Here is a 144,179-nt window from a genome sequence, read left to right as displayed (position 1 = left end):
TTAATAGCAATTTATACTTGGCGATACCGCTAGTCAAAGTCGTAACAAATGACCGCAATGATAAAATTCTGTCAAATTGCGAGAAAAACTGATTTATAATATCTTTACTGAGTTCAAGTACACAGTAAACTAAAACAGGTTACGTGGTTTTGATCCGAGTCGCCTTATCTTATCTATTGGCTAATGGGTTTGTAATTATACGTTGAATAAAAGGTTGAATACACAAAAATGTTTGGGATAAGAGGCAAGTTATTTACTGTTCATTTAGTTAGCCTCGTGTCAATTATAATCCATCGGCAAGTAGTTTCAAAGCCAACTGTCAATCAATTTGACGGCGACCAATGAAATGCGAGTAACGGTGTAGGGGCGTGTAAGTGTGAGATTAAACCAATCACACGCCTAGCTTAACCTCTCAGATCCGCATGGTTTGAAACTCAATCAATCCGTTTCACTATAGCCTGTAGGTTTATTAGTGCATGGCTTGAATGAATGTACGGTGAAAGCTTTCAGAACAAAAAGTCAAGAGAAAAGAAAGCTAGATTTTATTGTGTATATTTCCCACTTTCTTGTTGAATGACAATAAGTTCCATATGGTCGGAGACTCATACTAGCTAGGAATATCATTGTTTATTGTGGACTTTATTGTGTAATATACTAAGGATTACTGAATTGTGTTGAATACTACTATAACGTACGGGTTAATATTGAAACACCGTTCTAGTGTATATCGTGTGCTATGCTATGGGTTATAAAGTTATAAAGTAACAGGGCCTATATTTGTGTGGATTATAACATTTAATACTGATATAAATATTGCCAACTAAGCATAGCCAATTTGGTTAAATGTTCACTTTTGGACGAATGTCATTGTATTTTTGAAAGGATGTTACGGACGATTAACATGGAGTTCAGAAATTCCATACCAGCGCTATTCCTGATATTCGGTTCTTTTATAACAGTTCTCAAAGGTAAGACCCATAAAGATTATTTAGGAAGCTCATTACTTCGAAAATAAATCAGTAACTCAAAATACAAACATAACATTCGTCAACAAATCTTTACTAATTATAACATTACATTTTCATCACACCATACTTTTTACAATTGTCAAAACATTGGAATAATAAGTAATCAACAATAGTGCCAAATAATTCATTAATAATATAAACAGGAATATTAACAAAGAATATAGAATATTCTTTCACCACGTTCTGTTAATTATAACTTAATTGCCAAGATTTGGTGCCAAATAGGTGTAAGAAGTGGGCATTATGAATAGTGATATATAATTATATTTTATCCCATTCGATTATCATGCGGGGATCATTGTGTATCATGTTCGATACTATGCGGGTATTGGCTTATTATTATTTTATAAATGCAAAACAATGCAGAAATCCAAGGAATTTTTTACTTTTGTTATTTCAATTGTTCCCGTCATCTTACATTATGCTGTGATATCAAGCGCAATTTTCAGGCTGAAGTAAATGTAAAAACAAATGTATGCGTGTACAAAGGTATTAATACATAACATGATAGGTACGCTATTAACGGCAATGTCACCTCATGTAAGGTCCGTAAATGCAGCTAAAGTTTCTTGAATTTCGATCGATGCAGTTACCGTTACGTTTTAAGTTGGATAAACGGCTGGAATCGCAAGATTCCTCACCTAAACATCTATCAATTTTGACTGTTGGTTTAAAAGTAACTCTACTACTGTTTAGATTTTGGTATTTACCATGAGTTTGGTATATTAGTAAGTTGAAACCCAGGGTTTGTTTACCTACTAAGAAAACTATATAGTAAAAATGTCGTTTTTGTTGAGGAACACCTGGTTGTTAATGCTAGTAGTATGATATTATTAACTATGGGTGGGCGGTGACAATCCTCTTAAAGCTTCTTCTTAAAAAGCAGGCGACATTTTTCATCAAAAAACCGAAACCACGTTGTCCATTATAGAATATTATATTCAGCTCATATATAAGGATATTATTCCAACAGATGAAACGCGGAGCTGTTGAATTCAAATCGATTTCTCAAATGATAACAATATTCAAGTTTCCTGAAGTGTATTGTTATGACTCTATACAAATAAGGCTGACGTCTGCTCACCGATTTTCCCCGCGTTAGTAATACCAGAAATTATGCCACGATACGATGACACTAGATTCTTTTATTTCTGACCGTTTTGTTGATCTTAGCCAACAAATTAGATTATGTGGTAAACGTGAGAGAACTATTTCTATGTAAACACCGTATTAATATGACCAGAAGTACCAATATTCACGATTTTTTATTTCTGGAAATCATATGGTTCCTGGAATTGTCAGGATATTTAGACAGCTAATTGCGTTAGCGGTTTGAGGTCTTGACCATTCTAAATTCGATTTAAGGCTACATGCCTACACCAGAATTAGCTTAAGTCTAGTTAGATCAATGGCAATGGTAAATATTCATCCGAATAAAAAAAAGAAAAGAGAAACATAAATTCCTTGGCATGGGATTAATTTCCAAGGTTTTGATCTCTTGTTTGCAAATTAAATTCTTTTACCAAATGTGTTCTGTTGATATTGACTTGAACAGAATTATCGAAGCTTTAGTTCAAGATGAATTTTTCCTGCTAGATTTATTTATTGATCAAAGTCAAGTCTGACAATACGCTAGCACTTCTCTACATCAAATTACGACAATTGAGAAGAGGCGAGCTGGAGAAATTCTCTCAAGAATTCTACTCGTAGTGAAAAACTAGATGACTATAATGAATAACGGTTCAAATAGATCGCCTGCTCTAATGTCTATTGACTTTTTTCTATATGGCACTCTGGCGGAAATGGTATGGAATCATTTTCAAAGACTACGGATCTTTTAGACTTAAGTCCCCCAAATTTATCTTAATTTACTGAGGTTTACTGTCATTAGACGCCATTTATTCATCTATAGAGTTCAATACGACTCTTCCATCGGCAAACAAGTGTCCTGCTGCTTAAGCCAAAATGGTTCAATTTCACTGTTTGCGTCATGGAAAACTTAAAATAGCTTTAGAATCAATAGGTCTCAAAATACATTGGTCAGGTTTTATTGTTGAACAACATGATATCTATGATATGTCATTATGTAACCTAAATCCCACAACCCACATGATATATGTGGAAGAGCAACCATCACAAAATGTACGCTTCACAACAGTAGAAAGGGTACAAGGAAATACAAGTCTACAAAAATAAAGCATGCCTTTATGCAATTTCTTTGCCTGCATCATAAGTCCAGGAATAGCTTTACTTGTTTCAACTTACAGTCTACTGCAGCCAAAGAGAGCCGCTTCTGGCTTTATTAACATTCTTGTTTTCAAAATTTACTCCTTATTTTTTTTCCTTTGCTGCAATGAACTAAGCCCTCTTACAGACTTGAAAGAAAATTTTTTATGACAAAATGATCACCACCGCTTGACCCATACTCATGACTGAAGTGCTTCAGTTTGAATGAAGTGCTCATGTCTTGAAAACAAATGCTTGACCATTTTTCATGATTAAAGTGGTCATGTCTTGAAAACAAATACATGGTCTTTTTTGGAGAATAATTATTGATATTATCTGACAGATGTGAACCAATAATTTTGATATCTAACCAACAAGATTGACATGAGAACACAACATTAAGACGTTAAGATACTATAATTAACTAGGCCAATATTTACCCAACCAAACTGAAGAATAGAGAAAATAGAGCAGGAATTCTGCCGTTATAGTTGTTAAAGACCTTCTCAAACAAGAACCAACTGATTTCCCGTTTGTTTAAGATGGTCAGATAATGTTAGATCTGATGTCTGTGGGTTTCAGATTGGAATTACAAAACGATTCTCAGACTCTCGTTCCCATTCTACTGGGAGTTTTTTTGTAGAGAAAATGATAGCAACACATAAAAAAATCTGTCTGCTATTTCAATCAACTTGTGCTGTGTTCAACAAAACGTCTAATTCTCCCTTGGGTCATAGAAGAGTTTTGTATTCAGACTGAAGTCTCCATTTGCTACATTTTAATAAAAAATCATGATTTGGAAAAAATATTGTATCAATTATTAAGAAGTAGTTTAAATACACATTTTTTTTGTAAATTTGGATGAAAATTTCGACCTACTTTAATCCAGCTTAATTTTTAATATTTTTAGATTTTCGCACTAAATACATGAAGATACTTGCTGCACAAGATGCAGGGATTGTAAGGAAGTTTTCTAATTTTTTTTATATATTTTTTTGAATGCATCAATTTGCCTCATTTCAATGTTCACTCTCATGTCTGTTGTTCCTGCAATTCCACTAAAACTAAATATTTGATGAAGTCACTAATCGCGAAATATATCAAACCTTTGTGTTTAGTGACGTCATTAAATGCTTAGTTTTATTGGAATTGCAGGAACCACAGACGTCTGACTGAAAATGGAATGATGCAAATTAATGCTATCAGTGTCCTTGATACAGATAAAAAAATTTAGCAAACCTCTTTACAATCCTTTCAATTTGCATAATTTTCAATAGATATAATATATTTTGCCGTATTGTTTTGCAAAATCAATAACAAAATAGTAAAATATTAATATGTCCATTTTGTGTCTGTTTCCGCTACATTAACCATTTTATTTTCTAGGCATATGAAGATAATTTATTTCTATTTTATTCATATTCTAATAAAATGGTCCATAGAAGTTTATATTGATGGAAAGATTGTGTAGGTCTGATGACATTAATGCTATTTTCAATCATAAAATATGACTTGGTTTACTTGAAAAATAACCTTATTGTGGTATACTAGCACGTTTGTATTAAGCATTGGAAATATTACCAAACATTAGAAACATTATCAAGCATGACCATAACCAAACACTAAATTAGTAACATAAACCAAAACTATTCATGAAAACCATAACAAAGCATCGGAACTATAACTAAGCATCAAAATCAATAACTAAGCATCAAGACCAATAACTAAGCATCAGGTCCATAACTTAGCATCAGAACCAGTAATTAAGCTTTTAAACCATAACTAAGCAATACAGATAATGAGTATATTTGGTTCCATTATTATGTTTTTAATATAAGCTATAAAATCTGGAAATTTTAACAATAATATATATATAATATATCAATGGTAAGAGTTGATATATCTAAAGTGACTGGGGTTTCAAGTATGTGTCCTCTCAAACCATTGATTATAATATTATATAAAAGGATAATGGTAGGGGGCCTCTCATCTCTAATCTTATAATTATCTCTGAGTGTCCTTTAAACTTCTTATTTCATTTAATATTCAACAAAGCCAGTTTCTTTGTGAACAAAAGAAACCCTAGGACTTGAAAAGACAGAGCAGTCATTAGCTATTTTATGAGTTGACAGTTTTTGAAGTTTTCTCCACAAAATTTTGGCACTAATACTCTCTTTTTAAAATCATTTATTTTTAATTTTCTTCTTTGTTTTAGCTTAAAATTCAAAGCTAGAGACGTCATTTAGCTGGTTAGCCATTATGGTTACAGCTTCCATTTATAAGCCACTAATTTCCCCCTTAAAGCTTGTAATTAGGAAGACTGTTGCTGCTTTAATTATGTATAATATTTTTTGTCTCTCTGTTCCGAGCTGATTTCGTGTAGCTGGAGTGAAACCTGACCCCCCTCCAAGGAATTAAATCATATTATCTCTCCTCTAAACCTAGTCATTTACTCTAACCTTCTTTTCCACTGGTTCACGGGACAAAGTGATAATCAAATAATTACTGATATCTTTTTGGCATTTAATTAAACTAAATTCATTTAAAAAGGAAACATGAAGTTGCAAGACAGAAGTTCCACAGACTCCCTTGTCATTTGATACTTTCAGCAATTAGATTGGGGGTGCCAAGAAAATCTGTTCTGTAAATGGACAGAGCTTTTGTCTTTGTACAAGATTATCAGAAATTGCTTTCAGGTCCCTTTTGGATTTGTTAATTATGTTTTGTTCATTTCAAATGTAATTGTGCATGTAAAAGTGAAAATTGCATGACTTTTAATAAGAAAATTGATACATTGGACTGTTAATTATGATTCCAAGTTCATCTGCTTCAAAGAGACTCTTTCAACTTGTCTAATTTCTGTTCACATGAAGGCTGTGTTGATGCCATATGCATTGCAGAAATTCCATAAATTTGGGAGTAGGTAAGATCGATGCAGCTATCCATATCTAAGGTGATCAAATGCCAAGTGATGAAGACCACAAGACGACAAAAGGTTCTAGTACTTGGTCAGTGTTAGCTCTCTGTACCCAGCAGGAATTGTGTTCCGCAGAGACCAATCTTTGAGGATGATTGAACTCATTCTGTTGGGTACTCTATTGGCTTTATTATCCAAGAGACCAGACAGATATTGGCTAGCTATGTGAGAAAGAGATATCTCGTGGAAAGAATAAAAGAAACGAAAGAAATAAATGGTGACAAAGACAAATGATATGTGACAAAATTGAATAAATCAATAATTATACCCTTTTCTATGTCTGACTCACTTAACATACATTTTTTTATGGGATTTGCTGAAACCTTATCCTTCAACTTAGCTAGAGCTTACTTTTTAATTGTAGAATGATGTAGGGTTGGAAATCAAACTTTATTTTGTAGTTGTTGACATGGAAATGAACACAAAAAATATTTTTGAAATCTTTAAGTTGCTGCAATATATTCATGACGCATTGAATAATAGTAAAAAAAAAAATAGGTTATGACTAGACTTTGGTCACCAGCTAAGAAACGGTTTTACGAGAACCGCTTTAAGACATGTCTAGTAAACCATTTAGGTTATAGTGTTATTTTAATTCCATCTTTTATCTCCAAATTAAATTTACTTTCTTCATCTTTACGACATTCTGCCTTGAGCCAGTGAATTTTATCGATACAAATCGTTTTATAACAAAGATGGCTTTATAGTTTTAGGCTTAAAATTTTGTCAATTTTCTTGTTTTAAGACAATCTTACCGCTGCCAGGTTTTTTCTAAGCTTAGTATTCCAGGTTGCTAGGAGATTTCTATTTTTGTATATGGTTCTCACATGAAAAAAACAAACCACTTTAAATGTGAATTTTTTTTTAAAAGTAATAACCTTTGGCTAAGAAACTTACTGTGGCTTAGTGTGTTTTTGTTCACTGAAGGGAACATAGGGTTTTTTTCTTGCGTAGAATTAGTTGGAAGGGACCTGTGTAACTTATTCTGGGATGGCTTGAAAGTCAATCAAAGGGAGATCTCCATCTTTATTCTCAACTGAGCCGTTACATTATCCTTCAAAAATTTCTCATGTGACCAAAAATTTAAGTGAACTTTATAAATGAGCCCCTTTTATTGTTTTAGTGAATTGAAGAGTTGTAATTGACTAAATGGGTGGACAGCAAGGATTGGCTTGTGACTTGTTTAGATAGTTCAGTTACAATGTTACTAGTCCTTTAGGTAACAATAGATGAAGCGTAGATAGCAACCAGGTGACTTTATTTTATTCTCCTTGTTGAAGTTAGGATTAACAGATACACTCGAATATCTTGTGTCAATAGAGTGCTGTATTCGAATCGTGTTGATCTTGTGTATTCATCATATTGTCATTCATGTCTATCCGTCAACTTAAACTCTCTTTACATCCAGCAAATTAACAATGCCTAACATTCTCGATGCTCTCTTACCTTTCTAATGGCTATATAAATCACGTTGTATTGTGAGGTTTTTATGATTGAGATGAAATGTTTGTCCAACCTAGCCGACCCCACCCAATTAATTCAATTTACTTTCTAAATGCCCCCTATAAAAACTTTATAAAGAAGTCTATACATTTGCATCTGTTTCAAACCGATTATAGGTTTATATACTTATATTGAAATCATTAAGGTACACTTCCAGATGGAGCTTCAATTGAAAAAGAGTATAAAGTATGAAAAAAAAGCAAGTGGTGCATTTTTATGTCAATTTTTTATGCTTATCAACTGATTTGGCATGATTTCAATGAGCAACTTTATATCTCACCACAAAAAGAGTTTACCATCACTATTTAATAGCAGAAACTATAAAAACTTTATCTGTGGCCTTTCAGGGTAATTTGTATTAATGATATGAAATTAATTATGGACCTCCTTTCTGTTGGTCGAAAAATGCAGCCATAAACTGCACTGATAAATTTATACTTACTTTCATTTAGTTTTAGTGTATCTTAAAATCTTTTGATACGTTTGAATCAAAAACTAATGAAATTTCATGTCTCATCAAATTTGATGTTTGCTCTTTCAGTCATTTTGAGTGATTTACCTTTTGTTTTTGAATTTTTCTCATTCTTTGCCCTTCTGAAGGTGAAGTTTGAAAAAAAATCTGTTACCATTTAGGAATTTTTTAATTAGATCATTGAAAGTTTTTAGGTTAATCACAGTTCAGTTTTGTCTTAAATGATCAGAAATGTTTTTGTCTTTTGGCTTCAATTTTGAAAATGAGGAATTTGTAGTTGCTGGTTAGTAATTGAGTTGTTTTGTAACTTTTAATAGACTCTCAAACTTGTATCTACTAAAATTCTTTCAATTAACTGACTTGAGTAGGTTTGGTTAACATTGCTAATTAGTTAATGATTGCGATGGAATTTGTTCTAATACTTTGAGAGGTTTGGAATGGGGTTTAATTACGAAACAAAATGTCTGACAATTAATGTGGAATCATTTCGGTGCAGGAATATGATGAACATTTGCTGGATGCTTTGTGTTTTCCTTTTGCATTTAAATACCTCTGCCATCTAGAGTTAACTACCAAAATATTTTAATTGGAACAAGGCAAAAAATTCTTTTAAAAGTATCTGCTACTTGAGAATTATGAAAGAATTAAATCATATTTTCAGTCGAGGAAAAAGTGTTGGAGGCAGAAAGTCAACATAGGGTGGAAGCTCATAGCCCTGGACATGGTCTCAAAATTGAATCTATGGCATCAAATCGTTAGCAGGATGCATTCTTTCTTGCTTCTACTTAGGCTAAGCTATGCCAATGCTCTATCACAAGACATTTTCATGAATTGCAGTTAAAAGTTTTTCACTTGGTACTCAAACAATCATCATAAAAATTGTAAATTTCCTACAGATCGACTTCTAATTCTACTATAAGTGAACATGGCTAATTGTTTAATGATGATGCTAAGAGCTTGTCTACAATTTACTTGAGTCTTATATAATAATCTCATAATTAACATATTATGGCAGCCATTTATCAACAATTTGCTAGTACGTCTGCTATGGGAATTAGGCGTCCTCTCCAATATAAAGCACTTAATCTGACACAAATGCCAAACATTTGAAGTTCTCTCTATCATATAGGTAGTAAAAGCCGACTGTTTTCATGCTATATGTCTGCCAGGAATTATTCCGAGAGTCATCATAACTTCATAACCAGAGTATTTATTATATATTTTAAGAGAAATGATGAGATATTATGTCAGTTTAACTTGCAGGTCTAGTTCTGATTTCTATGTTTAGAAAATGAGCAAATACACATATTTTCAATCATTTGCATATTTTATTACTGAAAACTGTAAGTTTTCTTCTCTTTATTTGAATCAATTCTTAATGAAAAAGCAACAAAGAATTGCAATAATTGTAACATCTTTTACATGTCTTTGTAATGAAACATATAATGCACCAATGGCTTCTTCAAAGTCTATCAAAAAATTGCATAGTAGTATGCATCAAAAACAAATGAAACCAAAAACTTGACAAATTATTCCAACAAATTATGTCAAATCTATAAAGCATTAAACAATCCAACAAATTCTATAAGTACTAAAGCCACTCTATTTTGTGAGTAATTTGTTACATTAATAAAATTAGAAATGATTATTTATCTAAAAAAAATACATATATCATAGAGTGATAAAAAAAACTGTGACATATTAAACCCAAAGGCTAAGCCAATACAAATTAATTAAATCTAATAAACGGGTGAATAAATCAGCTTGTGGAAGTAGACTGTCACATATATTTTGATATATCTTACATTATCAGAGCTAAGATCCAGCCTACCTATTGTAGCAGTTGAAAAATTAAAGGTCATAAATCTAAATTAAGCCCCGTTTTTATTGCGGTGATTATGGACATTACCCATTAAGTATGTAAGACCACAACACCCCTCTCGTAACCCTGTTCAGATAACAGCCAATTAACTCATCATTACTTGTGGTCAGAAAAACACTCCAGAAAACTTGGAACATTAGTAATTTTGACTGAGGAAATGGTTAGTTGAGATTATCATAGCATTCGCTCTTTTGTTTCTCTGATGGATTCCAGGCATCAAATGGAAAACAAACACTTGTCAAATAACATATCCAGAGCCTGGATGCTATGCTTGAACCAGCTTCACTGCATGTGAATCTTATTCTTTGGTGTTGGGTATGATGGATAATGCTCTCTTATAGAAGCACTGGCCAAGGCCACAAGAAGAGAACATACTTCCTTTACATCAATTATCAATTTGAGTTATGAAATAACATTGAAAGTGTACTAAAGTGTACTTCTCTGATGCAAAGAGAAATTTCAACAATGTATTTTTGATGTGATGCTAAAAGAAGCAAAAGCCAAAAAAATGCAAATTCTGTAGTCGATCTTGATGTACATGATGATAATCAGCAATTGCAAATAAGCTTAGCTTTCTTTTTGTGACGGTTCATGTCAACTTTACTGATCCTGAAGTATTTGAATTGAAGCATGAGCATAGAATCCTCCGCCAATTTGCTTTCTTCATAATCTGATCTTGGAAGTTCAAATGGACATAGAAATGATAGAAGTTGTTGAGTCAGACAGATTGCCTGAAGACATTGTATGTATAATAAAATAATAATGATGTATAATATAGATGTAATTGATTTATATTTAGTCTAGTCTTTATGTAACTTATTATCTAACATTATTTCTATTTATTTTATTTTATTAATACACAGAGACATCTTAATTCAATGATCTGAGGAGTATAACAATGTCTAGTGATGGCTATCCACTTTGATGGCTCTGAAAATATGAATTCAGTTAAGTGCTTCATACTAGTATCTCCAAGCATTTTTAAAATCATGATACTCTGCAACTAGTGCTGGTTATTGCCAATCATGCCATGATACAAAACGTAATGGGATAAAAATTAACATTTTATATTCAGTTTCAATATATTGATTTATAACTTTATACCTGTGATGTTTGATAATATAGTTGATAGGAGTGTTATAAGTAGTAATCAACAATGAAGAAAAAAATTGTGATTCCTTTCACCAACTTTTAGAAATTCCCACATTTAATGGAATGAGTGGTATTGTCAAGTATCGATATATGAAACCTTTCAATACGATACGCATCCTGGCATGTTGACATTGATTCACCGATACATCATGCTAGTACCATCTGCAACTGGGTATGTCAACTTCAATTGAGATAGCTATAAGAAAGTTTATCTTGTATAATTGTTTAGATATTTTCTAAGCATGTCTTTCTGTGTAGTATTGAAAATACATTCATTCTCTATGAAATGCTAATTTAATTTGAAAACAAGCAGAACTTGATGTTCAGTCAAATTAGATTGATAACATAATATTCATATTTTTTCTGACATTTTATATTTTCATTTATTGTGATGAAATATAGCTTGAAGGTATATAAAAGATTGCTTGGTTGATATATTATTATCTTCACTAGGAAATCAAATTAACTTTCTAGACACTTTATTTATCAGCAAACTTTCATGTTTTAATCAAATGAACAATAAAACAAGTTGATGTCGGGTACATAAGTAATTGATTTCAGACTAGTCCTATTCTAAAGTCTACTTATTGCAAGATTGATTTCATAAATCAAGTGGGGATGACTTTATAAGCCAATAAGATTTGTCTTAGATGATTTTTCTATTGCGACTGACACGAATGTATAGCTAATTCTAACTACCAAATGGATTTTCTTCTACAAAAATTTGTGTTGAATCTGAACAAAAGGCATTCAAAATTTGGCTCTTAGTCCCTAAAAGATGTAGAATATCCTCTTAGCCACACTAGTGATGCATAGTTTCTTTGATGCAGTCTTGTCTGCCATGCTACTATTGCCAAACAATTCAAACTGCAGCACAAAATCATATATTTTCCAATTTTTTTCAGTCCAGAGCTTTATACATTAGAGTTCAGGAGAACTTTTAAGATAGGAATGGCTTTAACATGGAAAACCTGGTACGAAAAGGAAATGAAATACAAGACTAACTTTGTCAGAGTATTCTTTACTATAATAAAAATGTGTTTTACATGTTAAAAATCATATCCATTGTGGCAAAACAATTAAGAAAAATTAAGTTTTCAACGAATTGTTACTAATTCGTAACAATATGAGATATCATTTAACTTGTTTGACATCATGCCTGTTATTACTTATCATAATTATTCCAATGTCGACAAAAAATGACGCCATCTTGACAAATAGTAAGTAGGGGATACATCTAGATAGAAGGCAATCTGATTTTAAGATTAGGTTCGGCAATGATATGTTCTTTTGATTAGACAAATAATGAATTGCCCAGAATTAGCCAACAATAGAGAGCCACATTATAGGGGAAAAGATTGTGCATTTAATGTTGCATCAATTTGCACGGAATAAACCCGCTCCTGGCAATTATTAGCATGGAAAGGAAAATTAAATATTAGACGAACACAGACTAATTACGTCATTTGTTACCTTTGAATGGCTGAAACAATTAATAAGGGGAAATAATGTAATGATTACTGGCAAATGAAAGAGTAAAGCTGCAGTGTGTTCACAATATGTATTGTGAACGACCATTGAACGGCACTATGTGATGTATTGATTAACAATATTAAGTCTAAATGTGTAGTTATCAAGGGATAAAACATGTGTCGAGTAAAGCCAGGTAACTAGACAATACCTTCCAGCACGACCCATTGTGACTCACGTAATCAAATCTATTTTCATGTGTTCTCTCCCGTATTGACTCGAATTTTTAAACACATGATCACATTACTAGCAGTATAAAATAACTAAGCTGCCTGGGTAAATATCTTCTCTATATCAGGGTCGATATTGTCAATATGGAGGGCAAAATACTCCTAATTTCATTGAATCATGTTATAATGTTTTCTTATCCCAGGTGTCCAGTTTTCTTTTTTTGCGTGTTTGCTCTCTGATTGATTCTAGCGAATTTAGAGTGAAATTAATATCCTTTTCATTATATTGAATAATGTTAGTATTCTCCTATGTTATACTGGTAGCTGTGTTATATAGTTTTGAATGAAATGCATTTGATGATTTATTATTTTCATGGCCATTGAGGAACATTTTTTCACATGATTATGCGATCATCACTATTTTCAGTTTTATTCACAAACAGTTTCAATTAGTGAAAAAATAATTCTGATAGATAGCTCTTTTTAAAAACTCTTATTCTCAGATACCAGAATTGGCTTTCACAAAAATCTAAAAAGGATCCCAATACGAAAGTGTTTTTTTTAAGAATTTTGATTTTGCAAAGGCAAGACTTGAATGTACATTATAGTCCTACAAATATATAGAATTTAAAGTTCATTTTGGCCCTTAATAAGGCGTATAATTTGTATGTTAAGATATTCGAATGTTGCCAAACAAGATTCATTCAACATGTTTATATCAAGTTTGAAAACCTGTCTTGTTATCATCCACTCCATCATTTCAAGATGTCCTTTTTCTTTCCACTTTACCGTTGTATACATATTTCAAAATGTACAATTTTACATACATACACTTTTTCTATTGTTTCACTAGTTTTGAGTTGCAAAGAAAACGTGAAAATGTTTGAAATAGGTATGTATAAGAGTTTATTAGGATGAAAAAGGTTGTAAAACAGACAGTTGTAAATAAGTAGTTGAGGTAGACATGAGCTTCAAACCAAGTACAACCAATGTTTGTGAAGACATGTAGGAACAACTCTATTTGTCTTACTCAAACCTTCTTATTGTAACCTCTGTTGACATTTCACATATTTCTGTCTTTTTTCATAGTAATTGTGGATAGCCAAATGAAACAAAAGATTTTGAGACATTCTTGTAAGCTGTTCAATTGTAGCCTCTTTTAAAATCAATATTTGGAAGATATTTCAAACAGACTAGTCGATTTGTCATAACCATCTTTGTAAATATGGCTGTCTTTGTTTGCTAATGGCTGCCAATACACTCGGGGCCTGTGTTTCTAATGCCCACCTGCAAGGCAGACCATATTTCTACTAAGAAGCAAGTACACCTTCATTCCTTTCATCTTTGTTTTGCTTCTAAACTCTCAAATACCACAGGAATTGATCAATGAATCCCATGTGTTTAAAAGCATGATAGCCATGCCTAACATGCTTCATGTGATCGTTTGTGTCACTCTCAACTCAAAAGTAAAAGAACTACTTTGACTACTGGGATGCTATTTCACTATAATAATCGGCCTGTGCTTTCGTAACTTCAATTTTATGTTGTTGTTACAACCACTCTGAACTATAATAATATGTATCAATATATTATCCTATTCAGAAATAAAATATTATTCAGATAAAGTTTGATGTAATTAATATTATCAAGCAAGCTATTATCACTTATTGTATTTCAACAGATTGGACCAATGTGATAGACAATACACTGACCTTAGGGCGTTCTCCTGATTACCTAGGGACACATTCTAAACACTTCTTATTGTCTTAATAACTCCAGATACTGACCCTTGTCTATCTGATATCTTCCGTAATGGGGCTCAAGGCAACATTAATATTGTGATTGTTGGCTGGCTAAAAGAGTAATTCCCCTTAGAAACACGCTGTTTGGCAACATGAGCCTGGAACTGATTTTAGAGACCAGATGCTGATGCCTGCAGACAAATTAGAGTAAAGTTATTCCCAGCCTTGTAAACTTGTCCAAAATATTTCCTAAACAGCTGACATCATCCAACCTCCTTACATTATGTAAGATAATAAGAAATAATGCTCAAAGGCATCTGCTGTTTTTGCCGCCAGTTTTTTGTTGAGAAATGGAATTTCCAGATGTATTTTAGATTCTATACATCATCTAAAGTATTGAATAGCCTAATGTTTCACTAATGAATAATTTGAAATACTATCGTACAACATATGGAAGGCAACATGCTTCCAATTTTCAAAGATGGTCTGAGATAATTGCTAAAGGCAACAACAAACTATTCTTGTGTCTGCTTGCATCTTGGCTTTGAAGATTTCACACCAGAAAATCCACAAAGGTAGATGAGATTTATCATTTACCAACATAACCATTTAAATAGAAGGAGAGTTTTCTTTCTTAGTTTTCATGATGTTGATATACCATTAATAACTTTTATTTGAAGAGTTAATAACTTTGAATTACTTAAAGGAGCTATTCCACTTAAAATATTCAATTTTGAGAGCTGCATATGAAAGATGCATATGATTCAACAAAGATTTAGAAATCTTTTGATAGGAAAATACATAGCTTTTAATCAATTCAATAGTCATGAATTGGCCCTCCATATTCAATCATTTACAAACTCACTGACAATGAATTTAAAAATATCGTGGCTAATCTCGCCCAAGTATAAACCAGAACACTTCACTCATATATAGAATAGGGATCATCGTTTTAACCCTTGCATTCCACACCTTAGTAGAGATGAATGAAGCTTTTAGTTCAAATATTTTGACAAGGTGATTTTGAATATTGAAATAAAAGTAAATCTATTAATGGGTCTAGATGGTATGATCTAACAGATAAGAAGATTTCAATTTCATTACTGTCATTTTTTATTGCCTTTAAGCTTGATTTATAACCATACATGGTTTATGATATGGATGCGTGACATTTAAGCTTAGTATAAGATTAGAGGTGGGGAGCTGAAATTGGGTCAATCCACAAAAGCATTGGCCATGGCATAAGAAATCCACAAATTACTATTGGGACTGTTTGACACAAAAGTTTTTAAATCCTTGCCGATGTGGTTGAGACTTCACCTAACATTAAATTGAAAAAAAATTGCACAATTCCAATACTCTGGTTTTGAAACAATAAGATTCCCAAATGTTATCACCTGCTCTGAGCCATATTATGTTAGTTAATTAGACTTCAGCCTAGCCTTATCATAATACTCAAACACTTGAATTTAAAAGCCTTTCTTTTCTCGTCTCCTAATGCCTTTAGGCCCTACTTGATTTCTCTGATATTGCACTCTTCAAACAAGAAATCTAATATGATATTTTGAATAAAAATCAACGTCTATGGTTTATTTTGATGAATGTTAACCTTGCGGCAACTTCTTTTGTGTACAAAGAAATGTATGCAATTAAATATTTATTTATGCTTTTAAGGCTGTATGTTCATTTTCTTTATTTCATTCTATTCTCACCTAATCGGAAATGGCACAGCCTGAATGGAATTTAGAACGATGTCATAGAAATGTTATTGGCGCCATTGTTATTTTGAAGTTTTACTCAATGTCAGAACATCCTGGTCTTTTCTTTAAGTAGGCATTTTCTATTTGATGTAAAGCTTCTTAAAACCTGAAAATAGCTCAATAGCTTTTTATAAACATTTTTAAAAATGTTCAAGGTTTCATCAAAGTGATTCTGATCAATTAAAAAGGGATTATTTGTATCAAATGACATCTAGTTGGTTGAGAATTTACTTCTGGACACTGGATGAGTCGGATTATTACTCAAAAGTTTTTTTTTTCTTAGTTATTTGTTTACATTTCCTTAATGATAAAGAGTGAATTTTTTGTAACACCCAATTTAAATGGGCTTGAAAATATTTGGAGCAATTTGCCCAAGGGGAACTGAAAACCTGTTGGCAGATTTTGTATTTAGATATTAAAAGTTTAATTTCTAACATATGGTTAAGTATAAAAAGTACCTATATGACCTATGTTAATCATTATAATCTTGATGTTATCAGTCATATATAAAGTTATAATTTATGTTATGATATTTGTTATATAAAATAAGGGGCATACGGATATAAGCAATTGAGTGGATAGACACTCAAAGCTAAGCATGAACTGAAAAGAAGCACTAAGCACAGATGCATAAGATACTCCTTAAAAGTGAATATGCCCAACATAACATACAAATTGTATATAATATTAAACACTATAATATTTTAAAATTACCTTTCTGTATGGTTCAAATACATGGGTTTTTTTCGATCTTCAAATATCAAAGTTGAATGTAACCTGCAAAAAGTAAAAAAAGTAGAACAGTTCATTTGAATGACAGGCTTGTTGAAAAGAATATTCAAAACTTAAGTTTTTGGTGTTTGATTGAGATTATTTACATATTTACAATATTAAACTTAAAATTAAAAAAGGTTACAAAAATAAAACAAAAAATAAATTCAATAAACTTTGAGATATATTTAGCATTTTAATGATTAATAAGCTAGAAATTTCACTATTTCACTCCAACCAGACGTTAATGTGTGGGAGAACGCATGATAAAAATATGAATAGTTCTATAGAAATGCTACACAATTTCTATTTCAACTGAAGGGGAGAAGAAAACAAACTTGGTAACAAGAACTCTGTTTTCATTTCACACCTGTAGAGGAGGGTAGGTCTGTTTCAGGTGGGATAATTTTGCCAACTGGCAAACAATGCAATCCAATAAAATCTTAGTTTGGAGACTCAATAGCTTTAAACCAGTACATTGAATGCAAGAGGCTATCTGTTGAATATGACTCTATTAGATAATGTTTCTACTAAATATGACAATTTGAATATTAGATATAGTTTTAGAATTGACTTGTGCAAAGCGAATTAGTCCTTTTGAGTCTGGCATTAAAATATGCATATATTTATAAAAGTATACTTCCTTCTTTGACAGAAGATTTTTTGTAATTAAAAGAAATGCAATAGTTTGAGTGTCCAGTCTTCTAATTTGTTGGTTTGTAATATTAACCCACCTTCTACTGAACCTCTGTATACCTTTCACACCTGCCTATTATGAACTATCTACCTCTGTGAAACAGACACATTTTTCCTATTGATTTCAAGCGTGAATGTCCTAATAGAAAAATAGTAGATCAGAAATCGATTATGAATTCAGACTGAGAGTGACTCAATCAAAAGTCTTTTTGTTCCTTTTATGTCTATTATATAACAATGAATTATTTGTGTTGGCTGATCATATCTCTTTCATAACGTTCTTTTCATTTCTTGTTATACACCTTTCAAGTTAATGAGATTTTATCATGATTTTTTTGAGGTTGAATCATATTTAAAACTTAACATACATCCTATGAAAAGGAGCATTGTTGTGGGTTATTTTAGAGCAATTATCCTTTTCAAAAATGTAATAGACATATACAATCATGTATGTAGACAGCAGTCAAGGAAAGACATTCAAATGGTTTTCAAAATATTTTAAGAGCAAATTCTCAGAAAGTATACCAAAAGAACACCATTTTTTGATGACTTATGTTTCTCTAAAGGGGTGATTATTTTGATCGACATACTAACCTCAAAAATTGGTATTTTGAGGTCAAAATCAATCTTATATTATTAGTAGACTACCAAATATGCAATTCTGACACTTTCACGTCTGCTACTAAGCCTCTATCTGACATACAGATTAATATTATTCTTATTTAATCACATAATAGCCCATGTTCAGTCGGGTAATGATCATGACTGCTCTCAGGTCAGTGAAGGAGTGATATCTGGTGACATGTATTGTTGTATATGAAATGGTGTAATAGGTACCTGACCACTAGATAATTGACATGCTCAAAGCTCCTGTCTATCAGGCTTAAACAGATCAGAGATAGCTAACAAGAATCATGACCTCATTATCAACATATAAATCTCTTTACCCTTTACATTTGACTTCATTCAACTATACTCATTGAGGGTTCATGAAATTTACTTTTGAGACCACTCAAACTTCAATCTAAATGGGCTATACTTTAGAAAAAATTTTGTAGTAGCTATTTACATGAAAATATCACACTGGTTGCCCAAGATGATATTTTTGGCTCATGAATTGAAATATCGACAAAATGATTTTGAGGTCTTAAAATTATTTCTGAATATTTTTGCCTTTGTAATGTTAAAATAGTTCTGAAATGCAGATGTTCTTGGGATACAAGTTTCGAAACAATTTTCAGAAATTGTTTCCCCCAGAAACAGTCCAGCCTCAATACTACTACATTAGTTCCAGTAGTTATTAATATCAGTAATTAGACCAGGCTTAACGAGGCTTGAAGTCGACAAGGTATTAATGGTGGTCATCACCTGACTTTATTACCTGGCTACGAAAATGGCCATGACGATGCTATTACCTGGAAAAAAAAATGGCCGTTTGTCATTATATTATTGATTGAAAACTAGAGAAGTAATCTTCATGATTGACTTCCACCTAGTAACGACAATTAAATCCAGATGATTTTCTGTTTTCCCATTTTTTCTGCCGCAGGCACGGTAATCTGCCTAATGTACTTTGTTCTTACTAACTATCAATTATTACTCTTGTTTGACAAGGTATTATTCAATGTTTTTATGGTATTAATTTGATGAAATATTTGTCTAGATGTTCACCATTTTGTTTTATGGTTGTTGATCTGTCAGATATGATGTTTGAAGTTGTTTTAATGATCATGTTTACAGAAGTTATTAAATTTTACAAAGCTTCAACTTGTTTGCCTTTGTAGTATTTTTTAAGAGAAATCAAAATAGAGAATAATTTTGAGCTTTTTGAAGTCAAATCGGCTGATGATTTAGAGGTTCTATTTCTACACATTCGACCTCAAGTCAATACCAACATTGACCTTTACAACGAAAAACAAATGTTGAATTCTTCCATGAAAAGCTGGGCTAAGTTGAGAGGTTAAAAACAACTCCACCAAAATACCCCCGAAATCTCATTAAACATACTGCCAGTCCTAGTATAACACACCTGTGCTATCACCTTTTGTAAACAGTAGAGTGGACATTCAACATATTGACCACAAACTGGACATGTGAACTTGACCATCAGGCTAACAGACTAGTTTTGGCACTTCTCATTTTTAGGTTCTTCTCATTTAACAATTGAGAAAATCAAAAGACCATCATAACAAAATTGCAAAACATAATAACTTTGCTGTGGTACTATGTGAAAGTCAGCCTCCTGTAGAAAAATTCCTTTTTTGCTAAATAATGTGCCACTTTAAGGAAAGGTTCCTTACATGTTAATGCAGATATCATGAATTCCAAAGCCAATTATCTAACATTTTACCATTGGCAGAAAAATGTAACATTTGGATCAGATTACTGAACTCAAATGCCAATTTATTGAGAAGAACAGAAAATTAGCCAAGTTTCCAGAGAAACAATAACATTTTTCTAACTTTGTTGATTGTTTTAAACTCTCATTGTAAGATTAGTGTTACTTAATTTCACAATCTAAACATCCTGAATAATTACATTGTGTTGAACTTGGCTTGCAATTATACTTGCATACTCTTTTGAGCTCACATTAGATTGATCTAGAAATAAAGATTTGGCAGACATTTTTTGGTGATTTGGTTGAACTGAGTACAATATAATCTGGATTTCGAATTCTAGATTTGTAATTTTGTGCGATATTTTTGTTTTAAGTGCAACAACATGTTGGAATAGTCTGAAGAAAAGCCTAAATGATTGTCACAGTGTCCATTATGATAAAAAGAATGACCTTATGTAACTCCGTAAGGGAGTTCATAAAAAGTTGTCTGGCATTCATAAAACATTTATAAATGTTTTTAAGAACTTCTGTTTTAATCCTTTTGACTTTTATTATTCTTCATTCGAATAAATCGTGGGAAACAAACCTTTTGTCTTTTGACACAAGAAGAAAGAAGCAGAAATATGGCAACAATCTGAAGTAAAACTCTAGTAACATTCTCAATTCTTAAGCTATTCACACTGTTTTCATCAGAATTTATTGAAATGTGTTTAAGATTGTCCATATTTTAGCCTTTTTGTTAAAAGAGTTTGGACAACTATAAAGGTATTGTGACTGAAACCAGATGAAGTTTTTAGAAGTGAAATGTTTTATGTAAGATTATTCAAACCAAATTATTACAGACTTTATCGATGTTATTTCCCTCGACTGTATAAACTTTTCACTGTAAAATTCAAATAATGTTTATTAAAACCACCTTTGATAAAAAAGCAAATGGGAAAAAAAATGAGTTTGATTGGCGTCAGATTTTTAGATTCAGAGAGCTTACCACACCCATTTTATGATGTGACAATTGTGCTCCTGCATAATGATTTAAGATAAGCTTTTAAGATGAACATGCCTTTAATGCAAGTAAACCTACAAATGCTGACAGTTGCATTTTATGGTTTCTGCATTTGCATCCTGTCAAAGCTGATGTGCATTTTATTGGCATGGGAAAGTGAGCAGATAGGATATCCGAAATTAGATCAAGCCTTACTGAAACTTTAAAAAAACAGAAGTTTTTTCAATGAAAGCTACACAAACAGTGGGCCATAAGGAAAATCTAACGCAAGGAAGAACTTGTTTACAATAAATTGTTGCCTCATCCAGTCTTACTTGTTTTTAACTATTCAATTTATCATGTAAACCATATTTATTTATCATTGAACTCAACTTTTGTGACACTTAGCATGTCTTATCTTTTTTGATGTGTGTATGTTTGTTAAGTGAAATTATGTCTACTAGAGTATATTTACTTGTTCCACCAAGCCCCATGGTCCTATTCACTCAGTTGTTTACATAGTTTGAAAATATGTTAATGTGCTCATTTCACTTGACTGTTGTCAATGTTTGGTAAAGCGCTTTTCAGTCGTGGTCTATGTCAATAAGAAACACTATTATATATATGATCAAGTTTCAGAATGACCCGGCTCAAACCTGCATTATTTTCTAATCAAGCGATTAAAACAGGATTGAAAGTATATCATATATTTTTCAAACAAAATTAATGTGATAAAAGTTAAACATTGTACCTCCCTGTTAAATCTGATCTGAAGCTGAGGGCGTATTAAAAGTAAAGTAGAATTTTTCATCCAACATGTACATGCTTACAAATAAAAAGGATGATGCCTGCCTATTCAAGGTTTTTCACTACATAAGAAAATCGAACAAGATATGCACAGACATTTGGATAGAAAAAGTTTCTTTGACTGCTTAAACTCTGAACTTGATTGACAGTACAGTACCAACAGACTTTCAGTCAAAAAACCACTGAAAATTGATGCATTTAGAAAGGAATATCATCTAAGCTGGCGCCATGATATAATGATTTCTGATGAGTTTGTTTAAAATGTCAATGTAATGCAGTCCACATGTACAAGAAAAATCCATTTTCTAGAAACATTCTTAAAATATGCATGGGTTTAGTAAATGTTATTGAACTAAATATATCTGGCAAGCTTCAGACTGAGTTAGAATCTTTTTGACATTATTCAGAAACAAATATTTCCTTTCACATGTGAATGCAAGGGTTATTTCTGCCAACATTTCACAACATTGCAGCCAAGTAAATAATAGAACTATAAACACATTAGAAAAGATTTTTTTTAGATAGTTATAATCTACTGCATATTTGCAAATATCAAATGTCTATAATTCATCATGAATTAGAATCCTTATATGTTAGGGTGTATTGAGATGAGTCTCAATGAAAGCACTGGCCTAGGTCATAGAGCAATAGATAAGCTTATGATTTATGTGAGAATTAGTTAGTCATTAGTATGATTTTAGTTGAAAAGACAGACACACAAACGCAAAGGCACTCTGACATATAATATACTGTATATAGCAATGGTTGGTGTGAGGCAGGTTGTACTTACTCCTTACAATGTCTGACTGTGCATATCTTTATATATGGAACGACACAAGATGGCTTGCTAACATATACTAGATTGGACTGCTTTTGTTTCCTTTCTTAAATACATATATTACATATTCCCTAAGCTATTCAAGACGACTGAATAGGTCAACAGATATCATTTCCGCAAGATCAAAACCTTTAGAATTTTCCGTATTAATATATTGCCCAACTTAATACTGTGTCAAATTCATTTCATTTCATATGTAGCCTTTAGTAGCCACCCAAAGGGTGTTTGAAATTAATAAAGATTTGATAGACAAGCTCCTTTGTTCAAGTGGCCAGGTGTAAGCCTATCTAATCATATAAATTACAATTAATTTAATTTTCTTAAAGTATTGAATATAAAATGTAAGATATGATATCAGTTGAAAGATAATTTACATGTAATAATAATATCTATGAAACGATTGTAGCCTTCTCACATTACACGATTGAGGGACACGATCGTTTTAAATGGGATCAAGAGATTTGAATGGGCTAATAAAGCTTCGTTGACAGGTAAAATGTACACATGATATATAGAAGAGTTCATTAATTGTAAAGTAGGGTTATCGCTTAGATCTTTTCAATCAAATGTTGATCTATTCAATCAATTGTTAGTTGATTTCGCTTGATTTCAGCTGACGTTTAGCACTGTTATTTTGTATTGGTTGGCCGACAAATCATCTACCGTTGACCTCTGCCTGGTGTTTTTTCTCTTTAACAATGTTTGTTGAAGGAATAGAAACACTTGTTTCACCCAACCAGGTGTACTTTGATGAGGTCCACATCAAAGCAAGTCCAACTGAATCTAGCTGATGGTTACATGGCTTGTTAAGATATCTCAATGAAGCAACTTGAGAAGGAGGCAAAATCCAACTACAGTTTGAAATGTAATTTTAAATCAGTCATGTGATTTTTATAGCTAATTATGTCTAAAAAGGAGTAACAACATTTGGTTGAGATTTGACAAGTAAACAAACAAACAAGTTTAAATAGTTTTGGTGGTTAGTGCTAAATTCTACACACTTGAAACAATCCATTTGTCCGAAAAGATAAAACACTACGTCACTGGCATAAAAATAATGTATTTCTCTTTCAATATTACGGCAATTTGACCTTCGCGGTGTTAATAAAGAAAATGTTTTGTGTGGATATCCATTCCACCATGTTTATAAGGTAATACCACCATACAGTAAACATGTTACTCTTTAACTCAAGAAAAAGAAGCCATTTCCTTTCAATTTTTATGGTGAATGTCTTCAAAGCATTTATCATTTGTGAAAAAAACAAATCTGTTGGTAGTGTTCCCATCTGATAAGTATTTCTGGTCCAGAGTTGGAATGAAATGAAAAGATTGTGTGAGGCGTAGATGTCGAAATTGTAAAAACTTGTTAGTTTCCTTTTTTTCTTCCCGTTGTTATAGGTCAACCAATTTGCAGCATGTCTTTATTCAAGTGAATTCAATTACTGCACATGTTTCAACTTCTCAAAATTTTCTTCTTTTCCAAAATAGTTTTTGGCTGACATTTCAGATAATAGACACGGCAAGAGTGAGATTCAAAATACATGTACATATTATATAGATCATCACTCAAGATACAAATCTTACTTTTACACGTCATGGAGAAAAAGACAAATGGTAGCAAGTGTGTCTGATTGAAAGAAGTATTTACATAGAGAAATAATATATTTGATTGTTAAGATTAGAATTTTTATCAGTTTTTTGGCAGTGTTGTTTGTTATTTTTCTCCTGCAATTGTCTAAATTTCCAAACTTTTTAACTTTCACAAATGTAAAAATTTCCCCCTAAATTAAAGAGCCTTTTAAAGCAGGTTTCAAATCCTTCTTTTGAATGTGTCAATCTAGCAAACAACAAACTCTAGTGGTCTGTGTCCATCTGATCTAATCAGATTTTGAAATCTCCAGAACTCAATGAGGTGTTGGTCATTGCTTGTTTGTTAGAAGAAAAAAAAAGAGGCTATCAATAAAGTAAAAGTAGAGGAGATTTCTAAAGGTAAATTACTTTATTTACACTTGGTTTTCTATAACTAAATGAGATTAAGTAGATTAGTCCCACTCCATTAAGTTTTCTACAAGACTTGTTGATAGGTGATTATATCCACATTATTTTCTACCCATTCATCATTTACGAGACCTGTGTTGGTAGAAATAATGCCACGGAAGAGTGAAAACAATATCCAATACACTTACTACCTGATTTTAGCACATGTAAAAATTTTATGATTTTCCATGTATTGTTTCCATGGTGATGGTATATCCTGTATGAAATATTAATTAAAAAATTTGTAATTTACTTCAGTGATCTTTTGTTCACATTTTATTACTAATCATGCTTATGTATTTGACACTTAAAGCCTTTAATATTGAAATTTAATAGTCTGGATTGCCTTACTTCAGCAGTCTATGAAGAAATTCTAAACCATTTGGCTGGAATTATTGTTGCAGACAACAAACAGGAAGTAGGAATGGTGCAATTAAAAATGCTGTGAGAATCGTCTGATATGCAAAAAGAAAAGTCTAGAAAACCGCTCTTGCATCCCTTTCAATTTAAAATGATAATGCAAATTGTAAGATTACAAAAAGAACGCCGGCTTTTATAATCCAATTAACATACAAACCGTACACCATCAGCTTGGTCCACATGGAGATTGCAGTGTAGCTTTGAGGAACACTTGGCATGTGAAAAAGCGATTAGCTGCCATGTCCATCTTGATTAAAGGAAATATAATGGAAGCAATAATGCCTGGATAACCATAAAGTGACTGGATAATTGAATAAATATGCTAGGGACTGGAATTAAAGGCAATGAAGGAAATTACCTTATACACTCTAGTGTACGAGCAATATGGCTTATGATTAACTGAAAATTTTGTCATCTCAAAGTCTTTTATAGAGTTTTATGTACTTGCAATAAAAAAAATTCAAAAGAATGGCTTTGCTTTGGTGGATACTCATCAAATCATCAGCAAAATTTGAGCATTCCCTTTTGAGTGTACCTATTGCAAATAGCATTTAATCAAAAAAGATCAAAGTAATATACAGTAAAAGGCAAATCAAACCATTTTTAAAAGGTATTCATTATACCCATCTGTTTCACAGTGCTATCAGTATATTAACATGACTCACTTTTATTCACAGTTCAAAAGAAACAAAGGGAATATATTTTCATTATACATTACAGCTTTGAAAGAAATTGAAGAACTGAGCTGTTAATGATTCAATAAAAACAGTGCCAAATTTTTACAATTGCAATTCTCATGACAACTTCTCCCAAAGGAACTTCATGCAATACCATATTCTATTGGGTGGCAATATACAGGGTGCACCATTGCAATTTTTTGTGTACATTTTGAAAACAAATTTTCAATGAAACTTTTTGCCTCATTCAGTTGACATTTGAAAGGCATCAAAGTTCTGGATTTAGTATAGTTGCTTTATCTAAGAGGAACTTCAAAAAACATTTCTAATGGATCATATTATCACTTGGTAACAAAATGATAAACATAACCCTGTAAATGTAAATGATGAACCCACCGAGTTTAAACTCATGAAATAGTCATTTTAAAATTTTGTAATTCGTATTTGATTAGGCAGCTTGTAAGCTAATCTCAGTGTTGACTTTTTCTATAAAAGAGTAAGAGACACTTAATGACATCAAAACACACTATACATTATCAAGTACCCTTGACACTATTTGCTCGCCTTAAAAAATTACCTTGTATAACATTTGAAAGAGATAGTATTCAGACTGGCCTAGGTAAAACACTTGTGTGGCTACTCAACAGTGATTGCACGTGCATGAAAAAATAGTACTTAATTGAAAGTGGAGAGAAGACGATGCCTGAAGGAAGTCTTGAGACACTCGTACAGGAAGTTGGACGGAATTAAACCACATTATGACACACAGTCACGTCAAATTGCTTTCGTCTTTGTTTGCAATATAACAAAGGAAAAAGTGACGAAAGCTAATGATCCTAAAAGCCCACATTATCAAGTACGCTGCATTTTCAATTCAACTTGGGGATACCTCCAATATCAAGCAACGACCCAGAAAAACACTGACAAAGAATTAAATGCCTCAATGCTCTTAAGTTTATTAAAACAATAATGAGAAATTTTTTCTACTTCTGTTCGAATTTGATTCGTCTTAATGTGGTAGGGGTGAGATCACAGGCTGGAGTCTGCTGGAGTGCGAAGGGAGTTTATTAGTTCAATTCGTGTCTGTAATGAATATCAGGTAGCTTTAATTACATAATGGATAGACTGTCAGATACCAGAAGATTAGGGGATATTACTGCCAATGGACCTAAAGGCAGGCTATCATTTTTAATGTTCAACCTTTACGATTCCTGGCAATTCAAAGAATAAAACAATAATCATCCATCAGACTGAAAATCAAAAATCGTTTACAAAATCATTACCTTTTATTAAAACATTCTTTTTGTTCTTTAGTGTGATTTTCTGTAATGGTGTTTAATGGATGAAATTGATCCCTTTCATCGTTAAGATGTCTAGCAATGTAAGGAACATTCCTGCAAAATTGACCTTTCAAATCATAATCTTTATTAAAAATGTATGAAAAACACATTATTACTGTCTGCCGTGTTCGATTCGGAAGCAATAAAAAAATAGTTTGGTCACCTGAAATGTGTTACATTGTCTATCAAACTAGATTAATTACATGAGAATGACAAATTGCATGTCCATATTTCAAATACCATTAGTAACTAATGGATGAATCGGTCAGCTCTCATGAAAATAAAATCACAAGTGGTCTCTAAGCTGGTTTAATTAAAGAGTTGATGGTTAGTGGCTATAAATAAATCTCTACTCTGTCATTACGTGCATGTAAATAGTCGTATTGTGCTGTATATTTGAATTTGAAAGTGGTGTTGGTGTAACGCCATGCTGATGAAATTTAATCAGGATATTGTTTCAACAGACTTTCTCACCTGTCGTCTGCTAATTGATGACTCTCAATAAACTTTTGATGGATTAAGTTTTCATCAGAGGTTTAAGGTTTAGTCATCCTCTAGATTTCTCTTAATTCTTCCCAAGACCTTTTAATCAAATGAAGTGAATCATCAACTCTTAGACAATTCCCAAATTTTTTAATAACTTATTTCTCTTTTGACATTGATCCTTCATAAGAATATTAGCTTTTTGATTAGAAGTCGTGTTTTAAAATCGAAATGGACTGGTTTTTAAAAGTAATCATTTCCATTTAATCATTAATGATTATAGCCTGGTCAGATCTCTCGAGATCTCTGTTCACTGAACTTTACACTAGCTAGTCGATGAAGCAGTTCTGTCAATCCCTAGCAGAAGAAATTACTGGTAATGGGGAAGGCATTTAATGAATTAGAAGAGAGGGCTTAGGCTTAATTCTTTAATCAGGACATAAATCGCCTCATGTTTGAGTGCACTTTAGCCAGGAGACTGTATAGCACTTGATGTGTTAATACACTACTTCTGAAGCCACTTCAGAAAAACAGCCTTATGCAATCCTTTTGTAATGGCGGCAAATATTTGTTGGAGCCATACTGAAGTGTTTGAGAGTAATTCGAAACTGTTTTGTTAAAAGTAAAATGGTCATGTTTTATTGAAAGAGGCAGAAAGACATTCTTGAGAAGTTAAAGATATTATGTTATGTTCAATGAGGATGTTTGTAAAGTCAACAACACTAATCTCCCAAATTAATCTTGTAAAAATATAATCTTCCATTATCCTAATCCATTGTTATTCCACATCATTAATATTGTCAACAATTATTACATTAAGCATAATATTATCTCTTTATCTTATTGCCTCACACTGTGGACATGCTGTTATGATGTAATCTCTTATGGGCATGATGTCATAAGCCATGGCTCAACCACAATATTTGTCCACAAATCTGGCTTAAATGGGTCATATACTGTTGTTGACCTTAATGAGATCTCTGATTTCTAATGATTAATGAAGGGAATAAATACAGTCAAGTTTAAACATTGACCTTTGACAGAAGAATGGAATTTTGTTGACACCAAACACTCTTCAATAATGAGGAGAAAAAAGAGCTGAAAATTGTCTTTGTATCCCACATCCTTACGGAGCGCTTTCAATAAAGGACAGGCATTGTTCACAGATGGGACAACACAGTTTCTAAATAATTTGATAGTAATTTGATCAGTTACTGGGCTAGTGTTGAAACTTTTGGTGCTACATGCCTTGATATGAAAGAGCAGACGCAGAATCCAAGTAACACGAACCATCATTTGTGTCCATAACAATGGTTAAAATAGGGATAATTTACAACAATAGCCGTGTAAAATGTGTGTCAATCATATCTAATTAATGCACGTTGACATTGTCTTCATGTTGGTTGTTGTTAAAAATAGTTCACTTCTGCTACAGTTTGAGCTGATTAATCTGACTGCCGAAATGTTAAGCTGAATTGCACTTGGCTACAGTATCGAGAAAATTAACTTAAACCAATATAACAATGCATGGCCATTATGGCTGTTGATCATCAGAGAACTTGCGAGTTTTCTTGTTAATTCATTACTTGGTTTTCTTTTCATTCCCAAACAATAGGCAAATACAATGGTTGCTGAGACAGGTCTGTATATGCTAATTAGTGGATGGATTAGCGTAAGTAGACGTCGTCTGAATATAAAATATAGAAATGAAGGTCCGAGGTAGACATCATTGTTGTTGATCAGACATCTTGTTAAGAGATATAATACAGCTGAAATAAAACATTATTCATGTCGTCTTTTATTACAAATTGAATTGTATGTATTTCATGAATAAACCTTATGTTGACTTCTTTAACTCTAATGAGTTCTTTTGTGCATAATGAAAGCAAAATAGGTCAAAGAAAGTCTCAGGCATCATTATTATTTACTTTTGAAGTAGTCAAGTAATGCAAGTAATTCTGATTTTAAAAGTACATTCTAATAAGGTGCATATGAACTTTTAATGATTTTTGAAATTAGATATCATTTTTAACTTGGCCCTATATCTATATCAAATTATGAATTTAAGACCAGCATTTAATTTCATAGTTTGACTACATTCCTACATTTATTTGTGTAAACCAGAATGCTGATCTTGGAGTGAAGTGTATATCAAAAATATAGTATTTTCTGCACAATGTCTGCAAAAGTTCCTTTTTGATATGAAAATCGTGCAGTTTTAATATGCCTGCAAGAAAACTTCTCGCCATTTAGTATTCAGATTATGTAAGTGATGTGCAACATGAATTGTCTTCACAATGGTGTGCATCACTAAAACAATAAGGTCTCTTTAGCATACTGCACATTTTTGGCACACCTCTCAAAGGAGTAGAGTGGAATAGAATTCAACAAGAGAAATGAGAAGAGTTAACAGATGTTTAATAGAGGTGGGAAATTAATGGAATTATTCCTGCGAGATTGTCCCTTATCATATTCCATCAAACTAAGCTTCACGCCTCAAAGATGGCTGATTCCTTGAGGAGATGGAACATAGCAACAAGCAATCTAGCTAGCTAAATAGAAGTATAATCACTTTTCTCACTTTATTGTTCACCAGACATTATCTACAATATTTCAACCCATTTTTCAGCTTTTGAACTACATTTCTCTTGAGAAAATATATTTTTTTTCAACAAAGTACAAAATTTACTTGAAACGTCAGTTTTTGGAGATATTATCTTGAACATTTGTTTCATGTTGAAGCATTTTTCATATGCAAGTTTCACATCAAAACACTCCTAATCAGATATACAATTTCATCTTGTCTCCAACAGCAGACAAAGTTGCAATAAAAATTTCAAAAAAGGAATGTCTACAGATTGCTTTCTTGTAATTTTCATGTGAATGATATTCATTGCCTTTAATATATTATCTTAGTTTTGAGGAAATGCAAATTCTCAGAAAAAGAGATGCTAAGTTCATATATCCAAATACAGAGTGGCATTATGTGTTTTGAAATGGGGACATCCCCTTGTCATGATAGTAGCATGATTAATCATTGAAAGTTTTCATTACAAAAATCTTGCCTTCAGTTTCTTTTACAATTTCTGAAAAAAAAACTCATTTGGCAACAAAAAAAATTATTATAAAAATTCCTTAATTAGTTGAAGGTATATGTCAAATGGTTCATTAGTAGTCAACTGACACCATCTTCCTGTTCAGAAATTGGTACCGTGCCTATGTTTATAAGTAAACTATGTAGGAAAGTTAAAGAGAGTTGCTTTCAGGCAGAACGGAATCGGTTATAAGGTTAAACTAACGCTGTAAGGATTAATATGATAACTGAACAGATTGTAGATTAATTATCTCATGATCAAACAGGATGGTCTGTGGGCCCACAGGAAGTTTTGTGGACAGCAGTTAATGTTTTTAGATTTGTACTATAATCTTGCAACCTTAGTGCATACAGATAACATGCACTTGGTGTTTTTATGAAGGTGCAGTGAAACTCCTTTGATGCTGCAAAATTTTCATTTCATTAAATAATAATTATAATATCTTTAATGTAACATAAATTATGAAAATTTCAACCCTGAAGCCTAAAAGCACTGCTGGTTGAAGTAAATTTCCAATTTCAGTTGAGTCACAGACAGATTTTCAAACAATACACAAAAATTCTAAATGAAATCAATATGAATATAAACTGCTCAAGAACAAATTTGAAGTAAATTTACTTTAAAGTCAAAAAGTGCTAAAAAAAAAAAGTCCATTGCTGCTTTTTTGACATTAATGAATGGAGTCAAAAATTTGCATTTCTAATCTGAGCAATGAAAGGAATCTCTGAAGGTCCATCAATCTCGACATTGTCTTTCCAAGCTAATATAAAAGAAAGGTTTGGATACTGTATAGAATGAATGAGCGAGTTGTGTTGTTAATATAACTAGACATTGTTTTGTATTGTAAGATTTAATAATAAGGATAATGAAATATTGTCAAGAACAAATCAATAACTTGATATCAATATGCCAGAATTATAATGGTGCTTAAAGATGCAGTGCCATACTTGTACGATGCACAATCAGAAATGATGCCTTTTTGTATGATGCACAAAAAGATGTAATTAAATTTCTATGTGAATAAAACAGTTTATTCATGAGCATGGAGTTTATTCATTAGCATGGAAAATTGCAATCATGCAAATGGAGTAGAATATAGATTATTTGTTATATAATTTTAAACTCAATTCTTTGTTCATGAATATTATAAAGTATACGCTTCATTAGTTGAATATTAAGGATTTTTTTGTTTTAAAATTCAAACAATGAATACCACATCTGGCCTTGTGATAAAAAAAAAGTGATGTTTATGTGCACTATATCTCACCTGAAAGAATGGGATTATAATACAACAGATACAATATTGTTATGAGTATATTAGTATTTAGAGCAAGTTATCATAACAATCAACAATTATTATCAATCTCTTTATTATTCTAACACTTCATACTTCTCTTTTTTATTTGATCCTAAAACAATCAACCCTCCATTTTCTCTTAGATTGAAAGACCATCAAAAGAAATGCAAATTGATTGATTTCACACTTAATTTCTTCCAATCAATATTGATCAAATAGCAGGACTCTGACAACAATATTCTGAAAATATTGTTGATTCAATCATGGCAAAGCTGTTAAAAATGAGATCATAAAATTCCTGATATTTTCATTGCAGCATTATGAACGAAATCAGTTCAGTAGATGAAAAAAATTCATCTCAAAGGCATTAAGCGACAATCAGGAAAAGTTAACTAATAGAATTGAAAATAAATTGAATGTTTGTTATATTTATTTCCGAGTAATAATTTTTTTCATAGTAAAAACTAGACAGTAAAATAATGGACTTCATTTACAACTGGAGGATGATTCACTAGCTGTATATGATTATTTATTGCTTTACCAGCCACATTAATAAGGACTTCATCATATATTTTACTGAAATGACTCAACTTTTCACAGTGTAAAATATTCATTTACTAGAGAAAAATGCTGTAGATTGAGATGAAAGCTGCATGATAAATGTACTCTGTAACATGATTTGTTTTAAAAATTGCCAACTGATTTGCGATAATGATAATCTGTGCACTTTCATTTAAGTGCAAGTTTCATAAAATAGAATTTATTACACTTTCAAAATGTTGTTAATTATTTTTCCAATTACAAAATCAGGAATTGGTGTTAGTGTAATATTGTGAATTATAATATTTTGCTCTGGATTACAACATGGGATCTATATTTAATGACGTTTTCTATGTGATAACAACTTACCAATTTTTTAATTCTTAAGCCATTGCTAATGAAAAAGTTGATCCTATTGAGTAACTACAGCAGACTATTCTATAGTCAGTAAAAGAGCAACAGTCAAGACTTGAGGGTATAATATAACTCTACTCAGACTGATAATAATCTAATCATATAGAATCACATCTACCCTAATCTTATCAACAACAAACCCTACCAAACACTACGAACATCAGGGGGTCAATAAGTTGCTTATAATCCAATCTGTATGCACATGTGTCATTGGTGTCAGACAAGGTTGACTACTGCTGTCAGTATAGTTCAATCAAATCAACTAGATTTCTAGTAATTTCATTAGATTTCTACCATATTGTACCTCTATTAATTAGATACAGCAGTCCAGACCAGACAGTCTTTGGACACAGCATTAATTAAAACAATAGTTATTGATTCCAAAATAAACATCTTCCTAAACATTAATTAATAACAAAAAGTATCAAGTTTTATTATTGATGGTATATGGTATAAATTGAAAAAAAAAAAGATATGATATGGAGTCACAAATTGAATTTACAAAGAAGCATATGTCATCTGCCTGTTACATGAAAGAAACTACTTACATGATCCTTATAGATTTCTAGTTGTACATGACTGGCACAATGGAATCCCTTAGCACCATCTTGTTAAAGCAGTGAAGCAGAACGCTGAAAATAGATTGATAATTTTACAGGTTAAAATTCCAAATTAAAGAGTTAATAAAGGATAAGAATATGCAGCATATTGAAATTGATAAGGTCCAACTGACCAACAATAAAGGGATTAATAAGTCAATATTTTCTAATCACAAATACACGGGCCAGGTCTTTGTAACATGTTGAAAAGATAATGTGATAAATTGACCAATATTAGATGGATTAAAAAGTCAATATCTGTAAATTACATCAACCCTGGTCCATGCTGTTCTGGGTAATGAACCACAGATAAAAGATAATATGCAATCTGGAACAATATTGGAGGGATTAAAACTTTAATAAAATTCCAATTATATAAATGTAAGTGGTCAATTGACCATATTGACTACAATGGTCACAGCTTGAACTTAGATAAAATTTTATTCTAATAAAAACAACACAGAAGTCTTTTATATCTCAGATCTAGCATTTTTCAATAACTTAAGCAAATATTATGACAAAAACATGTGCAAAAAATCAATAGCGTGTATGGTCAATGGCAAAGCCATAAAGATTTTTTTACTGTTGGACTGAAACTTATACTTTATTTAACTCTTTTATGAGAAAGTAACAGTCCTTTTTTCTTTATCAACAACATATGTGAAAATTATGATCTCATAAAATAAAATTTTAATTTGGAATTGAAAGTAAAAAAGTAAAAATATTTATGATGAATGTAAGTGAAGCATGGTTATTTTATAGTTAAGGATATGATAGAAGAGTCAATGAGTGATGTCCATATGTTAAAATAGTTTCATTAGAATCTCAATGTTTACAAAAATGTCCTATGTTTTTCCTCTTTCCCTCTACCACCATCTTGAAATTTACTTTTGACCTTTATTACCTTCTAAAGAAAGGATCTATCTTCTGTTCACCACCTTGATCTTCAAAGTAACAAGCCACCTTTATTAAACAAACTTTTATTTATGGAAGAAGTGGGTTCAAGATGACTGAAGTGTTGGAAGCAGACGCCAAGTTCCAGAAGTCTTCAGCTGACCAATAGTTTGCATTTCCTAAAGTAGTTTACTCTACTCTTCAACCAATATGCTTTATCATATTTTACTCTCAAACCAATGTGGTTTCCTATTGTAAAGCTACTGAGTCTGTGATTCTAAGAAGTTTGTAGCTGTGGGCAACTACTTAATGTGCTCATGTGAATGTTATTATTTAGAATTTTCTGTGGTTTTATTAAAACAACATAAATAATGCCAGTTATGTTAAGAGCACATGAAGAGTTTTTGAACTAGATTTTGAATACTTTCATATAAAAACTTACATGACACATTGAAATTGCATGTCTGAGTGTTTGTCAAAGAAAACTATAAGTATTATTGCTTTGATGTTTTAATTGTTTTGATATTTAGATAGAGACTTATCATATTTTGATTGACATGGTAAACAAAGATTAGAGAGTTTTAAACTTAGTGAAACTGCAATTGTTTACTGTCATAATGTAACTTGTTCATAAAATATAGAATTTAAACTGATTGCAAGATTGAGCTTTCATATTACACAAAGGTTATCTTATTCATTCTTTGCTCACTTTGAAAATGAAAAGAAATGAATGCAGTGTGCAATGAGGGAAATTTTGCCAGGAAAGCTGCATTAGCCTACTCTTTATCAATTTCCAACTGTAGAGGGATCTTTAACACGCACAGCCTGTAGCACACAGGGCCTCGGTTTATTGTCACATCCGAACGACTAGCTGCGATTTCCATGTCAGCCCCTCCGACTGCATCACTGACAAGGGGAAACCTGGTTTAAAAATTGAAGAACTAAGTAGTAGTACAACACCTGATGCCAATTTGCAACTAGATTTGTCAAGTTTGCTTTTGTTTTGGAACATCCTTTTCCATTTCAAAAAATGAATGCCAAGGTGCATATCTAGTTAGTGCGAGTAATGAAAAGATTCATAATTGATTGTAGAGAGTTATAGACTGTATTTAGTGAAATATTGAAACACATGCTACCCGATTTATTTTTACTTAGCTCTATAGACAAGGGATTATATCATGGAAGGGGTTAAGGCATGTAGATAGTTATTAAAAAGCACCAGGTGTTAGAGTCTACTAATAACAATAATTCCTGCTGAAATCTCTACTATATCAACCTGGTCGCTAGTTAATCTTAACTATAGTCTCTTACGTCATTTATAGAGTGTTAAATGGTCAACTGTGAAGTGAACACTGTGAAATGAACACTGGTGTTAACACTAGGGGGGTAATAACATCTCCTCCCCTTACTCTTCTCTATTCTCTATACCACCTGCAGGTGTAAATGGCCTGGCCTGTGTAATTAGGATGAATTTCACCCTTGACAGCTTTTATCTTGACCCTAATGTCAGAAACCTGCAGTGTGGATGACTAGATTTTAATGATACTCTAATTAATGGCAGCATAACAAATACAAATACCTGCATTCAACTGATAAAGGTAGATGTTAATCATCGAAAGCACTGGGTGTGGAGTATGAAATTAGTAGATCTTTGTCTATGCCACTATTTTAATATCAATACTCACATTCAGCTCTGTAATGCGAATGCATCTAACTTCCATTAAAATAGAATTATGCATCTGCATGTTCATGATGCAATTTGCAGCAGACGTAAAGCTAGCTACTGGTTGGTACAGTAGCAAGGATGATATCATAGGTCACTCAGGGCTACCCAGCCATACATGAAATTGTCCTATTTTTAAAAAACGGTTCATAATATAATAGACACATGTTCTCCACAAATTTTTGTTAATTTTCTTTGAAGACTAAATTTAAATTTCTTTGATCACATAAAGGGTTAATTTTATTTTTTTAAATCATGCCTTGTTAACCCTTAAATAATACAATATGGGTATGAAGGATAATTTTAGAATTTTGAAAACATGAAAAGCAATAAGTATAGACATTAGGAAATAGCCGTCAGGCATAGATAATGGAAGCAATTTGAATGAATGAATTAGGTTCAGCAAAGTTATTAAGTAAATTGGTGGGGTTAGTGTGTGGTTGTTGTTGTTGATTGGTAGGTATAAATGACTGCAGGGCTAATATAGTAGCATAAAGACCGTGCGGGTCGATTTTTAATCATCTTAAAGTTTAAGAGAAGCCTGATCCCTCCATTGTTCTGTTCCACATATTGTTATCGATCTTACACAAGCTATTCTTAGATCTTTTAAAAGTTTGATGTTAATACTTCTTTGTTTTCTCTTTCTTTAAAGGTGACAGCCCATTTAGATTGAATTTCAATGTTTGATCATGGCTTTCATCATATTATACTTTTGGAAAATATCAATTTTAAGGGATTTAATAGTAATTTTCAATTTTCCTGAATTAAATACATACCAGCAACCACAGAATTTGGAAAAGCTTATACATAACATTTAGATTTTTTGGGGATATTAGTCACTATCTGTACTAGTAGTGCTTCTTGTTGCAATATTCATGTACAAGTATTTTTAAAGTTATTTCCAAATTGTTGAGTTACTTTAATTCTGAAATGGTAGTCAAAGGAAACCAATGTGCCGTTTGGCATTTGTCTGACACGTTTTGCACGCAACCAGTTATTGGAAACCTGGATATATAATACGAAAGCTTTTTACACATATACATTTCCTCTTGTCTCAATACTTTTAGGCCTGTACTTATTAGTTGACTTGGTGTTCAATAATAAGACATTGAGAAATGCCATGAGATTTATATGAGAGTTTCGTATCCTAGTGATCTTACAGTCATAACTAAAGCTACCAATTTTATTACGGGGAATATAAATTGGAATGTTTGGCTATCTGTACCAAAACTTGATTAATGCTGACCACATTTCATTAGTCCAAGCCGTAGAATAGAGATATACGAGCTCTGATACAAAAGGCCAGCAGTCAGCGAGGTTATCATAAAATTTCTAAATAAAAGTGGTTTTAGTAATCAACTCATAAATAATGCAGTAAGATATAATTGAATGGTTAAAGATAAGATATATAGCCCCAGCTCTGATCAATATTGGACCAGTTGTTTATGGTATAACAGCAAAATACTGTGATATATTAAAATTAATAAATTTATATTGGCAGCTAAAGACTGCAATATATAAAGATGTATAATTGATATTGGACCAGTTGTTTATGATATCAGCAAAATACTGTGATATATTAAAATTTATATTTGTAGCTAAATACTGCAATATATTAGGATGTATAATTGATATTGGACCAGTTGTTTATGGTGTAACAGCAAAATACTGTGATACATTAAAATTCATAATTGATGACTATACTTATAGTCTTAGTATATTGCTATCACGCCAGAAATCAGTCAAATTCCTACAAAATATTACCACCTTGTATAATCATTCCTTACATTATATTTGTACATTGTATAAACACAATTAAATCAAAAACATGTAGCATTTTTTGCAAAACATAAATTTCACAAATAGCATTGACTATTTTTTGATGATTGTAAAATGCAAACAAAAATACGAAACAAGACTTAAAAACAAAGCAGGCAATAAATAAATAACATATAAACTTCAAAACAGAAAAAATGTTTTCGAGACAAGATGAAAGATTTGGCAAAATAGTAGTTATATGTGAAAAAATGAGATTACTGTATTTGAAACACGTAATTTTGCAATATAACATGTCCTAAAATATACATTTGATGTATTGTTCTCTCAAATTAGCTAGAAATTCCTCTAATTAACAGGGTAAAAAACATGCGGCTGTAAAACATGAAAGGGATTTGATGGCATCCTGACACGTAGTTAATCATATTTACTAGGTAGACTGATCAGGCAAGTTTTATTTAAAGCTAAGAGAACAAAGTCCTTTTTATGGAACTTTTACATACCAGAAAAGTATATGACTTTGCTAGCAAGATGGGTCAGGTTCACCCTTTCAGACCACCTGATGCCACTGTGCAACTGGGTTTATCAACTTACGTATCTCACAGTGTTTAATTGATATACAAAATAATGTAAAATGCTTTCATTGAATTTTTTTTCTCTATTTCAGGTATGTATTTTAGCTTCTTGAGTCATGTTAATGAAATCACCCTGCATTATAACTGGTAAGGCTATTATTGATTCCAATTAATATTCACTTAGATGTTGCTACTTCCCTGTGCAGAACAAAATCATGACCAACTTGTATTACCCAGGTGTTCTGTTCTTAAATACAGATCAACTGCAAATATGATATGCAAGACAGAAACAATGCCTGCACATAACCAAATTCTGTCAACACTGCAATGGCAAAAAATCTCATGAATTCTCAAATACAAATCAACTGAAAATACTGGTACTGCTAATGATAAATTAAATTTTAACATTGCTACTGCAATGCCTGCAAATAATATAATTCTGTCAACACTGCAATTGTAAAGAATCTCATGAATTCTCAGATACAAATCAACCAAAAATACTGCAAAAGATAAGATTGTAACGGTACAATGTTTCATATAACCAAATTCTGTCAACACTGCAATCGTAAAAAATTGGCATGCAAAGCTGCACACGTGTTCGTCACGTCTGCTGTGTTGAATTATGATGAATCGAGAAGCGTAAGGGGCAGATATTCCTCCTGACTCCAAACTTCTAATATTTCAGAAGAGGGTATTATGATAAGTATTAGAATGGAGATAATTTACTAGATATAGTTCAAGTCTACAAGTGATGAAATGTTGCCATGATTAATGGTTTTTCACAGTTTTTTGTGTTGAAATGAACACCCTGTTTTGTTTATCATTTAAATAAATAGTAGGAGACCTGGTCTTGGCCTTCTGTTATTCAAATTAAACATTATAATACACTCATTTTCTCATGCACTGCAGCACATTTCAAACAACAAAGTAGACTGGCGAGAAATGAAGTAAACCAGACTACTAACTTTAAGTGGGCTAAAGTGCTAAATTATTGCCTCTGGTATATCAAAAAATATGATATCCATAATGTGCATTTGAGATGTAAACTAATATGGTACCACTTTTTTCTGCTAATTACTTATATTATTTAACGCGTAATATGTACTTTGCAAATATGTTTTAGAATTTAAACAGCGTGAAAGCATTGAGTATCTGTACTTCAACTTTGTGCATATCTGTTTTTGATTTGCCTATGCAATTTTTGTCGACAGTTTCTTATGTACCTTATGAATAGAAGCTTTATTGTACCTCTAGACAATTTGGCCTTAAAGGAATGGTTTCATTATTACTAAGTAACAAACAATAGATTTACAAAAGTCTGCTTTGCAATAGCCTCCATTGTAAAACGTACATTACACATTCTAGCTGGATGTAACTGAACACTACAGAATTCCTGCATCATATTAAAAGGGAATTCAAGAAATTCAGGCCAATGACCCTCATTCTTGGAATAGATGAGAGCATGAAAACTGCATGCGAGAAACATCTGTCATCTCATTCATTCTCAAATAGACATACTTGAAATTCATATTTGAATGTAAATAAATAAATCTAATTTGCATACTGCATTTTGATACACTACAAAAATATTACAAAGTCTATTAAATATTAATTCTGAAACATTCTGAAATTCTAACAAATATTCTTCAGGCATTCCAAGACTCTCAGAATGGTCAAGTAAACACACAAGTTTTTGTGTATGGAATCTGCAGAGTTGTAGAAGGCTGTTGTGATTCCTTCTGATTTTGCAGACTCTGTTGTCTTTTTTATATAAATTATGTATTAAACTGAGGTTTTCAAAATATAATTCGTAAATCTTAAGCAATGGTACCTTCCGTGACGTGACGGAAGTTCTGTCTCAATATTCTTTTACTTTTGAAAGACATTGTAAGCACCATTGAAGAAGACTTTGTTGGTTAAGTCTGAACTAGACATATCTTTGTAGTTTCACTGTTTCTTCTATGTCCTTGTTGATGACAAATATCTCATAACTTACTGACAGATATGGGGGAGCTAGCCATTTTCATGTTTGCTATATAATAAATTGACAATAGATACACAAACCATGGTGGTAATTGTAGGCTCTCTATTTTATGGAGAGACATTATCACCTAAATTAAACAATGATAGGTAAAGAGGTTTTTATCTTGTAAGCTGTATAAACATATTATAAAACGTTATCATCACCTCTTCTAAACAGCTTTAAATTTAATAGATAACATTCAAAGATTAAATTGGCCCTCTTCACAATGGGGGAAACACTTTTGAACAAATGCAAGATACCACAAAGTTACAAGTGTATATACACCATATTTGTTATCTCTTGAGAAAAAGCCATCCAAGATCTTTTAAGTATTTTAAAAGACAATTTCAGATATTTTCTATGACAAAATTCCTGAAGTTTCTTGTAAGCAGACATAAAAAAAATGTGTTTGATTCCAGGTTTCCCAAAAGTTTGAAAAAACATTAAAATACACCACATTTCCACTTAAATTCAAAAGTTTCAAAATTAAAAAGTACTTGTTGCTAAAAGTTACCATGTGTGCATTATCAGTAATATTTGATAAATCTGAAGAAATTATCAAATTATTAGGTCAGCTTGCTTTCAGACTTGTGGTGTGGTCTACAAATTCCTTAGTACTGTAACACATAAAAATCTGCTACTTCATAAATTGATACAAGCTAAATATTTTAATGATTCCCATTTGGTGTTTTTTTTATACTCCTAAAAATCAGCTGGTTGTATCTGGAACTCAAGAATGGAGCTACAGAAAAACTTAACTTGACACTGAAGTGTATGGTACCATATTTGATCGACAAAAAGTGGCACATTTTTGGTGCCAGTATTTTAGATGGTTTTAGTCACTTTATTTTTTAGGGGAAATTGACTTTTAAGAAGAACTTTTACAGGTGTCTTTTCCTTATTTCTGTGGGAACCAAAAAACTCTTAGAGCTATAGGAACCTTCTGAAAGCCATGGCTGAAGCACTAATAAATATTCCAGAAGATGTAAGCCAACAACATCTTAATGTTTCCATAATAATTGCTTTACTTTTGAAAACATATGCTAAGCTTTGAGCCTTGATAACATAGTCTATATTTTCATTGATTTGAGATTTTGACGAGGTTTTAGAAATTTGCCTTTCTTAACCCAAAAGTCATCTTCTTGCAGCTGCAATGTTGCATCCATCACGATTAATCATTATTTTTAATTGCTGATTCTTCAACTTCAATTAAAATGTTGACTTCAATTTGTCATCTTACCTAGGATTATGTAATTAAGCTAAGATTGATATATTAATGAGCTATTATTAATTAGTAGATAATGACTTAATTTTCAATGACTTATCTACAGTCATTATGATAAAATCTTTTATGATTCTTTGTTGTTGGCTTTGATAACATTTTTATGATAAATAAATACTTATTAAGATATATGATGGTATACAGGATTCAATTTGATTTTCTTACAATTTTATTTATCCTAATTGATACATATCCTTAAGGGAATATGTATAGAGATTAGACTTATATTTGAAATCTTATCTTATCAGCAAGAAGATTGGTTTTGAATTTAGTGTTTGTGTTTGATGGATGCTTTAATGAACCCATTGCATATACTTGACTTAGAAACTAATGGTAGATATTGACTTAAAAGGGATTGTAAAGATTTTTTTTTAAAATTTCAATGTGTATCAGGCACACTGATAGCATAAATTTGCACCATTCCAATTTTCAGTTAGATGTTTAAGTGGTTCAAGAACCACAGACGTCTGATTGAAAATTGGAATGGTGAAAATCAGTGTCCCTGAAACACATACAAATTTTAGAAAACCTCTTTACAATCCCTTTAATATTTTGAAACAATTGCTGGCCAAAAACTTAAAATTTTGTCGAACTGGAGATCCTAATGGATTAGTTCTAGTTGCTTTAGACTTAATTCAAAAGATGGCACATTCAGGAGGAAGTGGTTGCCTGGGATAGGTTTTCTCTTAGATTAAATTTGAATGGTTGCTAATTCAACAAGGGATTGGAACCCTTTCACTTTACCAGTATATATTACATATACAAAACAAGTGATAAAAATATATATAAGTGTGTATTTTATAGATATTAAAAAAGGTCATAGAGTTGAAGAGGCTATGATATATGTTTCTAGTTTTTATAATATCTTTATTCAGATCAAGTACTGTATATACACACTTTAAAGATAGCACTCTGCTAGGGGTACAGATAACTTTTTATCTTCTTATGACTTAAGATATATCTCATAGAGGGCATATATCATTGGCAAAATTAAACTTGCAAATAGGCAGCAGATGTACGATAACATTATTATTTGATATATTCTATAACCATGCATCTGACTAGCATTTGTTAGGCAAGTATATGCAATACTTCTCTCAGAGTATCAAAGAAACAAAAAAGATACATCAAAGCCAATGCAGATTCAATATCAGATAGCAAACAAAATTTTTATCCATAGCAATGCATATGAAGTATTGTATAAGGTATGTATGATGACGTATGGATCTCTTGATGTAACTTAATGACGCTCTGAAATGTAGTAGATCATATAAGCATATACAGTAATCCAAGCCATTTGTTCAAAAAAAGTAATGATAACTTCAACCTTTTATAAAAGCATGATATTTGCAGAATGTTTATTTCTGAAAAAAATCTTCAGAATCCAAATCTCATTTAGAAAATACCAATAAAATTGCTACATTTTGAATGTTATTAAGACAAATTCATAAATACACCCCAATTATTTTAAGTATACCCATCTCACAAGATATATCACATTAAATTACCTAGTATTTTTTATGATTTATAGTATTCGTGTAAAATACTGACATCTTGTTTATTTTTTTTACATATTTCATTTTTTTTTCTGCCTATTTATCATATTCAGGTTTCAAAGACTGCTGCTTTTCTGTAAACCACAAATTCACCAAGCTTATACATATAATTAAACCATAGACACATAACTGTTCCAAAATAAAAGGCAATTTTGTTAAATAACATTTAAATTTTCTTGAATTTGAATTTCTGCATATAAAACACATTAAGAGCAAAAATAAATTTCACCAAAAATGACACTCGCTGTGTGAAGACACATTTTAACAATTGAAATTGGAAATTTTGTGACTATTATGTACAAACTTTCAAAAAATATTTATCTCTTAGCATATTTATCAAATAAATTTGGATGAAAACTGTTGCAATAAAAGGTTAAATTAAAGTTACAAGTCCCACAAGGCTATACATTAAATCTGAAATGCAACACTTACAAATTTTATCTTTAAAATCTATATGAAAACACATGTGATGAATTTTTAAAAAAAAAAGTGAACATGACATTTATGATGTGTTTTGTTCGAGGTTGCATAAGATTTCAAATTTGAAATTATCCAGTATCTTTTGATGAAAAAAATGGCTGCCATAAATGAAAATGATGTCAGTTAGTTTGCTGAAATAATGTCTCAAATTTGAAAATAATGCTTAAATAATGACATAATTGTTAATAATATAACACTTTTCATCAAGAGTTGAAATTCAACACTCCATCATGCTATCAGGTTTATTTTGATGAAAACATGTTTAAAATGATATCACACGAGAAAAAGATAAGAAAATTAACACTTTAAGATAGTTTAAGACGTGTTAATTTGCAAGATGTACATATTTTCTCTCAGATATTGTTAGTTACTTCAGGTTTTATACCTATGTTTTTAAACACCTATATGTTGACATATTTATGTTGTGTGATCTCAATATTTGCACTGCGAAACCTATCACACTTTTTAAAATTTCTCGTGTACAAATCTGAAAATTGCCAAAAAGTATCTGTATTGAAGTTTTTTGCTCGAGTTAGTTTCTTATGTTTATGATCAGATGAGTTCATAAGTACCAGAAATTCTGAAGTTTATGATCAGATGAGTTCACATATACCCAGAAGTTCTAAAAAATTCTAATTTAATCAGGAAAATAAACATTTGCCTTGACTTTACTTCCTTACATACCTAAAGGCTTTTCTGTATAATTTTAATCCAACTTATGATAAGTTCATTCAATTTTTTGACACAAAAGGATTATGAAGCAGATTTTGTTTTGTGAAAACGCCCTGATCTTGCCTTGGAAACACTTCAAGTTGTCTCAAAATCAAATCTTAAAGAGATGACTTTTTGTGTGCTTTTATCTACTACCAACATAAATCCAATCTGTAGTCACATAAAATGACCTGTCACAGACATAGAAGAATTATGAAGTGTAAAAGTAACTGTCAGTGCTTCTGAGAATGTTTCAGCAATGAACATAAATCCAATCAGCAATCTGTAGCTATTAGAAAATAACCTGTCACTGACTATAAGAGTTATGAAGAGTCAAAGTAACTGGTAAGGTCCAGAAAGTAAATAGAAATGTAAAAGTGAGTGTCATTTTAATCAAAGAGACTATTTGATAAATATCATTTATCATATGTTAGAACTTGATAGAAAAGACATCTCACTTTGGTTTAATATCAGATCCAGTTTATTTCTCGCTAATTTAACTCTCTGGTGAGTCATTCTTTGACTCACAACAAATAGATCACCTTCTGACTCTACATCTGTCATAAAACTTTATTGCATATCTAGAATATTGCTGCAGTTGGTCGGCCTTGGTGTATCGATTTAATATGAACATATTAAAATCATCCAGAAGCATGATGATAAAATCTTCTGGTGGGAAGATTTCTGATTCATAGAAATGGTAGGGAGATATTCCAGTGCATAAATTGAAAGGCTTCATGCTTAAGTTTTTTCTGCAGAACACCAGCGTAAATGATTTCATGAGCAAGTGGTAATGGCTATTGCGCTTTAATGTAATGTTAGATATGTGAAAAAAAAAATTAGGATTTTGCTCTATACTCTTGAGAGAAAAGCAGACGGACATAGCTAAAGACATGTAATGATACTTCAATGTAGGTCCAGAACTTTTCAAAAGATAACTCTGCAGATGTAGATGTTGAAGATTTTTTCTATCTTTAGAGTTGAAGAGTTTCAATTAAAGTTGAAGCATTGATTTAAGATGATATTCTACATAACTGGTAAAGTAGGAGAGAAATTATCGCTCAAACTGTCAATATCTAGTACATGCAAGTTATTGGACGAGGTAATTGATGACCATAAGGTCAGCAAAGTCGTTTTCATTCCATTTGTCATGTGATCTGGTCTGACCAAAATTACCAATTGATCCGAGCTGAATGTAATTTAAAGACCTGGAAGTTGGGACTTATTAAATAATGATAATATTGACTCTTGCTGAATATTTTTCTAATCTTCTCATACATTTTTGTCAGAATTTGATATTTCAGAATTAATGAAACTAAATTTTTTTTTTACTTCAACAATTGTGGATAGCATAATAGGATTTTTCCAACTGGTTTGACTTGGTTTACGTTAGGTGTCAACTATCATCAATAACTTCTTGTGCAATATTAAGGAAATCTGATCTTGTCATCTGCACCAATGAAAACTCGAAGCATTGAAATGTAATGCTCTTAAAGGAGACCGAATTTTGCGTATGACACCTTTACTGTATCTCGTTAAGGGACATACAAAATCATGCTTTGTGTATGTCTTGCTCATCTGAAGGTGCAGTACTAGTCTAAGGTATACTGGTTACAAATGGGCTAAAAAGGGGTTGCTCCTTTTGAAAATTAGTACTAGATACTCAAAGATTGTTTGTATTCAATATATATTCAATTTCTATATCGTTCTACAATTTATGCACTGAGCATTATTTTAACAGTGAAGATTTTTTGCTATATGTAATTTGTTTTCAAAAAAAGATGAATTGAGGAAAGAAAGATCAGTTTCAGTTGGAATTCTAAAGATTAGTTCACTGTTATATCATTGATAATATTTTGTATACCACCTGAAGAGACTTCCTGGATGGACTCATATTGATATTGATCTTTAATTGACATGATTCAAGTTGAATGTCAATAGCTTCTCAAACTCTCTTTAAGTCAATTGAAATATTGAACTTCATGTGGCTATCAGTAAACAGCTGCATAAAGCTTTGTAACATGCTTTAACTTTAAATGCAACACGTTTTATAAAAAAAAAAAATGCACATCGCAACATGCCGTGGAAATTTAAAATGTTTTTTAAAGGTATACTACCTATTATTATGGGCAAAAAGTTTAAATTTTTAACTTGGCCAAAATAAGTCTTTGTTCATCAGTAGACTTACCTGATGACAGTTTTATGGATTTTTTGGATTCTAAGGAATAATTCATGAAACTTAATGATTCTGAAACTCCCTTAGAAGCGTTTTTCAGTAATTATTTAGTTTAATAGATATATCATGATATTTAGAGATTCTTTTCTTTAATCATGGCACCTAATAAGTCCAACTGATAAATATATACTTTTATTGACCAAGTTTGAAACTTTAAATTTTATGTCCTTTCTAAGTGGTAGTATTTCTTTAAGCCAGATTCTAGGGAAACAATATGAATAAATGTCATGGAGATCCAATAACTGTGTTTTTTTATCGTACGATATATATTCCACTACCATCTGTGTTCTAACTTCATTCAAATATGTATGTATAAAAATATTCAAAGCTTTTACCACAATTGATTTTTCAACATATGGCCCACCAACACCTGCTTGAAGCAAATTTTTTACAAGACTATAGATTGAAAAAACGTGAAAAGTGTTTGATGCATAATAAAAAGCTATTATTGAGGCAATTATTACTTAATGTCACCATGCCATCGAATATGGTCTCTTTGAGGATTACTGAGTTATTGCCCTTGACTTAATGATTACTCACATCTGGAACTGTCAAGAAATTGTGAACAATGGTTCTCACTCAAGTTCCCTAAAAAACAGTTTAGCAATAAATTCATAGCAGCAAATGAAGAATTCATATGAGGAAGTATATCAATCATAAATGAATAAGTATTTCATTATGAAAAGTGATATCAGGTGTCTAGAAGAGTAATCATACTCTGCCTGGCGCCACACCTGTTATTGCTGCTTAATATTTCACAAAAAGGGGAGAGTAAAAACTTGATGTGTATACTGAAAAAATGCTTTGTACTTTTTTGTTTTTGAAGAAATTGTTGAGAAACATACAGTTTTCTATCAGTTTACAAGCATTACACAGTTAAAAACACAGTTGTTAAGGCTAATTTCAAGTTTTTATCTAAATTGGCTTGAAGACTGAGATGTAGCAATAAATTGTTACTTTCTGTCTTCAAATTTGACAGAAAATAAATGTTGCTAAGTGAAATGAAAAGTTTGACTTAAAATTAAAAATGAGCCAATGATTTTGATAAATGTGTCTGTATGTTCTACAGATCCAGCCATTTCCTTAGCTACGACATCGTTTTGAAAGATCATCACAATAGTTAACAAGTTTCAGATCATTTTATTTTCTATTTTTATGTTCTGCCAACGTTTGAATTTTAATTTTCAAGCCATCCATAGACCAGGGTCTGTTTTTCTGCTGGGACTGATCTTCAAATTCACTTGATGCCAGTGTGCTGTTGTGACTGTAGACTTTAATTGATTGTTAATATATTCCAAAGATTAGAAAACGTCCAAAATACATAAGTGTGAATGTAGATAAAAGTGCTCTGACACAAGATGATTTTCTGCAGCTGAGCTGTAATGCCATTAAAAGCATATTGAATTTTGAGCATTTCTAAATGAAAATCAAGATAAAATCTTGCCGTCTGCTCACTATCAAAGGAACAAATTCTTACACAACATAAATCTGTTGCCTTGAAATAATGAGAAAAGAGTAAACTTGTAAAAGGGAAAGGTCACAATATGTAGATATTTATTGGAAAATGAGTACAAGTCTCAAGTTTTTATATCATGTAATTTTTCTCACATTGCTTTTATCTAGGCTTTGTTGAAGAAATATGTGCTATTGTAATCTAAAACTATAAACCATAGGGACTTGGCATTTGACAAATTTTTACCGCCTTCTGACTCAAATTCTAGACATTATCTCTCCTTTTTGAAATTTATAGATTCGCACTGTCTATATAAGAGATTGCATTCTGTTCACTCCTTCGCGAATGAAGAGTTCTGTATTCTTTCTTTGTGTGCTGTACAGATTCAGATGGTTTATGATTCTAACTGACTGTACATTTGTCAAGTTCTGCAGCCACTGCATTTGTGTCTGATGTCACTGAAACACTGGTCAAATTTAAAAGTGGTATTTTTCATCAAAAATTTCAAATTTTGAAGGTTAAAGAAAAAAATGATGAATTTTGGTGTTTTCAAGTAATGCAAGCTGTTTGGGAACACACCTTAAAACTGCTCTACACATCAAATGATATTGAACTCTATCTATAGCCTTTGATTTGTGCTATAAAGAGACCATAGCTATGATCTAGGAACATTAAAGCTGCCTTCCCACTGGGTTTATTTCTGTATATCCTGAAGACTTTTCACATTAAATTAATAACGTAAATGCTATATATTGATTATGGTGGATTTTTATTGGAATCAAGTTTAAAGAGAATGATTTAGGTTTGAAGACACTTTTCCCTAGAAACTTAGCAAGTTGTCACCTTTATATGCTTGGGTATCACCTTTATATGCTTGGGTATCACCTTTATATGCTTGGGTATCACCTTTATGTGCTTGGGTATATGACTATTAGATCTGCCAGTGGGCAAAATTACCTCCTAACTTGAACATCAAGGAATTATACTAAAAGCTACTCTATATTGTTAAGAGAGCATATATGTATATGGCAGTGTATGCTCAACTTTTTCAAACACCTGATACCACTCTGCTCACTGTGGGATTTTGTTATCTTCTGGCAATTATTGCCAATTGTTGTTTGGCAACTAAAATATTTAAATATAAATTATCTTTTCCAAGCAGCCTACAAAATTATTACATTTTTATCCACCTCAATGGGTGTAACTATTAATTCATTTGGGATATGTCTATTCACACAACATTCATGTTGTTTAAAGGTGATTTTAGAAAATTAATTTTGAAAATTTGAAAACAATTTTTCAAATCAGTCAGACAGCCCAGTGTGTTTGTGTCAAAGTCATTTATAATAGAAACAGGAGATGAAATAGTAATAGTCGTTTTTATTTACAAATTTCACGTATTTTCATATTCACATTGTGTTGAAAATCTTTCAAAATTCTTTTTGTGTAGAAAAGGAACACAGGGAAACCATTGTTGTTCTTTTCGAAATCTCTTATCATGTGGCCGTGAAGCTGTGGGGTTGTTTTGAATTGTGTAAGATGTTTCTGCTTCAATGAGTGGCGAACAATAATGATAAAAATGAGTAAGAATTTAGGAAAGGTATCTGATATTTGTCCCCCACAGTGAATACACCTGTGTTAGAAAATACATCAGGGTATCCATTTTCATTGAAGTGAACCTTGTGATTTTTCATATAAAAGAAACTCTTCTTATCTTGTGTAGAGCAGATGTAGAATATTTCTATGAGATTCTTAATAGATTCTTATCTCCTGCAGATTTCAAAGTCTGGAATTTTAAGGTATTTCATCTTCAAAGTAAATAACCTTGAGATTTTTGTATGAATAGGCTCATCCAAATTTTGGGCTCAAATCAAATTTTTAGTGAAGATCACAGAACGATATATGCTCAAATTTTGATGCTGAGTAATTAAAGGGCTTTTTCTGATTTTCAATTTCTGCCCGCCATCTTGAAATGAACAGACGCACAATCCTTCCATGGTTGCCAGGTTTCCACGCTTGCCAATCTAAGTGTGATTTTGATTGATGATGAAATTATACAGTATCAGCAATGATTCTATTCTTTCTTTAATCTAGTAACAAGTTTACAGTACCAGACGCCATTTTGATTATTTGGAAAGTGTAAGAGATGAACATTAAGAGAAAAGTTACATGGCATTCCTACTGTTTTTATGGCGTCACTCTTAACGAACAGAATACAAATCACTGAAAATGGTGAATTTTAAATGAATATCTTTCCGTTAGGTTTGCATGGCTAAGTCAAGACAAGTGAATATTTTGCTCTCAGTTAATAACGTATTCTTTTGATGTTTTCGAATAGCTAATACAGATCCTGGCATTATTTTAGTGATATCAACTATCAATTCAGACATTACAGCTAACTGGATAATGGCCCTTTTTAAAGCAGAAATTACGAAAATAACAATAAAATACTTTTATTAGCAGATAAAACTGGGTTGAAAATCAGATTATTATCAACATTTGTTTTCATTTGACTTGATTAAACATTGTCTTCATCATATTGAAATTAACAGTATCCCTTTTCCATGCCACTGCATTTCCTGACTGCGTGAAACTATGCACATATGGCAGATTAGAATCTTTATTGCCCCATTTTTTTTTTATGTGTCAAGTTTTAATTAATGAAACAATAAGATGAATGAGATCATTAAAAAAATCAACTTCATTAAAATTCAATATCTGTCCCTTAATGTTACAGTGTTTTTTTTTTTTCAATGAAACTTGAAGATAATTATCATGAAATGAGTTATATTGACTTTAGTTAGAAATCTGGTTGACACTAGTTTTCCATTTTCATGCTCGTAAGCATTTTCACAAAGCATTTAGCATTTATGACAGATATGGGCTCTAATGAGGGTGGTGGACTTTCTTTTATGATTTTTCAATAGGGGAAAGTTGGAATTTTATTTCCATTTTGTCTGTTATATTTCTGCTGCTCGAAAAAGGGTAGCACATTGATTGATTTTTTTTAAAACTGGAATTTAAATAGGTAGGTCTTACAGAATCAATTTTAGAATCGCAGTGACAAATTTTGATACAGTTTTTCCTCGATTTTTACCATTTGTTAATGGAAATATTGAACAAAAAATTGTTTTGAAAAATTTTTAAAAATCCATGTTCTGTATGTATATTCACAATATTGATTACTAACTGTAATTAAATACTGCATGATAAAAGTCAACTGACCAGTAAGTGACCAGTGGTCAGTGTAGATGATAGAGTGGTCAATAAGCTGACCTGTTAATAGGATTAGAAGAGATAAACAATAATTATAGTGGTATTGAGTGGGAATCTGATAGTTTTGTCTTTCCTTGTTGATATTTATGACTGTACTATCTATCTCTGTACATGTCCTGGTCTCAGGAAGTCAATGAGAGAGGTGGAACCAGGAAGAACCTTTGAAAACGATACTGAATTGACGTCTGTCTGCAGGTTTTTGCAAATTAGCATGTTCATGCAGATATTGATTCAAAATACTTGATCTTTATCACTTATTATGATATTCCTTTATGCAATGAAATAAGAAAAAAAGTTTCTGTTTACAATTACACAATAGAATACAAAAGAAATGCACTAAGGAGAGGATGTCAAAATGGATAAGCATGAGCCAAATCAATTTTAATTCTCAAAATATTGTTAAGTGATAGAAAACTGTTTTAAAAGAAAGAACAAAAGTATGAATGCACTAAGAGAGGGTGCAAAAAATGGAGAGTGTGATGCACACAGCTAAAACTTGTGATGCACAAAGCTAGAACCGTATTCATTGTGTAATAAATTCTTGAATAATACGAAGCTGATCAACTGTGGTAAAAAATAACAAAAGTAGGCATACAGCAAGAGAAGATATCAATAATGGAAGCATAATGCACAAAGCTAGCGCCCTCCATATTCATTATGTAATAAAAATCTTCAATAAAAAAGAGTTGATCAAGATTGGTGAACAAGTGCAGACAACCCACTCATGAAAGAAGTAAAAGTAGTAATTTGAAATTTGGGTAATTTCCTTGACTTAAGATAACAATGTTCTCATGATTTAATAAAGCCAGTTTTTTAGAAGGTAAATAAAATGGCTGAAAGAGGTAATGATAAAGGGAAGGGACAGGTGTGTTGATACATGAAGTAAGATTTAAAGATGGATTGCCCTTAATCAAAAATTTATTACAAACCATGATGAAAAGATAGGTATGCTGCTGCCTTGGCAAAATTTTCCTCATTACACACTGCATGATGTTGTTTGTCTTTACTAGCCCAAACTATAACAGGAAAGTAGGATTCAATTTCATTTTATTTGGAGGCTACTCAGCATCATTTTGAAATGAAGATGGGTTTGCCCAAAAGAAGCAGAAAAATAGAATATGAAACTATATTTTATTTTAGAAATTTTAAAATAGTGACATGCTATCTTTAATTTTGTAGAGTCTCTTGTTTAATCCATTTTGACATGAGAAACTGTGAAAATAAGAAGATAGAGAAAATGTTTCAGTAATTTTGACAGGCTGGACTTAAAGGGTACAGGTGTCAGAGATAGAAAGAATAACAAGTGAAAATCGTGTTGTTTCCACTAAGGAACAATAGAGAACTGTGTCTGTTTATTTTGTGGTATTTGAAAAGACAATGCTAATTACTAATGTTAACTAGGGCCATTTATCATTTTTTGTCATCTTTTTTCTAATTACAAATATACTTATCAACTTTCTTTCTCTAATTTACAATTTAGGTCATGTACTTCAAAGGATCAAAAGACTATTCCCTTTCATTTTTTCCCCTCATGTAAGGATTCTTTAAGGAGTTTGGTTTCACTATGAAAATCGTAAGCAAGTTTTCAGCTAGACTTTTCAAGGATGATTATGGATCAATTTTGCTCTTGAATTTAGGAAAAAATTCTGACCATACTATTAATTTGCTATCCTAAAACTGATAAAGCAAAAACTTAAAGTGGCCATGATTTGCTATAAATATTTTCATTTTCAATTAAATTTTTTAAACTGAAAACAATTTAACCCCAAGATATTATTTCATCTGAAAAACTTGAATATTTCTGCCTCCAGTTCAATACAACTAGTTTTTAAAACAGCTAGAATGACAAGAAATAAATTGAAAATTCAGAAAAAATTGACAGCCCAAACTTGGCTTTTAACAGCTGAGTAATTTGAATTTAACAGAATTTTTCTATCAGTGTTTACTTGAGTAAATTGAAGTGATAACAGCGATGACTTGGATGGTATATATGTAAAAAACAAGAAAGACCATCATGAATAAACGTAACAGATTATGGACGTCTTCCACAGTACTGTTTGTGAAGACTTTTTGACAATATTCTTGAAATGATTTTGTTATCAACCCATCTCTTCCAATAATATATGATACTCTTAAATGAGGCGTTTTTACTGCAGCTCTGGAACTATACCAATTGAAACAGTTCTGTAAATTTTGTCAATCTGCACCTTATTTAAATTTATCGTACACTTGAACCTTTGAAAAGGTCCTCCCCAGTTTTCAGACCTTTTATTCACTAAGCACTGACTTGTTAAGGCAAGATACATGTATATTGCCATTGACTCTAAAAACTATCTGGCTTAAAGTTCAATTCCCAGCTAGAAACAAATGGAATTAGGTCAGAAAGTTAATTAAAAGACAAAGATAAATGTAAAGTTGACTTTTGTTAATCTGATTTACTTCCTTCCTTCATTCATTATTTATAACGACTCTTCTACAGCAAGAAATCTATAATTAGATTAAACCATCTAATTAGCGGCCATCTTGTTCAATTACTCGCTTAATTTAGGAAGAAATACTACTCTTCCACAATGACCACTTAGAATGTTTTTCGCTTAGGTTGAAATTCCATGTTGAAATGTCATGCATTTCTTTCAGTTGACAGTTGAATTCTGGGAGTTTTTAAGGAAATGAGCAGACGACAAATCGCTCATGTTTGTCTGTTGTCAGCATCATTTTGAACTCTCTCTCTGGAGAAAAAAGCACGAGGTAAAGGTTTAATATGTCTATTTCTATATCTAGAATTAAAACATATGCATTTTTTTTGTGAAATTGCTTTTCAAAGCAACAAAAATGTCTTTCTGAAGATATTTTCGTTCTTTTGTAACAAAATAATAGTTTCCTTCTCTTGAAGTAAAGCAGAATTATCAAGTAAGCAAAAAAAGCTGAGGTTGTGTTTATTCTGAAAGATCTTGTATGTATTTTAAGTGCAGTCAACATAAAAAACACAATGCTTCATGAATTATAAATGCCTGAAAGAAACTGCCGTGCTAATCAACGTAGAACCAAAAATATACCTATCGTTGAAATCTTCGGGGTTGTTTATGGTGATTAATCGTGATTAATATATCATGTGACTAATTAGCCTTGTTAAAGATGTAAAAATTAATTAATTAATCAATATGTAATGGTAGCTGTGATTATTCCACTGGTTGCTATTGAAGTTATTGATCCACTATCACCTACTATGTGTGTTAGTTGATTACCTATTTCCTGTCTTGTCTTACGTTGCCATGCTGACTACTTACAACCTTTATAATACTATAGTCAGTGTCAGCACACTTTTTTTCTTCTGTCTTGCGGAAATGGAATCGTCCGTCACTTTTTTGTACTTAGCGTCATTGGCTTTCTTGTGGTCCGTTTCAACTGATGTCAGCTGAGAGATGGCTCTAATAGCAACCTTTAATCTTTAAAAATAGCCTTAGTTTTGTCTCCTTTGGAACGCGACTTAATTTTTGTTCCCCAAAATGCTGTGAAAGCATACCATGTGTACACACACAATCTGTAACAACATCTAATCAAAGTTTGTTACTAGTACAAAATTTTGACAGAAAATAAGGATACTTTTGATGTCTTTTGATGCCAAGATAGGAATGATCTTGTCCAAACAACCCTGTTTTTTCCATATGGCTTATGTTTTTTCTATAAGATAATCGGTCAATAGTAGATAGTAACAGGTCCTATTTTGCTCTCATAGTTACCAATGTCAGCCATATTGGATTTCATCAAGTCAAGACATTTGATGATAGTGTCAATTAACACATTAACAATGTAAAGAACAAAAATTGTTTCTTTCCCCGATCTGCTCAGTTATAAAAGAAAGGAAGCCTTCAAGATGTTATTCATTTAATTGCCAATGAATGCCATATGATTCACATTCATTCCAACATTTAGTAGCCATTTTGCAAATTAATTTGGAACTCAATTCTCACAATGTTGAACAAATCAGTCGGTCATGTCCTGGAGGCAATTCTGTCAGGGTGGTCAGCCGTATTGTATCTTACTAAGAAATGAGAAGAACAATAAGTTGAGGCAAATTAGACCCTGTGTCTTCCGTCTCAAATTAACGCAATCTCTCCCTTTTGGCTTTTGAACTCAGTATCCTTATGGTGGCCATATGTATCTTTTCTTTACAATGTCCATAGGCAAATAGTTTACCAACTGAGAAATTTTTACATCTTCACACTTACAGAGTTTGAAAACAAATCTCATAAAATTCAAGCACATAAAAAAGAAATTTGACTATCAATACGTTATTTATATTCAACATTACAAGCCGAGAATTTGAAAACAGTGGAAATGAAGCAGGCCAGGTGCTGCAAATGTAAACAGAAAAAAGGTTGGAAAATGGCAAGGAATTGCAATTGATACAGATAAAATAAACAATGAAGATAATATGAAGATAAATATAGAGCACATATTGAAGAAGAATACTATAATTACAATATATCAAGATATCTGAATATTCACGGCAATATTAGATATTATTTCATGATTTTAAACATACATGTATGAATAAGTAAATCCACCAATGAAGAACACACCAAATTAACAATATGAGCTTTAGAATTGTCTGAGGCCTGTGCTAATGAGGTCATTTTCATCATTCTTAGAAAAATTACCGTAGAATTCCATTCCATTTCTCCTCATTGGTCCATTCTTTTGTTCAGTTCAGGACTTGGCTGGATATCTAAACCAGGTGTCAGCTGGAACACTGGGACATTAATGACACATTCTGAGAGATTTCGAGGTAAAGCCTTCATTTTGAAATATGCACAGATGCAATTGGAATGTCTTTGTTCTTGAAGTCATAGTTAAAAAATTAGTCTAAAATTATCAAGTTTTTGGTGTTTACAAAGCCAAAAGATTAAACATAGACATAAGGGCTTTAAAAGTGCATTAGTATACCTTTTATTGCATATATTTAATGATAACTTCACATTCAAAACAACTTTATCTTCAGTGGAATGTATAATATGTTAGTATAAAATTATATTGCATTAATAACTCATTATTTTTGAAGACTTTGTTCTTAGCTCTCTTGTGACTTGATTTCATTATCCAAGACATCATAACTTACTAAATAATTCATAACCATAATTCTTACTGTGACCAAAGTCAATAAGTTTAAAACTTGACTAAACATGACTAACAAGTAAACTTGAAGCTTTTCAGAAGTTGCATGATGACAACTGGATCGTTGCAAAAGCCAAATTGCAAAAAATACCACAATTTTTTATAAACTGGTATTGGCATAAGGTTATGATGGCTTAGCCAGTCTGAAAGTATTTCTCATTTCAAAGGTTGTTGAACTTTTCCAGTCTTTCCGACTGAAATAGTCTTCATCAACAAGTCATTTGTATGCAGCAAGTGTCTATAATATAAGAAAAAAACATGTATTTGCCAAACAATCCCTAAGGCCAATCAGTTGAACATTATTAGTTCTTGTCAAGTTGTCTTGTATAGACTAAGTAGTTCCTCTTCAATCAACAAATCATTGGGTCAAGTGTTTATAAATATGGTCTACTTTACAACTGCTAATTATAGAACACTAATGTCAATCATTGCTTCTGTATTCTTTCAAGTTCACCTTGATTTCGGATATGTAAAAACGAACTTGAAGGGGTTTGTATTCTTTGATTTGAAAAAAGAAATGAACATTATTAGTTGCATGCTCTCTGAAGCTGTTGTAGAGTTGTATACTGTAGAGTTGTAGAGCTCTCTGAAAGGGTTATAGAGTTGTATACTGTAGAGTTGTAGAGCTCTGAAAGGGTTGTAGAGTTATATACTGTAGAGTTGTAGAGCTCTCTGAAAGGGTTATAGAGTTGTATACTGTAGAGTTGTAGAGCTCTGAAAGGGTTGTAGAGTTATATACTGTAGAGTTGTAGAGCTCTCTGAAAGGGTTATAGAGTTGTATACTGTAGAGTTGTAGAGCTCTGAAAGGGTTGTAGAGTTATATACTGTAGAGTTGTAGAGCTCTCTGAAAGGGTTGTAGAGTTGTATGCTGTAGAGTTGTATGCACTCTAAAAGGGTTGTATAGCTCTCTGAAAGGGTTCAAGAGCTCTCTGAAAGGGTTTTGGAGGTGATCCCTGAATCGGATCAATGCAGAACTAGTTTGAAGGTAGTTTCACATGTATTTTGAAGTCTCAAACTGCTTTACTCAAATCTTAAATCTTATTGTGAGATATGTAGAAACAATGTTTCTAACACCATGTGTTAAGATAGTGAAGTAAAAAAAGATTTAAGATTACTGGCCCAAAGATTTTTACGAGAGTTAAAGAAGTAGGTACTGATAGTTAAGACTTTAAGTATATGTAGTTAAATTGATTTATGAGGTGGTCTGTAGGTAGCTAGATGATCATTTAACCTCCTATTCTATTTCCATAATATTAACTGACCATACATCTTTTAGTTCAACTGACCACAGTGCTGGTCATCTTAGTTCAACTGACCCGCCACTGCAGGGGGTAGTATATTTCATCTTGCATTCTTCTTTACATAGCAACTTACTGTGGTATACTTATCTTTACAGTGATATACAAACATACCGTCTGCAACTTGATAGGGGGATATTATTGTATTAGGGAGAAATTATTGTATTGTTGATGTGATAAGGTGCAATTAATCTGTCTTGATAGTATTTTCTTTACCTCCCCATGGTTTAAAGGGAAAATGCTACAAACTTGAGATAGTTCAGGTATAACTGTGTGTCAGGTCTGTAAATTGAATTTTTGGCGTTAGGTAGCTTAAGCAAACTGTCAAAAGTGCCATTTCAGACTAGAGCGAAAAAGGCGTGCAAGAGAAATGTTTCAAGTTTTTCGCATCGAGAGAATTCAAATGCTGACATTAAAGCAATTTTTCTCCAATTGGTTGAACAAAGCGTTTAAATCTTTCAAGAAAAATGTCAAAAGATATGATAAAAGCTTACAATTAAACTCGCTAATTATCTCCCTGTTAAAATTTCAACCTTATCCTTACAGCAGTATGACTCGTAAATTAATTCTTATCAAATACCTACTGGCTGTAGGCAAGAAAAATGGGTTGTTAGATGAAATGGTATCGTAAATCATAAAGAAATAAATATTGTGAAAGTTCTCACTAAGTCTCAATTTTCTGGAATGTGAAGAAAATAAACAAGTTGTCGTCTGACAGAAGAGCAGATACATACAGTCTGTTGTAGGCATTGTGAACTCTTCAGGTTTGGAGACAAGAAAAGTATATACCAGTACTGCAATCTTCCATTTTAAGCTTTGAGTGGAGCCTAAAACTAGATATGAACTTATCCCTTATGAACTCTTTGAGGATTCATAAAAGTAAATATATTGTTTACTGTATCAAAACCCTAAAAATCCTTTGTAAATGGCAATGCACCATTGCAATTGAAGAATGGATCTCTCAGAATTTTGTTCAGAATTTTTTGTGAAGGGACTGTGTTTAAGTGATAATAAGATATATACATATATTAACTTATATACCAGTATATTATGTTAATGATATAATATAATAAATGGTATAGTATGGTGTATATTTATCTTAATGATGGATGGACCAGCTTATTACATCAGTTTATATACACATAATATATTACACCTAATATGTAAAAAACACACCTTTTTCTTAAGGCCCTTTTACACCTTTATAACTCAACTGATAAAAAGAGTGGCTTTGATTAACTATGTGATGGCTGTAACAATGTATTGTCTGGACTACCATTCTTTACATCAGATCAGGATTTGCTTTCAGACAGCGCAAATTTTTGAGGCCATAACCAGTGCTTTTGAGATATGTTGGCACTTAACAACCTCCAGCACTAAAGATCTGTTTGCTGATAATTATATCAGCGTAGCCTTCTGCTATTCTGAAGCATGAGACTATCAATTTTGAGAAATGCTCTGAAATTTTTTTTATTTTGAATCATACTTTTTAAAATCATATTTTGCAAATTAGTTTCTAGATCCCTGGTTCCCAACTTGGGGTGTTTTCACCCCCTGGGGGTGTGGGACTAGGGTGTCAGGGGTGTGGCCAATTGGTGTAGGAGAAGAATTTATTTTGAGTTGAGAGAGTGAGTGGATGAAACAGATTTTGGGGGTGTGAAAGGTCCAGGTGATGACTCCAGGGGTGTGAAGGCTGAAAAAGGTTGGGAATCAAGGTTCTAGCTAGAATCTGTATTAAACATAAGATACCTGCACTGCTGTTCAAATTCATAGTCAGTGACTTGCACTAACTGTAAATGTATTGGTGAAATACATGGATTAAGTTTCATAGTAACAAGTGATAAATAAATCAGAGCAAAAATCTGTACACCATCTAAGTAGGCCTTTATTATAGTAATTTCTGTTTTTTAAATTATAACACTTAAAACAAAGAGGTGGGAAATTTATTTTTCTCACCTTTGAAAAAAATAGGTGAAATCTGAAGTAGAAAAGCAAATCTTATGATATAACCATCAAATTGTCTTACATATTGTAGTAACATAAAGTACATAACATTTAGTAGGTTTACATTCTGGATTCTCAACCATCATAAATATGCAGGCAACAAGGTGAAAACGATCCCACGATGACATAAGGCAATAAACACGGCATTTTTTCTGATAATCAGCACATTTCCACCTGGATTTTGATTATTATTACTACCTGCGCGAAAGGTAGACTTGTTTGAAATTCTTGATTCTGGTTTTTCTCTTGATTTTAGTATGAACACTTTCACAAATACTCTTTCTAAAAAGACTTCTATTTACAAAATTCCCCACAAATATGCGTACAAACATGCATGTTACTTGTGTTTCTAGAAAGTTATTGTTTCTGTTATATGTGTCTTCTAGATAGTAATACCCAGTATCTTTGAATACCCAGTATCTTTGAATACCCAGTATCTTTAAATATCTTTGAATATCCAGTATCTTTGAATATCTTTGAATATCTTTAAATATCTTTGAATATCTTTAAATATCTTTGAATATCTTTAAATATCTTTGAATACCCAGTATCTTTGAATACCCAGTATCTTTGAAAACCCAGTTTGAATACCCAGTATCTTTGAATATTGTCATAATCTCATGTTTTATTCAAAGGGTCAGCTAAATGCATCATAGAGTTGCATACACATAACTAAAGGAATAGAGAATGAAATTTGCTGCCCTGCAAAATGTGAACATTCGAAACTCAAACACTAAACTTCTGTGGCCATTCCAAAGTGAAATTAAATAAAATACCTTTAAGGTGAAATGTATCAAGAAACTAAAGGAGTATATATATATATATGTACCAATAACTTACAGAGTAAATACTCCAGACTTTTCATGTCTCAGTAAAAGATTAAGCTATTTAAAGTCCACATGAAATCTGTCTATAAACACAGCGATTTACTGGATTAGGCAGTTAGTTTACTCGAGAAGACCTAATTGGCACTTTCAGCCTCTTCAAGCCATGTCAGTTGATGAATTAGGCAGATTCCTTTCAAAATCCACAGTGACATACTCCCTCAGACATTAAACATTTGGTTTTTATTTGGAGACAGCTGAAATATATGTTTCAAGCATTTTACAAACATTTTACTGACATGGTTTTGGTTACCAACAAATGGTCTTTTGGAGCTTACTATTTCAGATTTGATATTGGACTCGCATGTATTTTAGTAGGTTTTTTTTGGGCATTTATTTCGATTGTCCAGTTTTTACTTGTATTCTATGCAATTAGCATCATTTTATTTAAAGAACATGTACATATAAGTAAATGAATTAATGGACATAACTAAGTATTTTATGTAGAAGCACATCTAGGTATGTCAACAGCATCCATTTCAGAAATATTATTCTGATTCAAATTAATGAATTCCCATTCTATTTTTCAGGTAATCGTGTAGCTTCAGTGGTTGGTAGCAGCAATCCGCTAGCCCAAGGTTATCCCGTATTTAGTGAAGAACCTAAAAACAATTATTATATGGTCAAAAACAAACCAGTCATCATAAAATGTGAAGCAACACCCGCCATTCTTATCACCTTTGAATGTGCTGGTCAGAAAGTTCCTGCAAAACTTCAAGAAAATTTAGTCTTGAGCGATCCAGTCACAGATATCAAAACTCTTCAGTCCTCCATTAAAGTCTTCAGAGAAGAAGTGGAAGAATACTATGGCAATGATGGATATGGGTGTGTCTGCTATGCATGGAACACAGTACCAGGCGAAAGTGATCCTCAAAGTAGAGAAAGTAATCGTGGTCTAGTGGAGATAGCATGTAAGTACCGATCAAGTACCGATTTACACTTAAACTTATTTATTGATAGTGAGACAAACCAGCCTCTTGTTCAAATAATTACCAATGTCTTTCTTATATCAGAACACATTAAGATTATCTTTGAAAGGGGTAATTGTGTTACTGTCTTGCCAAGCGGCCATTTGTTTTCTCTGGCAGAAATCATTTGTGTCTCTCTTCCAATCTCCTTGTTGATGATAAACAAACTATTAGAAGTCGGCTAGAAGAAACTTTCACCGATTAGATTGTTAGTACTATTTTTAGACTTTGGGCTATTTCCTTCAGTTGGCTACAAATTTCTACAGGTGACTGGTATGGGGAATGTTAGACCAGGTGGAATCCATCACTTGAGATGTGATTCTCTACATCTACATACTTGTTTTGGGTGGTTGAAAGATTTGCTCTGGTTTCATTGATCTCTAGTTGAAGATAAACCATCCATTCTGCCTCTTTTGACCTTAAGACTTCATGATTAGAAATCTTCAATAACTTCTGTGTGTAGATGAGTTTGGGTTTCTTATAATCTAGACATTTGGTCAGTAATTGCCGTTGTTAAACCTCTTAAAACCATGTTTGAATACACACAAAATGTTACAAGAAAAACACTGTCTTAGAATGATATAGCTGATAAAAAGAGAAAATATTTTCTTTGAAGTGTTGTCTTAGCTTCTAAATTTGATTTCAGCTGATATTTTAGAAGTGCGTCTGCTCATTGTCTTTCGCGTTTGTTTAAATGCCAGGGTTTTTTAACTGTCAGAATTGAGCTTGAAGATTTACCTTTGTGCAATTCAAGTAGCCATATGTGAATAAACAGCCAAATGTGATCAGACCAAGAATCGTGTAAATATTTTCCTTCTTTATAACAAATTAAGAATGGGTATATGAACAAAATCTGGCGCAGCAATGTGGAAAGGAATGCAGATGAAATTTCTATCTCAAAGTTTCTGTTGGTTGTGTAACTTCAATTAAAACCTTTAATTCAAGTTTAAATTTCCCTCTAATTTTCAATTGAAGAAATTTTCAAAGTAAATTTGAACCAGTTTTCAGAATTATGTGCCAAAGTATGTTAAAGCAACAAATATCTGGAACGAACGGCATTGCTACAGTTTGTTCTTTTGTAAGTTTGTAACGCTGGTGAGGGAACACCTACTATTGTATGTTTATCATTATTTGCTTACGTTGGCTATTGGATGATGTAAAAGACTGAAATTTTAGACCAAGTGATACATCTTCTGCTAAGATCAGTTTTATGTTCACATAGCTGAAACATAGACGTCTGCCAATATAAGAAAGAACATTTGACCTGGATACAAAAAATGACTTCTGTGTGAGAAATCCATCTGTTGTTTAAACTGACGAGTTTAAAAAAATGTCTAAATGAGATGAAATGCTAACAGTCACTTGTCAGTTTTTCAAATTCTATTTCATGGTTACCAAGGCTTGTAAAGGGAGTTAATTCATTAGTTAAATAAATAGATCATTTGTTGTAATATATGTTAGTAATTGAAATTGACAGAAGTATAATATATAAGAGAGCAGACAGGTTGTGTAGCAACAGGTGTAGACAATTGGCACTTTGAAGATAATTCCAAGGTCATGTTCCTATGGCAAGCTTTTTCTCCTGGAGGTACATAAGTCATGGTAGCTCATAGTGGATTGGTGGTTATTATTCAGTTGATTTTCACGAAAATTTTGAAGGGTTATATGTCAGGCGAAGCACCACTCCCACCACCAAAGGTGCAAGTCTGCAAAGGCACTACTTGTCTGCTTTCTCATATGCCTATGCATGAATATATAACTATACATTTGCATTTTTGACATTTTTCCTGAATTTACTATAGGAGTGTCTCACAGCAACATATGAATTTGACAACATTGGTACAAGTCTCAATTTGGACAGCTTAAATATTCATTAAAGCTAATGTTATTTTCACAAGGAAAAAAATGAAAAGAACGTTTCCCTTTGATGAAAGAGTTACAATGCTGGCTTTGATGGTGTAACAGTACACTTGTGTGCTTTAGAACACCCACATAATACATACACAAAGTCAATGTTAACGTTTAGTTAATATTATTTACATATTAACACTTGTTGTACCGGTAGTTGATTAGCTAGTAATATACTTTACCTTCATAGTAACTAATGACAACAGCAGACCTCAGCTTAGTTTTTTTTTACTGCTGGTACTAACAAACATACCAGAAGTACTAAAAACATATCATGTTCGTATCTATGGTCATCAACTAGTGTGTGTTATTGTTATTATTTACATAACTTGCTCTCCAATCAGTGAGGTTGAAAACATACAAGTTGGCCATGTCAATTCAAAGACACCTGCGGGGCTTGAATCAAACCAACCATTTAAGTCGGCATACTGCCAGTTAGTTTTTTCAAACAAAGTATATAAACATCAGGGAAACAACCCCACAAACTGGTTTTTATGTTTTCATAAAGTGTTGCCAGAATTAATTTCACTAGAAACTTTGTATCTGATAGTTTGACTTGAAATTTGGCATCTACATTGTGTATAAACTGCAAGCTGTTGTTGAAACCAATTTCATTTAAAAATCAAATATCTTTCCATCAATTTGGGAGAAAAAGATAATTTTGTCAAACGTGGCATTAAGACATTTTAGATACATTCTTACACTGAAAAAGTTGACAGCTAATGAAATATATTGTTTTTGAAATACTAGAAAAGTAAATTTGAAATCAGTTTTGATGTGTTTTCGATTTTTGGCAGTGATCTGTTTGAAATTTTTGTGTTTCAACTTGCCAATGTTTTAGTCAACATGGTTAAATTTTTAAATGTTATTGAAATCATGAGATCTTATTTTGGTGCCTACAAACAGATGAGGAATTGATCATGAGACTTTCTCTAATGAAAGGAAGCTATGGTATCAGTTTATAAATTTTGCTTAATTGGGAGAATTGGCTTTGATAATAGTATATAAGATGAGATCGTGATAATAATCGCGATTTTTTAACCTGGTTTATCCCCTTCAGTAATGCTCATTGGAAATGCCAATACATTAAAGCCCAATCTGATTAAATTTCCCTCATTGCACACTGCATAGCACTGCTTGTTTTCATTAGTCTAATAATATATAATGAAGTCAATTCTTTACGAAAGTTAGATTTGGTGCTTTGACAATCCAAGTTATTATTTTAATCTTGATGAACTAGTAAAGTTGTAAAATGCACTGTTCTTTACATTAACTTGTTTTTCAGATGCTGATGATAGTACTGGTGCACCACCTGTAACTTCGGTGCACATTTAAATTTGGATAAATTGACCCCAACTATTAACAGTTGGTTCTGTTAGGATCTGTTTAGAATCACATACACAGAATAAATAAACAATTGCTTCTGATTCTCATTCAGTACAGAGTATAAATTTTGATTACTGTTTGAATATAGTATGATGAACATTAAGATGGCCAAAAGTTCCCATTGGGCCTTCAGTGTTGTTCCTAGGTTTCATTAGGTTAAGGGGCCGATGGGGGAGCACTAAGTGTTAAAGAGGATCTCTTTCACAATGTACAGTACTAACAAAATTTGAACGTGGGGGTGGGGCGAGCAAAGCCTTGCTAGCCTATTTCCTTTGGGGAAGGGGAAAACAAGCCTACTGTAAATGGCATTGAGCTGTTCTAGTGGTTGGTAATAACCTTATGGTTCCTAATTGTCAATCAAGATGATTTGTTTATTTTCTACAGAAGTCATGAGAAAAAGAAAAAAAGTCAAAACATTGATTACTATTATTTAGGTAATGACATTGAAATATATTCATTGAGTCACACTTTAAGCCAAGATTAAACTAAATAGTGGTGTAAAAGTCAAGATAATAGTGAAAGCTAAAGTGATAGATAAGGTTTAACTAACTTAACCCCATACTAATAAATACTGATGTTAGATATTCCACTTGCCTTAACCCTGGAGATTTCAAATCAATATACGCCAGTGTAATGGATAATCTCTGAGAAAATTTGTAAGTCAAAATACTTAGACAAGATTACACTGAATTTGTTTCAATTGATGAATTGATCGCATAAGAAAATTCCACTTGGTGTCCTTTGTGAGTCTAGATACTTAAAGTCAGTTAAGATGGTAGTGATTTGAGAATATGGCTTAAAACACCATCAATTCCGTTGAGCTTTCAGTGTCATTTTATCCATTTAGATATGGTAAATGGTTAGGAAGGTTCTCTCATTGATTTGTTATATAGAGGAGATTGATAGAATGAAAATAACGGTAATCGGATGTTTGTATAAGTATGTATTCATTTGATTGAAGTCAAGAGCTTCATCAATGATCTGCCATTAGAAAATCAATTATCTAACTAGATGTATTTCGCGTCAATTTGTGGACGGCAACTCTATCAATTTCCTATTCACTTTTTCTACTTTGTTTAAGCTCGAGAAAGAAACGTTGGTATCATTGCAGCGTTGATCAAATTTGTTTTGCTTATTGACTTCAATCTGTTGATGTAGATTGCTTACCAAACCTTGCCAATTTGATCGAATCGAGAATATCAATATAAGCAATCAGCCTAAAACGAATTGAATTGGAGAAGAGGGAAATGTTAAATCAAGTACATGTAGGTTGGTTGGACTTGCTTTGTATAATTGAAATGATTATATTGATGGATATTTGAGCTCAAATCTGATAAGAAAGTAATCTTTTAACTACCCACTATATTCTTATCTCTTGAATTGATCGCCTCTCTTAGACCATATAGAATGTTGGATGGTGTCTCTGGAAAACAATTTTCTAAATATTTGTATTGTTATTGTATCTAGTTAATTAAGTTCTTCCTTCCGCAGTAGATGCCACCTGGCAGACTTGAAAAACGTGTCATAATGTTTGGGGTATTAGAGTAGACTCAATGCAGGATGCACTTGCTTCACTACCTAGAGTAAACATATCTAATTATCTGATCTTTATCTTATTCTATTTCTAATTGACTTGCAAATTTTCTAGATCTGATTCAGATAAAATGCAAATTAAGATACTTTTTCTAATTGCATCCATTTCTTTAGTTTTTGCTTTGTATTATTTTCAAAAATGACTTACTTCTCTTACAAATGAAGAAAGGTTTGTGTCCAGACTGGTTCATAGGGGGAGATTTGAGTACATTATAATATGTCTACTAAATTTAGTACTGACACATACTAAAAATAGTATCCTTAGTGCAGAATGTGTCTAGGAAGCACAAGAAAGATTTCAATTGTCCCCAGTTGAATAAAGAAATCCTTCTGTAAATGGGTATAGGCTGTCTAAGACCATCTGTCAAGGGTCTTTGATAGAGAAGTTCCTTATGGATTTTGACTGCACAGAGTAGATCATCTGCTAAGCTTCAACTATACCTCAGTTCAGCATCTGACTTCAGCAATTCACCCATTTCTGTCTGTTTACTCTGTTAAATATTTTGGGTTGAACCCATATTAAATTATTGCAGATAAAAACAAACCAAATTTGATAATTAATTACCTTGTGTTGGCAAATACATCACATAACAAAAAATTAGCTGGCTTCAATTACCTCTTAAGAGATCTGCTGCGGTAATTGAGTTGGGAGATGTTTGAAGTCAAATTTCAGTTCACGTCGAAAGTTTTTTTTTCAACCGAAATATAAAAATAGTTTGGCAAATTATATATTTAGTTTGAATGATATTAGAAAAAAATTCTCAAGTGTTATGATATGGGCAGTTAAGTTCTGTATTCTTAATTGCTTAGAAAATATTGGCAAATTGACTTGATTCATCAAGTTTTCATTCCATTCTGCAAGGGAAAAAAATGCAAATTGGTTGGAAAGGGAAGTTGGCTAGATAAGTGTAATTTACGTGAACACAGATGTTTCAAATCAAGGAGAAGATAACTGTAAAAAGATTTTCAGATAAGACCTGTATCTTTTACAGCCTGTATGGATTAGCTACAGTATAAATACAGGAGATTTGTCGAGATTTTCCTATCAAAATTGCAGACGTACACATCATATAAAAATGGCGTCAGTCTTATTGTACCAAACCAACCATGCAGTAGGGTATATATACACATATAAATATGATAAATTCTGTATGTTTGGCATCCGCTGGTGGTCTTAATGAATAAAATTTGTTGGCAGATAAGATGTAGAATGAATGAATGTAGATTATGATATAATGATTTCTTTAATCTCTTCATTCCCAGGTAATGTTAGGTGTATGTCACTCTAACATTTCTCTATCAGAAAAATACAGTTCCTTTTGGTTCAAGATTATTAAAGGGTTTTTTTGATAGACTTCTGATCTGAATTGGTGCATTATATATGAATAGACAGACCTTGACCATTCAAATTGTAACAAAATGAAACCAGATGTGCTAAGAAAATCCCTTTACAATGCCTTTAAGGACTTGCTATAGCAAGCTATAAACAGAGAATATCTCAAGGCAATGAAGTTGATATATTATGAAAATGCTACATCTGCACGGACAGTATATCTTGGTATTGTGAAAATGCTACATCAGATCATCTGCACTGCCAGTATATCTTGGTATTGTGAAAATGTTTCATGAGATCATCTGTACTGACAGTAGATCTTGGTATTATGAAAATGCTTGATGAGATCATCTGCACTGACAGTATATCTTGGTATTGTGAAAATGCTACACAAGATCATCTGCACTTCCAGCTAGTATATCTAAGTATTGTGAAAATGTTACATGAGATCATCTGCACTGACAGTAGATCTTGGTATTATGAAAATGCTACATGAGATCATCTGCACTGACAGTATATCTTGGTATTGTGCAAATGCTACACGAGATCATCTGCACTTCCAGTTAGTATATCTTAGTATTGTGAAAATGTTACATGAGATCATCTGCACTGCCAGTATATCTTGGTATCAGGAAGATGACTCAGATGATAAAAAAAGGAGATATATTAATCTAAATGTAGTTATAGTGAAACAATTACTGTGGTGAATAAGGCAATTGTTCAAGTTCAGATAACTTATCTTAACTTTCAAAACATTTTATTTGATTTACGACACAAAAAATACATCCGTTTTACATTTTCAAATTAAAGTCTGAAGATTAAAAAACCTGCATTTTTATGTTGTTTCTGGTTGAGATAATTTATCAATTTAGCAGAAGTCAAAAGTATGGTAACGTTTAGAAGATAAAGTAAAAGACAGAAAAAGAGTTTTTGTATTCAGTTCTGTGTGAAATTGAAAATGACAATATTTTGAATAAAAGACAATGATTAAATCTTGAAATTAGGCTTCAATCGGTCCTTGGATAGAAACTTCAACTATAACACTTTTGACCATCTTTGTTCTGATTAAAGTCGACAGCATACCCTTTTTGCTTACTTAATCTTTCAGTCAAAATGTCTTGTTTTGACACTTCAAATCCAAAAAGCAGTATATGCATTAGACTATAAAAGACTACCTATTGCATTTCACACAATGGTTTATATTTACATGGTGTTTTCTCAGGAGTCAATTTGCCTGAAAGTTGTTGTCACTTATTGACGTGATTATCTGTACTGACTACATACAGTTTTGTTATGAAAGGAGGCTTGACTTAAACTCCAATCACTTTCCATTAATGAAATTCCATGCATTTATGTTCTTGTCAGGAATTCTCAAGAGGACCTTTACTATCTTGATAGGAATATTAAAATGGTTTTTACTAACAAATCAACCTAGATTATAGACTTGGTCCTTTCCATTTGCTTTCTTCTAAGGTGATATCCATTGTTCCATATCTTTTGTTAATTGTTAACATTATGCCATATTTTTTGTTTATGGTTAACATTATGCCATATCTTTTGTTTATGGTTAACATTAAGCCATATCTTTTGTTTATGGTTAACATTATGCCATATCTTTTGTTTATTGTTAACATTATGCCATATGCCATATCTTGCGTTTATGGTTAACATTATGCCATATTTTTTGTTTATGGTTAACATTATGCCATATCTTTTGTTTATGGTTAACATTAAGCCATATCTTTTGTTTATGGTTAACATTATGCCATATCTTTTGTTTATGGTTAACATTATGCCATATCTTTTGTTTATTGTTAACATTATGCCATATGCCATATCTTGCGTTTATGGTTAACATTATGCCATATCTTTTGTTTATGGTTAACATTATGCCATATCTTTTGTTTATGGTTAACATTATGCCACATCTTTTGTTTGTGGTAATATTTTTCAAACAAGTTGTCGTGATGAGGATATTACCCAGGCAGCTTGGTGGCAACGGTGTGACTATAGTTATTATTTGGTCGTCCAGAGCTTTGTGAAAAATGTATTTCAACCTTCCGGTTGCTTACCATCAAGCAAAAATCATAAATTGTGGCATGCAACTGAGACGTGGTGAATTTGAAATAAGAAGCCATAACTTCAATCTAATCTTTTCAATGGTTTAAATTATGGGAAAATATTATGAACACCTGTATTTTCTATTTATTGTTAAAAATTTCTTAACAACATATCGGATGTAATAAAAACCATTCTTTATTGATATCCAGTGGAGATGACAAAGTTGGGTAACTCTTACCACTTGTTGAACAGACGGACACCAACATGTTGCCAAAATAACTGCCAAAAACATATTGCCAGATTACCACCTACTCAACACATGGTACAAGGATGCTCTCTTTGTGATCTGCAAAATCTGGCACCTATGATACAATCTGGTTTGCATAATTAAGATGCTAATAGGATAGTATATCTAGCATATTGTCTGCGTTCTTGGCAAGGATCTAAAATTTTCACTTGAAAAATTCTCACAGATACAGATACATGTATCTTTCAAAATGTGGTCTCTTTCAAATCAAACACAGACGTAATTAGGATGTGATTGAAACACACATATTTCATTTTCTTTGATTTCTGCCTAAACAAATATGGTCGCCCTTTTTATAGTTTTTTTAAGAGGAAACATTTGTATAAGATGTTCATACGGTATGCTTCGATGAGTAAATTACACGGGAAAGACATGGGTGAACTGGACTACACCCTACTGTTACTATTGAGAAAGAAATTAACCATGAATTGACAATAGTTTGTACAGAAAATAAATGGTGTATGAACAAAAGAACATCAACCATAAGTAGGTTTTAAAATCACTGACTATTTCAGATAATGGGAATTCATAATTTTTTTACTGCCTATTATACCAGCAAGATATGTATACATCTACAAAAAAACAACACATTTATTGCCTCTTGTTTACCTAAAATTGCCCAGAATAAATGAATTGTGACTAAAAATCGCCTTGATATAGTAACCCTTATTCTTCGTGTTTATGATCAACAAACAATTTAATAGTTTTTGAATATATAACAAGGCAAAATTATATTCAGAAAAAATTTGTCTTTAAGCTAACACAGCACCGTTTATTTTAATCAAGTAAAGTAACTCAGAGTCTATTTCAGTTATAAAAAATATCATACATTTTGTGATTCATGAAAATCCATTTGACTTATTACTCTTCTTTTGTGAGGAAGAAAGGTTGCCAGTGATAATGGCAGGCCAAATTGCACCCTTGAGTTCTCCGGTGTCAAGTTTTTGCTGATTCCAAAAGTCATTTTAAAGCAATTTATGTTTCATTCTTTAATGATGAGTCAAGGTTTTGGAAATCACTTATCTCTTTAAATTGCCGTTTGCTTGCAAGATAACATCAGTTTCCTTTTAATCAGTTTTTGTTAGAAATGACATAAGTTTACAGAAATGACAATTTAAATATCACTAGAAGGAATTGTTTAGTCTTAGAAAGCTTCCATCAGTTTTTCAGCAAGAAGATTTTAAAATAATTGAATTTGTCTACTTTTTCTACCTCCTTTTTTAAAGATTAGTATTGATGTACATGTAACTTATTTAACTCCATTGCAGAAGATTTGATTTTCAATTTCATGAATAATAATCTTTATGTACCTTAACTTTCATTGAATACATCTAAAATCATGTTACTTCAGCATGTATCTTTGTTCCCTTGCCATCTGAAGTACAAAGAATGTTTCACAAAAACCAAAATGTGCAAAATCAGTTTGGTTAAGATACAAGGAAAAGAAATAAATCACAAGAAATGAAATATGGTTTAATAGATTGATCTTCAGTCTAATAATTTGTTTTCTGCTATCATTTCAGATTTAAAGAAGAGATTCCAGAGAGTTCCAATGAGTCAGACAGTTGAATTACAATCTACGATATCTTTACAATGTTTACCTCCAGAAGGAAAACCTTTACCAGAGGTTGGTACCTTTTTTACTTATCTCTGGTCAGAATTCTTGCAAAATACAATTAGGAATTGATGCATAGTCTGATACATGTTTGTTGGAAGATCTCAAATAGATTATAGATGATCAACTGAGACCAAGTTGATTTATGCCAATGAATAATACGTTGCTCTCAAAACATGGACAGTTAACATTTTTGATTCAATCAATGCAAAAATCGTGGGCATTGTAAACCAATAACCTTACATTGGAATAGCTCAGAGGGTAGCATGTTGGAATGTCGTCTGCTACACCATTAGGTTCTTTAGTTAAGGTAAAAAAAAAAGTTTCTAATGCCACTTAAAGCCTCTCTGAAGTGGACAATGGAGGATCCTTTACTACCAATGACATAACTACAGTTTTATAGATATACCCTAAATGTGATCTCTTGGTTTTATTATTAAAAGAAATTGACTTACATATTTGATCAGTATCAACAAGTTGCATTAATGGCTTCAATTTATTATGAAGTCAAAGTAATTGCTTATGAGTGATGTTTTTACTTAGGACTAGACTTTCAGGCTGGGCATAAAAATGGGACATTGAGATTCCAGCTTTAATTAGAATACATATTTCCTCTATGTTTGTGCACATTAAATCAAAATAATGTGTCAGTTATAATAGAAAGAAAGGGGTGTACTTATTGTACATACAATAATAAGAGAGAAGACGTACTGCATTCAAGATGGCCGCCTCATAAATTCATGCATTCTTTTCATAATATTCCAGTTCATTGATGATACATGGAGTCGTAAATGTGTCATTGTAAATACCTCTACTTTCTGATTTCATTATAGATTAGAATATAGACATAACTTTACTTATTTACTGTAATCCTACCATATGCTGATGTCCATCTTGTTTTGATTCTGACCAGCATAACAAGTCAGACAGGTGAAGATATGCTTCTGATTTGTTCAATGTACATGGTTTCTTAAGAGAAAGTGTTGAATGCAAACTTTTGAAGAAACTTCCTATTGCTGTTACATTTATAAGATTATGAGAGTCTTTTAAATTGAAATAATGCGCAACATCATGTATCAAGAGCACTCATACATCCAGTGTGTTATTTTTAAGAAGAATAAGCATGCTCTATGTAATTTCATTTTCAACAAAAAAATGAGCTATTTAGATTAACGCTATTCAATTGCTGAATGAATATAGATATCTCTTGGTGCATTTTAACCTCTAGGGATTTGTTGAATTAGCTTCACTGAGTTTAGTGGTGTTCACATGATTGTCACTCCTTCATTTCATTTCACATTTGAGTGCTTATAGAAAATGTATTAGTGTCAAAGTGTATTCTGGCTGAAAGCAATCAACTTCTGACCACAATTTCCGTGCAAATTGCCCATTTGTAGGTATAAATTATATATGTAGAGAGTGAGAGGTTTATAATTCCCAGTGTTGTTCACAACAAGGTGTAAATTACCTACACTGTTCATTCAATTATTCTGAGGTAATTGACATTAGAGGACTGGCAGTCTAATCCTAATTTCAATGTCATTATACAGCAAATTGTAGCTGACCTCAGATTAACTCTGATATCTATGAATATTCTAATTATTTTCTCTTTCTTTCGACCTTGATTCATTCAAAAATTTTCTTATCTTCATCTTAGTTTTGATTGATTTGATTTGATTTGATTTAGTGCAATAAACATATATTGGCCTACATGGGGAGGAAAACTGGGTAATTGTAACCAACAGTCAAGAAGTAATGGAAGAAGGTGGGTCAGTGGGGAAGGTAAATGGTTATTTTTGTCCTCTATCCATCCAAAGTCATACATTGACTTCAGTGTATTTTGAAGTGCAGGGAGAAATGTCTAAATTATGGTTGTTGCTAGGCTATTTTGACATCAGGATAATTTTGATGAAACAAAGAGCTACTTTAGTCCCTAATCTAGGCCTATCCCAGATAATTATTGTGGATTTTGAAGTGTAGGGAAAGGCGAGAATCCTGTTAGTAGCTGTTCTAACTTTGACATGAGGATATTTTGCAGAAGCATTTCGACACAATCAGATATTCTAGTCCCCAATATTGGCCTATCCCAGATAATAATTATAATAGCATGTTTTTAATAATTACCAGTATATATCATAAGTATATACTTCCTAGGTAATTATAGTGTACAGATATCAATATGATTCTATGCATGTGGTGGCTTTAAAAAGAATTTAATATGAAAATGTCGTTAACTAGTCTTTATAGCGTTATCTTGTCAAAAAACAAGGCGATTAGAATTTGAAATCAATATTTGAGAAGTGGTATCAGGTGTCCCAGTGTTGACGGTTTGAAGCTTTTGGCTTGATCCTTTTCAAATCTGTTTATTGTTGTCTTATCCTGGCTATAGAAATTGGATATTATTTTTATAGAAGTTGAGAGAGTAGGGTATTAGCATAGATATGTGATTGTTTTTTAGCAAGTCCCTAGCAACCTTTTTTACCTCCATTAATACAAGAGTGTGAAAATTAGATGTAGTATTTGAAAACTATCAAAATGACCTTGTTTCATTGTTGCCAACTATATTTGGTAGGCCCTACTATCATTTCAAATTGCGATATAAATTCCATTTTTTTTCTACACTCCTAAATAGTTCATAGTTAAATTCTAACCTTGTTTCGTTGACATTCATAGTATTTATTTAGAATAATTTCTTTTGATATAAATTTATATCCATGACTTGAATAACACATCAAACAGTTTCATATCTATATGTTGAAATTATTTTAAATCCAGTCTAGATTTCTTTTTATAATTCCTCTTTCATGGTAGATAACTATATAATTCTAAACAAAGGTTATCTGTTTGTGAAACCAAAATATCTTTTGTATAGTCAATTCACCTTGTGCAGTGAGATAGGACTTTTAATTAGAAAAGATTATTAGCTCTTCATATTGCAATTGTAGAAAAAAAATAAGATTTCACCCTTTCAACCCCAACGGCCATATTATTACTTAATTAATATACCCAAGTGGTAATATACCTGAGCTGCAGGTAAAGCGGCTGTTTCCAAGTGAGGTTACATAATGTTAACAGATACGCTTAATGTTATATTACGTGGTGTTCAAGGTATATGACGTTTTATATTAACACTCAGTGTTCAAAAGCGTAAATAAGATGACAAATTACTATAGTAGCAATCATTATGAGATTTAAAATTTTGCTTAGACGAGAGTTAAATTTGGGATAGAAATTCTTGAATACATTTATGCATTCCTGGGACTGTTAAAAATTGAGGTTTACAAGAGTCTAGGCTTTCTGGAGAGTATTGAGTACTTTTTGTGCTTTTCTAAAGAGTATAGAACTTTTTTTCTTCTCTCTTTTTTGAATTTGAGGGCTAGTTTAAACGCAAATGTCACATTTTGTACAGTATTCAAGTGTATACAAACATTGTCAACTTGTCAACAGAGTAAAAATGGCAGCTATACATACATATATCTTGATTACAATCTACAGAGTAAACAACAGTCAGAGCTAGACAACAAATTCTTTCTACTTGTCAATCAATGATGATTAAATTCTCTCAACCAACTCTATTCCCTTCAAATACAATTCCAGTTTGGATGTTTATTTTTATACAGAGATGTCTGCAGACCCTTTTTTCTGCTCAAAGTTTCGTGCTTGTTGCTCTTCATTTTGGTTTGCATTGACACTGCTTGCTTTCTTACATTCTAGCTTTTCCTTGGGGCTGCACTGAGCCATCATTAATTAAATCTGTGCTTAATTATGAACTATTCCTGCCAGATTTTCAGCAGAATTTAATCTTACGCTGGCTCTGCATACTTCAGCTCGTTATAATTATGCTTAAGCTATTGTTTCATAAGAATGTTTCTCCAATGGACAGATTTTCTTTGTGCAGTAACTTGTGGGTGGGGGTGTCACACTCTAGAATACACTCGATAATTCATTTTGCTAGGTGCCAGATTTCAAAATTGCACGATTTATCATCGCACATGTACTTGTCAATAGTGGGTCGGTACCTTTAATGTCAATCATTTGTATTTATTCAGTCTACCCGAAATATTTCAATCTAATTTAAATCTCTAGCCTTTGTTTAATGTTCATGGATATCTTTTAAATTTAATTGCTATTAAAATGCTGTCATTGCATGTAAATTTACTTTTGCGTGAAGCATTTCTAAATGGGCGGCCATCCTTTTCAAAGAAATTAGCATTTGAAATGTTTGTATATGATGCACTAAATACACTTTGTAAATATAGTCTCTTTGAATATAAATGTGCATTCCATATGGTGTTGTGATTTCAAAATTAAAGTTCTAGATACAAGATTTTGATTTATACAGTATACAAGATAGTTTCTGTATCACAATATTGCGTATCCAGAAAAAGGCTGAGAGGGTAGAGCCAAAAATGGCAGATGCCCAAAGGCCCCCAGAAGCCCATGGATTTCAAATGACCATGAATTTTGAGCTTTAAAAGGGCTTACTTTTCACTTCAATATTGACCTTTCACTTCAAAATTGACCTTTCAGAGGCCTGAGAGGGGAGAGAGGGGAAATGGCCCGATAGCCCTACTGCTGTACACTGCTGTTTATTGTCATTATGAAGTTACTGTAGTTTGGAATTATTTTTCAATTATAAAGTGGCTTTAAATAAAAAAAAACACAGCGAAACATGGCATATCATATCACTTTGTCTATCAATGTCAATTATTATTTAATACACATAGAGTATGTACATGTATGTCAGAATCATCATCATTATTTTATCATAATGACAATGGTTGAAGCAAGGCATTCCCTTGTGGGTTTTGTGAGTTTGTAAATGAGTCACACCCTATCTTATAAAAATTGTAACATTTTTAACAATGGCGTTTTAAAGTAAATTAAAATATGATACCCAGCTGGTATGATTATATCATAGCTTGTCAAATTGTTTGATTATTTACTCACTCAACTGTTGATATTTTGATACAAATATTAGGAGATGCCATATTAATTATCTGTCATATTTTCAAAAGTATTTTCTCAGTATTTGATTAAAATTATTGACCAAATGAAAATATGGGCTGAGAAACCAAAGTGTCCAGTATCTCTGGGAGATAAACAATAATTTCGGGTTAAATATATCAGTGGGAAAAACAAATTCATGATTTAGAAAATGGCTCACTTGTGGGAAGAAGAGACTTGCATGTAGATTGAAAGTGGATAACCCACTTCAGATATTTGACCAGTTGAAGGGGTTGATGGTCAAGACCTTGATGTCTTTGGATATCACTGTTTGTAGCATCATCATTTTTCTAAAGCAGACGACACTCCCAACTTGCTACTTGTTGAGCTGTTCCACTGCCACAAAGCTACATTTGATTAACAACAACCTAGATATTCCGAAAAACAATTTTAGAAACATTTCTGAAACAAGTGAAACACAGTGCTGACTTCAGAATTTCAGGAAAAAAAGATATTAAGAGATTGGGGAGATCAAATTAGATCTCTATCATTAATCTAATTGCCACCAGTGACCTAACTTTTTCTAATCAAAACATATCTTGTTTCAGGTTTTTTGGTTAAAAGATGGGAAAATGATCGAAGTTTGGAAAGAAATCAATTTTATTATCTCAAGTGAAGGCAACTTGATTATCAATCAGGCACGTTTAGAAGATACAGGAAATTATACTTGTGGTGCCCAAAATCCTGCAAGTCGACGTTTCAGCGAATCTGCAGTTTTAACAGTATTTGGTAAGTGCATTTATTAATCGTTTGAGTAATAAATAAAGACAGATGGATGAGTAACTGTCACATTTTAAGCCAAGAGGTCACTTTATGCTGCAGACCAATGTTTGATATATAAAATCCTCATTAGGAAAGCTGGATTTAAACTTATTAACATCAGATCAACTTAAGTAAGAGAACTCACTGCACGGAAGTCAAGTTGGGAATATTACAGTATAATGATTCAACTCCATAATTAATTGATAAGACCTCATCTGATGCTGTCAACCCATGTTTTTGGTATAAGCACCTCATCAGGACAGGGTTAAAATACTTTCCAATATTAGAGGCATAGGAGCAATGTGTATGAAAGCTTAAGCTCATGATAGTATAACTGCACCATTAACACTTGCTATTGTCAAACAGTTTTTTGAAGAAAATACTACTAGCATTAAAACATGGAATACTTTTCAACTATCTACAAACATTCTAGGAGAATTCATGTATATAACATATGTATGCTGTTGTCAGCAGATCAATAAAGACCTACAGCAATAATCTAGCTGAAGTGTCCATGGCTTTAAATTCAATTAGAGAGTAATTTCTACCATTGAAAAGACTGACAGGACCATTCTTTGCATCTGCTTCCAGAAAATATGATTTGACATTATATCAGCAGGTATCCATGTTACGAAAAAACAAAGGATTGTGTTGCCATGGAAATCAATTAATTAAAGATTAATAAGAAAAATCTGTTTAAAAGAAAACTGACATTTTTTTCTGTCGAGCCTCAAGGTTTTTCTCCGCATGACGGCCATTTTCTTTTTACTAACTGAATCTGCACAAGTGAGTTACCTTGGGGCGTTTTGATATTGTGATATAATGTAAAATAAAATAAATGAAATAATATCTGAATTGTGAAAAATACTCCATTTTAAATGAAATCTTTAATGTCATTTAAGTTTTGTCAAGAAGTGACAGCTACGACATGTTGTCTCCTTTTACTTGTCAGTTTCAGCTTTTAATAGAATGAAATTTATAGTGCTTCATCTTCGATAAATCTAACCTGGGTAAACTGCTTTTTATATTCAAATTTTGTGTATTTAGGTTGTATATATCTCAATGTGTAGGCGTAGGTGAAAGAGGTAGAAAAAAACCATGAATACGAAAGCACAGGCCAAGGAGAATAGTAGGAATTTTAGATTGTAACATTGCAGTTAAGTAATATTACGAAAGCACAGGCACAGGATAGTAGGGTTAGGGAAACAGCAATATTTCTTAGGTTGGTTGATGCTTATATGAATTCCAACGCACATAAAGGGTTTTGGAGACTGGTGGTTCAGAAGACAACAATTTACTACTGTCATTGATGCAGGAATCACAACAGTAGGTCATTAAACACCATTTCATTGCTTCAATGTGAGTCGAAAAAGGGTTCAGAGCAAATAGCTCACAAAGCACATCTTGGGAAGCATCGAGCCTGACAGAAATTGACAGGATTGAGATTCTAACCATCAAACCTAATTGCATGATGGACTGCAATCCTTTTGAAGGCAATGGTGTAGCCTCACATTAAAAAGAAATATGTCTATTAATTTGCTAAATAAAGATGCGTTTGATTTCATGTCCTCACGATAAGAGAAAGAGTAAAAAAACATACTGTTTCTATTTTAGTTCAACAATATACTTTAATAGGCAAAAATTGAGACATCTTAAAATAAAAAAAACAATTTAAGATCCACTGTTTTTAAAAAAAAAATGTTTTTGTATGGACTTTAAACCTCTGAAGGCTAAATTTGTTCTAATTTTCTTCAACACACAAAAGATTAAAGACAGTGATTGAACTCTTTATGAAAATCTTACTTTTTTAATGAGTCTTGTTCTAATGTTGCCATGGAGACCAAAAGAAACAAATAATGTTCATACAAAAATTACAGTGTAAAAAACGGACATGTAAGTGGCTTATCTGATCAAGAAAGATAAACATGATGTTACTGTTTGCAGATAAAGCTTTGAAGATTTTTGTTAATTTTTTCTAAAGTTCTTTGTTATTATACAATTCTCTCAGTCTACATTGTTATTGTGTATCATTGTGTTTCCTTCTTCCAATTGTTCTCCATGCCAGTGCAATAAGCAATTTTTAAAGGGACAGAGACACCATTTTTGGGGGTTGATTTCAGTCTTGAATATATGTAATTAGTCCTCAGAAGTACGAAATATACATAAGAAATTTACATAATTTGGATAATTCCTTAAAAATATCTGTTAATTTCTTTTCCTATTTCTAAAGATGTCTTTTCTATATATGGCAGTGTCTAAAAAAAAGACAACTCATCTTTTTATCTTTCAAACGCGGATAATTCTGGACACACATGGATTTGAAGGCTCTGTCCCTTTAAGTTAAATATTCTGAATTGTCATATTTTTGCTGTAAGATGACTTGACAAAAGAAAATGTCATATTTTTGCCTCAACTTTTTTTTCACAGTATGATGCCATGCTGCCTGAATGGAAGAACAGTTTGCTCAAATTGGTAGATTTATTTGATGACTTGTCAAAATTTTGTTTTTCTCTGCTGACAGCTGTTATTATATGACATGTCATTTACAGCGACAATTTAACTGACGTCATGACAATGTGCAGTATTATTATCTTCTAAAGAACGTGTAACTGTCATCTTCAACTTCCTATGCTAGTTTTTATTGGTATATATTTAGACTTGTATGACGTTAAATGTTTGCTTCTTGATAAGATTTATCCAAAAATAAATTAAATGTTTAAATGATGATAGAGTAAGGTGACCTAATAACTTATGAAATGGCATAAATGGGATTATTGTAATTATGGATGAATGAATGAATGAATGAATGAATGAATGAATGAAGGAATGAATAAAAAAAACTAATGAATTTCATGTACATGTAAAATTATGAATAATACACTTTTTGCCCAACTAATTGCTTATTTACACATGCTTATGCTTATGCTTATGCAAAGAATAATTTACATAAACACAACCATAATTAAATTTTTGCACTCCAAACTCTTGATGTTTGAAAATGACTATCCTATATTGTTTAATGTATATGTTGTTTTGTATTGTGGAAACCACACCGAAACCCATATTTTATGCTCTATATGTACAATGTCAAAAACAAGCAAATGAAAACAACTTTATAGCCTGTAGGCTAGTCTCTATACTGGTTCTCATAATAACCTAAATGATGACATTTATGTTAATTTATGTAAATTGGGTGGCTTGAAATAGCCTGTAATTAGTTGAACTCTTCTTTTATGAGTCCTTTATTGTGTTTCAGTAAATGGTGCCTGGTCAACTTGGAGTGAATGGACCGATTGCTCAGCTAAGTGTGGTAAAGGTACTCAAAGAAGAACTCGTACATGCACCAACCCTGCCCCTTTAAATGGTGGCAAATCATGTACAGGAGAAGCTGTGAATCGTATAGCATGTACATCATTATGTTCAGGTATATATCGCGATTTCTCAAAAACATAGCTTGTACTCTTTTCCCACATTAATATCATCTGCACAGTTACATTTAATCATCAGCAACGTTATTTCATTATTGTCCTCTATGGTATCAATTTCTGATTGGCCCATTAAACTTCATTATCACACTTCTAATGGCCGTCTAATTTATTTCAAATGTCATCCAAACTGAACTCAGAATATTGCTCTGTCAATTGTATACATATATTAAGTCATTCAAAAAGAATTTCTAATTATTAACCCCTTAAACCCCCAGCTGATCAATCTAATTAACCCTACGTAGACAGCAATTGATCTTTCATTTATGGATTTGTACCCGAAAAACAGAGGTTGAAGTAAGCACTTATTAATTTGAGTATAATTTGTACGGCCCTCCCAACTAGTCAGAAATAACAAGATAAGTAGTCAAGTGATAGCATTTGATTTATACGGGAGGTTAAAAAGATAATATGATTTAAGGTAGTCAGCTGATGTTTCTATAACTTTTAAGGAAGGGAAAGATTTTTATTAAGATGTACCTAGAGAAAAACACAAATTTTAATTATGAATATCTATTCATCGTGCCATGTATTCGATTTTTTCAACTTAAAAAAAGGTCCAATGTTGTTTCAGAACATCAAATACAATGATTCATTTTTTGACTCAAGTTTTTGATGAATCATATTATAACAATTATGATGGATTCATCTTTAAAAGTTGTTATATTGTATATCCACTTCAGTGATCCTTTTTAAGGTATTTGCTAGCAAGACTTTATGACTGTACATCCTGGTTTGTTATCCTTAAAATCCATGCAGTTTTCATGCCATTACAATTAACCTAGCTTTCTGAAATTTTTGGCACTGAAAATTTTAAAGAATGCATTTCAATTTGCACAATTATAAAATTTCACTTAAATTAGCAGATATATAAATTTGAATTCTGTGTTATAAATACCATGAGTAAAATTCTCTATATCAAACTATTTATACCGAAACATGTTTCTAAATTGACTTGACTTGATTAATGAATAATAGAAACACTGAGCTATTATCTGTTATTGTTGTTCTGTCTTCCTGCAAATTATCTAGATAAACGTTTCTGGTCATTTCATGCCTTTCTGGTAATTGATAAACAGCTTAAAAGAAAAATGTAAGAAATTGTTGACTGGAGGATATGGTGCGGCATTAAGACGATTTAGAAAGGTTTAGAAAATGAAGCGTTAAAGAGCAGTTGAAGTGGTTAAACGCCTTCAATCCCGTCTAGACAGGAAATTCAGTTGGTGCCTTTATCAATATAAGTAATTCCTTCATAATTAGATTAACATAGTTTCATCATGTACAAAGTCTTTAATAATTTCATCAAAACAAGAATCAACCTCTTTTTCCCTTTCCAATTTTCAGCTAGGTTCAATAAGGTTTGAAACAAACATGGCCGTCTGGCAAAAAACTAAATTCAGCAGCAAATTTTAATTTACTGCTTGACTTGAAGCCAGCTTTTTTCTATCTGCTGCATATTAAATAATTAAATTTTACGAAGCTATAAATTACAAACAACATACTTTCTCTTTTAAAACAGACTAAAAATAAATTTTCTATTTTCTCATTTTAATTATTGGCATATGAATTTAGAAAAAAAAAAATTAATTTCAAATTCACAAACTTGTGCAAGACAGATTTTGTAAACAACAGAACATGAACGCACAAATTTTAAAGATAAAAAATAGCAAAAAGTCTGAGTTCAGTCAGTGTGACCCAATTTAAAAAATCTTCTCCAAAGTTTCATGCACATTTTATTGAAATCAGAAATTGATTCCATAAATCTAAAGGTATCCAAAGGTAATGCAATTTGTGTGCCTACCAAAACATTTATTTGAAAATTTTGTATTTAGGCTTAAAATTATCAACACTAGTCCCTTACTCAAAGGATGTGAGAGTTCTCTGCCCTTTATAAAGTCCTATGGACAAGCAAGCCAATTTTTCATCAGTACATCACATTTTGCAATATCTTAATCATGTATCATCTTCACCATCCAATGAATTCTTAACATCTCCCTTTTAATTTTTCTTTTGCAAACATAGATGGGAAAACAGGTAAGCAAGCGTCATATTTTCAGAAGCCTTTTAGCATATTAGACCCTTCATATAGTCATACAGAGACATTCCTTCATCTAAACATCTTTCCTTTAAATATATTGTACTATGTTGTTTTGATATAGTACAATTTGGTGCTGTATTTCTTCATCCTTTTGACTTTCTGGGCTTTTTGAAGTTCTTTACAAATTAGTTGTATCCACTTCATTTGCGTTTCACAGCCATGATTACTTCGGCTACATGTACTTATGAATCTCTATTAGAAGGATATTCTTTTGAACTTTAAAAGTACCAGAAAGTTTGAGGAAAGGGATCCTTTATTTTTTAAATAAGGGTTGGATACAATTACAAACTCACAAATTTCAACATAACATTGGGCATTATGAAACATCATTTAAAAAACATAACAAAAATGTTGAATTTTATTAGGGGAGTGGAGCCCACACCAGGCCGGCCATCTGTTGGAAGCACAGGCATCAGGATTGGCGTTTACAGTCTTTGATATTGTATCCAACTCTAATGTAGACGTAATATATTTGTCACAGTATCAGTATAGTCGACTGTTATATTATATAGCACTTTATTCTGCATGATATATACAGGAGAATGTAGTCAGATTCTCTATCAGATATTGTGACATTTTTTTAGATCTTATTTCTTGTAGAAAGACACTTGCATTTTATTGCTTCATTATATTTTTTTTTTTACGTTTTTTGATATATTTTGATTTCATGTTTTCATTCTCTCTTAGTTTTTTCACTTTTGTCTTCTTTTGCTCAGCCTCTTACCAACAGAAATGCATTTTGCATACAAGTATGTTAGAAACAGAAATGAAATTTGAACCATTTCCTTATTTGGTATTGTCAGAACCCAAACCATTTGGTAGAAAAAAATGACGAAAAAAAAATCAAACTGATGAAATTAAAGCATGAATTCAAAATAGTTAGAATTTTCATTTTGGTCACACATCCTATCTTTCATGCCTCCATTTTGTAGTGGATGGTCTTTGGTCCCCTTGGTCATCCTGGTCAACGTGCAGTCCAGATTGTATACATCATCGCCGTAGGTCATGTGAAAATCCAGCTCCAGCCAATGGCGGAGAATATTGCCTCGGAAATGACTTAGCATCTGCCAACTGTACAGGTGGCATGTGCAGAGGTACTTATCTTTTAATTTTATTTCATTTATAAAGTTGGCATTTTGTATGCAAATTATTTCTTTTGCACTTTATATTTAGTTCTGCACTTCTGACTTCTGATTCAAAAATTATCTCTCTCTCTCTATCTATGTCTTTCTGTTATAAAAGCTATATAATCTTGATGAGGGATTCCTTTGTAATCTATTTATCTTGTGTCTGGAAGTTGAGAGAGAGCAAGTCAGAACAAATATGATGGATTAACTTAGTGGCAGACTAATTAAACCAGGTTCCGTTATCCTGGAACCAAATCTTAAAGTTTTCGCAAGTCGTACAGACTTAATCTTATTATAAAAAAGAAATAATTGTAACTAATCAATTCAGTCATTAATCTTGTTCAAATGAAAAACAAATTGAATATTACTAATTGTTTTTTCGTTCATACTACTTTTTTTCAATTTTATTACAGTGTTCATACATTACAATTTAATATAAGACATTAACAGTTTCTGTGTTCATACTTGTTTTTTGAAAATCGAATATTCATTACATATTGTTCACACATACAAATACTTAGCTCGAAAGTATGTAATGCATTATTTTACGCAACAGTGTTCATAATACAATGTTCATACTTTCATCTAAAGTATAGGACATTGTTTTTTCTAACAGTTTCTGTGTTCATAATATTATATTTTTTATCTAAATGTTCATATATTGTTCATCTAAAGTATAGGGCATTGCTTCACCATCTTGTTTTTTCTTAATAACAGATGACAGTGTTATGTCGCCATACGATAACAGTTTAAAAATACTTTTGATAAGTCAGCATTTATATTGTTTAAAATGACATTTATCTGTTATAACTGATAAGATAATATAAGGATATGTCACAAGAAAATAGCAAAGTAAGACATATAACTGCTAGTTTTCTAAAAGAGCTTGTCAAATAAGACAGAAAACAGAAACGTACAAATTAGGATGTTTATATCTTAGATATCAATCAGAATTTCAATTCTAGACAAAACTTTGAACACTTATCTTAGAATCAAATTTTGGCAACACATACTTTTGACCTACATAAAAATCTGGCAACACCCAAGGATGAAAGAGAGAGGTCAATACTTTTGGTGCTTGAAAATTAACAAAAATTGATGCAACAGTATTATAGAAAATTGAACTGGTGCAATTGATTAAATGTTAAGATTTTGAAATTAAAAGCTGTGATGCAAATGTCTGCTAGGTGATAAACAAAGGTCAAGGTCATTCAAAGCATTAAGGGTAACAATTAGGGTTTCCCATCCCATCCTGGCAGGCCTATCTTATGTCTAAAGTTTGAGGCTAATACTAAAACACCTTCCAACCAATTATCAACTCACTCAGCGAAAAAAAAAAAAAATCTTCATTTAGTTCCTCTTTCCACACGAAAATGTACTTTTTCATCAAGAAGAAGAGACTTTTTCAATTATTCAGTGAATCCATGAAAATGAAAATTAGTAACAGGAATAGTAACAGTATACCACAGCATTACATTTCATCAAGTTAGGCTTCTTTCCATTATGTTTAACACTGATAGTTAATTATTACTGATAAAAACAAGATGTAAACAAATCTTAGGCTTAATTTTAAGACTTCACATTGAATTCATTTATAAAAAAAAAATCTCGTAAAAATGTTCTACTTACTTTGAAGTCAATTAATTGATGAACAAATTGAATTATATATTTTAATATTGAATATGGAAAGCAATGTTATTAAGGAAAAGCGAAGAGAAAAGCGTAAAATACATACAAAATATTTAAGTACAGACTTCAAACTAAAAATTTAGCTATTTTAATATTGAAAACAAAATCTAAGATTTCTATCACAGTAATGTTTAAGACGCGATCCAATCAAACCAAAGTATTATATTTCTTAAATAATTAATACTAATGCATCAACAAAAAAACTAGTAGAAAATGACTCATTGAATTAAGACATGGCTTAGTTAATTATTTCTGATGTGTGATTCAAACATTTTTACACCCATATCTTGATATTGTCGAGACTGCATGCAATCTTGTATACTAGGTGTGAAATGATACTCAGAATGCATTAATTTAATGCCAAAAAACTTGATCGAAATTATCAAGTGATTATTTTTTTCCGTCAAAATGAATCTCCTGAGATGTACTGGCATGCCTCAAGGCTGTCTCAGTGACATTTTAGTCTTTTACGGTACTAATTAGCATTGGCACCCTGACACTAGTGTAACAGTTAAAATAGGGGTTGTGATTGAAAAATTAGTCATTATTAGTATTCCTGTTGTTATTTCCAGGAATAAATAAGGGTGCCTGGGATTTGTCTAATTATTTCAAAACAATTGTCTGAGAGACACCATTTAACTTAGGATTGACAGATGGTAAAAATGAAAGAATTAAAGAACAATAAGCATTCTTAAAAATCAATGAATGAATGAATGAATTAATGCAAAAGATGAAAAATAAACCAAATGAATAATGTAAATTGACAAAATTGATAGAAAAAATAAATGAATAAAATAAAAATGTTTCAGATAAAAGAAATAGTTCAAGATCAGTATCGCAGACAATATCTCCCACTATACAACAGGGTAAGACATGTACACCTTTAGCCCAAATTACCAGAATTATTCACCTATAGCTAAAATTACCATAACCTGTCGTCAAAATTACCATTACCATTACCCGTAGTCATAATTAGTTACCTTTAGTCAAATTACTACTGACAATTATCTGTAGCTAGCCAAATTTCCATAGACAATTACCTGTAGCCAAATTTCCATAGACAATTACTTGTAGCCAAATTTCCATAGACAATTACCTGTAGCCAAAATTACCATAGTGAGTTACCTATAGTCAAATTTCCATAGACAATTACCTGTAGCCAAAATTACCACAGTGAGTTACCTGTAGTCAATATAACCAAAGACCATCACATGTAGTCACTATTACTTGTAACCACAATTACTACAAAATTACTTGTAGCCACAATTACCATGGCATGAACCTGCAGCTAAATTTACCAGAGACAATTACTTGTGGCTATGATTACTCCTCTAGTCAAATAGAACCTTTAAAATATTGCCTGTAGTCATCGCATTAAAAAAAAACTTTCCAAATAATTTTACATCCCATTCATTTCCTTCCTCTAGATTAAAGAAAAATAGTTTAGAATTTACTTTTAGAAACAGGCAACTTTTAAGTGTAGTCTTTGAAGGAAGTCGGCATTTAAAACTAATGTAGAAAGAAAAAACAATCAAATTTGCACTGACTAACTTCCTGCTAAGTGCATGATCTCCTCAAACCATTTAGTGAATCAAATTAGAACTCTAGAATCCTAAATATCAACAAATTAAACATATTGTTTTTGGTGATTCTTTTGGTGTGCTGCTTCTGCATGGGTGGCCATTTATTTTAAAGTCATTTTTAAGCAAGTTTTTAGATTCGCATCCTCTGAACAAATCTGACAGCCCTTGGTTAGAATTCAAAATATTTTTTTACAAAATATATATTATGGCCAATCAAAAATGAAAAATGTGTTTAGTACCAAAATTGGTCGTAAAAAAGATTCCAGTAAAAAATTCAAAATAATCAAAAGCAATTCTTAGAGATTAATTTCCTAGCCTCCAAACCAAAACTAGATTAATAACCTCTCTTAACGGCATGATTAAACTAATCTAGAATTACTTCCCCTTGTCAGGGTTTGACTTCTGCAATAACATAGTTAATAAATTGATTTCTGGAATATTTATCTAGTAATTATTAAAGATTTATTACACATTTACATATCTTAATGATTTCTCTACCACTGATAATTGGTTTCATTGAAAACTATTACCTTGATTTATACTAGCAAACCATTCTTTCGTCTTATTTCAGTTTTTACAATGTCTTGTCATTTATTTACCGTTTCAGATAGTACTTTAAATCTTATTGTCGAAACTTCTCAAGGTCAGTTATAGGATATTCAACGTAATTGTTGCTGTTGGAACGTTTCATCTTCACAATGTCAAGATTTCAAAATTTAATAACAATTCTGATGAAATCTGAAATTAAATGATGAATTTTTAACATTTATTGCTTGACTTTATAATGTCAAATTCTTAATTTCATTGTTGACATTTTCAAAAGAGTTTTTTTCTTGTAAGCATTGTGATGCCTAAAGTTTGACTTGACATTATGAAGTTTGGAACCATTTGCTCCATAATCTAAGATTTATAGTGTTATATTTAAACTGCAGTAACAGTAATTTGGCAGGCATGTTCACCCATATTGTTACATTAACTAATTACATATAGCAGAATAGGTTTTAAAAGAAAGAAAGGTGTTGAGAAATGTGTTAGTTATATTAACTCTAGGGCACCTCTAGGTCACAGAGGTTTATATCATCATTTACCATTGCATGTTTTGCTGTTTGTTACGGGCTGAAGGTTAATGCTTTTTTGTACTGAGAATGTGATATACATGTAGTTTCAATTTGAAATATGCACCTCCATGTTAGAAACCATGCTTTTACATACTTAAATACAATTTACATGTCTGCACCAACTTTCAAGAGTAGTATATCTAAGGGCAAATATTTAAATAATATTTTATCAGATATGTATATCAAAGAAGAAATCATGACCTCAAGAAAGGGTCCTCATTTGCATATTGATATGTGTTTTATCAATGCAGTAAGAAACGCTCAAATATCTGATACGAGTTTGTGTGCTTCTGCATCCCTTCAGTGAGTCCACTTGACAAAGGATGATTGTAAAATATTTTTAAAAAAATCTCTCACTGGTTTATCCTCTCAGTGTATCAAGAGTTTTATTAAGGATATGCTCAATATTGAAAAAAATCAGTTAATTTGCTTCATTTACTCAAAATATCAAACTGTAGTAGAAATACTACAAAAAAACAGCTGTTGGTTGTCTCTGACACAGCAGTTTATATTGCCCTAGCTCTTACCGATCAATACATCAATATGAGATATTGCTATTATTATATAGATATTTGATATAAATAAAAGACTAGATGAATAGAATTGTCACTAGAGAATTAAAGTGCGTGTGATGAGATTACAACAAGTGCTAGAGGAAACATATAAACACCATATAGAAATCCTATCAATTAACATTGACCCATATATTATTCTTATTACTGTTCAGGTTCTGCTATTGATTATAATCCAATGAGGATTCAAGACCAGTTTAAACTTTTCCCTTCTGATCGTATTTAAAAGAGGGTTTTCTGTTGGATGAGATGAGAAACTTAATGCATTTAATTCCCATTCTTTTGATTTCCTATTTGACATAATGTATATCAAACCTTAAATTAAATTGATGTGAAACTTACAGAAATTACAAAGAAAAACTGAAGGTTAAGGTTTAATAAAAGGATAAAATCGTATATTAAGTGCATAGTGAAAAAAATGAAAATCACACAAATCCTACTATTTCAAACTCTCTAATGCAAAAGATATGAAAGTTTTAAATATCTAAAGACATCAAAGAACATGCTTTCATTTTCAAAAATAGCATATTTAAAATAACGAAGCCCAAGACTAAGCAATACATAAAATCTCAATGCAGTATATTCTAATACTGGAAATAAGGACCAAGACTAGAATAATAAAATTCAATGGCAATATCACTAAAACATTGGAAATTCCCATGTGTAAACCACTCCTTAATATCAATCAAACGTTTCCTGACCACTTCTAACAGATAGTAGCAATATAATAAACATTGAGTAGTAAATATATATACTAAAAACTCATCAACGCTGGTTAAATGAGTGTTTTGTGATTATTTCAAATGATCAATCAACAATATTGATCATTTCCAGATCAAGTCAATTTAAGCTGTGAATAAAGTCTATTACGGAAATTGGAATTTTTTTAAACGGTCAAATATAATTACTTCTAAATGGCTTTTCACTAGGTTTTTGAAAGTTTGATATTTGTAATTTACTGTATTGGTTTCATATCTATTAACTTTCTGAATTTTTTTTTTTTGTGGTTTTTGAGAAAATTGATATCGATGTAGTCATTTTTCTGTTGATTCTAAGAAAAGAAAAATATCCTTAAATATATTTTGCAATTTCCAATTTTATTTACTTAGTTTTAATTTTTTAATTCATTTTAAACGAAAATTACAGTACAAGCAAAATTTGTTTTTCAAAAATCAAACTTGAAAAGGACACCCATCTTTAAAAGTGGCCTGAACAAATTATAATTTCTTTGAAAACTTAGATAATATGAAAACAACATACTCCATAATAGACTGTACAATTAAAACTCAACAGCTGAAAAAAGGCTGGAATATTTAGCAGTAATAAAACCAGGAAATGCCATACATGCAACTGTTTCACAACACATAATTAACTTTCATTTAAAGGCATGGTGACTGTATGACTTAACATGGCCTCAATAATAAGTTGAATGTCATTTCCTTCTCTCCTGGGGCCTTATTCTAGAAAACTTAACTTTTCTATTGCAATCATATGGTCGGTCCATCATTTTTAAAATTTTGTTTCATTCTCGAATCAAATTACTGTATTTCTTAAAATCCAGAATTTTATCTTATATAAGTTTTAGAGAGTAAGGCCTCCAGGTCATTAATCAATAGCATTCCCTGTGAATATTTTCCCCAATTTGAAAGATACCCACCATAGGAAAAACTATTCAATTAATTATACATTTGAAGCATTTGCATTAAGGCATTTAGAGGAAACAAATATGGCCTTCATGACAACTCTTTGGCTTGATAATTCTTTTGACTTTATTTGTTATGAATTTACATACATAAGTTTGAGAATATACAAACACAAGTTTGAGAATTTACAATCATAAGTTTGAGAATATACAAACATAAGTTCAAGAATTTACAATCATAAGTTTGAGAATATACAAACATAAGTTTGAGAATATACAAACATAAGTTTGAGAATTTACAAACATAAGTTTGAGAATTTACAAACAGAGAATTTACAATTTTATAAATGTATGATTTTTTTAACTCTTGGTGAGCATAATGACTCTTGGTCGACATGTTTCAATACCTATCACAAGAGAATCTCCACAGACTGAGCCACATTAACAGACCTCACAATACCAGAACCTCTATAATAACCATTGATTTTCTGATCTCACTTGAACACCACAACACTTGAAACCATTGATTTCAAATATAGTGTTTATTGATAAGTAAATCATTTTATCATTAAACATTGAATACAAAGACACTTAGTATTTACAGTTTTACGACTTTAGTCCATGGTACTATTTATTAGTAAGAGATTTTTAAGTAGATTCGGTCTGATTTATATTCTATTTCACTGTTAACAGAAGTCTTGTATTAATGTCACTCATTAACCCTCATTAAACTTTTATGGACTATAAATAACTTGAAAATGTAGGGGAGAGAATTCACTTCAACTGTTGAGTGTGTCTGCTTCTAATCTTCCAGATTTATTGGTTCTCCACTAAAACCTTTCAATAGTCAAATAAAAATAGTTTACGCTTAAGTACTTGACAATTGAGACTATAATAGATCTATCATTTTGCATATTCATTAACCTTTTTTGGGAAACTTGATAAAAGAGTCTATAGACGAAAGAATCGTTGACAAGTCTTTCAAAGTAAGAATACAGTATATAGATAGTTTACAACATCAGTTTCCTATGCAAATAAACAAGGGAAAAGGAAATGGCTTACATATGACCACACAGACATAGTCAAACACCCCACAAATTAAGTTCAAAGACACTCTGAATGTTAATATATATGTCATCAACTTTACAATTAGATTTTGTTTATTTATTAAAGGGTCTTGGTCATTTTGTTTATTTTTTCTAAAGGACATCTTTTATAAATATAATCATAAAGTTCAAACAGACTATAGAAATTTATTATTCTATGGCCACCTTTTCTCCAATTAATCTGTTTATGTGTTTAGATTAAAGAGTCATGTCCACACAGATCAAAACTACCAGTTTTAATTAAAGTAACCTGCACATGATAAATATTAGTCAATGATAGTTTATTTTGGTATTTGATCTTCAAGTGTAATTATTTTTCTTCAATACTGCATACTAATAACATGTGCAATACCAATTGAATGTCTTATTAGACTCTCCTTTCAAGGAGGTGTGTTTTTACCCTTGGTTCAACACAAAAATATAAACTTGAGAAATATACCTAAATATGTATAATAATTTATGAATTTGTTTTGATAAAATAATTATTTTGGATAAATTCAGATATTTGTTAAAAAATGGAAAAAAGTTTTGAAAATTTTTATTTCTGAATTTATTTATGTCCTTTGGATTCTTTATAATAGGTTCAAAAGAACTTAAACATGTCATCAAAATTTTTAAATATCAGCTGTCCAGTGACATGAAAATGAAAGTGAAACCAAGATATCAATTTAATTATATTTCAATGATTTCAACTATCTTTAAAGATTATCTTTAAATTGATCTTGAAGTTTAAAATTTTAAAATCAGCTGTCAAAAGATAGAAGAATGATATATCTTATCAATTTCAATTTGGTTGTGCTACTTTAATTTCAAGTTTGATCTTGATAAAGCCTTCTGTTTAATATATCACTTGCCTTCATCTTAAATTTGAACCCAAACCATAGGACTAGGTTTTATCAGTCAGGATCTCTAACAAATCTATAAAAGTATGAATTATCTGAAGAAACTCCACGAGATTGTCTCATAACTCATATCAGTGGTATCATAAATATCCTCAGACCTCTGACTTAGCTCCATCTCTATTTGATAAATAATTTCTTCTTAAAGCTCAGCAGGAAGAATCAGCCATCTTTGATAAAAACATCCACAAACTTCTGGTGGACACCAGTTCCAAATCTAAATAAAGATATGAATCTTTATGAGTTCCACAGTAGGCCATCGTTAAATGTACATTAAGATTAATGATTCCTAGTCAGTTTAATTGAAATTAGGTAGCTTTTTCTACAGCAAGCCATGTTTCAAAACAGCAGGCTCGCAGTCATTTGAAAGATGGCAGGCCCGCAGTAATGTCTAAACAGCATATTATTCCTAATATTTATTTAAGAACTCATTTAAAATTGACCTGTACATTCCTGAAGAGTGTTTAGTGTTGAAAGTCATTTTGTTTATGATAACATTTATTATTTCTCAGCTTGCTAGAATGCAAAACTAAATATAAACTTATTGCTGCATGGTGCTAGATATGTATAATGGACTTTGGCATGTTTTCTTTCTTAGTGCTTCTAATGTTTCTGGCTTTGTTTATCATTGCTCATATTCATACTATAACTAACTCCATTGCATCTCATTTAATTAAATGCTTGTTTTGTTTTTAGATGTGTCATTTTGTAAGCAAACATTTATCTTGCTTGAATGACCACCGTTTCAGAACCATGTTCTTATGATGTTGTTTAATTTCCATTTCAAATCATTCAGCATTTGACAAGAAAAAAAAATCTTGAAATTTGAATTTATACATGTATTGGAAATCTTTGAAAATGAAAATTAAAAATTATGGCTTCATCAACAAAAATGCTGACATATTGACAAATTTGGTGCATTCGATCTTCGGCCCAACAATGAATCTCGCCCCCTTACATCAAATCGTGCAAAGTAATAAAAGTTATTTCTAAGATCAACATTGCTTATGTCATGATCAACTTCCAGCAATAAAAATATCAAAAGCATTATTGAAATCAGTAAAGAGCTGTTGGAGATTTGATATATGAAAACTTTTTGAAAAGGAGGCAAGAAAATGAAATTGGCAGGGTATTGAATGATTTCAAGGCAATCAACATTTGACAGATTGTTCAATGCAAGCTAAATTATTTGAATAGTAGACTGGCTAGAATTTATGTGCATTCTGTTGAAAAGACATGAGAGAGATCTTGAACTGGGTACTTGACAATCAGCCTCCATTAATATAACTGATTGCTCTCTTTATGTACAGAAAGGAAAGTGGATAATTTCTATCTATGCTCATAATAACACCACCAAGTTTATTTCTATCAATATTTCAAATTTTCCTCCACGATCAATTTACTTTAGCTACATTTTTATATTGTCCGTGCCAAGATTTCTTACGGAAACACCGTCATTTATTCACCGCTAGAAATAGACTTCCATTATAACTGTTTTACAGCATTCAGTCATGATCGGTAGGGAAAAAAAAACAACCAGTTTTTAGGTTAACAAAATATTTCTGAACATCAGGTCTTCATTTTGAGAGGAAATTGGTGGCTGGTTATTCATTGAGATATTTCGAAGCCTGCAATTAGCTTTTATTGTATTAAGTTGCCTGTACAGAAATGTTCAAGGCAGTCCTGTATGATTATATCGCTGGCTATTAGACTTATGTAAGTCGAATACTAATAAAATTTTCAGTACTATTAAGACCTAATTGTATACTATTCATCACTTTGAAGAGATAATTGGCTGGAATGATCATTTCACTTGATTAGGTCTGCTACATAAGAGTTCCATTTTAGCTGGAAATTAGTCAGACAGTGAACATGTTCTTTATTAGCAATTGATAACTTATAAATCTTTTATTGGAACCATATTGATTTCATACTGGCCATTTGGAAATTTTGGTAAAAAATTTATCATCTTGCAAGAATTCCACAAAATTTTCAGGATAACCAGTCACCTAAGTTCTTAAATTTCAAATCTAAAACAATTGACATTGGCAACTCGAATTTTCGAATTTAAAAAGACTGGATGATAGACACTTCATTTACAAACAGGATTCACATTTCATTGTCATACAAAAATAGAAAAGGCTGGACAATTTGTAATGTTGATAATTTTATCTTTCAGCAGCAAGTCGTGTTGAAGATGGTGAAAATATTCCGATGTATATTGGGTTATGTGTTGCTGTAGCCGTGTTTATAACAGTGATAGTCTTGATCGTCATATTCATGAGAAGAAGAAAGGCCCGCAGTCAAGGTGTGTTTTCTAGGGAGTGTTTGAGCACAGGTGAGCTTACGTCACTGATGTTTAGCTCAAAGCACACACCTTTTTCATATTTTATTTTTAATGTTAATACATTTATGCACAATGCCCTTCCCTTTTGAAAATTAATTTATTTTGGCCATTATTATTCATATAGAAAAATACAATCCCTTATATGAAGAAATACAAAAATTGAGGCCTAAAAATATGATTAGATTAACTTCCTTACAGAAGAGCACAATTGTCAAGTGATATGAGGTGTTTTAGATTAATCAACTATGCACCCCATGATAACCTTGGTCACATCATGTTTGATAAAAACCAGAAAGATTGACAAGGAAATTTTAATAAATTATGTCAATTTCAGACACTTTATGAGAAGAAAATTTCCATCTTTTTCATATTAAACAGAACAATGAAACAAGTGACACTATTTTGTCATTTTGGGAAAACACTAGGGACAGATAATGATGATAATAAGATCATTATTAAAGCATTCTAATCAAGTTTATCTCTTATTACCCTTTTTTTACAACATTTTAATGCAGCCATCTTGTGAGTCAGACCTGTGACCCCTTGTTTCATAAACCTTTTCACTAATTTTTTCACTGCCTCTCCTATTTTACGACTTTTTAATATGAGCAATAAAATTCACTTAGAGACACGCCTGCACTAGTTTCATGTCCTTCTTCAAGCATTGCTCTTTGCTAGACTATTTTATTGCCTGGTTCATCATGTTCAAATTGTCATCTTGGGCATTTTATTGTCATAAATTGATGGGACAAAATTGGAAAATGATTTAATCACTCCCTTGTTAAGGACCAACTTGCTTAATATTGTTGCTTTCTGGAAATGAAATGTTTTCAATTTATTAAGAATTAAAAATAATTGTTGTGTTATTAATCCCAGTTCTAGTATCAATGGATTAAAACAATCACAATAAATTATCACGACCTTTATCATATTTGTCACAATAAAGACAGCAGACGACAATATTTTATTCAAAAACATTGTGTGTAAGGATTTAAAATGATTAGGAGGTCTGTTGTTTGGGACACCATTTTAACTTTTTTGATTATGATTAGGCTTATTGTAATGGTTATGAATAAATTATATCCTGCTAGAATGAGATTTTTGCGTTTGGTGGAATTTGATAAAAAAAAAAAACACACAAAAAACATTGAATGGAATTTGGATATTATTTAAAGGGATTGTAAAGAGGTTTTGTAAACTTTTTATGTGTATCAGGGACACTAATAGTATATCAACTTACACCATTTCAATTTTCAATCAGACATCTATGTTTCCTGCAATTCCATTAAAACTAAGCGTTTGATGACATTACTATTGCAAATCTGCTTATATCATATAGTGATATCTTAGTTTAGTGGATTGCAGGAACCCCAGACACCTTATTGAAAATTAGAATGGTGAAAGACAATGATAACAGTGCCCCCAATACACATGAAAACTTAAGAAAACCTCTTCACAATACCAAAAAAAAGAAAAAATAGTGAAGATTCAGTCAATACCATTTCTTAAAAGTTAGCTCCAGTCAAATTTCAATCATATTTTGTGTGAATGCAATTCAATGAAATATATGGTGAACATGTTACTGTGAAATTCAGTCTTCTACTTTATCTTGAATTGTCAGATAAAACAGTCATGGTTTATATCAAAAGTGTCAAAATTACCGATGAATGTGCGAATTTTTAGACACTTAACTTGCACTTTGTAAGGTTAATACATTTGCTGAAATTCCTAGTTACACATCTTTACCAGTCCTATCTCATAAACTGTCAAAAAATATGAATATGTTTATTTTCACAAGATAATGACAACCTTTACTGGCAAAAAAAAGTGGTAAATTCATGTTACAAATATTGTGATGCATGATAAGGAATTGAGAGGGAGCTTCCACTTACAAATTTATTCCCTAACCTTAACAAAAATGTGGAACTTTACTGCTAGTAGATCACAAAAAAAAGAATTCAAATTTAAATGCAAATCATGCTGTGTGCAATGAGATCAGCATTCTTCCCTTTTTTGATTTTCTGCTCAGAAACAAAATGAGTTTTACATCCTACTTATTTGCACCTAATGGACTAATGAAGACAGGCCATGCAGTGTGAAATGAGGGAAATGTTGCCAGGATATTGGCATTAGCCCACTATTTTCATTTGCTCTGAGATCTTATCAATGTAGTTACTCTTCAAATCAAATTCTCGTGAGGTCAAATTGTTGAGTTATGGAATATGACAGAGAGATAAGAAAATAGAGCTGAAAAAACCAAATCTATTTAGGTTTTAATTAGTTTAAAACTACAAAAGATAATAGACACTCTAATGGTTTAAGTTGAACACAAAACTGATATGAAACTCAAGTATGCAAGTTATTTGCCAGCTCATAATTAAGTTAAGAAAAATAGAAAATGGAGCGTGTTCTGTTTAAAAGTCAGACTCGTTTATTTTAATTTAATTCACATTTTAATTTGATTCATTCGCGTACAATATCTGAAGTTTTTTTCTTAAGAGGCAAAAGTTAGTAAAATTTCCTTGTTGTTTAAGTTATGATTTACTGCCATCTCGAAAAGCTATTACCATCACCCGTGTAAGTTATAAAGGTTGGATCATAACTGGCGACTTTTGGTGGTGTGTTTTTGTAAGAACTCTAATTAAATTATTGTTTGAAATTGGTATGCATCTTGAGAAAGATTAAAGAGGAACTTTGAAGTAGATGAGTAACAAAGTAGACCATTATGCGGCACCAAGGCAGAAACTTAATGATATTATTATAAAGATACTTTGTCATGTTTTTATTTTTGAAATTTGATTTATTTCCAGATTCCACAGTTAACTCAATAACAGAAGAAGAAAAGAAAATCACCAAAAATGGAGGTATGTAGGGTCATCCTAATTTGAATTTTTTTATAACTTAATGCAAACATCAAATAATTATTAAGGATGTGGTATCCATCCAACTTACATGGTCATCATCTCACATATACACATCCAAAATTTTGAATGCAATGTGAGAACATATATGCAATCTCCTGCAGTGCTGCTGAAAAAGGGTAGATTCAAATAATAAGGAATCCTTCAATGCAATTCCCTGCAGTGCTACTCAAAAAGGGCAGATTCAAAAAATAAAGAGTCCTTCAACTTTTACAAAAACAGATAGGTTTTTCTTTTACATTTATCAAAATAAGCAGATACACTCAAAACGAGCAGACAACGAGCAGACGCAAAAACCATAGAGTCCTATAACCTTTCACATAAACATATAAAAGTATATGATGTCATGGAGGTTTACACCTGTGACTGGTGAAGTATTTTCATTGCCTTTGTGTGAAATGAGTGGCTGGAAAGTTAGTAATTTTTTGTATATATTTAAAAAACATATGTTGGTAGTATGTAAGCCATTTTGTCCTCATTCAACATGGTAACCTTTGACATCCTGCAGGCATCTGTAAGGCTTTGATTGAAGAGTTCCAAGGAGTTATCTTACTGGCATGCTGGGAAAACAAGACATGAAAAATGATTTAGCGACCTTAAAATGTACGAGTAAGGTTTTGACATAGGTTTGATGGTGTCTTGTGGCTATGATATTACAATGTTTACAAAATGTTCTCAGGTTTTCCTGTTGAAAATAGTAATTAAGTGTATCTTCTTGGAGTGAAAAATGTTTGCTCCTGCACAACCATTAGTCACAATTGCAGACCAAGATTTGCAGAGCACTAGATTCTCAAAAGTAGTTTTCTCTAAATTCTAGTGTAGCTGTCAAAAATTCCATTTCATGTCTTCATTTGCAAAAGGTGAAATTGTAAATAGGATTAATTTATCCAATTCATACCTTTTTGCTAGGCAATGCTTGTACTTCAAAAACACCTGATGCCACTTTTTGACTAAGTTTGTGTACTTGTCATCCATTTATAAGTATAAATAATAAAAATGGTTTATTGATATCCATCCAAAATTCATCTCCATTTTTTTTCCTATAAATGGGTGTGGTGCTACTTATTTTCGAGTTGAACCCCACAATAGCAGATACAACCGACCACATGGGGTATTAATGATACTTTGAAAACAAGCAAGTAAAAGCCAAGATAATTATCAATACAGAATCATTAAACCTATGTTCAACATATGTAGGCTAATATTATTATGATGACAATTCCATACTTCCCAATATATTCTGTGTCTGCTTTCTTTCTCATCTGGCACTAGTTCCTGATAGAATCTTATCCAAATCAGTTGGGATATTTGTTATTACTTGTTTATCCAAAACATATTAACTGACTTCTACACCCTTGTATTACCATTTTACACATTGTTTAAATCTGGCTTTTACCAATCATTGATTCTGCTTCACTGAAAATTACAGCCATCAACCGTATTTTCTTACACCAAATTTTTTATTTGTTTAAGAAATGGAACCCTGTTTTTATGTAGGAATAATAGAGTCAGGGATATATGGGTTGACCTGTTTTGTTTATGTTTTAGAATTGACATTTGAGCACCCTATTGTCTTTGTTCTTCTGGATTTCATATACCACTAAATTTTCGTAGGGGCTCAGTTCTGTTTATTTAATAGTTTCATTTCTAATAAAATAAACAAAAAAACTCATTGGTCTAAACAAGTATTCGAAGGAAAAATTCTTAAACATATTTTTTTTGTGGACTCTCTAAAATACAATATATTGAAAAAAAAAAGATATTTAAAGGGATTGTAAAGAAGTTTTCTAAAAAAATTATGTGTATCAGTCAGGGACACTGATAACATCATTTTGCACCATTTCAATTTTCTAAATTCAAAGATATCATGGGTAACCGCTTGAAACCTTGTATAACGATATATGACGCGGAATGATTTTTCGAGAAAAACTATTTGAACTCGTATTTTGTTAAAATCTTGTTTATTATTTATTTTTTCTGCTATATGTGGTTTTCATTCTTTGAAAATATAAACCTCGTATAACATATGACTGTTTATATACGTGTTATTTAATTAGTGGTTTTTGAGTTATTTACAATCAAGCTAAGAATACGAGGTTTTGATCACAAGATCTGGGCTTTTACAAGCTTTCGAATGGTACCAAAAAGTCAAAATGACCAAATATGGCATAAACGAGGTTTCAAGCGGTCACCCACGATATGCAAATATATTGTAAAAATTTGGATATACAAATGTTATGCATGTATGCAATATGTTGGTATATAATGGATGTGGATATATTGCCATAATAGTGCAGAACATACACTTACAAAATCTTGTCACATGTTAAATCTACTAAGAACACATCTGGACAAGAATATAAGTTTATAAAAACCATTATACATCTTGTTTTGTGCTCACCATGTGTAATATAGATGTTATCGTAATATGTATATAGTTTCAAATGATAAAAATCTTGCTCGGGGAATGTAAAAACACTTTCAGCCTTGGAGACAAAGGCATTAAAAATATCATACACATTTTTATCTGGTGTTTGAACACAGGAGAATTGGTTGCATCAGTTCCAAACTGTTCCTGAAATTGATTTGCCATTCTATGAATGTGAAATGAGTTGTTGAGCAGGTCAAGTAATCGTTTTAAAGAGGCCTTATCATTTAGAGAATTTTTTTATTAAAGGAAAATAAAATCACATAAAATTGTCCCAGGTGTAGTATATGCACCAAGACATATTTTGGTTATATTGAATATAACTGTATATTCATGTGTCATTCATTTTCTTACTGAAAAACCAAAAAGATTTTCCAAGAATAATACTAAGATTAATTAAACTGTTTTTTGTGACTGTTTTCTCCAAGAGTGATGAATTTTTATGATTAAGATAATGATCAAAATTCAAATGGACTAGCTCCTTTAATGTTACAAGAAATACCATCAAATACCATTCTATTGGAGGTTAAGAGTAGTTGACTTACATAATGATGGCAGGAAATGTCAAACTTATCAGAAACATCTTATATTCCTGGTAATCTATTTTCTCTGATTCATACTCTAAGACTTTTTACCATTATTCCTTCTCCTGCTATTTCTAATTGAATTAGTCTTTGAGGCTGTGGTCTGACTTGCAGGACTGATTCCATACCATTTTCATTGCCAGATATTGTAGTGAATTTATTTTTGCCATATCAGTCAAGATTCAACTGTGAAATAGCAGACGTCAATTTCACAACTGTCTCGTAAAAAATGGCCACCTTAAGAATATTATTGCATTCCATGAAAAGTACATGGATTTGGTGACCACCTTCTAAAATGTTCATTCATTATATTAAAGAGATACATTAGATGAAGCCAATTTGAAGCTCGAGTTACTCAATAAAAAATAGCCAAAACAAGATGATCTAGAATCTATTCAACTGCAAAATGGCAGACGCCAATTTCGTTACTCTCAAGATAATTACCGCTTTTAGAGAGACAAATTATACCCTTCAAATGGCTCTGTTTAAATCTAATGAAAAGAAACATTCATATTAATAATATGTTTGAAATGCAGAAATTAAGTTAGCTATGGCTGCATTCTGGCGCATTCGATACACAATTATCGTGAATCAAACTAGACCGCTAGGGTTAAAGAGAGGTGGGATGATAAGATGGTCCCTAATGTAATTATAAGTTAAGAGCTGTTGGGTTGGAGAATAGATTCCATCTAAAACAATAGAAAGGCAGTGTTTGTTTGATTGTAGGATACAAGTGAGATAAGAGGACTGATTACTACTGTCAAATTGAATGTATTTACAGATCTGTCAGAACTACTGCATTGTAATCTGAAAACTCTGACTTCTATAAGATCAAATCCTAAATTATAGATTGTCCAAAAATTAGTGATCTTTGCCCAACATGGTACATGTGCCTGTGCTTTCCAAAATTTGCTTTACACCCTAAAATTCCTAGCTAGTATGAGTCCCCGACCATATGGAACTTATTGTCATTCAACAAGAAAGTGGGAAATATACACAATAAAATCTAGATTTCTGGACTTTTTGCCTTGCCTTCATTTACTTATTGATTTTAGATTGCTGCTTCAAACAAATTGGAGATATGCAAAAGCAAAATTGTTTATGTAAATAACTTGTTTCAATTTTCAAATCGTTCTGCAGTCTGTAGCAAATGCGGCATGTTTTGAAATTGCTTTGAATAGCTTAATAGGCCAGAAGATATCAAACTATTCCAGCTAACAGCTAGTTGTAAAGTGATTAAAACTTGATTTAAGACTAGAGTAAATTAGATAGTCTACCTTGACGGTTTGTTTTGTTGTCTTGATACCGATTGAAATTGTCCAGACCTTACCAGAACTCTTCTCTTATTATCCACATCTGTCAAACTCACAGTCAATTTACTGATACAAATTTGGTGAAAGATTACATTGCTGCAGCAGTTCTGCTTATCATTGTATCAGTCAGAGAATAGCACCAGGTTTATTTTACTTAGATTAATGTAGAATGATTCTGATAAGAAAATGGCTGAATAATATTTTAATGGATGCCACCCAATGATACATTTGAATTTACATTTCTAGAATAAAGGAGTGTTTCCATTTGTTGCAGACGGCTAATTTGCTGCAGGAGACTTTTTTGCTGCGAGGCAATTATTAGATCAAACAAAGTATAAAAAGTATTCTGCAGTTAATTTGGCATCCCCAATCTGTGTAACTTTGCAATGGAAAACTACTTAAGTTAAAAATTGCAATCTCATAATTGCCCCCAAAAAAGCTAATTTGAATATGAATACGATTCCCAGAGCGAGGAAAAAATCAAGAATGAACCATGTTTTTAGGTCTGGGTTTTATGCCACCCAAATATTAAAGTTATTGTCTTTGGTACCTTATCACCATTAATCTGGATTTGATTACATCTAATAATGAATATAACATGGTAAGGCATGGAACAACAAAAAACATCAGAGAAAAACCAGCGCAAAATACCCAGTCACAAAACATATGTCATAAAGCCGTTGTAATGTAGAAAACATTTGTCTTATGTTTGATTAACACAATAGATAATTAGACCGTATGTTTGCACATGTAATTTCTGTAATGTTTTTTACATTACCAAGTTACATGCTTTGCATTCATTCTTGAATCATTCCTTTATTTTCCCATCACCATTTTTTCATTCTCTCATTCTTTTATTTCCTTACAAACGTTTTATTGGCTTTTATCCCTCATTCACTTTTTTACATTCAGCCATTTTTCTTTCTCTTGCAAAATTTTGTTCATTCCTCAATGTTATCATTTACGTCTTAGACTTTTTCAAGTAACCATTTTTTTGGTTTTTCTTTCAGAATTGATGTCAATGCAACCTGATTTGACCGTGGTAACAGTTCAACATGCCCTACCAGTGGATTCACCCAACAACAACCACATGATGGACAAACAACCCTTGTATGATGTACCAGACATCAATGCCCACCATCGTTTATCTGGAACTCTTCCCAAAAACAGTAAAATGATGTTAGTGGAACCAACAATCAATCATAACCTCAGTTCCTCTTTAGAACACTTATCAGTTTGTGACAATAAAAATTCATTACTGGTTCCAACAGATATCAGACTAGCGGAAACAGATCACTTACAAGACAGTCGACAGTCTATGATATCAGTCCAGTTACCAAGTACAGTAGATGCTGATGGTGTTACTTGGAGTACATTTGACAGTTGTGGAGGTCGTCTTGTTTTACCAGAATCAGGTTTGTATTTTTTTAATGCTGAATTGACATGATAGGTTCATTCTTTGTCATTCAATTTTGGATGATCCAGGATAGCATTGAACTCATTTGATAACTGTAGAGCCCTTGTAGTTGTCCAGAAAATAGAGCCCAATTAACAGTCTGTTTTTTTCTTGTGGGATTTATGAATTAAATTTTCAATATATGGCATATTTTAAACCTTAAAGAATGTTCAAGTCAAATGTACCTAATGACATTCACCATCCAGTTTTGTTGAAAGATTATAGTCCAATTTTGGCACATACTTAGATAAAGAATTTTGATCTGAATGAAATACCAAAAAGTCTTTCAAAGACCATCTTGTGTGGCTCATCTTCACAATAGAACCTCCAAGTTTCTAGCACCAAACTGGAAATAAGTTCATCATAGCTACATAGTTCTACGCCTTATCTTGATTAACTTTAGATTCCAAATAATGACAGACATAAAATAAAGAAAGATAAAAGCTTTTGAGAATTGATATTGCTCTCACAATGATAACATCTCTGAGTACACTCAGCTCCATGCCATGAAATTCTTAGTTCCACAGAGAAGCCAAACTGTCTGATAAAAACCTACACATGTCATGAAAACATCAGTTAACTGTCATCCAAACTTCCTCCTTTCAATTACTGGTATGCATAAATTGACAGTGGAATAGTCTGCTGTACTATACTGTAGTTAAAGGAGCATTGTCCGCTGTTTTAAGTTGATCATGGAACAAATCATGATTTGACTTACAGGCTAAGAAACATTCGACTTTGATATCATACTTATATTACAATCTGTCCATCATGACAAAATATTTCATCATCGCTATGGCTACTCTGTTAATTCTCAAAAACAAACATAACTTAATATGATATATTGTCCAAAGAATGGTTATTTTTAAGGATCTTTTGGGTTTGTCACTTATAAACTATGAACAGCTCATGGTCATGTATATCACAATTTTCGTGAATGCTTTTTCATGAAACTTTATTATTCAAAAGGAAATCAGCTATCTGCTATTAATATTGCCTCCAAACTCTGTAATTCAAGACTAGACTCCTTTATCCAGTGTATAGTAAATGTTGACTAGTTTTCTGCATGAATTGACAAAGTGATGGATATATGGTGAAGGTTAGAGTCAACTTGAGGATTGTTGGCTTGCTAGATTTAATCATTCCATTCCCATTCATTTTACTTGTCTCTTAATCTCTAATTTACTTTTCAATTAGAATAAGAATAACAGGCAGATCACCGACTCCATGTTAGGTCTTTAAAAACTCTTAACTAGTCTGTACCTAGAAGAACTTTGACTCCACGTTTCCCCTTGAAATGTTAGTAGTCTGTATCCAGCAGATCTCAGATTCCATGGTAGTCATTAGATACTAATAAAATAGTTGATGTTGGATACAATATGATTGGAAAATCTATTAAGGAATTCCATGTTATTGTACTCATGTATTTTCATATTCATGACATATGTCTGACTGAATGTCTGATATGAAAAGTGGCTCAGACTTGCTTTTGACTCATTGTATGGCTGTGATGAAAACAGCCGTCTTTTTTTTTATTAACAGCCTGTGACCCATCACATTCATCTGTGACCCATACTGTCATGTGGACAAATTCTGCTATATTTTGATCTGTGACCTGTCCTATTTGACACATGGGTAACCCATCACATCTATATGTGACCCATCATATTCATCTATGACCCATACTCTCATGTGGACAAATCATTCTATCTTTCATAACAATCTGTGACCTTTCCTATTGGACTCATTGGTGACCCATCACATCCATATGTGACCCATCATATTCATCTGTGACCTGTCCTATTTGACTTATTAGTGACCAATCCTTGACCAATACAAACATATATTGGCATCACTATTCCTCATTCCTACCAGTATTGATTCTACATGTACCTGACTATGAGGTGTACCCTTTTCTTGGACCCATATCCTGTCAACCATTTATGACCGAATTTTTTATATTACAGGAGTAAGTCTGTTAATACCTGAAGGTGCTATCAAAGAAGGTCATGTAGAAGAAATTTATTTAGCTATATGTAGAGATGATAAAGATAGACCAAGGTTAAATGGTAAGAATTAATTAGTAACTTAACTCATTTTAAGCTATGCTACTTATGAACTGAATAATGCATAGTTCTTTAAATTCAAGCCCCGATGGCAGGTTAACATAGGCTGTTCATAAGCAGTTTCATGAATGATATTACACATTTTTATAATGGAACTCAGTGTTATAAAAATATCAGTCATTTCAATTTGCATCAAAAGTATTGTCATCTCTATCCACTTAAAATACCCCTACACCATCAGAGTTTAGTACCAGTGAACTTATTTTGATTGATTTAAAGATAATACTGCAGCTGTCCTAGCCAGTAAAAAAATACTTTCTTACTTTGATCTGATAAGAGGTTTTTAAGAAGGAAATGGTTTGGAAGTCAATAAATTCTAAGTTGTTATCAGTTGATCTTGTATTAACATTGCTTGTGTGATGTGCAGGTCATCAAATACAGCCCTTGTGTAGTGTAGGTAATCAAATACAGCCCAAACTTTAATTTGCTCACATTTATATCAATTAGATGATCGTTAAGCGTGCAATGTCTGGTCAAAGATTCAATTATGTCTTGTTAATGATTTTCTTATTCAATTTGTATGAAATTAACGATGTTTCTTCAATAGATGACATTAATACTTGCGAGAAGTTAGCAACTTTACTCTTTTGTTAAGATTCAAATAAATTTCAATCTTAGGAATATGAAATGCAAGAAATGCAAGTTAATTTGACTTAAATATTGCTTTTGGTTAATAAACATTAAATAGCACAGCTTGTCAAGGCTTGCTTATCCTTCTGAAACACATGATACTTTTATACAAGAATTCTATTAGTCCATGTACATAGTATAACTTTTTGCGTGGGTTATTCAACACAAACCTTTGAAAAGAGCATACTTTTGACTGATACACTTTTACAAATATTGATATATCGCATGCATGCATTCATAAATAACATAATGTTATCCTAGTGTACATACATCTTCAGTTTCTGTTGTACAACTATGTTATTGTTGTAATATACTTGAGTTACCTATTGTACTCTTTATTTTTATTGCAGATAATCAAACAATATTAAGTCCTCTACTGTTGATAGGACCACCAAGTGTGGTGTTGATGAAACCAGTCATATTATCATTTCAACATTGTGCCAGCATGAGACAAGGTGGCTGGATCTTGTCCCTATACAACAGTGATAGTCCTATTGACGAACCACCATATTGGAAAGTATGTACTTTACTTCCTTGATAACACTTGATAGTTTAGACTCCATGAATGCATTTTACATCAATTTTTATTCTTTCCTTGACTTCATATTATGCTCTTTAAGAAAACATTGTGTTGACTATCAATGACTCCATTTTGTACTTGCAGAAAAAAATGGTGAAAAGCTTGTTGCCCATGATCTGATTTCCATATTTGATTATTTTGTGCACTTTCTACTGCCCCATTTGAATTGTTATTGTAGATCCTACTTCATAATGGTTACTTTCCATTTGTCCAGACGCCAGATGATCTTTCTTAAATAAACTGTTAATGCTATATAGTTTGGTGCAATGGAGTCCATTTGCATATCACAGCAACCCGATCTAGCAAAAGTCAAATTCACAAGTGTTGACCAAATTCTTTGAAATATTCTAATTTCATCCAAATCTAAACATTATATAGATATTGTTTCATGATTTATTTTCTTTTGAGCTCCAGCAGACAGATGTGTTTAGAAATTTGACTGATTTGGGTCACTTTTGTGTCATTTGATGCCATTCTTTTTCTTTGTCTTGCAGGATTTTGTTTAGAGTAGAATTTAATGTATTTATTTGTTATGTTGTAGAAAATGGTAACATTGGGTCACGAAACCATCAATACTCCAGTTTATACCCAACTTGATCCTAATCAGTGTCACATTATGGGAGAATATTTACAACGCTATGCCATCATTGGGGAGTCTGTTCCTGGAGCAAGAGCCATCAAGATTTTACGTCTGGCTGCCTTTGCTCCTGCTGCTCCTCCTGCCATGGACTACAGTATTAGAGTGTATGTTGTAGAAGATACTCATGATGGCTTAGAGGTTTGTTCAGTTGAATTATTCTCTTTGTGGTTAACAATACTGTCATGCAATTTCTTAGTATCTTCAATTTTGGCTGAAGTTACTTGGTGCTACAGAGACCTCAACAGAAATATTATGCAGTTCCATTGAATCAACATTTATGTATACGTCTGTTTGCGAATTCAATTTTTCAGCCAAAAATTATGGGAAATGTGCAAAATAAAAATGATTTAATTTTGGATCCATCTTGTATTTTAGGGAGTGATTCAAATGGAGAAGAAGTTAGGTGGAAGATTACTAGATAAACCAAAACAAATACCATTCCAAGACTGTGGTAATAACTTATGTCTTTCTATAGAAGAACTGTCGCCTGGTTGGAGAAGTAAACTGGCTGCTAACTATCAGGTAAACTTCAAATACAACATTTCACATTAGGTTGACTTTTGTCTGGAAAAATCTCTGGAATTGCTATCTTAGTAATTTACATGGACTTTGATGTCTGATTTTATAAGGTTTGATATATACAACATCGATCTCAATTTCAAAGAGTATTACTAATCTGCAAGTCCTAAAATATCGAAGTAGAATACCATTAGCAAAGATGAAAAACCAATACGGATGCAAAAATGAAATGAATGGAGTTTAACGTCCTACTTTTTTACACCATGTGGGCTAATGAAGATGGGAATATGGATGCAAAGATAGCTAGAAAAACATATGGTGTATGAAAGTAACATATAAGTGAATACATATGCTGCATTAAGATTCAAGTATTCTTACAATATATTAGGCCAATAATATTCTTTTAATTTCTTTCTAAAACAATTTAGAATTTCATAAACAATTAAATATGAGGTGTACTTTAGATTTGATAAGTTTTTGAGTGCAGAAGTTTCCTGTTTGACCTTCCAAGTTGTTATGAATTTCTTTTTTTTTCCTCTTGAATGAAACCAGATTGTGTTGTCGAATGTATCCATTACGTTAGTTAAAGATACATTTACCTTTCAATGTAAACTTATTTATTTTCTCTTTAGTTTTGTAACTGTTGTCTAAATTTCTGATTCGTACAAACTAAGGTTGGCAGACACAATTGATGTAGTGTTGATTTTTTACAAATGCACATTCTTTTGAGTTTGCTATGAAATGTCATTTTCTTCCCTTAGAAAAATCATAAATCTTTGTCTATTTGCATAAAATGATATCATACTTTATAGCGTTGAAAAAGAGTAGGCTCATTGCACACTGCATGGTGTTCATTAGCCCAGTTAGGTGGAGAAATGTTAGAAAGTTAAATTCCATTCAATTCTAGATGAAATTTTATCATTAAAAACGTATCTTTTAAGTTTATGATTCAAAATTAATAGCCCAGATATAATGTTAAAATATCTATTTTTCTGGCAATGAAAACTGTTCAATGGACAGGAAATTGTTGGTTGAGTTCTGTCAAAACATATGTTTCAATAAAAGTGAAAGTAAATAAGCTGCATTAAATGTATGGTGAGATAAGTGGAATATTCATGAATCATTGCTAGACATTAGCCTTTTCAAATTAAAACCTTTTTGTTCACTTGTTTAAGTAATAAGGGTTGAGATGACACTGGACATTAAAAACATTAGCTATATAAGAGTTAGAAAACCAAAGTTCATTTTGCTGCCTTCATGACATTGGTTACTTGTTTCATTTGATTTGAGGTATGGTTTAACTAGTCTGCTAGTCAGCCCCGTCGTTAGGGTGGGGTCTGTAGGGGCTAGGCCCCAGAAAGTGACAATTAAGCCCCAACAAAAACCTTTTTTTCATCAAAGATTGATTCATTTACAGTGTCTTTTTACAAAACAAAAAGATAAAGCACCTAAAAATTGTCAGAAATGAGTTCTCTGGGCCTTTTATTCTTCAAATTTTCTGAGTAAAAAAAACGGAGCCCCAGTGCCAATTCATTCCTGGCGACGGATCTGCGGACCAAGACAAATTATAATGGCACAACCAAGGCTTTTGAGAGTCAAATTGACTTCTATACTCTAAATAATATCACAAGTCCCAATCGTAAAAACTCCAAAATAATAAATAAAACTCTTATGTATTTTGATAAAATAACTGCACATTTTCAAATTAAATAACAGTATAATAGAACAGCTCTTATGCTCGTGGCAATGGAGCCAACTATTCTTGACTTCATATTTGAAGAGTTTATGTGGCTAATATAAGTTTATTTGCTTAATATTATGTGAAACAGACTTGTGAAATTATTCCACAGAAGCAGACAAAATATTCAAATCGTTGATGCAGAAACAATTTGATTGATTTTTTCTCCGAATGCAGACGCTACGAAATTTTAATTACCCCTTGGCTTAATGTAAAAATAATATTGATGTATGTCTATATTCCAACCTTTTCAAGTTGGATTTAATGAAAGTCACAACTGAGATAGCAAACCAGAAAATTTTCAATTTGATACCAGAACAAGTCTAGTAGCAATTTAATTGAGTATGATATTAGCAATAATAAGTGTTTGTTTTGTCGGCCATGTTCATTTAGGAACAATGAAGACATTAGAATTGCATTCCTCAGACTGGACTTATTTTGGCCAACGATTGATTGTGGGTAAATCCCTGAGATGTGCTTTACTCATTGACTGGAGTGATTAGATTGCTGGAACAGCCTGAAAAAGCATGAAACCATGGTGACATATATGTCATCGCACCCAAGTTGCATTAAAGCAGATGTCTTGATAAGAGATCAAAGTGGGAAATCAGCCCTTGCTAAATTATTCTGGAAGTTTGCAGCACCAAAGTTGCATCATATCAGATGTCTGATAAAAAGATCAAAGTGCTTTGCTAAATTACATCTAAATGTTTACAAAGTATAATTATCTTGAATTTTTTATTCTTGTTCTTTCAGGAAATACCATTCCGCCATATTTGGAGTGGAAACCAGAATAATCTTCATTGTTCATTTAGTGTAGAATCTATAGATAGAATACAGTCCAATGTATCATGCAAAATACAGGTTTATCAAAAAGCTGTCCCCAACAATCGTCAAGTTATTCGTATTTCTTCCAATATTAAAGAGGTAAGTGAAACATTATTCTTTTTCAGAAACCATGCTCCATCCTCTCTCTCATTTCCACAGAAATATACATTAATCATGTTAACTGTCCTTATGTCTTTTGCTGATGCATGTGTATATATGCCTCATTTTTCTTTCATAAGGGTGATATCCAAAATAAAATTCTAGAACTTGTTTTTTTTTGTGGCTTGTAAGAATGTTTGTAAGTATTAAGCATGTCCTTTGGAAAAAGGACTTTCTGATCTAAAACTAACCGTTGAAACCTACATATATATTTACATGGATTTAGAAAAAATGACGGCATACATGTATCGAATGGAATTTGTGGTTTACCATAACTTTTATATTAGTATCAAAAACATGAACACAAGTACCAAAATAAATTTACTATTAACATACCAACAAAATAATCAGAGTACCTAAATATAAAAATAATAAGTAAAAACTAGTATAAGGTTTAAGTCATATGATCCCTATGATTTAAGATTTACCCCAGTCTTAAAGGTCAGTAATGGGCAGATGGTAGGACTGGCATTTCTCAGCAGACGCAATATTACCATCTGACACTAGTCTATTACAATGGTAAACCGACACTGGTCAATACCAGTACTATTCTGACATTTTGATAAGAAACTGGAATCTCAGCATATATCTAATAGGTACATGGGGTATCATGTCTTATTGTATGTAATCTTACTGGAGGAGTTAAGGTCAAATGAGAGAAATGTAAAAGAGTGGGAATATGTCAGGTTGCCATGGTCTTTGAGAAATTTCAAGTTAAAGGGACATTTTTGTGTGAATTTTTTGTCTGCCAATTGATGTTATCTCCATTACTTCTCATTCAGTTACAATTTATGCCAAATATTTGCGTCGCCTTCTTTTTAAAAACCAAGAATATCTGTTTTAGGTTTCAATATCGGGTAAAAAGCGAAAGTAAATATTGAGTTTAAAGTAATCTTCAGTATGGTTGTTAAAGATTTAATCATTAAGGAAACCTCTTGCCAATAATTAAACTTTCAAAGAAACACTTGACAAATCATTAAAACTGAGGCTAGACCCACTTTAAATCTGTTTCCTGTTAAATACATTCCACTTTTTAATTCAACCTAAGTTTCAAATGAGCATCAAAAAAATCGAATTAAAACTCACTTAATCATTTCAACTAGCATCTTGTTTATTTCAAAAAAGTTTGTCTGTCTGCCTGATTTTGTAACATAAGGCTCCAATAAGTGCCAACCACAATATTTCAAAGGAACATTGTCTTGTTCTTATAAGTAGACAATCTAAATGATGCTGACGCATTCAAAAAGATGCAGAATATCATTTGGTGTCCTTAAAAGTGGAGTTACATTGTATGGTAACTCCCAATTTTCCTGTACACAACAGTTTCTGAGAGAACCTCGAAATTTTGATCTTTAGATTGAAACTTTTATACAGCCAATGTATAACCTTGCAAATCTGCTACCTAGATTGCTCTTTTGAAAAAGTGCAATGATAATAGTTTTTTCTGTTTCTTTCAGAAATTTCCTTCCTGTGTAACACCGTCGTCAACATTAAAGGGTCGCTCTTCAACAGTAACAACCAACTCAACGGTTAGTTCTGGGTTTAGCTCAATGGTAGCCTTAGATCCTTCAGCACAAGTTTTCAGGTTAGTATTGGTTATTATCTTATCACTAAGAGAAAACAAACCGAAAGGAGAAAAGAAACTAAACTGGCAAAATAAATGAGGCTGACATGAATGGAGCCAAATACTATGGATCAAGTAAGATGGAAATGAAGGACAAAGCTGTACACATATTCACATCAAACAATCATTCAATCGACTGCAATTTCCTAATTCAGGTCAAAGGGTAGATGACATAGATGCATTTCAGATATTTCAACAATAGGTCTAAGATCTAAAGATGCAAATCAAATTTCCAATTTAAGAAATTTACATGAACAAGCAATCATTTCACTTAGACATTCAAATGTAAAAATTGAAACACATCTGATTATTTCCCTAAAGAGAATGAATCTGGTAATGATTTTAACATACAAAATAAGCCGTCTGTGTGTATGTTAATATCTTTGACTTTGGAGGCGATATTTTTTGTATTCTTTCCACCAACCATAAAGAAACACAATCTGTAATGTCAAGACCATCCCATCTTTAACATGGAGTTTTTTTCTTCAAATCGGATAGAAAAGTAAGGAATTTGACAGTCTAAGATGTTTTATAGGCTAGTTTTAACAGATGTTAAAGTCATTTTAAAGCTCACTTACACATCACCTCGGTTTTCTCAAACCTTTAATTTGAAATGATCACACAAAAAACCCTCTCTCTCTCCTATAACTGTAAACTGAAGAGATGTTAACAAGAATCCATCATTTTCTCAAAGAAGACCTTCACCAGAATTCTAACTCTTTCTTCATTATTTCTCTTCACTTAATTGGTAATGAGTTGTTTGGAGGTCATGCATTCCCCAGGCTAGTTAGGTTAAAGATTCTTTCACAGTTTGAATTCGAGTATGCTTCTGTTCTGACTTAATTTCTATCATTGCACACTGTAAGGTATTGCCTGTTAGAAGCTCAAATTAGGTTCAAACATGTCCAAAATCATTTGCCAAATCTTGTGCTGAGCTGTTTGTTATAAAAAGTTAGATATCAATAATCACTATTTCTCCTATTACAAATATATTCATAACAAAAGATAGCATAAAAAATTTTATAATACAAGAAAACTTAATCTTTGATAACAGAAAAAACACACCCTAATTCTTGCCAATATTGCCTTTCTCATGTTGACTATTATTTTCTTTTTGATAACACAGTGGCATTCCTCAGTCAAACATCCTTTTTTTACAGCTTATCTGGTCAAATTGTTTAGACTAGCTGTACAAATTATAACCTCATACTAGGTAATTATCCTCAACTTATCATTTCCTACTAACTGATAATGTTCAATATTTTTATGTTTTTATCAATATTATGTATTGCAGATTACCACCCCACATTCGACATCAGTTATGTTTATTGTTAGATCCACCCAATGCTAGAGGAAATGATTGGAGAATGTTGGCACAAGCATTAACTGTTGATAGGTAAGCCCAGAATTTCTACCATTTAATGTGGTTTTATACAAGATATATACCATAACATGTGGTTTTAAACAAGATATATACCATAACATGTGGTTTTATACAAGATATATACCATAACATGTGGTTTTATACGAGATTTATACCATAACATGTGGTTTTATACGAGATTTATACCATAACATGTGGTTTTATACAACATTTATACTATAAGATGTGGTTTTACACAACATTTATACTATAATATGTGGTTTTATACAAGATTTATACCATAACATGTGGTTTTAATACCAGATTTATATCATAACATGTGGTTTTAATACAACATTTATACCATAACATGTGTTTTTATACAAGATGATTGTATACCATAAAATGTGGTTTAATATGAGACAATACCTGGTGGACCAATTTTTGGAACTGCCCACTACTTCTGACTTTGGAAATTACCATTACATAAACAGCAATGGTCATCACCAAAAAGTCCTGCGAACTACACACTGCACGATTTTCAAATTCTTTAAGTTTTAGGTTGAAATTTTTCAAAGGATTGGAATATATCGTTATATTTTGTAGGCTAAAATCATCTTTTAAATTTTTTCAGGTATATTATTTTCTTTGCAACTAAACCAAGTCCAACAGAAAATATCTTAGATTTGTGGGAGGCGAGACATCGTGAAGAAACAGCCGTGACAGATTTAATGAACATTTTACGTGTGATGGGTCGAATGGATGCTGCATCAGTTCTAGAAAAAGACATGGGCTCGTGGTTATGATATCGTGATATTCTTGTGTGAAAACTCTTTAATTATTGTGATATATTTGCCCAAATATGGACAAAAAGGAGAGAAATATGTATGTGTTGCTTAATCAGACACCTTAGGTGCCAATCTAGTTCAAATGTTGAGAAAAATATTATATAAAGGTGCTTTAAGACTTTCAGTTTTGAGTGTGAGCGAATAAGCATCAAAGCAACGTCAAATCCTCAACATGTGCAAAAATTGTGATAAAAATGTTCCATTTGTGAACCAAACCACAAAAACTACTTTGCAAACTGTTTTCTTATGAAAGAAAAAAATCAAAATAGAAAAGTGAGATTACTTAAAAACTTTTAGGGACTCATATGAAGGGACCCTCAGTGCTAAATATGGACAGATCATGTCTTCTGCTAGGACAGATCTGCCAAGACAATTTGTGTATAAAGGGAAGTAACTCTACTTAATGTTCTCCCAGAATTATATTGGAAGAGATTTTTTCAGATATTTAATGTGCCTGTTATTTATTTTGTAAATATGAAAGAGACTTAGTGTACCTGTGTAGGGAATTGTTTTGCTATTCCTTTTCAAAACAGAAAATAAACAATTTTTGTGCTAAAATGTGAAAATGACTATGCAAAAATATGCATTCAATTTGATGTATATAGGATGTAGCCCTTTCACAACATATCAACAATTTGTATAGGATTTTGTGTTTGAAAATGATTCAGCTTAGACCAAATATGAAAATTTCGTTCAGATTGTCAACTTGCCTGTTGATTCTAATCTTATTTTTGGAAGCTAGGTTATCAAGTATGGCATTGGGTGTTCAAAGAGTAGAACTCTTCATCTGTATGCCTAGTCTACTCCAGGATCTAGAAAGTGACTAAGTGAATCAAATCATGTTCATATTCCTAGATCACCTGATACCAGTCTGCAATGAACTGTTCAGAGTAATGTTTTGCTGAAGATCTAGTCCTCCAGGGAATTTGAAGGAGGTACATTCAAGTAGCACTAAGGCTCCATTAAAAGTGCTGGAAAACGAACAAAAACAGCTTGTACTCTTGTGTTCAGCTTTGTTTCAGAAACCAGAAAGCATTTATTTATACATACATTATATAAGCTTGAGTTTATAAACATGTACAAACATTATGCAATCATGCCTTTCATAACTCATTATAAATTATAAAATATTCCTCTGTTTCTGTTATTTCCATTTGTAGCCCTAAGGCACAGGCTGAAAATAGGCCAGTTGTCCGAAGATCGCATAGCATGGAATTCTTGAGTAACAACATGATTCAAGTTCTGTTTTAATATTTCTATATTGCTCTACAATTGATATATTTAGCACTATTTTAACAGTGATAATATTTTATTATTGTAGAGATGTTATATATTAATAGACTCTCTTAAACAGATGTCGAGTTGACAGAAGATTGTGCATACCCTACCTAACTATAAACACCCATCAAACTTATTTTAGAATAGAGCTCAACAAAGAGCTCTAGAGTTTAAAGCTACTGGAATGGAGACCTCAATACAATCTTGCCCACATGCAGTCTCACTGCATGGAGACCTCAATACAATCTTGCCCACATGCAGTCTCACTGCATGGAGACCTCAATACAATCTTGCCCACATGCAGTCTCACTGCAAGTCTTTTTTATATATTGCTAAGGATGATATATACAGAGGGAATGCAAGATGATATAGACAGGGGAATGGATGGTATGAATTAAACATAGTGAATAGATGGTACAATATAAACAGGGGGAATGGGTGGATGGTATGAATTAAACAAAGGGAAAGGAGGGTGTGATATAAACAGGGATGACTTAAACAGGCGCAAGTTGTGATTTAGCAAGTTGGGGGAGGTGTGAAGTGTAAAATAAAATTTACAATTGTATGCCATTGTTAGATATCTACAATCCATAGAAATATATAATAAGGCTTTTATTTTAAATAATTATATACATAACACTTCATTCTTAGAAATATCAAGTGGAAATTATCAATATTTCGGGTAACATAATATATATTTCTGAATGTTAGGGTGAATTTTCACCAATCCAAATAATATCTATTACTACCACTATTTATGGGTTGATATTATTAATTCATACAAATATGATGAGCAAAATGGAATTCTGTAAACATTGTGAGCGGACAGTGATAATAAGTGAAGAGGATAGAATTAACCCACGCCCACACAGCAGATACTTATCAATCTAATTAATCAATATCCAAAGAATAACTCACCAATATTGGGCTATCAATCTAATCCAAATCTACTCTGACCGGAAAATAATGGTGAGTTGTGCTGAGATCTGTTCATTAGTGAAACAAGCTCACTTATCTCAATCTGCACGTGACAATGGCAGTGAACACTACTCTGGGATGTAATAAAATTAAAGGATGACAATCCAGAAATTTCAATATGAACATTTTTTGGAAATGACATCCACCAAGGACATTAAGCCAACCATAGATATCCTATATTATGATATCTATGATGCCAACATACATTACAACATGGCCAACGTCAAGGGAAGTAAGGCAGAAGCCGTTTATCGAAATGGCGCCAAGTTCATCAAACCGAATATACTCTGGATCAGATGACAAACCTTCTATCAACGTGCGTACAAAAACAGTTACCGGACTGACGGAAATTGCGTCTTCATTTTAATGTGTAGGTGTAGGAAATATTATCGTGAGAAAACTGAAGCTGACAGACTAGATAGCGTTGTTACAGCAGAGGGCTGTATGGAGAACAGAATGATGATAAAATATTAGGACAGTAGGGTACTAGCCGTCGGGTCGGGTGCCGAACTAAGGAATTAATTTGATTGTACATGAAGAAAACCCTATTCACGAATGTGATCTAATATTGTTCATGCAGATTATGGTTAAAGGTACGCTACTCTTGAAAATAGGGTTAATGGTTTGTGTTATGTTTCCAACAATATAACCATCCAGCCGTCCTCACTCTGAACTATGGTGGAACTGCGGATATACGGCGGAGCCAGGTTTACGTCCGAGAGGGGGAGGGGGAATATATCTGAGATTGCTCGAATCTCTAACATAGTTATGAGATTTTAGCTCGAAAAAACCTGCTTTCGGGACTGCAAGGGGTCCGGCTGCCCCCATTTGGCTCCGCCACTGCTTCCTCGTCTGTTTGAATGAAGGATATTGTTATTCCATCAGCGGTAACGTTGGCTACAAAAAATCCTCCATTTTTATCTCCATCTCGATAAAAGAATTGTAAAAGACCTATAGGAACAGTATGGGAATTTTCAACATAATTATGAACAATTGCAGCCGGATCACATACTATTTGCTCTTAATTCATCTCATTTGTTCTTGCCATGTGAAGATGCTGAAAAAGAAATTGGTGTTTTTCACTATCAAGAACAGGGAGCTACCAGACTGAGCATGTTCCTTTTATATATGGTTAGTGTGATCTCTGGCTCTTCAGAACGATGACCTCTTGCGTAAAACCGTTTGAGTTGCAACACGAATTACATACGTTCGACAGTGTGGCACCGCCGTCATGCCAGTTACCGATAGTACAGAGGCATCTCGGCAGTCGATAATTCCACAATAAAATCGGGAGTGATCGAAGAATATCTTGCATGTGACTGTCTGGTTATATTGCGCGTCGCGTGCGGGCTTTCCCGCTCATTTATCGCGAACATGCCTAATGGTTAAACAATAGATTTCCATGTACGACAGCTAGGAAACGATGATATTTATATTTAAAGTTGATTATGCTTCAAATAAAAAAAAATCGTTATGTAAAGATAAACCAATTTAGTTTAACATTATCCTGAGTCAGAAAGGTAAAAGACTCATTTTTGGTGAAAGAAAAACCCAAAAACATATTTACTTATCACGAGCTCTAAGGTTTTCCAAAAAAAATAATTCTTTTATATTTTTTTGGGGGGTAAATATGTTCCATGTTGATTTTTGTGGCATTGTTTATTAATCGCAAGATTTAAAATTGCAAGTGTGGTCGAGCAAGATATTTTTGCACATTTGGGTCTGATTATAAAATGTAATCACTGAAATCGTCATTTACCAACAAGAAAAAGATTTGCAAATGTTTTTATTCGTTTCAAGAATGATTCTTCGTCAAATCCTAAATATGTACGTACTGCAAATTACTAAAAATAGTTTTCTACTTTTACTTTGTTGTCATACGATGTAAATAAACATTCTTTGAAGAATTGAAGAACAAAAGGTACAGGTAATATTCTTTAGCTGAACGGGGTATGAGTAGACTTGGTCAAGAAGGGATATCTTCTTATGGCTACTTATATCTATTATCCGATTATGTAGGTCTACCAACCACAAGTGAAGGATGGGGTGGTTGATTGAATAATATCAATTTCTGAGTAATGTCTCCGTTACAGATCTAATCTACGAACATGAGCTCAGAATTCAAATTAGCAAATCTGTAACTAAATGACTGTGATCATTATTAAGAATTTGGTTTTATTTTCATTTTTGGTTTTAGAGAGAAAACAAAATGAGAGAGACAGATAAAGAAGTACATGTAATAACAGGGGGAGGTGGCTACCCTGGTTTCTGTCTTGGTAAACAATTGATACATGATGGTCATCTAGTCAGGCTATTAGATATTAGAGAACCTACTACAGATTTATTAGATGGAATGGAATTTATTAAGGTATTATATAGTGTCTGTAACCTGTAATGTGACCATTTAAATTACAGTAAATCAAGTGGTCTGAGAACGATTTCCATTTGAAACTATCCTAGACATGCTTATCTTTTGAACTCTTCTAAAAGAAGTAGAAATTGGTATTTCAATTTCAAAGTACATTTCAAGAAGGGTTTGAGACTAAAGGGATTTTTTTTTACACACTTTCTGGAGTAATATACTGTCTGTCTTTTAATTGTTATAGGGAGATATAAGAAAGTTAGAAGATGTTAATAAAGCATTTACAGACAGTAGTATTGTGTATCATATGGCATCTTTTGGTATGTCAGGCAGAGATCAGGTATGCTATTATATTATGCTATGGTCTAGTATACAGTGCGTGTTTACTGTAAAGTGTGCATCATCAACAAAGGTCCCTTGCAATACTAACAGTCCTCCTTGTAATTGATCCCTGATGGTCAATGGTGCTAAAATGGAAGACCATACTCCACAAGACAAAGTCACAATAGTCAGTGCCCTGAACAACATTTGGCACTGGGAAAAACATTTGATACTCTGAAAAACATTGAATCCCCCGAACATGATTGGCTGCTCTGAACAATATTAGGTGCCTGAACAACATTTGATGCTCTTTTAGGTGCCAAGAACTACATTTAGTTTCCTTAATACATTGGGTGCAACTAAACATATTATTTTTTTTATTCAGCTGAATAAGAAATTAATAGATGAAATTAATATTGGTGGTACAGAGAATGTTATAAAAGGTATTTACTTATGAAAAAATATACCTACTCATCTGATTGACAAGATAAGGTCCTCAAATTCTGTCAACTTGAAGACTTTTAAGAATGGATTCACCTGCAAGAAAATGACGAACAGACTTTCATCATACTAATATTAGTTATATTGCTTGGAAACTTAATTTGGAGGGAATGGATTATCGTCACTTCTACCAGTTCCTTGAGCTCGAGTCATAAACTAATTTACAAAAGAAACTTTTCACAGACTTCAGTTGACCAAACACTGTATGCTTATTGCAGAGAATAGTGGAGAATGCAATATCAGCATAACAATGCTTTTTCATTTTAAATCATGAAAATCATGGAAAGTCATTATAATTAAACATCATAAATCTCACATTGGACTGTTATTTGGTGTTTGGTCAAGTGAAGTTGGTAAAAACTGTATTTTGTCTAGTAGTTTCCTAAGTTATTAGAATAGCTTAAAGAATAAATATGATAATTAAAAGTGTTTTGTGTATTTCAGCCTGTTATGAAAACAATATCAAACGCTTAGTATTTACCAGTACTTATAATGTTGTATATGGTGGAGAAGAAATTATAAATGGTGATGAAAGTTTACCATATTTATCAGACCATAAGGTTAGTATATTATGTGAGGTTATTGTTTTTATTTACATACTTCCATACTTTGTGTTATTGATTACTGTTAACACTTTTTTCTAAGGGATTATTGAACTTCAATAATGTTGTTTACCGGTGTTAACAGTGGCAGTGCCTCTAAACTGGGGGTACAAATAGGGGGCAAACTGACTTAATTGGGGTACAACTGTCGAGGTGGAGAGGTTGAAATTCAAAATGCTGTAGCTCTGGGGAGAGCAAAAGTCCTTTGAACATCTGAAGGAATTCTCCCCAAATTTAAAAAAAAAAAAAAGAATTGATTTGGCGCATTCTGACACATATTTGTGTGGGGTAAAAGTGTATAAATATACGTTAGAAATCTGTTAGAAATGAAGTGGAGGTACAATTAGTGGGACAAACCATTTTCAAGGGGGTAAATGGGGTACACGATTTTTTACTACCGACGTTGTAATTTGATTGGTTAAAATAAATACAGAATATTAGAAATTATCAAATTATGTTTGAAATCTAGTTTACAGATCAGTATTCTAAAACCAAACGTGAAGCAGAAGAGAAGGTATTAGATGTTAATAACACAGTAACTTCAGATGGTCATACGAGGCTATATACTTGTGCCTTAAGATTAGCTGGTGTTTATGGTCCGGGTGAACAAAGACATATACCTCGAATTGTGGTATGTATTGTGGACATTTTTCAATTTCAACATTGAAACAGCTTGTGCATGTTAAAGGAATGCTACCTCTTAGGATGAACACAAAATTGAAAGTTTAAAACTTGGACATTAAGAGTATATATATTCCCTGTAAATGACAATAAACCCATAACTAAGTAATTGTTGAAAAACACTTGAGAATATTAAGCATTTTAAATAGATACCTGTAGTTAACAATGATCAACAGAATTATTGTGAATACATTTATGTTAATTTGTGTCCAAACTCTTGAGGTGGTCATAAGCAGTTGAATATCATTTAATTTGATCAGAACATTTTGTGAGAAGGAAAATTGAAATTTGATATTATTTCAGTCCTATATTGAACAAGGTTTAACAGTAGTAATATATGGTGCTAAAGAGTCAAAAGTAGATTTTTTACATGTTGATAATTTAGTACAAGGTCATATATTAGCTGGACAGGCTTTATCAAAACATAAAAATCAAAAAGTGGTGAGTAAGCTTTTTATGTTTTTTCTCTGCTCTGCTCTGCTGAAATTAGAGATGAGATGAAAACTTTTCAACAGTGGAATAATCTCATTTGTTAGTTCTCAAGTCCAGTCGCTATGCAAAAAGCTAAGGAATGAAATTAGATATATTGAAATAAAAATGATTTAAAATTATCTGTTAGTGGTTGTCATAATACCAATTGCTGATATATCTTTAAGGACATTATAGAATTGACAGGAATGGTGTATGAACAAATTGCAAATATGATTTTTCTCCTGATTACATATACACATATTTTGTATTTTTAGGCTGGTCAGGTATATTTTTTATCAGATGGAAAACCAATCAATAATTTTGAGTTCTTTAGACCCTTGGTAAGTATATTTTGCAATAAGACTCATGTCACACTCTCAGACATGTAAGATCAACAGTTTGATCAGAATGATTTAGGGGACAACAAACAGGTATTGGTGTTGATATGCCAACTAGAATTTGTCTATCTATAGTGCACAACTCTCTGAATAGATACATGTGTATGATGTATTTGTCTATCTATAGTGTACAACTCTATGAATTGATACATGTGTATGATGTATTTGTCTATATAGAGTGTGAGCACAACTCTCTGATTTGATACATGTTTATGATATATTTGTCTTTTTCAGTTTGAAGATTTGGGTTATACCTATCCTAAAATACGTCTTCCTTTTAATGTTATCTTTTATATGGGTATGTATTTATTGGAATAACAAATAAATTTATGAATGTTGCCTTCAACAAAGTGATGTCACATAAGGTTAACGTCATATGCTTAAAGTTATATTACTTGGTGTTCAGGGTATATGACGTGATGTCACATAAGGTTAACGTCATATGCTTAAAGTTATATTACTTGGAGTTCATGGTATATGACACTTTATTTCATTTACACTTAGTGTTCAAAAGGTTAAGAAGTATGAGCTGTTTAGCCTGCAACACCCTGTATAGTACTTAATATGACAGAAGTGCTCAAATACAAACCTTGTACCAGTATACGTTATGTGTAATGGATGAATTGTCTAATGATATACATATATTTTTGTAATCCCATTTCAGCCTTTCTGATAGAAATAATACACAGTATTGTTGGTAGATTTTATAATTTTCAACCATTGCTCACAAGAACAGAGGTAGATTTATTTTTATACTAAGTTTGGGCATATATTGTGATAATATTGACTATTAGTCGGTCTGTCTGTTCCTATTTAGCTCATGTTCATTTTTGACGATACAAATTTGCAGGGATAATGCCTTTTCATTTGCATAATGATTGAACAGTACGGGAATTGATAAGCAACATTTTCGTCTCAATTTTGATCTAACAAGTTTTCAACCTCATTCCCGTTCTAATGACCTTATTTTTGACCAATGAAGTGTGTAATTGTTGGATATTGAAAGCTAAAGTAGAGCAATATGACAGCCATTTTGGATTTCACTTGACCACAATTCGTTATAAATGGTTATATTTTCAGATAAATGTTTTTTTTTTTTTTGTAGGTATATAAAACGGGGATAACACATTATTTCAGTATTAATAAAGCTAGTGAAGAATTAGGATATAAACCAACAGTACAGAATGATTTATCACAAGTTGTGAAATACTATCAAAAAATAGGACGCGTTAAACAACCAAAATCTTCTAAAACATTGAAATACTATTTTGTTAATTTGATAATATTTTTCATTATATTTTCAATTATTATGTCTTTTTTACCAACTGCAACTGGTCCATATATGAGGTAATTTAATTTGATATAGTCCATTAACTATTTATTTTCTATGATTCAATATTCTACATTCACTGGTTTATAAATTTTTTAATGTTGTATGTATCTTACAAATATTCAATAAAAAAATATTTTCCTGAAACAAAATATTTTCACTGTTAAAATAGTTCTCATTATATAAAGTTTAGAGGGATGAAACACTTCCATCATATGAATTACTAAGAGTTGTAATACATGTATGTAATTTTACTAGTACTCTAAACACACTTCTCGCCTTTCACATAAAATGATGAACTGGCAGTACTTCTTACTGTGAATATTTCGCTCCAGAAAATAATTAGCATTATGTGGTTCAGAAAACTTTTGATTGGTGAAAGCTTGAGTTTATATTAGAAAACAAATTTATTTTGATAAAAGTAATCTAAAATGACAGATAAAACAGAAAAATCTTACCTGTTACATTTACACGGGTATTACATGATAGGTCATTTACAAAACTTCTGGCTGCAAATTCACTTTGTTTTACTGCAAAGCATATACAATATGAGAAATATTGTTAAATTGCAGTGATTTTTCAATATCAATAAATGAAGTAGGGTGTGCAGTGTGGTGTACAGTGAGGGCATTGGCATCATCAATTGGAAGTGCAGGGGACATTTGCTCAGGTACATATACCAACCATCTAGTGGCAAAAATACAGTTGCTTGCATGTGAGTCCAAGTGATGAATGATTTCAAAGTAGTTAGAGGTGTGCACATATTGACAAAAATATTTCTTGCAGTAAAGGGAAATCCAAATAATAACAACTTTGCCAGTTGCCATGGAAAATCCATCTACATCATGGATTGGCAATTGAAAAAAGATAACAAATAATATAAAGATAACTAATAATTGTTATTTACAAAGAACACAACAATATTACTTTCTACAATCTTATTATTTCATTATAACACTACTGTTAACTTCATATATTCAACATATCAAAGAGTCATTGTATTTTTTTTGGCAACTTCTGTGAATTTTTGAAAACAATAACACAAGTCAGTCACTTTTGTTTTCATACAAAAAATTCAATATTGTCTTAAGCCTTAAGACAAATTTTATAAAAGAAATCGTAGCCCTGCATGTTTCCAAACGATTTCAAGTTGCAAAGGCATAAAGACAAAATACATTAATCATTTTGTTAATTGCCAACAATTTAACACTTCTGTAAAGAGAAAAAATATTTTTTCTTAAGTTCATACAGGTCACTATAAAACTTTGATATGATCTATATATGGATAGGCATAATCTGATATTAATTAAAAATAAAATTCATCTCTTAGGGTAATACATAATGCTTTTGAGGCCAGACAAATTTATTTCCTTGTTTTACAAATCCTCTTTCCTCAATATTGAAGAAATCAGAAGAAAAAAATCTGCTCTGCTGGGAAAAATAAAAAAAACCTTCATTCCAAATGAAAAAAAAAAAAATCATCATCAGAAACTCCTATTATTAATAAAATATATGATTTTTAATTAAATCAATACTGAGAATGTAAGAAAAATGAGGTCAATACTGGCTTTCATTATGTTTTTTTTTCTCCCGCCTTTTCCCACAAATTTGGTCTTAATTTTTTCTGCTCCTGCCTTTTCAGATTTTTTAAACAAAATCCATACAACAAAAAATATATTTGTCTGACCTGATGAAAATAAATTTTTTTATTTTGATCAAAAGTATTCTATACCCAATTTTCTTGTATATTGACCATTTTCAACATACGTAAAGAACAATTTCAGCAAGGTAAAATAACAATGACTACATAAAACAATAGATTAGTAAAAACTTGCTTTCTTTCCCATCAAAATAACAATCTAATATTAACATGATTACAGTAGTATGTGTAGTAGTCATAAGTAACAAATATAAATATTCATAAAATACATTCCCAACGTTATCTTCATTTACAAAATAAAACATTACAGGCAAAGAATGTAACTATGGTGGCGCTCGATTGAAGAGTTCTGTTTCTGCCAATTCTGCTCTCTATTGAATGTACGGAAGCGGAATACGTCACATTCAAAATTTCCCCATCTATATCCTTCTCCGTCATAATGAATTATATCTGCACCTACTATTTTTCTGGATTCCTGGAACACATTCTGAACTTGTTTTATTGACGTTCTGTTGTTTCCATAAATTCCGAATGTACAGAACTCGCCAATCGAGCGGCCCCTAAGTATCATGACATGATAAATAATAATAATAGACAAATTATCTTCTCATAGGATCAACCTACATCTACTCTCACTCTATATGGCATTGTAAAATATTTAAGGTTCAGCAAAACATTTCTTGGACAACTAAAATTAGGTTACAGCTGTGAACACCTGGTAACCACTCAAAACAGAACTTCTTTTTTACAACTTTTAAACTACTTGTTTGGGCTCTTTATACATTTCAAAACTATTGCATTAAAAACAATTCTCTATGACTAGATGATCTCTATGTTTTGACTCTGCATAAGTTTTCTGTGTTGTTATGACTTACATGTGAGTTTTCTGTGTTGTTATGACTTGCATGTCAGTTTTCTGTATTGTTATGACTTACATGTCAGTTTTCTGTGTTGTTATGACTTGCATGTCAGTTTTCTGTGTTGTTATGACTTACATGTCAGTTTTCTGTGTTGTCATGACTTACATGTCAGTTTTCTGTGTTGTTATGACTTACATGTCAGTTTTCTATGCTGTTATGACTTACATGTCAGTTTTCTGTGTTTTAATGACTTACATGTCAGTTTTCTGTGTTGTTATGACTTACATGTTAATTTTCTGTGTTACCATGACTTCATGTCAGATTTCTGTGTTGTCATGACTTACATGTCAGATCTCTATGTTTTGACTCTGCATAAGTTTTCTGTGTTGTTATGACTTACTTTCTACTTTAGATTAACACCAAAGACTGACAAAATTGTGCAATGAATTGAATTATTGCAAGACAACAGAATTGTTAAACTGAAACTTTGTAGAACAAAAATGAATTATTAGCAAAATTGTTCTATCAAATATATTAGTACATAACTGGATTATGTGTAATTTCAAATGATTACTTACTTACTATAAAACATATCCGCTTGATTGACTAACAAAAGAACAAATTTAAACTTTGGGATTAACAAAGAAATATAATTTTTAGCTTACTGATAACTGACATTACTGAATATAGAACATTAGGCCTACTTGTATGTTGAAATAATGTCAAGATCGTAAAATGCGTAAACAATTGTGGGTGTAGGACCAATACAATTAATCAAATGCTAACATTACTTACTTACTGGATTACAAAATGAACATTCCGAAACGAGAAGTAAGAAAATGGGAGCATAACTGAATTGTGAACATATCAATTTGTTAGATAACAAGGGAACATAACTGAATTGTGAACATATCAATTTGTTGGATAACAAGGGAACTTTACTGAATTGTGAACATATCAATTTTTTGGATTACAAAGTGAACATAAGTGAACATTAATTGTTGGATTAAGAAAAAAGGTATCATAACTGCATTGTGAATATATCAAATGGTAACATAACTGCATTGTGAATATATCAAATGGTAACATAACTGTATTGTGAATATATCAAATTAGTGGATAACAAAAGAACATAACTGAATAATTGGATGGAAATGATTTAAATTGAAATTTAATGGACAGTACATTGTATATTATTGCAGCAGTATAATAGATGATGTTTAACATATCTAACACATAATCAAAAAAATAAATACATGTTCACATAAAAAAAAAATATGATTATTTACTTAAATGGATAATTCAAATAGGTAATTCAAGGCTACATGTGAAATTTGAAGATTAATAATTTACCATTCTAAATTAAAAGCAATGGGTACTAGTTGTACTGAAACTTAAATGACAAAGGCTAAATATTATATTGCTTTAAATGGTTTATCAAAAGTGTTAAAACACCATAAGAGCTGTCTTTATTATGGGTTTCCTCAAGAACACACTCTCATGCCATGAAAAGGAAATTTTTGAGGGAGCATCAATACATAATGTTCCAATTATTTTCTACAAAATAACAGACAGTAATTTAGATCCTCAACTTACTTTAAAGACACACAAAAGTTATAGTCTACAAGTATCTCATATATAATCTTACTGATGTATACGAAGTTACGAGCTGGCAATATATTCCTTCAATGTGATACCCTGATATTTAAATATTAAAATATTTCTAAAGGAATGTTCAACAAAATGACGCAATATTTGGTGGCGTGGACTAGTATTTTGATCTAAGATATAACACTTCATTCACAACCAAATACCAAACTTGGTAATTTTGCTGAACATTTCCTTTAATTTCTATAATAATTTGGATAAAATGAGGCATTTACATAGTTACATTACTGAGAAGTCACTCATTGTTCACTCTATCTTCAGTACTTAGCGGATAATATAAAAACATTTGAGCAGTTTCAATACACTCACACAGACAATGATACATAACTATTATACTGAGAGATATTTCTTTTTAATATATCACCGCACGGACCCAATACACGTTCAAACCTGGCTCGATCTAACTTGACACATTTTAATTGACTTCTAGCTACCACTGTGGCTGCCCTGGGTCTATCTAGTAAAAGTGCTATTTCTCCTGAAAAATGAACAATATTTACCATACGAAAATGGAAACAAACAAATTTGATATGAGTAGTACTGAAACAATTATTAACAGTGTGGTACAGATATGGCAATTTTGGAATATAAGATGGAAGAGGATCTATCTGATGGTCTTGAATAGCCAAATAATTTTCTTCTGTTAATCTTCTGAAGACACTAATTCATCATTGAACTTAACAAAGATCTCAATTTTTGCAAGGCCAAGGTCTGTAGCTTAGCAACCTCTCACAGTATGTCACACAAAATTAAACTGATATGAGATCTCTTCATTTAGCTTCTTCATTGAATTCATTTAAATATTATAATATTGTATAATGTAATATTTTTTTCACATTATAATTCAGGAACAACTTACCAAAATAATCAGAGGTTCCTAATCGGCCCACTTCAACTGGTTCCTCATTTTCAGATCTTCTTTGTAAAACAGCTGCAGTACCCTGTTATAAATAAATGTGTAAGAGAAATGAAATAAAAGTTTTATATCCTACTGCGGTTATATATAGAAATAGAAAGTAAAATTTCTAGTTTAAGGTGTTTTTGAAGGAATTTTACGATTTTTGTATGGTACTACTTAGCTACTTCTGAATACTATTTACATATATTCAAGACCAACATTCAAATTAAAATAAGACCAAACTTTCGTTCCATTTTCTATAAGCTTTTATCTTTAATATAGCAACTTCAGTTATGTCTGAAGACTGGTCTGTTAAACATTCGTCAAAATAACCTTTTGACCTAATCTGATGACATCTGCTTTAATCAAATTCTTCATTCTCTCACAAAATGCTAGCGTTGGAGAGAATTTTGAAATTTGACTGGTTAGGTCAAATTATTTTGATGAATGTTTAAGAGGCCAGTCTATAGACCCCAACTGAAGTGGCTATATTAAAATAAAAGGTAACTATAATAAAACAGAACGAAAGTTTGGTCTTATTCTAATTAGACTGCAAGATAAAAAATTGGCTTTAAGAATAAATCAAATTGGCTGGCTCTTTTACTGATCTGAACTGTCAATTTTTCCCACTTAGTCTAAGCTTCAAAACCATTATTGGCATTCTCCATGCTTATGTAAAAGATATAATGATTCTTTAAGTGATATTGTCATGCAAGAATTTTTAAAACTGTCTGCATACAGTCAATCGTAACAAGAGATAACTTACTTCTAATATGATAAAGAAATCTTCTCCAGGTTCACCCTGTGTTACTATAACCTGACCTTCTTCAAATTGAACAGGTTCTAACGCATCAGACACTGTTAATCTTTCCCATTTATCTAGATTCTCTATAATTAGAAATAACATAGTTCATTAATTACAATTAGAACTATTACCATACTCAATTTGAATTCTCTAGGGTCATTCTAGTTGTGCATTTTTTTAAAATGGATTTTTACATCCTATTTTTTTCCTCTTGATTTAACCATGTCATACAGAATGTAATGAAGGAAGAATTTCTAAGACAACATAATTATCTACCAAATCTTTGATTTTCATCAGTCACAATATCTTTAGAATTCATAACTTGTAGCATATAGGGCCTTATCTCACTCATATTGAAAAAGTTATTAAAACTCACCAAGAATTGAAACTTTAGTCAAGAACTCTTCATACATTTTTCTTTTCCTTATTGTGCTACCCTAAAAAACATAAATATTGAAATGCAACATTCACAATAAAAATTGAGGACTTTATGTTAAATTGATAAATAAACAACCATAAATCTATGCAATGAACCTTTCCACGAACAACATTTTGACAAAAACAGGTGAACTGCAATACTGTGAAAGCTTTCCGTCTGCTCACACATGTGAGTCACAACACTTACCATAAGAATACGTCTGTAACTGTCTCTATCTATACCCCATAACTTTACATCATTTTTGGCCTGTAAGAATAACATAATAATATTTAGGTTACAAAACATTCTTCCAGTATGAGTTGGAAACTAATGTGTTTTTACTATTCTTCTGTTGATTGGCCTAAAACTCACTACTGACTGAGATATTTCACAATAAAAAAATGCTGTTTTCTCTGTCAGCCTTCACAGTTCAAAAGGTGTTCAACAATTCAAAAAGAAATTTGGATCTTACTTTAACGGTAGCTGCTCTAGGTGTTCCATAAATTAAAGCTAATTCACCAAAACTAGCTCCTTCACCAATAGTTGATACATGGTCATTATTTACATATATCTGTAAAAGTAACAATCAAATGGTTATTATTTATATAAAAACAAACAGACTGCATATACTTCATGAAATACCTGTATTAATATATTCTTCCACAAGCACTATTTTTCTTAGAAAATGCTTGGAAAGGAACTGTTTATAGTCAAATTCTATTTATCTAGCTATTCAGAATGCCGTCTGCGTTCTTGTACTAATAAAAATGAAGTAACCAAGCCCTACCATCTGATCTCAAGCCTGATTAACACAATATGGAAGAACACAAAAATCCCCGAAATACTTACATCAACATCACCCTGATCTATTACATAGAAATTATCTCCTTCATCACCTGAAATATAGGATTAATACAATTAACATAAACATCATCATGATCTATAACATAGAAATTATTTCCTTCATCAACTGAAATATGGGATTAGTACATTTAACATAAACATCACCCTGATCTATAACAAAGAATTATCTCCTTCATCACCTGAAATATAGGATAATACATTTAAACATAAACACCAGATTGATCTATAACATAGAAATTATCTCCTTCATCACCTGAAATATAGGATAATACATTTAAACATAAACACCAGATTGATCTATAACATAGAAATTATCTCCTTCATCACCTGAAATATAGGATTAATACAACTAACATAAACATCACCCTGATCTATAACATAGAAATTATCTCCTTCATCACCTAAAATATAGGATTAATACAATTAACATAAACATCACTCTGATCTATAACATAGAAATTATCTCCTTCATCACCTGAAATATAGGATTAATATAATCAACATCAACATCACCCTGATCTATAACATAGAAATTATCTCCTTCATCACCTGAAATATAGGATAATACATTTAAACATAAACACCAGATTGATCTATAACATAGAAATTATCTCCTTCATCACCTGAAATATAGGATTAATACAACTAACATAAACATCACCCTGATCTATAACATAGAAATTATCTCCTTCATCACCTGAAATATAGGATTAATACAATTAACATAAACATCACTCTGATCTATAACATAGAAATTATCTCCTTCATCACCTGAAATATAGGATTAATATAATCAACATCAACATCACCCTGATCTATAACATAGAAATTATCTCCTTCATCACCTGAAATATGTGAGAAGTAAAATAAACATTTAACATAATGACCATTTGAGAAATTCAATATAACAGCATGGATAGTCTAAACCTTGCTCAAACTTGCTGGAACTAAGCCCTAAAAGGACAATACTGCAGTAAATTTGACTTAGAAAAAAGTTGATTTATAATACATATGATACATTATACTCTGTTAAAAAGAAGCATAAGTCTACGAAAATATCAAAGAAAGGTGTCATCTAAAAATTGTGTGTAAACATCTTTTTTCACAAGGACTCATTTTTTCCCTAGAGATAATAAAACCAAAACTTTTTTTGAGGTAAATTAACATTTTTGGTCAGAATTGTTACAATAACAATGACAATAAAACTAAGCTTGTTACAAAATTTTGCCTTTGAATTCACTGAGAAAGGCCAGTAAACACCTTAGTTCTTAATTTTCAAAGGCTTTTTCGCAAACTTCAAATCGAAAGATTGCCAATTATGAAGAGAAGTATTATCAAAATATAAGGTTGAAAACTATTATTTGTTTATGATATGAGTTATGATATTAATAAGATTGAAGAAAAAGGTCAAGGTAATTATGATAAGATGGTATGATCAATAGACACCACCTGATAACCATCTTTATAAAAATAATCTTGTCTAATAACAGACTCTAACTGTCAGGTACAATATCTACACGAATACAAATTGACAACACTGAGCAATCATATATTATATCACATGTTATTAATATCTTTATTACCAGCTGATCCCATTTCAAACTTCTTGATTGGCCTTGGATTAACAGGAAAGATGACCTATTCAAAACTGTAGTCTCTATTGTGTTCACAAACAAATTTTGGCGCATTTTTCATAAGTCAAGGGCAATAACTCGAAAAACCGTTCATCGAAAGATCATCAAATTTGAACTTGTCCAAGATCTCATGAATATAACTGATCACACCAAATTTCATTCAACTATTGTCTCTATTGCATTCACAAGCAAATTGTGGACGGGCAGACCTTCGGACGGACAGGGGCAACAACAATATACAACCACACTATAATGTGGGCGTATAAAAACGTTTGCCATAGTAATTTCAAATATTAACAGGCATCACAGACATCCAACTGAAAATTGGAATGATGCAAATAGATGCCAAAAATGTATAGCATGGAATATTTTGGAAATCTTTGCACGTATAATTTACCATGTTTTTGATTATGAGAATGTGAAAAGTGACCTTTTTATGTTGGAAGCAATTATCTCTGCTAACATATTTAATTGAACCTTCTGAAATATTTTTTTCTTTTCAACCATTCAAATTAAAATAGTGGTTTTATTCAAGTATGAATTAAATTCTTGTTCCAAGTAAATGATTTATGACTTGCTAAAAACAAACAAACTAAATTGCATATCTGATGGTTTTTTATATTAATTTAATCAGCTGTGAAACAGATGTTCATACATTTCATATAAAGATACTTTTAAATATTGATATTAATGTCAGTTCCACTTGTTTTTATATAAATGCCTTAAAGGGCTGAAGTCGTTTAAAGGGGAATTCAAGTTTTCATTATCAAAAACGTTGTAAATTGAACCTGAAAATATGTCTAAAGTATGTTATTTATATCTATAGATATATATACAATTAGCTTGTGAACGCAATAGAGACAATAGTTTTTATCTCATTTGAATGAAATTTGGTGTGATCAGTTATATTAATGAAATCTTGGACAAGTTGGAATTTGATGATCTTTCGATGAACGGTTTTCTAGTTATTGCCCTTGACTTATGAAAAACGCGCCAAAATTTGTTCGTGAACACAATAGAGACTACAGTTTTGAATAGGTCATCTTTCCTGTTAATCCAAGGCCAATCAAGAGGTTTGAAATGGGATCAGCTGGTAATAAAGATATTAATAACATGTGATATAATATATGATTGCTCAGTGTTGTCAATTTGTATTCGTGTAGATATTGTACCTGACAGTTAGAGTCTGTTATTAGACAAGACTATTTTTATAAAGATGGTCATCAGGTGGTGTCTTTTGATATAAGATATGCATAGATGCATCTTCTTGATCAAACTTAATTTGTTTTCAAAAGTTTAATTAAACGGAGATTACTAATTTGTTAATTACGCAATTTGACCTAGTTTTGGTGTTTGACTTTATAATGGCTCGATATTAGTATTTGAACCTTGAGAATTAGTTTCTCTACAATTAAGCATTTATTTTACTCAAATCCGTACAGTATTTTTTTCATACAGCTTCCAAAAAAGCATAACAAACTTAAAAACCTTACGTAATGTTTTTAAATATTTTTGACGTTTAAAAATTAACAACTGGATTCTTTTAGTTAAAACTTTCAGATACATTTAGGGCACCTTTCTCTCGATTTTTGGTGTATAGTTTTCACAAATTAGAGCAAAAACTTTCGACCTACTAAAAAAAGGTATGTCCCTTTAAAATAAAACTTGAAACTGATATTCAACCATCTAACTATTTAACAACCATTTATGTATTCTCCAATGCAGATATCATTAATTGAAAACATCTTCATGGGGGAATGTTGTTAACAGTCTGACAATCTATTTCATCATTACCATTTTATAGAATTGTAGAACAACCAGAAGTTGGGTTTTCTACAATCCAATAAATCCATAAAACAAAGTAATTATTCATTGGCCACATTTGAGAATTTAAATTAAGACATTTATATCCTTTAAATTGGTTCAAGAATTGAGTTTTTCTTTAACACTTCTGATAAATTGGATATTACTTGTGTTTTGCACCATGGCTAGTACATTCTGTATCACTTCATATAAAAATTATGTAGCAAATTTCGTGACAAAGTAGTACGGACATCCCTTTCCTATAAAAAAACTTTGTTTTGATTGGTTAAAATTCATGACCTTATACAGCAATTTTCTAGTTCACGGAAGACTTGAACCATTGAACAATGCCTATTATTATACTAAAAGTAGATATTTATTCATATACTGGTAAATGTATCATGTTATATCAATAGATTAATCGATTTCAGGGAATACTTATTTCAGGACTGGTACCATTGCTATATACAGTATATTATATAACAGAGTATGTGTATGTTTGTGTGTGTGTCTTTTCAACTAAAATCATACTAATGACTAACTAATTCTCACATAATTAATAATCTGATCTATTGCTCTGTGACCTAGGCCAGTGCTTTCATTGAGACTCGTTTCAATACATCCTACCACAGAAGTATATTGACTATAGTGTCAATTTTAACTATTAATTAAACATATACTATTTAATAACACATACCTTAAAAAATATATTATATATTATCAATAAAAAAAAACAACAACTTTTCATCAGTTAATTAATAAAAATCGTTTTAATAATTACTATCTTCTCATCTGTACAACCATTTCAAATGTCACCTTACATGTCATTTTTCACAATACTCTTTTATATGGCTCTAGAGACACAGCTTTTCAAACATGCAATGTATTTTTCACTCATGATTCCTTTACACATTGATTATTTCTTAAATCTAATTCATGTGTTCTGTTATGTTTCAGTCATAGCAATATCATCAAAAGAGGTTGTGTTTGAAGGATTATATTTGAAACTTTATGGAATAAGAATTGCAGAATGATTAATCTGACAGAAATAAACCCTTTGTGTTTTACAAAGATAAACACTTGAGTACTCTTGACAATGCTCTTTTAATAGAATATGCATACCAATGTATTGCCTGTCTAGTGGACTGTAGAACTCTTTCCATGAAAAGGTCATGATTCACCAATTTCAGAGGTTCATTTGAGTCTTGAATATATGTAAATAGTCTTCAGAAGTACCAGAACTGTACAAAAATAGCATAATTCCCTTGAAAATACCTCAAGGAATTTCACTTTTAATTTTTTTCTTTCACTAGTTTATCCTCTGCCTGAAAATTAGGGTGCCCAAAAATTGTTCATCTTGTGATAAGGTTTACTATAGGATATAAAGTGTATGGATTATTTTTGATTATCAAGTCCTTCGCTACACTACGCCACACACTAACAGATAATTATGGATAAACATGACTAAGAAGGTTAAAATTTAACCAGTAAGCTATGAACACTATTACTTATTAGCTTAGCTAAATAATTCCTGTTTCTGAGACCAAGGCACAATTGACCTTAGAAAAATGTGAACCATGGCCTTTATGTTATGAACGTAGCTAAAACCAAAAGACGCCATATTTGATTGAATCATCATTAAAAGATCACTTGATCTGTTTAAAATAAATCCCACTACCAATTTATTATGATCCAGTTGATAATGAAAACGTTAAATCTTTCATGATCTAAATTCTCATAATCCCTAGCAGTAAATTAGAATTGACTTTAAAACAATCTATTTCAGTGAATTTCAACCCAAGAAATTGACTATATCAGACCATCTTTTCTATACTAAGTGTTTTTAAAGATCAAATCTTACAGATTTCTTTAGGAAAATGTTCCAAGAAATTAATTTTGTATTTCTTTCTTTGTATTGATATACTGACTATACCTGCTAGTCATGGCCACTACTCTTGGCATTGATCTTTCCTGGATTTTCTGTACCCATTTACAGCTGGGTGGACTAAAATTAAGTGTGAAGATGACTTATTCAAACCCTGACCAAGATGAGAACCATCAACAGCCATTCTTTCAACATAACCACGAAATGATATCATGTAAAGTACTAACGCTCTAAGCACTGTGCTTCTGAAGTATGCGGCAATTTATAATAGTGTACAAGTCTTAGACAATTCCAATAATTACTCTCAAGTCCTTATTATTAATTGTACACAAAAGACTGGAATGATTGTAAATTCTATATACATACAATGTAGTTCACAACAACAACTCTAATCATCCAGTCATTTCCATTACAAAAATCATCTATCAAGTCTATCCAATCAGTTGGTATAATTTGTATTGTAACGTAATCAATAAAGTACTAATGAAACACAATTTTGGATAGTTCACACAGCTACTAATGTTATTATGAGGTATATTCTCATTTTAAAGGGATTGTAAAGAGGTTTTCTAAACTTTCTATGTGTATAGGAGACACTGAAAGCATTCGCTTGCACCATTCCAATTTTCAATCAGACGTCTGTTTTTACAATTCTAATAATTCTATAAGTTTTACGTCGTCACTCTAGCAAAGGTCCTTATATATCAATAGCAGTCTTTGCGATAATGACGTCATAATACGCTTACAAAAAATATTGGAACAGCAAGAACCACAGACGTCTGATTGAAAATTGAAATGGTGCAAAATGATGCTATCAGTGTTCCCGATACACATTAAAAGTTGACAAAACCTCCTTACAATCCCTTTAAGGCTATGCACCATATCATGCAGGCAACTTTAAACAAGTTTTACCAGTTTAAATACAACATGACCTCTTCTTATTTAAGTCTAGATCTTAACATGTTTCACTAAAGAAATAACCAACATCAAAAAAATGTCTATTTTTCATGTGGTGAACACATTTAATCTAACAAATAATGCAATTTCAAGTATCAAGTGAAACTGAAATAATTTGTTTCATCATCAATGAGAAATTTGTTCACTTCTCACTCAGCCAAATCCAGGTTTTGAAATTAATATTTTCCCTGGAGAGCCAATACATCATATAATGCATGAATTTGAAAATCTCATAATGCCTTCAAATATATCTCAAACTAGAAATTTCACTTTCTATTTCAATGGGTTTCATTGGTTTCTCCTATGCCTGACTGTTTTTCACAATGTTTTATAGGAAACATGATGTGTACATGCTAAAAGTGATGTCACTTTCATTTAACTCCAAGCAAGAGACAGTAAAGGTTGTTATACAAAAACAAAATGCTCTCCCATACAGCAAAGTGTTGAGAAAAGGCAAGTTGTCAATGTTACTTTAAAACATGGATAATAATGGATGCATATGAAGACTCGAATTTTTAGGCTAAGATGTGAACACTATTAATGATTATCTTAGCTAAACAATTCCCATTTCTGAGATAAAGGTACAATTGGTCAAACAGATAGTGAACCTGTCCCTATAAAAATATATGATATTTTCTCTTGGCAAGTAGAAAAAAACTTTAAGAATTTCTAACACTGCTGAATCTTACCTTGTTGTATTATGACTTCGCCAGCGTGTCTGTGTACAGGGAACATAGCATCAAAAATATCACTGAAATTACAAAACAACGTTTTCAGGCTTACAATAAAAATGATTTGTTTGTAATGAATCATAATATAAATGATGGTGTCTAAACCATATATGACACTTTCACTGTAGATCAATCCATGACTTACTTGAAGATGATGTTTTTCATTAATATTCTCTTACAATGGAGCATGCAAAGAACAAATCTCATTTAAGATTGGAAAAGATGAGTTATGGTATTAGATGCAGTGACAGTGTTGGATTATTGATACAATAAATAATCGGGGAATTGAATACACAAAGTGCTCGAAAATTGACTTAAAGGGACAGATGCACCATTTTGAGGGGTTGATTTGAGTCTTGAAGAAAGTTCAAGAAATGTACGAAATTCTTATAATTCTTTCAAAAAACAATCTAAGAAGTTATTTTCCTATTTCTAAAGATGTCTTTTCTATATATATGGCAGTGTCTCATGCAAATGCAGATAATTAGAGTGTTGCAATCATCTGATTGGTCAATCACTAAAATTGGTTTTAGATTTTGTTTTTTATCCAATCAGATAACTGTATTTTTTAAAATCTTGATCTTAGCATTTTTAAGTTTTAGAAAATAAGTCCCCTGTTCTGGATACAATGGGGACACAAAAGGTATCTTCTATAATCTATTGTATTTGTAATCAGAGACTATACTCTGCACTTGACGCCATACCTGATCTATTTCCGTCTCTGAGTCAGAAAGAAACAATAAATTGCCATAAAAATATCATAGTTAATCTGCAAATCTATCAAAAATTCCTTAATTGATTCTGACATTACTAGCCTGATAACAGTCAAACTATATATAAAGAGGCTATAGATGAATCAGCAAGATTCTTAGTTTCGAGCTTTCCAAAATAGGATATGAACATTAATCAGCATTAATGCTAACCATTAGTAATTAGTAATCAATAGTTTGAATCAGTAATCAATAGTTTTAATAAGAAATCAATAGTTTAAATAATAATTTTGATTAGTAATGAATACTAGGTAATCAATAGTTTTAATAAGTAATTAGTTTTGAATACTAAGATATCAATAGTTTGAATTGTAATCGATAGTTTAATTAGTAATGAATACTAGGTAATCAATAGATTAATAAGTGATTAGTTTTGAATACTTATATATCAATAGTTTGAATTGTAATCAATAGTTTAATTAGTAATGAATACTAGATAATCAATAGTTTTAATAAGTAATTAGTTTTGAATACTAAGATATCAATAGTTTGAATTGTAATCAATAGTTTGAATTGTAATCAATAGTTTTAATAAGTAATTAGTTTTGAATACTAAGATATCAATAGTTTGAATTGTAATCAATAGTTTAATTAGTAATGAATACTAGGTAATCAATAGTTTAATTAGTAATGAAAACAAGATAATCAATAGTTAAATTAGTAATTAGTAAATTAGTAATTGGTAGTTTTAATAAATTACAAATATTTTCAATAAGTAATTAAAAATCAATAGTTCTAATAAGTTAAAAAAATAAATTAATAACTTACCTTCTTTCATTATCATCTAAATGAGCAAATAAAACATTCTTGGATATAGCCTTCGACAATGCAGCCATAGTTTTATAATCTTTAGGCACAACCTTTAAACAAAACATGAGTATTGCATACATAACCTTTTACAAAGAAACATTGCACGTGCATTAAAAAAATACTGTGTTATTAACTTATTGTGTGACCAAAGCAAAAAGATTTTTGAATTCGTTCAACATTTTTTAAGAATTGGAATATTAGCCTTAAAATAGTATTGTCAGTCTAAGAATGTCTTTGCGCTGATAGAAATATAATTTTTTGTAGGTTTACATTGTAAAGAAACATATTTCCCTCCTAGAAATTTCAACCCAAAATAAGTCTCAAATTTTGGCTGAAAAGTATCCTCTGTAAAAACAAATTTTGAAGACATAATGTATGTTTATATTTTTATCAATGCAAAGACTAACAGCTACTATTCTGAGGCTACTATTCCAATTCTCCTAGCTCAATGCTTTGCTCAGACAAAAAGTTTATAGCACAATATTTTTTTTTTTTGGTATTGCACATTAACAATAATTAACATATAGAAAAAAGCTAAAAAACTGTTTACTTCGCTCAGACAATTTTACTGTTACTTTACAGCATATCCTCAGAGTTTCAAGCTAGATATAAACCTAGACAAGTTGACTATTTCAGATAGTTAACAAAATACTGGTATATATGATATTATTATAAATATTCCAAATAATAAGTATGTGATCATTATGCCAATGTTCAGCTGCCTCAAAAGCGTAGCTCTGATCAACGAAAGATTCCGATGCATTTAATTACACAAGTTACACAACAATATCAAATAAAAACATCAATTATTTTATTTCTGCTGAAAATAGGAAGATAGCTAGTTTTTCATATCTTGACAAGTCACATTGACAGACCCATTTTTACTTCCTGTGCAATGTAAAATTTATATAAAAATGTCCGTTTTACTTCAATCAGCAGGAAAACACTGTGCTTCCTGTTGATGTTTTCTCATTTTACCATTGCCACCTGATTTTGATTTAATGGTTGTGACATATGTCTTTGTTTTTTTTTTATCTCTCATTTAAAAAGATAATCGGTATAGATTATTTTAAAGTGGTTTATACATGAAAATATTTGATATAATGTCACTGGTCTTAACTGCCTGTCAGAATGTCAGACTGAGAATCACAATCAACTGTACTTGCATGGTATTGATATACATTTCTTGAATTGCTGGAGAACCAAATGTCAGATATTAATTCTGATAAATGTTACTGAATCTGAAATTGGGCTGTTTCAGTTGCTACTGCAAATATCAAAGTCTAATTAGAATTAAACCAAACTTTCGTTTCGTTTTTTATTGACCTTAAGGGATATTTTTTGTGAAATGAACAAAAGGTGTATTCCAAGAAGCATTAGACTAGTTTTCAACTAAATACACCTTTTGTTTGTGTCACAAAATCTCAGCGTTGGAAAGGGAATAAATATGATTGGCTGGTGGTGTTATCAAATGGATGAATGTTCAAGAAGCCTGTTGTTAGACCCTAACTGAAGTGGCTAATTTAAAAAAAAAAGCTAATACAAAACTGAACAAAGGTTTGATCTGATTTTCATTAAACGACAAATACTATATATATATCCTAATACAAACCTTTTTAACATATTGAGCTGCATCTTCTTCTTTATAAACTTCAGCACTAACAGCACCTCGTCTTGTTCTGGGTTTCATTGGTGGATGTGGTGGTGTTATGGACACATCATCTTCTCTTTCATCACTAGGTGGTGTGGCTGATTTATGTTTCTCTTTCATTTCATCCTGAAAATACACAAAAACACTCTTTAGTTATTTTCTATTTAAACAACATATCGTTGGTGACCGCTTGAAACCTTGAATATGCCATATATGGTTATTTTCACTTTTTGGTACTGTTCGAAAGCTTAAAAAACGCAAATCATGTGATCTTATTCCTAGCTTGATTGTAAATAGCCTAAAATCACCAATTAAATAACACATATATTAACAGTCAAATTTAATTCCTCGAAAAATATTATTATACACTGTTTTCTGCATTCTATTATACAAGGTATTGAGTGAATAGGTCAGAGTACTCAAATTATTCTATTAGGTTTAAATTGTTAAAAATGATGAAAACCACATATAGCCTCAAACACATAGATAAGATTTACACCCACAAAATTAAGTCTGCACAGCCTACAAGCTAGAAATTTTAACAACTTTCAAAATAAATTTGCACTAACTTAAAAATTGTGAAATCAAACTTGCAACATTCTTTTTAATGATAATATACAAAATTTTCATTCTCTATGATAATGAGACAACTGCTGAATTTAAATATTAATAGAAACCCTTTCATGATAAAAGACATCTTTGATTGCAAACATCAATACAATTCCATGGAGAACACAGACTGAACTTAAAGAGTCCAGATAACTTAAAGGGAATCTTTTCTAAATTTTGTATCATCAATTTGCACCATTTCAATTCTAGCAGATGCCTATGGTTCCTGCAATTCCATTAAAACCAAGTGTTTGATGACATCATTAACAGCGAATTGTAATTGTAATTAAGCATATTTTGTGACAAGTGAACTTGTCTAACACTTAGTTTTGGTGGAATTGCAGGAACCACAGACGTCTGATTGAAAATTGGAATGGTGTTATCAGTGTTCCCTGATACACATAAAATTTGTAGAAAATCTCTTTACAATCCCTTTAAGATAGCAAAGCATAAAATCGTGAGTAACATAAAATTCTACATGAATTTATCAATAAAATGAGTTATTTCCAACATATTTAATCTAAACATAGCATCAAAATCTTGTAGATCACGAAATATTAATAAGTAAAAAAAACCTGCCTTTATCATATATTGAATTTTAAGATGATTTATTGCTAAAACTCTACAACAGCACCACTGTAAACAAGATCTTACTCTTCAAAAAAGAGATTGAAACAGTACAGAAGTCCTATTCTTATAAAACACATAGCTACTTCCTGCTTATATATATACACATAAGAAATTTAAAAACCCAGTATTGATCACATAAAACCTGCTTATCAGGTGATTCTGAAGAAACCTTGTGAAACACACATTGGTCTCTGAGAGACAAAGACCATTTCATCGAAAAAAACTATAAAATCATAACATGAAATTTAACCTTTAAGTTAGCATGTCTTGATCCTGTTGCCATAGAAATTTCAACAATATAATAAAAGTGTTAAATAGAACAGTAGCAGCGTTGAAAATTATCAAAAGATTTGCATATGATTAATTAATGCCAGAAAGTGTTATTAATTTGCTCTGAAATATCAGTTTGGTCTGCTAATCATGTGCACTGATGACCTTTGAACTTTTCTGAACTGCAACTGAAATGACTTAATTTCTATTGAGCTTTGTCTTTGAAGCAAAAGTTTCTTATGTAACTCATTGTCAAAAACCTAATGGTTTAGTTACATACAAGCTTTTTTTCGGGGAAATTTTGTTCTGTAGTTGTAGATTTATTTACATTCCCAAAATATCCATTAGTAGTTTTACCATTAGCCATGTTTTGCTTTACTTTTTACTTCAAAATACTTCATGCCAGTCATCTTACAATTCTTTGTCTTATCATAAGGTAAGGTTTATCTCAAAATTTGTGGAAATTCACATATTAAAATTTATTTCATTTTGCAGAAAGAAATATTCTCAGGAACTACACAGGTGCAAGTACTCAAATTTAATTCAATAATGTACAGTACATTAAATGGTGAAGGCTGGTTTTCAATTTAAAATTCATTCATTCTATAGATTTAAAGGTATAGATATTTGCATGTCTTTTAGAGAATAAAAACTCATGTCCAAAATATTAAAGATGGGTTCCCTTATTTTCAATTATGAAAATGAAAATACTAATACTTATATGAATAGAATGTAAGAGGTTTTCTAATGACTTGGAAAAATACCAGTTTGTCTCAACTGTCCATAATTTATTCATAATTAGCTAAATTAGAAGAGAATTACCAGCATAGTATAAACGTGTAGGAATCG

The 144,179-nt window shown here is 31.6% G+C and overlaps 4 protein-coding genes across 4 annotated transcripts; 3 read left to right on the top strand and 1 right to left on the bottom strand.

Annotated features, from left to right (window-relative positions):
* Window positions 1–61,705: 61,705 nt before the first annotated feature.
* Window positions 61,706–116,617, top strand: LOTGIDRAFT_197315 (hypothetical protein). Its single transcript, XM_009067637.1, has 15 exons — window positions 61,706–62,033; window positions 72,202–72,305; window positions 77,849–78,029; window positions 81,319–81,486; window positions 84,578–84,739; window positions 95,564–95,738; window positions 103,947–104,235; window positions 104,308–104,389; window positions 106,398–106,499; window positions 107,537–107,703; window positions 108,308–108,544; window positions 108,782–108,928; window positions 111,420–111,667; window positions 114,569–114,670; window positions 115,272–116,617. Exons 1-15 carry the CDS (start codon window positions 61,742–61,744, stop codon window positions 115,441–115,443), a joined length of 2,628 nt encoding a protein of 875 aa, XP_009065885.1. The 5' UTR covers window positions 61,706–61,741; the 3' UTR covers window positions 115,444–116,617.
* Window positions 116,618–119,631: 3,014 nt separating this feature from the next.
* LOTGIDRAFT_197313 (hypothetical protein) lies at window positions 119,632–124,551 on the top strand. The gene is made up of 11 exons (XM_009067636.1): window positions 119,632–119,662; window positions 119,939–120,109; window positions 120,348–120,443; window positions 120,810–120,867; window positions 121,370–121,485; window positions 121,997–122,158; window positions 122,512–122,649; window positions 122,955–123,020; window positions 123,312–123,375; window positions 123,742–123,815; window positions 124,183–124,551. The coding sequence occupies exons 2-11, from the start codon at window positions 119,951–119,953 to the stop codon at window positions 124,426–124,428; spliced, it is 1,179 nt and encodes a 392-aa protein (XP_009065884.1). The 5' UTR covers window positions 119,632–119,662; window positions 119,939–119,950; the 3' UTR covers window positions 124,429–124,551.
* Window positions 124,552–126,948: 2,397 nt separating this feature from the next.
* On the top strand, window positions 126,949–127,266 carry LOTGIDRAFT_133406 (hypothetical protein; the record flags this gene model as incomplete). The annotated part of the gene is made up of 1 exon (XM_009067635.1): window positions 126,949–127,266. A coding segment is annotated over one exon (318 nt), but the record flags the coding sequence as incomplete, so codon positions are not given.
* A 1,634-nt stretch (window positions 127,267–128,900) lies between these two features.
* Window positions 128,901–141,941, bottom strand: LOTGIDRAFT_133402 (hypothetical protein; the record flags this gene model as incomplete). Its single annotated transcript, XM_009067634.1, has 10 exons — window positions 128,901–129,073; window positions 129,455–129,536; window positions 130,260–130,381; window positions 130,675–130,735; window positions 130,924–130,983; window positions 131,189–131,287; window positions 131,566–131,612; window positions 138,549–138,610; window positions 140,129–140,220; window positions 141,783–141,941. 10 exons carry the CDS (start codon window positions 141,939–141,941, stop codon window positions 128,901–128,903), a joined length of 957 nt encoding a protein of 318 aa, XP_009065882.1.
* Window positions 141,942–144,179: the final 2,238 nt, after the last annotated feature.

Source organism: Lottia gigantea (assembly GCF_000327385.1).
Source record: "Lottia gigantea unplaced genomic scaffold LOTGIsca_84, whole genome shotgun sequence".
In the NCBI taxonomy this organism is placed as follows: domain Eukaryota; kingdom Metazoa; phylum Mollusca; class Gastropoda; family Lottiidae; genus Lottia; species Lottia gigantea.
This window is presented reverse-complemented; position numbering and strand designations above follow the sequence as displayed.

Bases quoted from the DNA above. Each gene is read 5' to 3' on its own strand.
- LOTGIDRAFT_197313 (XM_009067636.1), top strand. From the start codon at position 119,951: ATGAGAGAGACAGATAAAGAAGTACATGTAATAACAGGGGGAGGTGGC. The intron at 120,444-120,809 runs GTATGCTATTAT...TTTTTTATTCAG, and splicing joins GTATGTCAGGCAGAGATCAG to CTGAATAAGAAATTAATAGA. The intron at 123,816-124,182 runs GTAGATTTATTT...TTTTTTTTGTAG, and splicing joins CATTGCTCACAAGAACAGAG to GTATATAAAACGGGGATAAC.
- LOTGIDRAFT_197315 (XM_009067637.1), top strand. From the start codon at position 61,742: ATGGTCAAAAACAAACCAGTCATCATAAAATGTGAAGCAACACCCGCC. The intron at 72,306-77,848 runs GTTGGTACCTTT...ATCTTGTTTCAG, and splicing joins AAGGAAAACCTTTACCAGAG to GTTTTTTGGTTAAAAGATGG. The intron at 78,030-81,318 runs GTAAGTGCATTT...ATTGTGTTTCAG, and splicing joins TGCAGTTTTAACAGTATTTG to TAAATGGTGCCTGGTCAACT.